At 40.8% G+C, this 144,179-nt stretch overlaps 3 protein-coding genes across 11 annotated transcripts in view; 1 reads left to right on the top strand and 2 right to left on the bottom strand.

Moving 5' to 3' along the window:
• Positions 1-12,844: 12,844 nt before the first annotated feature.
• On the top strand, positions 12,845-39,769 carry ABHD12B (abhydrolase domain containing 12B). The gene is made up of 13 exons (XM_034433358.3): positions 12,845-13,120; positions 18,586-18,713; positions 20,153-20,255; positions 21,863-21,982; positions 26,531-26,561; positions 27,324-27,369; positions 27,444-27,573; positions 28,257-28,294; positions 31,132-31,214; positions 33,481-33,563; positions 34,612-34,690; positions 37,794-37,918; positions 39,135-39,769. Exons 1-13 carry the CDS (start codon positions 13,086-13,088, stop codon positions 39,181-39,183), a joined length of 1,050 nt encoding a protein of 349 aa, XP_034289249.2. The 5' UTR covers positions 12,845-13,085; the 3' UTR covers positions 39,184-39,769.
• PYGL (glycogen phosphorylase L) lies at positions 39,243-89,911 on the bottom strand. Of its 2 annotated transcripts, none has more exons than XM_034433356.3 (21): positions 89,407-89,911; positions 75,816-76,076; positions 73,308-73,409; positions 71,182-71,260; positions 70,083-70,186; positions 67,705-67,836; positions 65,714-65,825; positions 64,532-64,614; positions 61,324-61,467; positions 59,811-59,903; positions 56,538-56,684; positions 55,747-55,910; positions 54,736-54,850; positions 53,153-53,254; positions 51,051-51,198; positions 48,231-48,289; positions 47,362-47,503; positions 44,669-44,876; positions 43,192-43,326; positions 41,833-41,899; positions 39,243-40,404 (listed from the first exon to the last, which is right to left on the bottom strand). In XM_034433356.3, exons 2-21 carry the CDS (start codon positions 76,056-76,058, stop codon positions 40,204-40,206), a joined length of 2,580 nt encoding a protein of 859 aa, XP_034289247.1. In that variant the 5' UTR covers positions 76,059-76,076; positions 89,407-89,911; the 3' UTR covers positions 39,243-40,203. The 2 variants fall into 2 exon arrangements, with proteins under 2 accessions (XP_034289247.1, XP_087737928.1); XM_087881802.1 differs by lacking the exon at positions 89,407-89,911 and adding an exon at positions 88,764-89,255.
• Positions 89,912-99,032: 9,121 nt separating this feature from the next.
• Positions 99,033-144,179, bottom strand: part of TRIM9 (tripartite motif containing 9) — a 71,135-nt gene continuing 25,988 nt past the window's right edge. Inside the window, exons 3-13 of one of the 8 annotated variants that reach the window (XM_034433360.3) lie at positions 138,782-138,904; positions 126,227-126,337; positions 123,737-123,890; positions 121,373-121,518; positions 120,872-121,010; positions 117,061-117,249; positions 110,699-110,734; positions 109,349-109,372; positions 107,218-107,521; positions 105,261-105,423; positions 99,033-103,866 (exon numbers count right to left, since the gene is read on the bottom strand). In XM_034433360.3, the coding sequence (XP_034289251.1) occupies positions 103,804-103,866; positions 105,261-105,423; positions 107,218-107,521; positions 109,349-109,372; positions 110,699-110,734; positions 117,061-117,249; positions 120,872-121,010; positions 121,373-121,518; positions 123,737-123,890; positions 126,227-126,337; positions 138,782-138,904 (1,452 nt within the window). In that variant the 3' untranslated portion in view covers positions 99,033-103,803. Of the gene's footprint in view, positions 103,867-105,260; positions 105,424-107,217; positions 107,522-109,348; positions 109,373-110,698; positions 110,735-117,060; positions 117,250-120,871; positions 121,011-121,372; positions 121,531-123,736; positions 123,891-126,226; positions 126,338-138,781; positions 138,905-144,179 lie in introns of all 8 variants that reach the window. The other 7 variants (XM_034433359.3, XM_034433361.3, XM_060693769.2 and 4 more) reach the window with 7 other exon arrangements.

The raw sequence follows: 144,179 nt of genomic DNA on the forward strand, positions 1-144,179 counted from the left end.
GATAGATTATAGATTATAGATAGATGATAGATTATAGATAGATGATAGGTAGGTAGATAAAATAAGCACATAAAAGAAAGAATTGAAAAAAAGGCTACCTCTAGCCACGACCCCTGGCTTCTACTTTTCTAACAAGAATGGGACTTTTGAAGCCACCTTCGGTCTAAAAAGATATTTGTGTGCACTCAAAGATTGTCAAATTATGATTAAGTCAAACTCTAACAACTCGGTTATAGTGACTCATGAGAAGGGAAGCTAACAGAATACTTTAGAAATTAATGGTTGCTAGGGGATGACAACTGGATGAGCAATTACAATAAGTATTTAGCTCAGGTCAGGCACAGGAAGTAGCCTCAGTATATACTGTATTTATGTCTTTTTAAAAACAAAATTATATGCCATGTGTCATGATGTGCACCTCCAGACTAACATGGTATGTCAAGCACTAAATGAGGTTTTCAGCACTTCCTTGCCTCGTGGTGAAGCACCAAAATATTTTCTCTTCAGCAGACGGCTGATCTCTTAGAGCTGGGATCTGCACCTTTACTATGCTAGCATGTAATTTTGTATGTTGGCTTAGTCACCTATGAATAAAAGGCAAAGTAAACATTTAAAACGTTTTTAAAAAATCAACAGAAAAATATCACCAGATCTCACACGCACATCATTTGAAAACTCATGTGAAAACATATGAGAGAACATTTATTGCAAGATTGGGCAGTCTTGTGAGTTTGGAAGGTATTTTTCACTTTTGTGATTTATTATTTTACTTTATAGTTTTTGAGAAATATTCTGAAGATCCATGAAGATGCAATCTAGTGATAATATGGAAGCAGTTTGCTGACCATTAACTGTGCAAACTAAATTCTGGCTGGCATATGAAACTAAATCAGGGATGGAGAATGTGTGGCCCTTATGCACTCAGTAGCTGTAGTTGGCATATTCAAGGGTGAACCATTCTGGGACTTTGGTAACAATTTGGTAACAGCTGAAATACCCTAGATTTCTAAATTCAGGTCCATGCTATTGATACCAAAGAGCCTTGGTGGCACAGCAGACTAAAGTGCTGTTAAGTAGCACCAGCTGCCTGCAATTACTGCAAGTTCAAATCTCACCAGGCTCAAGGTTGACTCAGCCTTCCATCCTTTCGAGGTAGGTAAAATGAGGACCCGGATTGTGGGGGCAATAAGCTGACTTTGTATAAAAAAGAACACTGCTGGGGGGGGGGCTGAAAGCCCTACTAAGCAGGTATATACAAAAGTATGAAGGCTATTGCTTAACGCATTGTAAGCCACCCTGATTCTCAGGAGAAGGGCGGCATATAAATCGAACCAATAAATAAATAAAATAAACAAATACATGCATAAATTCATGTTCCAAGTTAGTTAATTTAATGGTTGGGTAACCATTGATTGATGTACCATGAAGTTATTATCAATTCTCAGCAACAACAAAGAAAGTTTTTATCTGTCCCCATCAGTATTTCAACACCCATCAGTGCTATAATTGAGTTCATCGACCTTGTTACTGGTTGTCCTCTTCTTCTCTTTCCTCCCACCTTTTCCATCATTAGAGTCTTGAGCAGGGGATTGGATTAGAAGATCTCCAATGTCCCTTCCAGCTCGATTCTGATTCTTCTGCAGAGAACTAGGTCTTCTCATAATACGTCCTAAGTAGGATAATTTGAATCTAGTTATTTGTACCTTGAGTGAGAACTCAAGTATTCTCTGGAGCAGACATTTTATGGCCTCTGTGCCACATCTGGCCCTTCGGCTTCCCTGTCTAGCCCATGGCATTGACATTAGCAGGGGGCATGGTATTGTTGGCATGGGACGGCATGGTGGTGGCAGGGGGCAGGCTGGGGCAACAGCAGTGGCCCTCCACAACAGTTCCAGTTTCTCATGTGGCCTTTTGGGAAAATTAATTGCCCACCCCTGCTTTGGAGTCTTCTCCAACACTAAAATGCAAAATGATGAATGGCGTTCTTCATACTCCAACTTTGATTTCTCGTGAGGATAAGGAGATGTTCTGGGATTCCCAATTTTCTAAGTGCATTTTTTTTTAAAAAAAGTTTTTTTATTAGTAGTTCAAAATTAAAAACATTGGACATAGTTAGGACATCACTGGTCCCAAGCATCTTCCAACACTTTAAACTAATACATAATATACTAATGATAATATAATAATATATTCCTTAGACCTTGTACATTATTTAAACATAGTATAATAATAATAATTTAATAATTTACACAACTTGATGTAATGAACCCAATCAAAGGCCTTTCTGTGTTCAGTGAAGCACATGCTAACTTTGTTGTTGTTGTTTTAACTTTCTCATTTAGCATTCTTCAACAATAGTGTCTTATATTCCCCAGTTTTTTTTTCCTAAAGCCAGTTTGCACATCTGGCATCTCTCTTTCCATGTCGGGCTTGTTGGATGATTCTAAACATTATTTTGTTAGCATGTGAAATTAAGGATATGATATGATCATTTGCAAATTCTGTTAAGTCTTTGTTTTTCATGTCATGAGTAATAATATGATATTCTGGCTGAAAATGCCCTATCTCGGTCCATCTCAATTTACTGATGCCAAACATGCCAGGTTGTAATTGTTTCATTTCATCTTTCACTCTGTTCAGCCTTCTCATTTTTATGCGTCTTATCTTCCATATTCCCACTGTAATTCTGTTTTTGCAACTACAGATTTTCTTTTCTTTGATATGACAACATCAAAAACTAGACATCCCAAAGGCTTTAATCGAGCCATATTATAAACACCATTAGTACTCCAAAAGATCCTCAGCTCTTCCTTGATACCATGTTGAGTGTCATCTGAGAGGGTCCATCATCATGTGATACATCATCATCATTTAAGAATTTCTATTCATGTGGGGTTTTTGCAGTGGTGAAATGTAAAATTTGTTACTACCGGTTCTGTGGGCGTGGCTTGGTGGTGGTTGTGGTAATGTGACTGGGTGGGCGTGGCTAACTTTTTTTAAAAAAAACTTTTAAAAGCATTTTTTCTACAACCTTTTCGGCCGATCCCAGTTGTGTTGCCTGATCAGCAGAGGCTTTTTTTTCTTTAAAAAGCCTCTGACGATCCCAGCTGTGTTGACTGATTGGCAGGGGCTTTTTCTTCTTTTAAAAACATTTTTTCTACAACCTCAAAGACGTTGTAGAAAAAATGCTTTTAAAAGGTTCTGACGATCCTAGCTGAGCTGCGCCATCATCTTAAAAGGTTTTTTTTTTTTTTACTTTTAAAAGCCTTTTTTTGGCCAGAGAGGTTATAGAAAAGATGCTTTTAAAAATTAAAAAAAAAGCGTCTGGTGATTGTGCGGCTCAGCTAGGCATGGGGGTGGGGTGGGGTGGGCAGGGATGTTTGCTACCGGTTCTCCAAACCACCCGCCGTCATTGCTACCAGATCAGGCAATGTGGTCCGAACCGGGAGCATTTCACCCCTGGTTTTTTGGTTAAAAATATGGGATGGGTTTGCCATTGCCACCTCCTACGCAGTATGAATTGATGCCTTTGAGATTGTCACTAAAGCGATCATCTGCCTCTGGCATCTTCCAATGGTCCCAGTGGTGGGTTGCTCCTGGTTCACCCCGGTTCAAGTGAACTGGTAGTGGTGGTGGCAGGAGGCTCCACCCACCCGCCCAGATGTCATCAAAAATGCTCTGCGCATGTGTAGAAGTGCTGCGCACCCGCGCGCTACTGATAGCAAACCGGTATGCCCGGATTTGAATCCCAGTACTGAATGATCCATGTTGCTGCCGCCCAATCTAGGTGCCTGCTTGTTTTAGTTGGGCAGATGGGATGACCTTCACAGCTTGGGTGACCCTGGTGGGCATGTATGCTCTTACTATGCCCTCCCAATGTTCTTTGTTCATCCCCTCGAGCACCACCTTCCTGCCATGATGAGGCTGCATAGCAGGACTTGAGGGGGTAGGATTTAAAAGATAGCTAAAATTAAATACTGTACTCAAAGATTCAGTATTAGCTAATGGCGGCATATTCTTTCAGATTATATCTTCCAGATCAGAGTTTAGAGCTGATTTTCACATACTACCACGTATGGTGGGCATGCAGCAAAGCAAGAAAGTATTGGGAGAAATTACATAATTGGCTGGAAGAGATAACTAAACAGAATATAGATTTGAAACTGGAATTATATCTGTTGGGAATAATACCAGAGGGTTATGATAAAGGGACCACATATTTAGTTTTACATATACTGACAGCAGCAAGGATTATATTTGCTAAATACTGAAAAAATGAAAACACTCCACCAGACAGAGAAGTGATTCGGAAATTTTAGAACGTGCTGAAATTGATAGGTTAACTTTTAAAATTAAAGATAAAGAAGACTCAGAATACTACTGGATATGGAACAGTTTTTATGAGTGGCTAGAGAAAATGGGTAGGAATTAAAGCAAAAAAGACTATGAATGTCTGTATTAAAATAGAGATGGTTTTCAACTATAAGAATGATAATCTACAAAATGTAAATAGATATAAGAAAACCCAGTTTAAACTATTTGGTTATACTATTACAATTATATCTAATACAAGTGTTATCATATTATAGTTACTGTTACTGTTACTACAGTAGTTACGGTTATGAGTTCATGTGTTAATATCTTTTTTTTATTCTGGTCTTTGTGTAACTGACATACCCTGCGTTCATACACTGTATTCAAAAATGCATATATATATATATATATATATATATATATATATATATATATATATATATAAGCATTTTTGAATACAGTGTATACATACATACATACATACATACATACATACATACATACATACATACAAAAAAAAAGAGAGAGAGAGAGAAGAGCTTAGAGCTGACTTTGAGAAAAAGGCTTCATGAGACTGACAAGCCCTAACATGATAATTGCATGCTGGAACAGGCCTAAGTGCTTATAGAGTCACCTGTAATATGCTCAGTATTGCTACATTGCCTCTTGCTGCAAATGGCAGAAATCTACTTGCAGTTCACAACATACAAACTTATCCTTGTCTTCCAGTCTCTCAGTAACTCATTTAATCTCCTTAATGATGTACCAGCACCGAGAAAAGTATAAAGTATAATGTGGGAGGAAGGATTCCCAGCATGCTCTGTTGCAATGGCAGACACGATTGGTGTGCTGATTAAGAATATATCACATCTGTATTTCATTTCAGTTCAAAATCTACAAAAGGGTTTAAACCAGTGCTTTTCAACCTTGGCCAATTTAAGATGGGTGGATGTTAGCTCCCAGAATTCCCTGGCCAGCCATGAGGCAGGAGGATTCCCCAGGAATTCTGGGGTTGAAGTCCTTACACCTTAAATGTTCCCAAGATTAAAAAAACCCCATTGATTTACACAAAGATAAAAATTGCAACAGCATGATGGAAATGCAGTCAAAGCCAGTAATAAAAGTAGATTAAAGAGGAAGGGAGAATATTTTAAGCATTAAATGTATGGGACAGTGGCGCTGTCAGTCTTGGATGTGAAAGCCCCCCTTTCCTAGAAGAATGAAATATTTTGAGGAATATTTAAAAAGGCAGAATATTATATTTCCCTAAATGAGAAATGGAGAAACATTTTTGTAGAGGCAGGAAGCAGACTCAGTCTTTCTTAATAGCCCTCAGCAGATACTTTGTGCCCATTAAGAAAGACTGGGCCAGCCTATCTACTAAACCAGAGGTGGGCAACTATGGCCCTTTTATGAGTTGTGGACTTCAATTCCCAGAATTCCAGAGCTAACAAGGGTGGCTCAGGAATTCTGGGAGTTGAAGTCCACAAGTCATAAAAGGGCCATAATTGCCCACCCCTGTATTAAACCAAAGACCTTCAGCTCTGGGATGATGGGATTAAGAAGAACAGGACATGATCCTTCAGGACATAATCGATTAATCCACTATCATTTAGCAGAAGAAATGGAGCTCACTACGTTGCACAATGTCCTGAGGGCATTTCAAACATTGCACAAACATTGCAGCAAACATTGCAGCAACTCTGAAATTTACAATAAAAATCCATATACTCATCAAAACCAATTGGTCAGCTGCACCAGAACCATAAACGCTGGTGATTCTGCTTCATCATTAAACCATCTTTCCAATCAGCCTCCATGTTTCCACTGTCTTTCTCCCAGCTTGGAACTGAACCAGATGGATTTTTCTTCCAACATGGGCAACAATGTGACCTTCTCCTGATCTTTTTATTCTCTCATATTACATTTGTGGATGACAACATCTCCTCGAAACAGTTCTATGATACAAATAACTCTTACACACATTTGGAACTCAAGTTTAAGTGACCTCTAACCCAGATGTTACTTAAAAATTAGTAGCATTGCGGTTGCCCATTCGTGATTTCGAATGTTGCATGAGCCCACGGATAAATGATGTTTGTGTGTGCATTTATATACCTTTTTTTAAAAACACCGCACCATTGTCATATTGACACACACACACACAAAACACACACACACCACGCGCAGTGGTGAAATCCAAATTTTTTTACTACCAGTTCTGTGGGCGTTGCTTGGTGAGCGTGGCAGGAGAAGGATAGTGCAAAATCTCCATTCCCACTCCACTCCAGGAGAATGATATTGCAAAATCCCCATTCCCTCCCCACTCCAGGGGAAGGATACTGCAAAATCTCCATTCCCATCCCACTCCAGGAGAAGGATACTGCAAAATCCCCATTCCCACCCCATTCCAGGGGAAGGATACTGCAAAATCCCCATTCCCACCCCACTTCTGGGGAAAGGATATTGCAAAATCTCCATTCCCACCCCACTTCTGGGGAAAAAATATTGCAAAATCTCCATTCCCACCCCACTCCAGGAGAAGGATACTGCAAAATCCCCATTCCCACCCCATTCCAGGGGAAGGATACTGCAAAATCCCCATTCCCACCCCACTTCTGGGGAAAGGATATTGCAAAATCCCCATTCCCACCCCACTTCTGGGAAAAGGATATTGCAAAATCTCCATTCCCACCCCACTCTGGGGCCAGCCAGAGATGGTATTTGCCGGTTTTCCGAACTACTCAAAATTTCCGCTACCGGTTCTCCAGAACCTGCTGGATTTCACCCCTGCCCACCTGGTATAACAGATGCAAAAATTATTGTGAAAGGGAAGAAACTCGGCTCGAATCTACGGACGTCCTGGGCGTGGCTTCGAGCCTCCCACCATTCAAGCCGCGTCGAAGGCGTGGACCAGCGGTGCCGGTTCAGCGGAAGTTCCCGTGGCGAGTTCGTTCTTCGAGGCTTTGCCGCCCATCCGCCGATTGGGCGACGTCCGCTGACTCCGGCTGCGATCCGCCCCTTTGCTTTGGAGAGTCGCTGCTTGCTTACTTCCTTACCAGTAGACTATGAAGCGGCGAGGTGCTGCGTAGGTGCCGGTATCCGCGCTAACCTCTCGGCCGTCAAGAAGAGGGAGTTCGCCTCGGCTCGGCTGCCATGGACCACGCCTCCTCCTCCGACTTGTCTGACGGGTAAGGCGCTACTGCTGCGAGGCCCGGTGAGCGGATGGGGGAGCCGGTGTCGCTGCCTCCGGCGCTGGTCCTCTGCTCCTTTTTTGCTGCCGATTTTCATCCGGGGAGAAAGGGCGGGTGGAGAGGAGATGAAGGAGCCGAGGCGAACAGTGTGAGCTGTTCTCAGAATGAAATACATTCCAAACAGACTCTGTACAGTGAAACGTGTGGGAAAGGAGCCGGCGAGCTCAGCGCGCTTTAAGAAGCGCCATAAATAAAAGGAGGTGGAAACGGATCGACACGCGCTCCCTGACGCTCAGCCCCGCGGCGCTCCAAGAGGACTTTTTGCCTTGGGGACTTTGGTTACTACCTGCGGTTTAAATCTCAGCCTGATTCCAGACTAGGGTAAACGGAAGGGATGCTTGTGTAGCCTTATATTATTAGCCTAGTGGTGTCAAAGCTATCCGGGTGAACTTTCTAAGGCTAAGAGGTTTCCAACTCCATTATCTCTGGTCTATGTGAGTTGATGTGATCATCATTTGAAATACATAAAGTGCCCAAAACGCACCAGTGCCTTTTTGGGGCCCTTAAGTTATTATATACAGTGCACCGAGTTGATTTTGGCACAACCTGGTGGACTCTGACATGATCAGAACTGGTTAGTTCATGGGCCAAAACCCAGCTCATTCAATTAGCTTATAATTCAGTATATTGCATAATTGGGATATTTCAGTAGCCTGGTTATATGTGTCGTTTAAACCAAGGCAATGGATCTCACTAAAATTCAACTATTTTACTACAGGGCTCAAACACATCCTCCAAGAACTGCTGATGGAAAATAGAACAGGCTATAATCTCAAATTTAGCAACTGGTGGTCCTCCGGCATAGGGTTTCCACAACTTTAAGATGTATGGATTTCAACTCCCAGAATTCACCAGTCAGCATGGGCAATTATGGGAGTTGAAGTCCACCTATCTTAAAAGTAATCAAGATTGAGAAAAACTGATCCAGTAAAATGCACAATTAACACGGGTTTTTGGGAACAGAAAATTTTAAAAAGCAGAAGTTTTTTCTTTTAGTCTTAATTCATTTTATTCACCAGTATATATTATATAAATGTAGTATGTAGGTTAATGTATGGTTTATTTCCCCTTCCATTTTAGTTTATTTAAGAAATTTACTCAACTGTGGCTTGTTCAACAATGAATGTTAAAACAAACTATGGTTTAACATGATATTTGATATACTAATTTCTAGTATATCGTGGATATGCTTGTAATAAAACTGTCCAAAATTTAGCCTTCCTTAATGTACTGCACTCAACTCCCATAATATCCTACCAGCATTCAGTTGAAGTTTTAGTTTAATATAATTGGAGGAGACTGTGGATTTAGAAACTGTCCTGTTTTAATCCACAACCACCTTATTTATCAAGATTTGGGACTTCATATGCAACCTGGGCAGATTTGAAAATACGCAAGGCATGTCCAATGATAGACTATAGATAGACTGGGCAGGTTTGCCCAGGTGTGCTGAGATGAGAGTTCTGATAATGCAGGCACTGTTCATATTAAGACACTCAGTCAATGTGACACAAGCGTTTAAAGCTGCTTTGAACAATTAAGAAAATAAAGTGCCCAGAGTATTTTGGCAAAACAATGATTATTAGGGTTAGGGTGGTTGAATGAAAACAGTGAGAAATGTATCAGTATGTAAAATATTCAACTGAAGCAACCCAGCCTGGCAACCAAACAAAGGACTGCCCCTCTTTCCTTGCTGGAGTGCCATCTGTTCTTCCTCCACTGGCATGGCTCACAAATTGGTCCCTTCTGAGTCTGTCTGTGTGATCCCAGTTCTTTAGGGGTGTTGAACCTCATCAGATAAACCTGTTCATCTCCTTGGGAATGCTGTCTTCACCTTTCCTCCAGGCAAAAACTTGACTCTCTTACGTCATACCACAGTGAGAGAGCCTAAAATCCCTACAGTTGCCATTTTATTGAGAAATTCCCCTTCTCTTTATCATTGCATTCAGTTTGACTCTTTTCATCACACGTGTGTAAGGATTAGATTAGACTGCTTGATCCAGTGGTGGAATTCAATTTTTTTTACTACCGGTTCTGTGGGCGTGGCTTGGTGGGCGTGGCTTGGTGGGGGTGGCAGGGGAAGGATACTGCAAAATCCCCATTCCCTTCCCACTCCTGGGGGAAAGACATTGCAAAATCTCCATTTCCACCCCACTCTGGGGCCAGCCAGAGGTGGTATTTGCCAGTTCTCTGAACTGCTCAAAATTTCTGCTATCAGTTCTCCAGAACCTGCTGAATAGGACCCCTGGCTTCACCCAATTACCCCTTTTCTTGGTCCAATGTCATTATCTCTTCCCCCCACCCCCAAATCTACTCTACTGTACTGTTTTAAAACCATGTCCCAAATAGGACTCATAATTGCAAATTGCTCCATTACTCAGATTGTTATGCTGACTCTGTAAAGCACTTAGGGCTTTAAAGCACTGTGAAGTGGTAAATCAGTTTAAGTGAGAGCCTGAGTGGCGTAGGAGGTTAATGCCTCCTACTAAGGCAGCATTTAACATCCAGCTGCCTGCAATTACTGCGAGTTCAATTCTCACCAGGCTCAAGGTCGACTCAGCCTTCCATCCTTTCTAAGGTGGGTAAATTGAGGACCCAGTTTGTGGGGGCAATAAACTGACTTTGTATAAATATACAAAAGTATGAAGGCTATTGCTTAACGCATTGTAAGCGGCCCTGAGTCTCCGGAGAAGGGCGGCATATAAATCAAATTTAAAAAAAAAAAGTGCTGTTGCTATTACTTTCATGATAAACCCAAATTAACCCCAGTTTAAGAACCGCTAGATTAGCGTGTGAAGTTAGTTTTAGGCCCAGGAGTGTCCACAGGGATGTGTGTCAGTTGAATCAATAAATCCCCTTTTACACCCATGCAGTGGTTAGGGGTTCGACTGTCCAGTTGTGCCAGCTGTTTTCACATGGTTGACACATTCCTCCCATCTCAATTGTGAATGCTCCTGGCTAAGGTCTAATCCACATCCCATTAGTAATTTAGGCCCCTTGAGACTGTGCAGAATACATACACATTCTTTATAGGATTCTTTTCCTCCCCTGCATTCTCCCAGTTTCTATTTTCTAGCTAAGTCTGGTTATCAGATCCCAGAAGATTGGAAAAATAGGGTTGCTAATCTTGATTTATTCTTTTGAGTAGGATATGGTACGAAGCATAAATATTTGGAACCTACTACATCTTGTAACAAAGATGTTATGCAGTAAGATGGAATAGATCTTGCACAATATGTGAGAACAGATATGTGAGCATAACTGTTATCATCTCCAACTGCTATCATTAAGTAGGTCAACACATGACCATGCTCGATTTTATGACCTTTTTATGACCTTTTATGCTCTGTTGCAATGGCAGACACGATTGGTGTGCTGATTAAGAATATATCACATCTGTATTTCATTTCAGTTCAAAATCTACAAAAGGGTTTAAACCAGTGCTTTTCAACCTTGGCCAATTTAAGATGGGTGGATGTTAGCTCCCAGAATTCCCTGGCCAGCCATGAGGCAGGAGGATTCCCCAGGAATTCTGGGGTTGAAGTCCTTACACCTTAAATGTTCCCAAGATTAAAAAAAAAACCATTGATTTACACAAAGATAAAAATTGCAACAGCATGATGGAAATGCAGTCAAAGCCAGTAATAAAAGTAGATTAAAGAGGAAGGGAGAATATTTTAAGCATTAAATGTATGGGACAGTGGCGCTGTCAGTCTTGGATGTGAAAGCCCCCCTTTCCTAGAAGAATGAAATATTTTGAGGAATATTTAAAAAGGCAGAATATTATATTTCCCTAAATGAGAAATGGAGAAACATTTTTGTAGAGGCAGGAAGCAGACTCAGTCTTTCTTAATAGCCCTCAGCAGATACTTTGTGCCCATTAAGAAAGACTGGGCCAGCCTATCTACTAAACCAGAGGTGGGCAACTATGGCCCTTTTATGAGTTGTGGACTTCAATTCCCAGAACTCCTGAGCTAACATGGCTGGCTCAGGAATTCTGGGAGTTGAAGTCCACAAGTCATAAAAGGGCCATAATTGCCCACCCCTGTACTAAACCAAAGACGTTCAGCTCTGGGATGATGGGATTAAGAAGAACAGGACATGATCCTTCAGGACATAATCGATTAATCCACTATCATTTAGCAGAAGACACGGAGCTCACTACGTTGCACAATGTCCTGAGGGCATTTCAAACATTGCACAAACATTGCAGCAAACATTGCAGCAACTCTGAAATTTACAATAAAAATCCATATACTCATCAAAACCAATTGGTCAGCTGCACCAGAACCATAAACGCTGGTGATTCTGCTTCATCATTAAACCATCTTTCCAATCAGCCTCCATGTTTCCACTGTCTTTCTCCCAGCTTGGAACTGAACCAGATGGATTTTTCTTCCAACATGGGCAACAATGTGACCTTCTCCTGATCTTTTTATTCTCTCATATTACATTTGTGGATGACAACATCTCCTCGAAACAGTTCTATGATACAAATAACTCTTACACACATTTGGAACTCAAGTTTAAGTGACCTCTAACCCAGATGTTACTTAAAAATTAGTAGCATTGCGGTTGCCCATTCGTGATTTCGAATGTTGCATGAGCCCACGGATAAATGATGTTTGTGTGTGCATTTATATACCTTTTTTAAAAAACACCGCACCATTGTCATATTGACACACACACACACAAAACACACACACACCACGCGCAGTGGTGAAATCCAAATTTTTTTACTACCAGTTCTGTGGACGTTGCTTGGTGAGCGTGGCAGGAGAAGGATAGTGCAAAATCTCCATTCCCACTCCACTCCAGGAGAATGATATTGCAAAATCCCCATTCCCTCCCCACTCCAGGGGAAGGATACTGCAAAATCTCCATTCCCATCCCACTCCAGGAGAAGGATACTGCAAAATCCCCATTCCCATCCCATTCCAGGGGAAGGATACTGCAAAATCCCCATTCCCACCCCACTTCTGGGGAAAGGATATTGCAAAATCCCCATTCCCACCCCACTTCTGGGAAAAGGATATTGCAAAATCTCCATTCCCACCCCACTCTGGGGCCAGCCAGAGATGGTATTTGCCGGTTTTCCGAACTACTCAAAATTTCCGCTACCGGTTCTCCAGAACCTGCTGGATTTCACCCCTGCCCACCTGGTATAACAGATGCAAAAATTATTGTGAAAGGGAAGAAACTCGGCTCGAATCTACGGACGTCCTGGGCGTGGCTTCGAGCCTCCCACCATTCAAGCCGCGTCGAAGGCGTGGACCAGCGGTGCCGGTTCAGCGGAAGTTCCCGTGGCGAGTTCGTTCTTCGAGGCTTTGCCGCCCATCCGCCGATTGGGCGACGTCCGCTGACTCCGGCTGCGATCCGCCCCTTTGCTTTGGAGAGTCGCTGCTTGCTTACTTCCTTACCAGTAGACTATGAAGCGGCGAGGTGCTGCGTAGGTGCCGGTATCCGCGCTAACCTCTCGGCCGTCAAGAAGAGGGAGTTCGCCTCGGCTCGGCTGCCATGGACCACGCCTCCTCCTCCGACTTGTCTGACGGGTAAGGCGCTACTGCTGCGAGGCCCGGTGAGCGGATGGGGGAGCCGGTGTCGCTGCCTCCGGCGCTGGTCCTCTGCTCCTTTTTTGCTGCCGATTTTCATCCGGGGAGAAAGGGCGGGTGGAGAGGAGATGAAGGAGCCGAGGCGAACAGTGTGAGCTGTTCTCAGAATGAAATACATTCCAAACAGACTCTGTACAGTGAAACGTGTGGGAAAGGAGCCGGCGAGCTCAGCGCGCTTTAAGAAGCGCCATAAATAAAAGGAGGTGGAAACGGATCGACACGCGCTCCCTGACGCTCAGCCCCGCGGCGCTCCAAGAGGACTTTTTGCCTTGGGGACTTTGGTTACTACCTGCGGTTTAAATCTCAGCCTGATTCCAGACTAGGGTAAACGGAAGGGATGCTTGTGTAGCCTTATATTATTAGCCTAGTGGTGTCAAAGCTATCCGGGTGAACTTTCTAAGGCTAAGAGGTTTCCAACTCCATTATCTCTGGTCTATGTGAGTTGATGTGATCATCATTTGAAATACATAAAGTGCCCAAAACGCACCAGTGCCTTTTTGGGGCCCTTAAGTTATTATATACAGTGCACCGAGTTGATTTTGGCACAACCTGGTGGACTCTGACATGATCAGAACTGGTTAGTTCATGGGCCAAAACCCAGCTCATTCAATTAGCTTATAATTCAGTATATTGCATAATTGGGATATTTCAGTAGCCTGGTTATATGTGTCGTTTAAACCAAGGCAATGGATCTCACTAAAATTCAACTATTTTACTACAGGGCTCAAACACATCCTCCAAGAACTGCTGATGGAAAATAGAACAGGCTATAATCTCAAATTTAGCAACTGGTGGTCCTCCGGCATAGGGTTTCCACAACTTTAAGATGTATGGATTTCAACTCCCAGAATTCACCAGTCAGCATGGGCAATTATGGGAGTTGAAGTCCACCTATCTTAAAAGTAATCAAGATTGAGAAAAACTGATCCAGTAAGATGCACAATTAACACGGGTTTTTGGGAACAGAAAATTTTAAAAAGCAGAACTTTTTTATTTTAGTCTTAATTCATTTTATTCACCAGTATATATTATATAAATGTAGTATGTAGGTTAATGTGTGGTTTATTTCCCCTTCCATTTTAGTTTATTTAAGAAATTTACTCAACTGTGGCTTGTTCAACAATGAATGTTAAAACAAACTATGGTTTAACATGATATTTGATATACTAATTTCTAGTATATCGTGGATATGCTTGTAATAAAACTGTCCAAAATTTAGCCTTCCTTAATGTACTGCACTCAACTCCCATAATATCCTACCAGCATTCAGTTGAAGTTTTAGTTTAATATAATTGGAGGAGACTGTTGATTTAGAAACTGTCCTGTTTTAATCCATAACCACCTTATTTATCAAGATTTGGGACTTCATATGCAACCTGGGCAGATTTGAAAATACGCAAGGCATGTCCAATGATAGACTATAGACTGGGCAGGTTTGCCCAGGTGTGCTGAGATGAGAGTTCTGATAATGCAGGCACTGTTCATATTAAGACACTCAGCCAATGTGACACAAGCATTTAAAGCTGCTTTGAACAATTAAGAAAATAAAGTGCCCAGAGTATTTTGGCAAAACAATGATTATTAGGGTTAGGGTGGTTGAATGAAAACAGTGAGAAATGTATCAGTATGTAAAATATTCAACTGAAGCAACCCAGCCTGGCAACCAAACAAAGGACTGCCCCTCTTTCCTTGCTGGAGTGCCATCTGTTCTTCCTCCACTGGCATGGCTCACAAATTGGTCCCTTCTGAGTCTGTCTGTGTGATCCCAGTTCTTTAGGGGTGTTGAACCTCATCAGATAAACCTGTTCATCTCTTTGGGAGTGCTGTCTTCACCTTTCCTCCAGGCAAAAACCTGACTCTCTTACGTCATACCACAGTGAGAGAGCCTAAAATCCCTACAGTTGCCATTTTATGGAGAAATTCCCCTTCTCTTTATCATTGCATTCAGTTTGACTCTTTTCATCACACGTGTGTAAGGATTAGATTGGTGGTTCTTAAACTGCTTGATCTAGTGGTGGAATTCAATTTTTTTTACTACCGGTTCTGTGGGCATGGCTTGGTGGGTGTGGCTTGGTGGGCGTGGCAGGGGAAGGATACTGCAAAATCCCCATTCCCTCCCCACTCCTGGGGGAAAGACATTGCAAAATCTCCGTTTCCACCCCACTCTGGGGCCAGCCAGAGGTGGTATTTGCCAGTTCTCTGAACTGCTCAAAATTTCTGCTATCAGTTCTCCAGAACCTGTCAGAACCTGCTGAATAGGACCCCTGGCTTCACCTAATTACCCCTTTTCTTGGTCCCAATGTCATTATCTCTTCCCCCCACCCCCAAATCTACTCTACTGTACTGTTTTAATACCATGTCCCAAATAGGACTCATAATTGCAAATTGCTCCATTACTCAGATTGTTGGGAGCAATATGCTGACTCTGTAAAGCACTTAGAGAGGGCTTTAAAGCACTGTGAAGTGGTAAATCAGTTTAAGTGAGAGCCTGAGTGGCGTAGGAGGTTAATGCCTCCTACTAAGGCAGCATTTAACATCCAGCTGCCTGCAATTACTGCGAGTTCAATTCTCACCAGGCTCAAGGTCGACTCAGCCTTCCATCCTTTCTAAGGTGGGTAAATTGAGGACCCAGTTTGTGGGGGCAATAAGCTGACTTTGTATAAATATACAAAAGTATGAAGGCTATTGCTTAACGCATTGTAAGCCGCCCTGAGTCTCCAGAGAAGGGCGGCATATAAATCAAATTAAAAAAAAAAAGTGCTGTTGCTATTACTTTCATGATAAACCCAAATTAACCCCAGTTTAAGAACCGCTAGATTAGCGTGTGAAGTTAGTTTTAGACCCAGGAGTGTCGACAAGGATGTGTGTCAGTTGAATCAATAAATCCCCTTTTACACCCATGCAGTGGTTGGGGGTTCGACTGTCCAGTTGTGCCAGCTGTTTTCACATGGTTGACACATTCTTCCCATCTCGATTGTGAATGCTCCTGGCTAAGGTCTAATCCACATCCCATTAGTAATTTAGGCCCCTTGAGACTGTGCAGAATACATACACATTCTTTATAGGATTCCTTTCCTCCCCTGCATTCTCCCCGTTTCTATTTTCTAGCTAAGTCTGATTATCAGATCCCAGAAGATTGGAAAAATAGGATTGGTAATCTTGATTTATTCTTTTGAGTAGGATATGGTACGAAGCATAAATATTTGGAACCTACTACATCTTGTAACAAAGATGTTATGCAGTAAGATGGAATAGATCTTGCACAATATGTGAGAACAGATACGTGAGCATAACTGTCATCATCTCCAACCGCTATCATTAAGTAGGTCAACACATGACCATGCTCGATTTTATGACCTTTTTTTGCAGCAAATGCAAAATGCTGCAGTTGTAAAGTGATCATTGTGGTTGTTAAGCAAATAATACGGTTGTTAAGCTAACCCACTGCTCACAAGGGCTTTTTGCCAGTTTCTAACACAAACATAATTCATGATCACGTGACAGTGGGACGCTGCAGGCAGCCATTAATTGGGGCAGGTTGCTTAGCATCCGAAATGCAATTACATGGCTGTAGGAAGATGTTGTAGTCTGTCAGCAGTCTGCGGAGCTGGCAATGGAGTCGGACAGTGAGGAAGCTGGGGAGGATAATGGGCCAATCCTGGAGTCAGGGGAAGGCCCGGATGAGGGCTCTGCGTCGGAGGCAGAGATGGGGTCAGGGCCATTTGGAAGGGATGCACGGACTCCGGAGCCTCCAGGCGGATAGCAGAGAGGCAGAGGAACAGGAGGAGCCTGTTCCTAGTGCACTCATGCAAAGAGCTGCCAGAAGGCAAGAGCAGCTAAAGCAAAAAGGACGACTCGGGAGTAAGGCCAGGAGATGATTGGCCCCTCCCAGAAGGCTTAAAAGAGCAGCAAAGGCTCTTGGGATCTTTGTAGGAAAGCAACGTTGCTACATTTGTTTCTTGTCAAAGTCTTTTGCTTCTGAACTTTTGCCAAGAAAAGCTTTTGGCAGGCTGCCAAAGAAGACAAAGGTTGGCGATAAGGCCGAAGGACTGTTTATGAAGAATTTGTTTTGGAATTAATTTGGACTAAGGTGAGAATGAAGTAGTTCTCAGCTGTTCTAATAAAATATGTTTGTTTAGGATTGATTGTGTCTGGTAATAACTACTTGGGCCTAGGTCACAACAGAAGAGACCAGTCACCTGTTGTGACCCGCCAGCGGCCTGCGCGGATCATGGCTGATCCTGATGAGGAGGAGGCTGGTGTGGGGTTGCGCCAGCAGCCGGCACAGCTGGCATTCACGTCGGACAGCGAGGAGGCTGAAGAGGATGTGGTGCCAGAGGCAGAGACTCAGCCAGGGCCTTCAGAACCTCCAGAGGCTCCTTCAAGTGGAGAGAGCGAAGTGGAGGAGCCTTTCCTCAATGCTCGAGCACGCAGGGCTGCCAAAAGGCAGGAGTGGCTACTCAGGAGGAGGAGGTCTCCTCGAAAGTAAGGTTTGAGGATAATTGGCCACTCCTTTGACCTATTTAAGTCGCATGCAGTTAGTAATTTCTTGCTGGAAACAATGTGTAATTTTTACAGAGCATTTTGGAGAGTGAGTGTCTTATTGTATCTTGTTTTCTGGGCTGGTCGCCAACCTTTGCTGGACTTTGATTATTCTTGGTACGTTATAACTTTGATAAGGACCATTGGTGTGTGTCACAATCCTTGGGAATCCGGAGCTGGGGCACCAGAACTTCAAAACTGGGTCATAAGTAACTTTTTGGGGGTATGAGGAGGCTGCCATAACTTCCAACAGTTTGTAAGTGATTGGTTCCTAAGTTCCTAAACCCTCCTGCTCTTTCAGTGGCCAACCTTGTCTCTCTTGTTTAGGTTCCTTAGCTTCCAGTACTAGAGGTAATATAGGCAAGTAGTCCTGGCAACCATTTGTTAAGTGACTGTTCAAAATTATAGCGACCCTGCAAAAAAGTGACTTATGACCATTTTTCATGCTTAACAACCGTTGCAGCATTCCCAATGGTGGCGTGAGCAAAATTCGGGCACTTGGTCACTGGCGTTTATGATAGTTGCAGCATCCCGGGGTCCCAAAATGGCCATTTACGACCTTCCCAGCCAGCTTCTGACAAGCAAAATCAGTGGGAGAACCTAGATTTGCTTAATGACCACGTGATTCACTTAACAACTACACGGATTCACTGAACTGTGGTTAAAAAGGTTGTAAAATGGAGTGGAACTCACTTAACAACTGCCTTCCAATTAGCAATGGAAATTTCGGGCTTAATTGTGGTCATAGGTCTATCTGTAACCATCACAACTTATTAGCCTTTTGTCCTTGGATTACCACTGTAAGCAATACAATTATTGTAAGCAACAGTACATTAAATCTTATTCCATTTTTTTTCCTCTAGGGAACTTCTGAATTATATCTCTATAGTCATGGCGGTGTTACTGTATGTATTTATTATATATGTCTCTGTACCATTGACTGTTCGACTATTCCCTCCACTATTAAGAAAATTTGTCTACCTCAATTTTTGTAAGTATTCCTGTTGTTTTTATCCACTTATCTCAATTGAAAATAGAAGTATCTATAAAATTTCTTCCTCTATGCCTGTAGTAGTTCAGTTCAGTAGTTCAGTAGATTAGTTACTGATTAAGGACTTGTTGGAAATCACTGAAAATATCTTTGTTTTTACCAACTTGACTAAGCTACTGTTTATTGAAAATGTCAGCTAATGCAATTGTAACCCAAACACAGGGTGGATCTGCATCTTGCTCAAGAAATCCATTCAAAGTATTGTTGCAAAAGATCGAATTCATAGTGTCCCTAAGGTTTCTAAATTACTAGGTTGATAAAGTGATATCCTTTTTTACATAACCATTTTAATGAAGGATGATCACAGTATTATATTTCACTGTATGTTCTCTCTTTTTCCTGTTGTAATCAAATAAAGACAATTTTTTTTTAAAAAAAAATGCTGTTTTCTTCATTTGAATCAGTCTTGGTTCTGGCAGATACGTGGACAGGTGCATGCAGGTTTCTTGGCAACAGAGAGGCGGGTGGGCAAAGGCATTCATCTGAAACCATGCCTAAATCAGGACTAGAGCTTTCAGTTTTAAGACCAGTGCTTTTAACCATGATGCCAAACAAGCTCTCCAAAGCCATGCTGATAGTTAAAAGAAGCTTGTTTAAATAAAGATTGATAAATAGCTAACAATTGCATAACACTAGTTTCTAAACATACTCCACCAGTCAGGGTAAGCATGAGAAAAAGTAAATGGAGAAGTAGGCTATAGTCATAGATAAAGGAAATTCTGTTCTTGATATTTTTAATGTTCTCTTCTATTTTAAAGAGCATTTTCAAAAAAATGTATCTTACTAGCTTAATGATAACTGCATGGGGCAGGGATTTTAAGAAGTTTCTTACTTGTTTCCAACTGATATTCTGATTTTCCAATGCTGGGGACTGCTTCCGATTATATCTATTTAAATAAACATACATTTAAAAGAAGAAATGGCCCAGTTCTCCTCTTATTGCAAAAAATAAGTTCCTTTGAGATTGTGCCCTTCTTCCAGGTTTTCCATACATCTGACATAAGATTTGTTGATCTTGTGTGAGATCTTGATCCCTTTAAATCCCTTTTCAAAAAAATTAGGTGCCCATACCATTGAACAAAATCACATAAGAGTGCTTGGCTCGTGAAAATGTTGCCGGTCCTTGATCCAAGATATCATCAGAATTGAGGTTGGATAGAATCTGTGGATCATTCTCTCTGAAGGATTTGTGGTTCTGTCCATCACAATATTATTACCGGTAAATCCTAGCATTCTGTGGGTGCAGGGAAAATAAACCAGTTAAAGCAATTTTAAACTTTTGAAGTTTGAACCTTTGTCATAGCATAGAGGGCTGGAAATGGGTGGGGCGATCAACTGATTTCACTGAAAGCAAACTTTGTCATTATTTTCTTTTGCAGTGGCATACCCTTTTGGCGTAGATTATGAGCACCCTGAGGTATTTCTAAAGAGCACCAAAAACTTTTATCTTACCTCTGAACCAGGAGTCACTTTTGGCATTTGGTGAGTAAGTACTTGGCTCCATCAGCCTCTTTGGGATAGGTTATATGAGTCGCCATGTGCAAATAGGTGGCAATTTAAATTTCCTAAAATAAATAAATATATTAGATCCAACTTGGAGTTCCCTTGGTCATGCTCACTTGAGATCAGATCTGTGACCAAGAGACAATTACTTCAAAGTAGGTCTAGGACAGTGATGCCTAACCTTTTTGCCGTTGCGTGCCAAAAGCATGGGTGCGTGGGTGTGGGTGTAGGTGTGTGTCGTGCATGTGGATGGCCACACCCATAATTCAATGCGCCCCATGCATGCTCGGGTGAGCCCCCCTTTGCGCTCCCCCCGCTTTTGGCACTGATGGCACGGTGGGCCTGGTAGACCCGTTTTTCGTCCTCCCCAGGCTCCAGAGGCTTTCTTGGAGCCTGGGGAGAGCAAAAATAGCCTCCCCCCCAGAGGGCCTCTGGAAGGCCCGTTTTTTGCCCTCCCCAGGCTCCTATAAAGGCTCTGAAGCCTGGGGAGAGCGAAAAATGGGCCTTCCAGTCCCACCGGAAGTCAGCAAATGGGCTGTTTCTGGTCTCCGGAGGGCCTTTGTGGCAGGTGGGGAAGGCCATTTTCACCCTCTCCAGGCTCCTAGAAAGCCTCTGAAACCTGGAGAGGATGAAAAACGGGCCTTCCCCAGTCCCCCAGAGGCCCTCCGAAGGCCAGAAACAGCCTGTTTCCCAACTTCTGATGGGCCTGGAAGGCCCAAAAATCAGCTGGTATGCACTGGAGCTGAGCTAGGGCAATGCTCGCGTGCCCACCGATACGTGCCATAGGTTTGCCATCACCGGTCTAGGACAATGCGCCCTGGCCAACTAGCCGCAGGACAATTCAATGCAGGATAATTCAAGAGGGACAAGTGAATTGCAGCTCACCTCGAGAACTTCTAATATGAGAAGGTTCAAACCTAAAGTGAGACAAGGCCCACTACAATTCACTTAACCCTCACTTGAATTATCCCACATTGAATTGTCACACAGTGCGTTGGCCGGGTGAGTTGGCTGCAGCGAGTTGCCCCATTCTACTTCAAAGTAGCAAGGTGGGCCATTCATGGAAAAGTAAACAAAGTCAAGATGGTGTCCACAACTGCACAATTGATCCCTGTCCTTTATGCATGCACAAAGCATCTTTGATTGCACGATTGAAGTTGCCACATTGATCTTTTTGACATCTCCTGTGATATCCTTAGTAGGGAAGCTAGATCAGTGTTCTCCCATTTTTGCTTTGTTTCTGTTGATGCATGTATGAATCAAATTGTTTTTTAAAATAAACATCTAGGCTACTTCAGTGACCTGGCTCATTAGGTAATTTGGACAAAAGTAGCTTACCTCCTTCGGACAATCAGCATGTAAAAGATAATCTCAGCTGCAGAAGGAGGGAAGGCATGGGAAACATTTCAGAAGGGATCCTCTTTAGTTTTCTGGAGAGTAAAATGAAAGAAGGGGAGAAATATTTTCAGACTTGCAAGATTCTGTTAATGTAATCTTACTATAAACATAAAGTTTGTACTTCTGAGGTTGGCTTGCCTGGCCTATCTAAAAAGAGTCCTGTCTGATCTGTTGGCTTCCTATCTTAGGTATTCTCTAGCAGACAACAGATGGAAGGACGCTGAAGGAAAAGACTTCAGCTGGTATGAAGAGGCCCTCGCAGATGATAACCCCATCATCATCTATCTCCATGGCAACGGGGGTACCAGGTGAATTTCGTACTCTCAGCAGAAACATTAGTGCTGAGATTATCCTATGTTATCTATATTGGAGTTGCAATCCAGGGAGGGGGATAGTGGCTTTAAGTCTTTGCTTGGCTGAGAAGCAAGGACTTCACACCTCCTTTATCATGGGCTAAATTTTTTACCATTAGTTGCCAGCATTTTTAACTTGCAGTACGGTGATCCCATAAAATGATGAATTAAGCAATATTACTTTTCATTATTGTAGTAATATTATTAAACAATTCAGTTAAGAAGATAAAAACTAATTCAATAAAATTGTAAAAGTGCAGAAAATAAAATATATATAGACAAAACAGAAAAGGGAGAAAAAAACCACAAGAATATAATAAAAAAGGAAATGTATGAAGAAATACTTCCTCTCTATATATACTCTATATAAAAATATAAACAATTTTAGTTACTTATCACTTTCTCTTAAAATGCAGCGAATTGTCTTTTTTTTTCTTATCTATAAATGGATTCTTAAAGTTGTTCATTTCTGGTTAACAAAAGACCATGAAAGGTTACAAGAGATAACCTATCTGTTTTAATTTTGTTCAAATAAACCAACTTTATATTCCTTTTACTTTGACAATCTTGTTTTCTAATACCTTCAAATAATATACTAGAACATAATTTCTTTTCATTTTTTATTTCTCCCTTGTCACCAAAAAATTGTAAGCTTTAATAAGTTTCCTTTATAGAGTTAACATAGGAATGTTATCCAAGTCCTTGGGTTTGTTATATGTATATTCCTTTTAATTATTAAGGTATTAGCCGGTTTCATTTATATATCCTACAAAGATTCTTTTTCCATATAATTCTTGTAATCTATAATTTTTAAAGTTATATTCAAATCACTCTCAGTCTTATCCAGTAAAAATTGTTCCTCTTCTATATACTCTTTTAAACAGAGTCCATCCATAATGACAGATACTCTTAAAATTAACTTTTGGATTCCGTTAAAAATATCCTCCAATCTTAAAAGTATTTTGCTCCATTCTGTATTAGTAAGTCAAATTTAAATGATCCATTTTAATTTTAATTTTTACAGTAGTTCCTTCTGGTTCCCTATAGTGTCCAACATTCAAAGTCCCATTTTATCAAACAGCATTTGTTGTTTTGAATGGGAATGATTGAATGTGAATGAAGGAAAACTACCTGTCAATCTATAGGCTCCTAATATCTGAAAAGCAATCCAACAAGCAATTTCCAAAAGTGATTAAAAAAGAAAGTAGATAAACCCTGTGTCCATAAACAACCATGGTTTAAGTGAGATGGCATTCCCTTATTATCTCCTAGATTAGGTTGATATCATGTCGGTAGATGACCTCACCCAGCTCAAGCAACACGGAATAGTGTGATTTCTTTAGCTCATCCAAGAAGCTTCTTGGATGAGAAGCGATACGTCTTCAAAGAAAAAACAGAAAGTCCAGTTGCCTCTTGAAAAAGTACCTTTGGGACAATCATGACCTGGATGACTTGAGAATCTCCATAGACATTCAGCATAATCATAATTAAAAGCAAGAACTCAATTACCACTCCGTTGAAACATATGAAGTAGCAAGAATTTTAGCACTTGTGAAATTCAGGAGTCCAGAGGGAGGAAAACTGCCAATGGCACATGGCTGGAATGGTATAGGATAAGATTAAGGCCTGGTTCTGGCGAACAAAACAGATAGGAAGTTCCCATCCTTCCATCCCCAGAATCTCCTTGCTTCCAAATAATGTTCAGTGTGCTGTTTATTTTCTCTCAGAGTTTGCATTTTCCGTAGGACTAAGCCAGAAAAGCTTTGGTGGAATTGAGCAGTGAATTCAGAGGCAAACATCTTGCGAAACCTGAGGTCTTGTACAAGGCTAATAATATATTTGAATTTAAAATTATAACCCTGGGAATAGTGACAGCCAGGGTTTGGCATTCATAGTCATTAAGAAAAAGCTGGAATTATGCTCATCAGGCCTTTTATTGTCTGGAGGAGGACTGAGCAAACCTCTCCCTCTCCAAGCATTGTTCCAGCTTCTTTTGCAAGAATGCATGCACAGCCTTAGCTATCTTAGTCTGGAAAACACATTCGGTTTCTCATCCAGCAAGATGTGAATACCCAGAGGCCTCTTTCTGCATAAACAGGAGTCATGATTGACATGTTAAAAGAAAAGGAAGAGGAGAGAGATGGTTCTTCATCCTTTATCTTGCAGAGGTTTTCATTATCTCTATGTTGGCAAACAAAACCTTGTCTGTCTTAGCAGAGGTTCCCATAACACCTGCTCATATTTGCAATTAGTGAGTCAGTCTGAATTTTCACAGATTTGTAAAAGTCTGCAATTTTTTATTAGTCTTTTTAATGGCTTCTTTCAGTTGTTTAATTATTGTGCTTTATTTATGATATGCTTTAATACTACTAAAATGCATGTTTAGTGACAAGAATATCAGTTCAAATTTTCCAACTGGAAATAGAAATTAGAGAAACTTCATAGCTTGCATCCAAGACAAGACAAAGGAGAATTTAAAGGGGAATTGTAGAAGTTTCTTTCTAATGCAAACTTTAGAGTTGAGCTCCCATTATTTCATTCTCCTCCACAAGTTTTGTTCTTTTGAAACAGCTGGGAGATGCTTGTTCATATACACATTCTTCCTTTCCCTTATAACTAAACAACATTAAAATCGATGTAAAAAATAATTCAAAAACCACTCTATAGATATGATGAGAAATAGGTTGATGACAATACAGATGCCAGTCAATCAGTACCGTCTATTAGTTGCCTTTTCACCAATTCCAGCTGACTCCCCTGTCAGTTTTAAAGAATTGTTCTTTTTAATTGGGCAGTATAATATTTCATAAAATAAATATAATAAAACAATGCCTTGAGTCAGTGATTCCCAATGTAGTCAGGGAATCAATGATGCTGCAGGTTAGGCCTCATGCAAATATCTCCATAATGGCCTGCCCACACGTACTACAAATACCATATCTTAAATCTTATAAAAACACCCAAATGCTGCCGGATTTTGTTCATAGTTGAAATCTTGAAAAACAAGTTCAGTGTTTGCTCCCCAAACTGTACAAGACTGAACATGGGAACACAAAGTTGTTCAGTGATCCCACAGAATTTCATCATTCTACTTTCTGAATGGAAAGTCATAAACGCTGTGTTGGTGATATGTATGCATAGACAGATACCAGGAACATTTCTATGTTTGTTGTGGTCCTCAGAAAAGTTTTTGATGATGTTGATGAGGTTTGTCTGTTTATATATTTACATACCTAGTTGGAAACAGAGGTAATGCACATATAAATTGGTTTAATAAATAAGGAAATAAATAAAGCATTAACAAGCTTGTACTTGTTATGTTATTTGTTCTTTTTTTCAACACAAAGAAGGAAGTTTCTGTGGCAGACATGTCCAACCCATGAGCTGCATGTGGCCTGGATAGCTAGTAATGTGACCCTACATGATCATAAACTTCTAATGTTTTGTGATGTTTAGTGACATTTAGTGACATTAACTACATTATATATTTTATACGTGGCCAAGACGATTCCTCTTCACTCAATGCAGCCTAGGGAAGCTAAAAAGCTACCTATGCCTATTCTACAGAGTCTAATTATACCTTTTCATATTGACATATGTATTACTGAGTAAAATCTAACTCTAACTTAGTTGTCTATATTTTGTTAGTTCTTGACTTGCTGTTGGAGTTTGATTTTCTTCTTTCAGTTTTTTAAAAAAATCAGCCTAGGGAACATCATCAGTGCAAGGTTTTCTAACTCATATTAAAATACTAGTCATTATGGAACAAAATAACTCATTTCAATTATTTCCTTTTTCCCCTCAATAACCATTCATGAAATAAGAATTTTATTGTTTGTTTGTTTGTTTGTTTGTTTAGATTTATATACTGCCCTACTCCCGAAAGACTCAGGGCGGTGAACAGCCATAGATAAAACAGAGACAATATAAAATTTAAAAAACAATTTAAAAACATATTAAATACATTTGGCCCATACTAATTAAAAACACCCCTATTTTTAAAAACAAATTTGAATTAAAATTAAACAATTAAAAAGAGTTAGGCCAGCCCCGCTTGTTGGAATAAAAAAGTCTTGAGGGCACGGCGGAAAGTGCGTAAATCCGGGATCCTCCATATCTCCGGGGGGAGCTTGTTCCAAAGGGCAGGTGCCCCCACAGAGAAGGCTCTCTGGCTTTAAAATAAAGCCAACAAATATTCTAAGGACATCAATTCACCTTGACCAATCTGATGCCTTCCAGTTATATTACACCCTCATCCCTGTATTTGTTAGGCTGCATGGCTATACTGGAAGCCAAGGCAGCTGGAGGGCATCCAGTTGGTGGAAGGCTATCAAAGAACATCCAAAGAATTTGGTTGCTGAATCAGACCAAATACCCACCTAGACTAGGATTCTGATGACCATAAGAGTTAACTAGATGCTTCTGGAAGCAGTGAAGTAGGCAGCTACAGGATCCTTGTTCCTTAGGTATTTTGTGGTAGCTAATTTCTAAACTCTCTTCCAGGGCAACATCTCACCGAGTTAATTTCATAAAGGTATGTATGAAAGAATCTGTGTCTAGTAATGTTTGCCTGGACTACGGTGCCTTTGTTTTCACAGATCCATACCTATGCTTGTCTTGCTTTTTATTCTGAGTTTGGCTAGTTTATTTGTGAATGTGCTAGCCTTATGGGCAGAAATAATACTTTACTTGATATCTTAATGCTTCCATTTTAGCTACCTGTTCTGTGCATTTCTTTTTATTCTCTGGGACTGAGGGCCTTATTCTTAGCAGTTATATAACAAATTATGTACCTTGAACTTCCTACTGCTAAATCTGCAGCTACAGATATGTTTATTGTTATTTTTAAGCTACATGACAATAATAATTTATAGTCTCTTCAAAAATCTGTCCTTTCTATTGCAAATACTCATTTGAGCATATCCAGTGTTGTAGAGCAATGGCTCCCAATCTTTTGGGCTCCAGGGACTGGTTCCAGGGGTGGGTTCTACTTACCTTTACTACCGGTTCACAACGGGATCACAAGGTAGTAAAATGGGGCAAAACTCACTTAACAACTGTCTTGCTTAGCAACAGAAATTTTGGGCTCAGTTGTGATCATAAGTTGAGGATTCCTTTTATAGCTTTATCAAAAAAAAAATAGTACTGATGTACACGACACTGGCTTTCTAGTCTGATCTGGAAGGGTTGATGTGATGTCTTAGTGGCAGCGTTTTGTGAACTTTGTTTTGGGATATGACTTTCTCCGGTTTAGAAAGTTGTTTGTGTTTGAAATTTGTCTTAATTTTTAATACAGGCAATGAGTGGCGGTGGCTTCCACGTCTTGGCTGTGGACTACAGAGGTAAGTCTCAAGGCAAAGTTGATTTCTAGGTGTTCAATATATTTCCCTCTAATTTACCTCGTGATTTCTCCAAGGCTACGCAGACTCTACAGGTAGCCCTAGTGAAAAAGGCTTTACAGCAGATGTTCTCTGCCTTTACAACTGGGTGAAAGCAAGGAGTGGAAACAGCCCGATCATCTTCTGGGGACATTCCCTGGGCACCGGGTAGGTTATTTACTTTGACTTCCAGTGCAAGAGAAAATGTTTCTTTCCATCTGGTAGCTTGAAGGCTGATGACTATGATTTGGACATTGGTGCATGTGTGCATGCGTGTGAGCGCATGTTCTTTATAAATTCTTAATTTTTGGGTTTTTTTACAAACCAAACCACTGTAGCATGATCAAAGTCAGGAAGACTTGAAAGGAATATATAAGCTATGGGTCAGCAGTGCAAATCCTGCTAAATTTCGACTTTAGTAGTATTTTAAAATAAAATTCATCTTTTGGAACTCTAAAACACTTAAACAGCTAAAATGTTCTAAGCACAGATTTCAGGAGCTTTCAGTGGGTTTGGGAAGGGGCCTCCGTGGCAGTCACGAAAGAAGTTCATGATTGTTTAGGCCAGTGGTTCTCAACCTCTTCTTCACCACGATCCCCTTTTAAATACCTTTTGTGGCCACAAACCACCAAGACTTCATATTTAAATCATAACATTTCTCTGTGATGACATTGTGGTCCCCCAAGGTTCCATGCATCGCAGGTTGAGTACCACTGGTTTAGGATGTTTGATCATCTTAAGGAGTAGCTCTTCCCTAACTTACGCCAAAACAAACAACATGGATGGGACTTACTTCAAAATAGATAATGTTAAGACTTTTTCTATCCTCACTATTTTTTCTTTCCTTGTAGAATTGCTACCAATACTGCCAGAAGGCTGAAAGAACAAGGTAATTATTATATGGACAAAGTAACATTTCTCACTGAATTTTTGTGGAAGATTCTCTCTTTTTTGCATTGTCCGTATGACCTAGAACAGGGCTCAGCAACCTGCGGCTCTGGAGCCGCATGTGGCTCTTTCACTCTCTGCTGCGGCTCCCTGTCATTCAAAATATGCATCACAACCGCCAATGTGCAACATCCACCGGCATGCAATTCATTGAGTTTGTCAACCCCTGGTAGGCCAACCATGGATAAATCCAAGAAAAGAAAAGTTTCAGAAGAAAACAGAACATTTAATTCAACTACATATGCTATTTTTGTGGCCGCTCAAGAAATAGTCAGGCACGGGAAGGTTTTTGTGGCTCCCGGTGTTTTCTTTTCTGTGGGAAATGGGTCCAAATGGCTCTTTGAGTGTTTAAGGTTGCAGACCCCTGACCTAGAACATGGGTGCCATCATATGACGTATCACGACGTTACCCCACTTCACAGAGCTGGGATGGCTGTGGCCTACGCGTGAGGCATCCAGCCCGTGGGCTGTCAGTTTGACACCCCTGACCAAGAACTTAGCAACTTTCAGATATATGGACTTCAACTCCCTTCAATTTCTGGGAGTTGATGTTCACAAGTGTTTGAAGACCATTGATTTACACAAATAGAATATTGGAAATGTGGTAAGAGCTGGTAATAAAAGTAGATGCAGAGGGATTGAAGAACATATTTAGTATTAAACATCTGGAACACTGGTCCTGACTGGAGCTGGCTGGAGAATTCTGGGAATTCTGGGAATTGAAATCCACACACCTCAAAGTTGACAACTCCCAAGGGTGTTTTTTCAAGAGGCAACTGGATTTACTAGTTTTGCTTTGAAGATGTTGCACTTCTCATCCAAGAAGTTTCTTCAACTGTGTTATGATTGAGTTATCAGGAATCTGTTAAGAATCTGTAAAGCATAATATTCCTTCCTACTTTTAATGTTCACTTTCCAGTTCCTTCTAGCTTCTTCTCCAATCTGTCTCAGCTAGGTGAAAATAGTACAAGTAGATAGGCTATCAGCATAATTGCAGGTAACGTATTCTTCTTTTCCAGGTGCATCAAGGCAGATCCCAAGTGTTTAACTGGGCCAATTTCAAACAAAATTTTCTCTGCAAAATTGGCTTGAGGATGAGTCTATTGCAGGGAAAGGCAACTTATTTATTTATTTGTATCTTACCTTTATTATTTTTACAAATAAGTCAAGGCTGCGAACATATCCAACACACCTTCTGCCCTCTGTTTTCCCCATAAACAATAACCCTGTGAAGCGAGTAGGTGTGAGAGAAAGTGACTTGCCCAATGTCACCAGCTGTCTTTAATGGTTAAGGCAGAACTAGAACTCGTGGTCTCTTGGTTTCTAACCTCCTGATTTAATCACTAGATCAAACTGACTCTTTAATAGCCTTATAAGCCCAGGGACCATGACACTGTTTACTTTATCCCAAGGACATTTTTTTGCCAATATAAAGCAGGAGAGAAAAATAAAAACAAAAAACACAATATATGTTAACAAATATAATCCAAATATCCACAAACTGCAAAAAAGAAAAATCTGAAAATTTAATGCACGATTAGCTTCACTCATTTTGCATTGTTGGCCATTCGTGCAAACTGCCCTCCCCAATACCATTACCTGTTGCACATACACCAAAAGACTGCCCAGTTGTGTGTGTGTCTTTGTGTATGCGTGTGCGCCCAGTTGCTCTAGTGGCCCATGGACCATTATAGTTTGGATGATTCACCTGAGCAATTTGCAAGTGCTTAGGGGGCAAGATTTTTATTGTGTGATCATGGCTGCCATCTTGGCTTTTTTGACTCCTCCTGGCAGTCACCTCTGCCTGTGAAGAATGGGACAAGCAGTTCTTACTTATCATGTATCACTTACTTCTGCTGTTTTGAGCATGTTAAGACAGTTGCAATGCATTTTTCATACTGGCTCTATCAATGTTGAATGGGGAAAAAAATGGGGAAGGGCCGTTTGGCGTTTTCCATCGCCAAATTGTTTGCAAGTTGCCGCAATGTTTCAAGCAAAAGCATGCAACCAATTGCCTTTGGGGTCCTTTGGGTGTAGTTTCAGAGCTTTTGTAAAATCTGCCATCAAATTGTAGTTTTCAGGATGCTCAAATGGGAAAATCATGACATTCCCGGAGGGTAATTGTAGTAATTACATTGAATTAATTCCATATAAACGTATTTAGTTTTGGTTTAGCTCCACCTACTTATTTATTCTGCCTATTTTGGCAGCCAATCCTTCAAGGTCCTCCAGTTTAGAAAGCTGAGAGCAGCTAGAATTAAAGAGATGGGAGGAATGCAATGGTGAAATCCATTTTTAAAAACTTTTTCTGTGGGCATGGCTTGGTGGGCGTGTTGTGGCTTGGTGGGTGTGACTTGGTGGGCATGGCAGGGGAATGATACTGCAAAATCTCCCTTCCCACCCCACTCCAGGGGAAGGATACTGGAGGAATGGCAGCAGCAGTCTTAATTTTTCAAGAAAACTGGGTAAGAAGAGAATAGTTTGTAATAAAACTCAGCTCCTGATGGGATTTTGGATGGCTAATTGGGCCTTCTCCCTTAATCCTGCTTCTTTTGGATGGTTAATTGGGCCTCCTACTGGAATCCTGTTAATTTAATCTGATGTTGAGGCTTGTGGATTATATATCCAGTCTTGAGGCTTTGATGTACTTTGTCTCTGCTAGTCCAGTGTATCTTGTTTCTCTGGTTTTTCAGAATGTCTCAGAAAACAACCTACCCGTCTTTTGTTCCATTCCATTGATTTTTGTTTTTCTAATATAATCCTCTTTTTTTCCTCTAGAAGGTATCATAGTGGATGCAGTCATCCTGGAGGCTGCTTATACCACCATCCGGGATGCAGCTGCCACTATCCCAGTCACAACAGTAAGCCTTGGCACTTTTATTTTTAGTTCCATGTATACTTTTGGCACTCTTTACGTAGCAGCCTGCCAAGCTATTGTGAATATATGTGCCTGGCTCATATGAACTCTGAGAACACCTGCAGTTGGGTGTTCATGCAGAAGAGAAAATAGATATCTAGAAGAAGGAAAAGGAATCAAGTCCTTCCAGATATTGCTGAACAAAAACTCTGACTTGCCATAGACTCGTATAGCAGAGGTGGGCAACTATGGCCCTTTTATGACTTGTGGACTTCAATTCCTAGAATTCCTGAGCTAACATGGCTGGCTCAGGAATTCTGGGAGTTGAAGTCTACAAGTCATAAAAAGGCCATAGTTGCCCACCCCTGTCGTATAGCAATGAAGAATGCTGAGAATTGTGGTTCAGCTGCAATTAGAAGGTCACATTTATATTCCAAGGATCTTCCATATTGTATGAAACACAATTAGCAAAAAGTAAAATGATTCCCCATAGGAAGAATAATATATTTCTCTGTTAATATTCTTACTTTTGTTATTAAGAACAAATAGGTACTAGGTTTCAGCATATATGTGATAACGTATCCTTGAGGGAGGGAGTGCTGTATCTTGTCCTCAAGAAACCATTGCTCAATCCAGATTATTATCAATTAATATCCTAACTTTTATTTTTTGGGGAAAAGTTGTTGAGAAAATAGAGGGGGTTGCAACTGCAGAGAGCCCTGGAAGAAACAGGTTATATAGACCTATTTCAGTCAGGTTTCAGATCTAGGTATGGCACGGAGATCTCATTGATCACACTTGGTAGTTGATCTCTTGCTAAACTGGCATGGGGGAATCACACTATTCCGTGTTGCTAGAGCTGGGTGAGGTCATCTACTGACATGATATCAACCTTATTTCTTTACTTCTCAGGTCAGCCAAGTGATGCTATTAATGTGCCAGAGGTTGTTAGGGTCTGATTGAGGAAAAACAGGTGGAGGCTTAATTTTAACAAAATAGAATGGCTCTGCATTCATTAACCATTTTAATTTGTAGAGATTCCATCCTTAGTTGTAAATGAGATTGCATCCCCTACAGACCTGGACCATAATTTGAGGGTGCCCCTGTACTCACAGCTGCTGCTTGAGCAGATGGCAATATTGGCCAGGAAGCCTTCCATCTTCTGTTCCAGTTACAGTGTCTCTTGGGATGGGAGATTAAAACGTACGTCTTAATCACCTCCTGTTGGAATGCACTCCACATGATCTTGCAATTGAAGAACATTGGGAAGATATAGCTATTCCAGAATGCAGCAATTTAAGTAGTTACGTGAATATTTTGATATGCCCATATAGAACAAAGAACCCTAGGGGTGGAAAGGACCTCAGAGGTCTTCTAGTCTAACCTCCTGTCTGAGGCGGTAAACCTTAACCATCCTGCTCAAAAGGTTGTCCCGTCTGTTTTTGAAAACCTCCAGTGATGGAGCCCCCACAACTCCGGGAGGCAAGTTATTCCATTGTTTAATTGTTCTCACGGTCAAAAAAATTCTCTTTACTTCTAGGTTGGATCTCTCTTTAACAAGCTTCCATTGTTACTCCTTGTCTTGCCCTCTAATGCTTTGGAGAATAAGTCAGTCCCCTCTTCTCTATGACAGCCCTTTGAGTATTGGAAGTTGTTATATATATAATGTTATATATGACATCTGTGCGAGCAGTACTATTGGTTGTCACCTTTAAAGCCCTCCATGACTGTCAACTGGATATCTGGGGACTGTCTTCTCCCACTAATCTTTGCCTGCCCAATAAGATCAAGTAAGGCAGATTCACTCTGGATCCCGTCTCTCAGAGCTTGCCAATTGTAGAGATCTTGGAAGTGAGTCTTTCATTTATGGATGCCATCCCCTGGAATATCTTGTGCTCAAACATCCAAAAGGCCCCATCCCTCCTGATAGTTAGAAAGTCCATTAAAACAAGTCTATAGAGAATCTCAGTCATCAAAGCCCATTAAAACAAGCTTCTGATGAGTAATGATGGTTTAATTGCTGCACCATTCAGCATGGTACTTCCAATTTTTACATTCCTTTTTTTTGTTGTTCAATGATATTATGCTTAATTTTGCTTTTCATCTGAATCTGTGAAGATGGGAATTGAATGCTGCTCAGTTAGTTTGACTGAAGTGGCACATAAGTGGCAATAATTGTAAACAAAAAACTAAATCAAGATATTTCTTATAGCAGTTGACAAAAGAGTTTCTAGGAATGGAAAATACCTTTTCTTCTTTTCTTTAACCAGATCTACCGCAAGTTTCCTGGCTTTGAATATTTAATTTTGGACACCATGGCCCGAGCTGACATGTTCTTTCTGAATGCTGAAAAGTGAGTTCAGAGTTACTCAATCACAAATTTATGTGGAATATGCCAGGTTCTGGAATAAGTTGCCCTTTACTATTCTGAGAATTGACTTTATGCTGCAATCAACTGTTAAGCTTGGTTTGCTTCTTTCAAAATGGTAGATCCAGTAGCATTTACATAGAGGGAGAGATTGACAAATGTTACTATGCAATATGCCAGCCCTGCCCCTTCTCTATGCATGCAGAGATATTACACACTTATCCAAAAGAGGGAGACGTTGTGATAGGATGCCACCTCAGTGCTTTCATCAGTGTGACAAAAGCAACAAGATCCTGCAGATACTCTTGGTTGAATTTGACAGCATTTGAAGGCATGGATTCCACCATTTGTCTGCTGGCCCTGTTAACTTGATGTACGACATTTGTGATAAGAGGAATAGAGAAGAATCAGATTTTGATGAATTCAGATGGGAGATAGGCTTGACCAGTGATTTGAAATCCACTGTCTGGAGAGGGAAAAGTATTCAGGAAAGATGGGAGATTTAGGATAATGCGATACTTGACTGCAAGTAAATTGTATTATTGTTGAAAGAAAAATGAGTGACCTTTAATTTTTATAAACATTTCTGAAGTGTTTTCTTAAGATCTCCTACAAGGATGAGTGAGGAGTCCTTGGTGCTCTCTGAGCTTGGTTGTTTCATTACCCAAACTAGGTAACTAGTAGCACTGATGATGTTACTTAGTTTGGGTAATGAACTGTCTGCAAGAAAAAAATGAAGCTCAGAGAGCACCAAGGACCCCTCATTTCAACCCTGAGCTACAAATATTGTCCTTTATTGATCCTATAAAGGTGGATCTCTCTTCATCTTTTGAGTGGGAGAACTATGTAGTCCTATGACTTTATGGGATATTTTGCCACGAATCAAAGGATGACAGCCCACGATGACTTAAGGTTTCATTAATAGTTAGAAATGTCACTCATCTATTTGAAAGACAATTTTTGATTGAAAAGCAGGATGAAGATACCCAAAAACACTTGAACTGAGCTAAAACATTGTTTTTCTTGTCCGTAGTCTCCAAGTGTTATCTAGTCCTATTTTGATCTTGCATTCAGAAGATGATAAGATGATACCTATACAACATGGAAGAAAGGTAACTAAACAGTAACTGCAGTCAATTACTCTTTTAAAAGGGTTCTATGGACATATAAAGGGATAATATACAAAAACGCAGAGGTCACTGCATATATTATTTGTTTTTCTGCTAATTGGGAATTGTACTTTTGCAGCATGCTTCATCAATATAGTTTTATGTTTCCATAGCAGTCTTGGGGAAAAAAATCCAAATGACATTAGCAAAATATAGCTTTGGTCATTTGTGGAATGTTCTAATACCAGGGACCGGTTCCATGGAGAAAGGTTTTTCTGTGGACCAGAGGGGCCATGGTTTTCTGTGGTGCCTGCATCCCGTGGATGGGGCTTTGCTTGTTTGTGTGGCCTGGTTCCAAGCATGCCATGGATCGGTGCTGGTCCACGAAATGGGGGTAGGGACCCCTGTTCTAGTATTAGAAAGAAGAGGAACAGATTCTCTTTCCATTTAGTTCTCAGGATGATGATTCTTCATCAGTCATTATTATTATTATTATTATTTATTTATTTATTTATTAAATTTATATCCCACCCTTCTCCCCGAAGGGACTCAGGGCGGTGAACAGCTGAGAATTAAAATAACATACAATATAAAAGTTAAAATAATTAAAAATAAATTAAAGTTATAATGGCACTGAAAAAAGTGACTTACAACTGGTCCTCATGCTTAAACTGTCATAGCATCCTTGTGGCCATGTGATCCAAATTCGTCCCCTTGGCCATTGGCATGTGCTTACAATGGTTGCAGCATCCTGGGGTCATGTGATCTCTATTTGTGACCGTCCCAGCTGGCTTTCAACAAGCAAACCTAATGGGGGAAGCCAGATTCACTTAATGACCATGATTCAGTTAACAGCTGCAAGTGACTCACTTAACACCCATGGCAAAAAAAGGTAATAAAATCAGCCACAATGAACTTACGAACCGTCTTGTTAACACTGGAAATTCTGGTCCCAGTTGTCCTTTGAAGACTATTTGTACATAGAGCCTACATTTCTGAATGATATGGGCAAGTTGTTATCTCTCAAAGCTACCTTACTACCCGTATTTTTCGGAGTATAAGATGCTCCAGCCTATAAGATGCACCCACCTTTTTTGGGGAGGATAACAAGAAAAAAAAATCTGCCTCTGCCTCTGCGTCCAAGCAATTTGCCTCCTTGCAGCAAACAGCCTGTTTCAGTTTCAGTTTCATTTTCAGCACAGCCTGATTAGCACAAGAAAAAAAAAAATCTGCCTCTGCCTCCCAGCAATTTGTCTCCTTGTAGCAAACTGTTTCAGCTTCAGCTTCAGCACAGCCTGATTAGCACAAGCAGCTGATTGTAAGTTGGAACGGCTTCCTGAAGACCAGCTGTTTCAGGCTGCAAGGGATTGCCATAGCCTATTGCCGCCTCTGCGTGCCCCATTTTCCGGGGGGGAGGGGTTAGGTGTATAAGACTCACCCAAATTTTCACCCTCTTTGTGGGGGGGAGAAAGAGTGCGTCTTATACTCCGAAAAATACAGTAAATAGGGTTAGGTCACAATTTCCGGTAGCAGGACCTCCATCCCCCTGCAGAAAGTCAACATTGAAGAGCCCCATCAAGGAGAGCTAAGATTTTGTGAGATTCCTGCCATTTATGATTTAAAATAAATACTTTTGCTAGCCCACGGGCTAGAACTAAGGGTCTTGTGTTCCATGACCAGTTTTGCTCACGAAGCTTTTTGCAAGGATAAAATTTGAAAGAAGGAGGAACAATCTTCTGTGAACTCTTCTCCCAGTTCATGGAACAAAAGTGGATGGCATAGTTTTAAATGTGACCATTTATTATTTATTTATTTATTTATTTATTTATTTATTTATTTATTTATTTATTTATTTATTTATTTATTTAATTTATATACTGCCCTTCTCCCAAAGAGACTCAGGGTGGTGTACAGCCAGCATAAAACCCACAAATACAAAATTTAAAAAACAGTCTAAAAATATTAAATAGTTTGGCCCGTAGTTAAAATAAACAACCCAATTAAAATAATTTAAGAAGAATAAAATTTTAAAAATTAGGCCAGCCCTGCTTGTTGAAATAAGAGTGTCTTGAGGGCCTGGCGGAAGATGCGCAAGTCGGGAATCCTTCGCATCTCGGGGGGCAATTCGTTCCAGAGGGCAGGAGCCCTCACAGAGAAGGCTCTCCCCCTGGGGGTCGCCAGCCAACATTGCTTGGCTGACGGCACCCGGAGGAACCCCTCTCTGTGGGAGCGAGTTGGCCGGTGGGAGGCTATTGGTACCAGCAGGCGGTCTTGTATATACCCAGATCCTAAGCCATGGAGCGCTCTAAAGGTGGTAATCAATACCTTGAATCGCACCCGAAGGACCACCGGAAGCCAGTGCAGCTCGCGCAGGAGAGGTGTTACATGGGAGCGCCATGATGCTCCCATAACCACCCGCGCGGCCGCATTCTGGATGAGTTGGAGCCTCCGGGTGCTTTTCAGGGGAAGCCCCATGTAGAGAGCATTAGAATAGTCCAGGCGGGAAGTGACGAGGGCATGAGTGACCATGCATTTTCTTTGTTGGTAGCAGCTGTAATTTCAGGACTCACTTTTGTTCTCTGAATGATGCAGTAGTAGTTGTCATTGATGGGGTGAGAGGGTAGAGTTGTTATCCTGGGGGCTTATCCTTAGAGCCTACTAAACCACCGTAATTACTAGCTCACAGCAACTTGGCTAAGGGCAAGAAAAGCTGGGAGTTTAATAACCAGTGGAGCCCAATCATCATACAGGTAGTCTTTGATTTACAACTATTCATTTAGTGACCGTTCAAAGTTAGAATGGCACTGAAAAAAGTGATTTGTGACTGTTTTTCACACTTACGATTGTTGCTGCATCCCCACAATCAAGTGATCAAAATTTGGACACTCGGCAATTGGCATCCCTTTAGAACAGTTGCAGTGTCCCAGGGTCACATGATCACCTTTTTCGACCTTCTGACACGCAAAGTCAATGGGGAAGTAAGATTCACTTAACAACTGTGTTTGTCAAGCCTGAAATTGATTGGAGTGATTGGAACGCTGACAGCAGTACTTAACAGTCCACTTGGAGATTCACACTCACTCTTCTTTTTTTTCTACACGCACAGCTTTTTGAGATCACATACGGAGCCTCTGAGAAGAAAGACAATGTCAAGTTTCTTTCCTTCCCCTCTTCCATGGGTTTAGGGCACGACCACATATCCTCTCATCCTGAGCTCGCTTCCATTCTCAAGTAAGCACACGGAGCCAAGTTTATGCTACCGTTAAGACTTCTGTGAAAATTGTTTCCTCTTTTAATACTTCACTGGCTTGAGATCGGGAAGGACACAGAATACAGTCCAACCCAACACGCTACAAGTTTGATGGTATTTATATTAAGCCATGATTCGCTTACCATGGTTTACTGAATAAGCCCAAAGGGCAGAATTCATGGAATATATTAAGTGAAAACCCAAGCAACCACATTTATGGTGTCGTGTTATATGTTATATAAATTTCAGATTTATGTTATATAAAGTAGGCCATAGTACAGAAAATCCATTCTTACTGGCAAAATGTAGATTTCTTCTTACTTGCTTAAGAGTAGCTTAATCAAGTAGGTGAGCTAGGGCTCCTGAGATTTCAAGAGAGGGCTCACTCCGGCAGTAGTGGCTGAAAATCTATCATGCAATACTTCTGTTCCATGCATGCTCAAATTGGCCAATTGTTATTGCTACATATTGTACTGTTGTGATGGGGTTGGGGATGATGAACCTCAATGAATGGGAAAGTCCAGATGACCACCACTGAGTAGTCAGTAGGCTATTTATTTTTCTAGCCCTCGTTTAAAAAGCAATAGCGCCTATATACTGCCCCACAATGCTTTACAGCACTCTCTACAATGTAGAAGCATTATTTGCATATTGCCCCCAACAATCTGGGTCCTCATTTTACTGACCTCAGAAGTCAACCTTGAGTTCTCCATCAGGATCAAATTCCAGGCTGTGGGCAGAGTTTGCGTGCAATGCTATACTTTAACCACTGCCTCCCCTGGGCTTAAAATATTACATTCAGCTATATCAGGGGTATCAAACTCGCTGGCCGGATGCATCATGCACTGGCCACGCCCACCCCTGGTTTAGCAAAAGGGGGAAAAAGTCACAATACGTCACATGACGTGACGACGTGGGTTTGACACCCCTGAGATATATTGTTGTTGTTTTGATGGTTTCTAATTGCTTAATATTTCATTCTTAACTTTTAGCTGCCTTGAGTTCCCTATGTGCAGAAAGGCAGGATATTATGTTGAAGGATATGTCCTATCCACTTTGTGGATAGTTTCATACTTTTTCTGCATAAAATAGCCTACACAATGCTGGCCAAGTGAATCAGATAATTTGAGCAGGAGGTTGGTTTTATATGGCATCAAATCCAAGGAACATAAATGCTTTCTGTGTATTCCGTAACAGAGACTTCCTCAAGAGCATTACGCAGGATCAGCAATCAAGTGGACAATGACATAACAGCAGCCTCAAGGAGACATCGGTTCTTGCCATGGATATTAAAACAACGAACAGTTGGAAGATAAAAAAGTGGATTTGACTTTATTTTATCATGTGAATTTGCAGGTGTACATTACAGAACAACATTACTGGGCAAAGAATACAGGAATTTTTGAGCGTACCAAAGGTTTCTTCTTTTTCTATAAATGCACCTCATCTTGGTTACTATAAGCTTTATTTTAGCAGAACATCCTTTTTGTCTCAGCATGTCTTCTTACTCACAGCTGAATCAATTTGATTTATAGTGCACTACATAGGGCAACTTCCTCAAAGACTCAGTGCTGTAATTAATACCCTGCTGAAAATACATGGTGTTCTTCAGAATACTTCAAAAAATTATCTTTATTTGAATTAAGTAGGAGCACATGCTCACCCCTTGAAGGAAGAACAGGTACTCTAGATTTTATATGAAACTATACGAATTCTGTGTCGACGCCTTCCTCTCTTAAAATGTATTCTTTCTGCTATTAGTTCACTTTATGAATATACATCGTGGACAAGCCCTTTCATTTTCATTAAAAGACAACAATTGAGTAAACAGATTATTTGGTTTGCTAATGGTATTTTTTAATAACACTCACTATAAATTAGTAAAAAAAATGCGCCCTTTGAACTGTTTGGGTGGCGTACCTCAAGCTGGTACTCTCTAGTTGAGCTGGGACTGGTACCTAGCATGGCCAGTGAGAATATCAGCTAGCATGGGAGATAAATGGTTTGGCACACTTAAGATCATCAGGTGAAATAGAATGTATTAGAGCAAAATTTTTGGGAACAATTCCCAGAGTTCTCAAAGAAGGGAAAGGGAGAGAACAGATAAATGTAGATACCCCAACTGCTCTCGGTGCTTGTAAGTAAAAGAGAAAAGAAAAGGCCACTTTATTACCGGTACTTGCTAAACAAATCTACGCGTGCTTTTTCCAATGTAGGGTACTGTGCGTCATCCATACGGAGTTAAACCTTGCAGGACTTCTCAGATTCACACACACAATTTTTCAGCTGAATCATTGGCCAGCATCTCATCAGCAACATCGCGAGGTACATTGGGTGGCGGGATCTTGAGGTCAGAAGGTTCTACATTCCAGATATCACGGGCATATTCTTTGATGGTCCTGTCACTGGAAAACTTCCCAGAGGCTGCAATGTTCCTGATGACCATTTTGGTCCATTCTTTGGAGTTCTGTAACAAAGAGCTTATGTGAACCCAGCTCTTGCATGACAATCAAATTCAGGATTACTATTGAACATGGTACAGTCCTGTATGATACACTATAATTCACCTCAAATTCCTAACAAGCAATACATGTTACATCAGGAGTAGGCAAATAACAGCCTGTATGTGGGTAACGCCATCCCATTTTTGCAGTCCTTCAAGAGGGGGCCGCGGTGGCTCATGTGGTAAGACAGTGAGCCTGTGCTCCGCTGAGGTCAGCAGCTCTGCGACTCAATTCCCTTGAGCGAATAAACCTTTGGGACAACCATGACCTGGATGACTGAGAATCTCTACAGACTTTTAACTATACAATGTGGGATGGACACCCTTTGAATCGTGTGGGAGTAGGAATGGATTTCCAGGGGAAAAAATTTGCAGACTACAGGAAGCAGGAGCACCACTAAGGTGACCCTAAGGACACAGATAAACAAGTGCTTCAATGACCCTCTAAAGAATGCAAATGACCAGCTATCTGCAAGGGGTATAAATCCTTCCATTCCTCACTATCCAGTCAGAGCTGAAGAAGCTTCTTGGATAAGAAGCGAAACGTCTTCAAAAGAAAAAAAAAAACAAAGTCCAATTGCCTCCTGAAAAAAGCACCTTTGGATCAAAGGTGCTTTTTTCCTGGATGACTGAGAATCTCTACAGATTCCTATCTAGTGAAGTACCCAAACAATTGATTTATTTTATGCACAGTTGCTTTTATCACACCAGTAACGCTTTCATTTTCTTGAATATGCTATGCTACTGTCCATAAAATTAAACATCCTCTGATAATCTTAATGACCTAGCTATAATTTAATGCTATCTTATTTTAAGTAAAATAGCATTAGCATTTTAGGCTTATACACTGCCCCATAGCGCTTCACAGTACTCTGTGGGCTGTAAAAGCTGCTTAATTATTTTAGTTATTTGTTCGCTTATAGAATCCGGGTCACTAATTACCATATAGAGTAATAGAATCTGAGTTATAGAAAGACTTAAAAGCACACTAATTCAGTCACTGTAGTGAATAAAATTTGTCACCTCCAGCCAATTTAATGGCAACGAAGTGAATTATTTTCAAGTCACGAATACGAAGCAGATGCATTGCATAAAGCATTCAAAAAAATTAAGTCTGAATAGTTTGGCATGATACACAAATCACTTTTTCTCTAGTTTTTGTTAATCCATCAAATTCAGTTAGCAGTTAGTCCAGTATGTCATGCAAACTCAGAAAATTTGGTCCAGTAAACATGGTTAATTTAACCGGGTATGTGTGTTGTACAAATTCATTGTAGATCAGATAGTTAATTTATGTACACAGGACAGAACACTGATGAATTAGCACTTTGATTATTAGTTTGGATACTTAACAAATAAACATTGTAAACGTTCTCCACACACCCATCTTACCATATAGAGTTTACTGACACTGTCTTGGCACTTGACGTAAGCTTCATAGTCTGCAAACACTTTAAACCTATACAAAAGAAAGAAACCAAAAAGCGTGAAATGCTTTGAAGGCAATCTGAGTTTTGGATTGCTAGACCTAGATCACTGGTTAGTTTTGAAACTCATTATTCTGGAACACTATCTCTTTATGTAAAAGGTAAAGAGCCTTGGTGGCGCAGCAGACTAAAGTGCTGTTAAATAGCACCAGCTGCCTGCAATTACTGCAAGTTCAAATCTCACCAGGCTCAAGGTTGACTCAGCCTTCCAGCCTTTTGAGGTAGGTAAAATGAGGACCCGGATTGTGGGGGCAATAAGCTGACTTTGTATAAAAACGAACACCACTTAGTGGGGGCCGAAAGCCCTACTAAGCAGGTATATACAAAAGTATGAAGGCTATTGCTTAACGCATTGTAAGCCGCCCTGAGTCTCCGGAGAAGGGCGGCATATAAATCAAACCAATAAATAAATAAATAAATAATAAATAAATAAATAAATGTTCCCCTTGCACATTTGTGCTAGTTGTTCCCGACTCTAGGGGGCAGTGCTCATCTCCGTTTCAAAGCCGAAGAGCCAGCGCTGTCCGAAGATGTCTCTGTGGTCATGTGGCCGGCATGACTAAATGCCAAAGGTACACAGAACGCTGTTAGTTTTGATCTCTTTGGAACACTACAAATTAACCTTTGTTCCGAGGATTAGCTTTTGGGAAACTGCCAGACTATGTTAGATCAGAATGGTTCAGAATAGAAACAAATACTGTATTTCAGAAGTGTCCAGAACAATAAATTTTAACGTATCTTGTAAGAAGCATCCATGAAAGCAAGAGAGAATGATGGGGAACAACCACACCAGTCTGTTTCTGATAATTGGGTACTCTATGATAACAAACCATCCCAATATTATCTAATTTGTGAGCAAAGCAAAAGTATGTCCCCAAAATTTAGAATTAGTCCACTGGCCCATAAGAACATTTCATCTTAATGTAGTCCAAAACCTTCTCCAAGAATAGAGGATACTGCAAAAATCCTTTGACAAGTCACCACTTGGGTGGGGAGTAACACATTTTCTTTAACAATTGGTGATCCCAAACATTAAAACTGTGATTGTATGCATATACCACTACTCTGCAACTCCACCCTGAATTTCATTGGCATGGCAAAATGATTTAAGGAGGAACATCATACTGGATTTAAGTTTCTTGGTGCTTTTTAATCATAGGGACCAAAGAAAACTGACCTTATTTGGACTCAAATGTCTCTCTGACAAATGATAAGGACACAAATGGCCATTTAAAAAACAAATCTGTAAGGCATTTTTACCCACCGGTCATGGTAGAACAACATGTTCACCAAATCTTTGAACAGGTCAGGTTGCTGTGGTGAAAAGAAACCGTTCTTGATCTGATCCATAGCTTGCTTCAATTCAGGAAGCTTGTCATAATATTCCTGAGCATGGTACCTGGTGGAAGAAGGTGGAGCCATTACTATTAGATGAGCAACAGGTGCCACAGAATATTCATCTTGAGAGCAGACCAGGAAAGGTGCACACACAGAGTGGAGGTGAGATGCAGAATGGCATCGTGGGAAAGAATCAGGGCCTGTTTTGGGTGGGGTGGAGGCACTGAATCCAAAAGATATTTTATTTATTTACATTATTGATTGATCAAATTTGTACAGCTGCCCATCTCACCAGAAAGCAACATTGATGGCATGCAACATTTAATTAAAAACAATACACATATAAAACATTCATTTCTAAAAATATATTAAAAGCACAAGAATAAGAGAAGATAATGTTAACGGCAGTAAGGGAGCCATCACAAGCTCTCACAGGTTCCCTGCCATCCCCAAGTAGATGACAACTACTTCTTGAGGGATTAATGGGATGTCAACAGGGATGGAGCTAACTTCGCTTCCAGGGAGAGAAGATTCCAAAAGTTGGGTGCTAGGACAGAAAAGGCCCAGCTCTTGAGACCCCACCAAGTATCGTTCCCTAACAGATGGGATACACAGCATGAGGGTTTATTATCTGAAATGCTCAAATGTTTTTCACTCAAAGCAATTAATCCATGAAAATATAACTCAATAACTATTTCAGCATTTTGACTGTTTCCACCCATTCCCTCTTTTTAATGTGACATTAACACCTGGACAAAAAAAAAAAAAAAAAAAAAGACTGTAGGAAGTGGGAAGTTCAAGATAACATTCTATCTCCAGGCCTAGGTGTCTTATTAAGGCATGAATAGAACCCCCATACATGTTTCATCCCAATAATATAAATTCATAGCACTCATAGTGCTAAATCTTATGCCATTAAAATGTGAGGTCACACAAACACCATTAGTCTACTCTGTGTCTTCCTCCCCCATTCAAGTTTTGAAAGTCCATTTGTCAGCGTTTCGACGCTGGCATAGAGAGCAGAGGAGAGAGAGAGATAAGCTCTGAACTTTTGCCTGCTAAATCCCTTTGAAGTCGGGTTGTCGTAGAAATGAAGGGGGGAGACATTCCTGGGAAATGACGAGACAAGAAGTCTGAAGAATGACTTGGAAGATAGTCAATGAGAAGCAGAGATTTGGGGATCGGAAAGGGAGGGATTGGGGGGCAAAAGGTCAGTCTTGTTCGCATCGAGTCATGATCTGGTGGCTGTGCTCAATTAAAGAAAAGATTTCCTTAAAGATTGGCAGTTTGGAAATTCATTTATTTTGAGATAGCATCGAAGTCTGATACCATTTCAATCCAGACAATTGAGAATTTTTTCCTACAACCACTTGTGCCCCAGTTGAGCTGCTAACCAGTCTTACCCTTTCTGGTCCAACTGTTCCACATCTGGCACTCTCATGCCAAATATGAAAAGATTCTCTTCTCCAGCTTCTTCTGCCATTTCTACATTGGCACCATCCATGGTCCCGATGGTCAGAGCCCCATTGAGCATGAATTTCATGTTTCCAGTGCCCGAGGCTTCAGTGCCGGCTGTTGAAATCTGCTCTGATAAATCTGTAGCAGGGATCACTGCCAAGAAAAATATTATCTTAGTATCTGGGCATTCCTTTTTCCCTCATTTGCATTTTAATCTTCTTATTTTTTAAAGCGTGGAGATAAGCAAGAAACTCACACTCTCCTAAATAGTCCCCAGCAAAATAAATCATGTACTGACAGAACAGAATTTGCAACAAAACTGCAGAATACTTGAGATAACAGCCAGCAATTATTTATTCATTTATTTAAAATGATTTATATTCAGATTTATACATAATCTGAACCCAGTGTAACAGATGAATCACTTTCTAAGCTGCAGAGCAAAGACTTAAATTTTATGGGGATGGAGAAGTTCTACATAGGAAACTCGAGAAGCTGAGGTTCAGATGTAACCCATGAGTAAACTACAGCTAATGATTAGAGAATGAGTCTAGCCAACTGGTTGACCATGTAGCAAGGCTGACTCCATGTTACTGATTTGTGCGCTTTTTGAACTAAGTCCACCAAAAAGACAAAATCTCTTGTGGCGGGTGCCAGGCTCCTTCGCGTTATAGCTGGTAAGAATGACAATAATAAAACCTGCCAATTAGTTTGGAAAAGGTCTAAGAAAGCAGAGATGTTTCTGTTCATAGGAGGTTATTATTCAGCATCTTGAAAAATGTTACATTTCAATGTCAGTTTTAACACCTAGGTAGGCTTGTATATTTGTTTCACCCTTAAAATCTCAGATATGAGGCCTAATTGAGGTGCACAAAAATGAGACCTTTTAATCCCCTTTTTATGAAATAGTAAAAAAGAAGACAAATTGCTATTATGAATGATTATGTAATACAAGTAAAAGAGATGCACAAAGCTTATCAATCTGAGATACAACTCTGCAGAAAATACCAGAGTATTTTGCTCTCCTTCAACTAACTGAAGCAGTCTAGAAGATTCTGGAAGCAAATCCTCTAAATCGCAAATGATTTAAGGCAGGGATGTCAAACTCGCAGGCCACGGACAGGATGTGTCACACGCTGGCCATGCCAATGCCCAGTTTAGCAAAGGAAAAAAATGGTGTGATACGTCACATGACGACATGAGTTTGACATCCCTGATTTAAGGTGTTCTGGGAATGATCTGATCCTGAAAGGAGACTCCTGTGTCTGGAAAGCCATATCTGGAAACACTTTGAATTACTTCCAGGTGGGACTATATTTCCAAAAACCTGCTCCCATGAATGGTGTGGTCTGGAGGAGGTCAGTATAGGGAGTTAGGAAATATTTATTATTGTTGTTGTTATTGTTGTTAACATTAAGTACAATATATGTATAGGATGTATAAAATCCCAGGAGTCATTTAAATTCAAAATCTATGCATTCAGGATCCTTCCTAATCCATCGTTGGATGAATACTACAGCAGCACCCAACTTAATTCTTTGTTCAAGGATTTTAAGGAGTCCAACTGAACATTCCATTCTATTCTCTATGCTCACCACTCAGCACTCTGAGCTCATTCGATATACTGTCTCCCCACCCCTCAAGTCTGAAAAATCTTGGTACTTTCCAGTGTGCTGATTACTTTTCGGTGTAGATCAGGGGTCGGCAATCTTAAACACTCAAAGAGCCATTTGGACCTGTTTCCCACAGAAAAGAAAACACCGGGAGCCACAAAACCCTTCCTGTGCCTGACTATTTCCTGAGCGGCCACAGTACTAGCATATGTAATTGAATTAAACATTCTGTTTTCTTCTGAAACTTTTCTTTTCTTGGACTTATCCATGGTTGGCTTACTGGGGGTCAAAAAGCTCAATAAATCATGTGCCGGCAGGTATCACACATTGCCGGTTGTAACGCATATTTTGAGCGACAAGGAGCTGCAACAGAGGGATGAAACAGCCACATGCGGCTCCAGAGCTGTGGGCTGCTGACCCCTGGTGTAGATGGTATTGTGCTGTGAAGCACTACAGACTCATTTCCAAAGAGATATTCTGGAGTTGACAGGGGCATAAAAGGAACATCTCTCCATAACTCTTTAAAGCAGCTGCAGCCAGGATTGCATGGCAGCCACGCATTCACAGGAAATGTTGAAGCTGCTTGAAAAAGCTGCAGATGGGTCCTATATTCAATGCTCTGAAGGCTCTTTTGGAATCAAATCTGAAATTCTGGTCAGCTCCATTCATTAGCTTTTTAGGCATAGCATGACTATTGGTCATCAGTCCTGTTCCGCTAGGCCGGGCTATCAATGTAAATGATTTTAAATTGGGTGTTTTAAATTTTTGGGTTTTAATTTGGGCCGAAATTATTTGATAATTTTAATTATTTTTAATTGATGTCTGTATATTTTTGTGTTTTTGATAGGCTGTACACCACCCTGAGTCCTTCGGGAGAAGGGCGGTATAGAAATAAAATTATTATTATTATTATTATTATTATTATTATTATTATTATTATTATTATTATTATTATTATTATTATTATTATCATCAAACTGCTCTCTTTCCTACATATCCCAACCTGGTGCCTCAAGATGTATTACCTTTTTCAGCCAATGAGACTCTGTAATTCTCCAAAAATATGACCTTCAGCTTGTTTCCAACCCCAGGATCATTGTTTACTACATGGCCTACAGCAGTGATCAGCTTTATTATCATTTTAGCCATATGATACCCAGGAGCAGCCTGGAAGGAAGAAAGCAATGTGGCAGTTAGAAGTTGAGATTATGATAATCATGTCTACCAATTCTACTTCCAGGCTGAATAAAACCTGCAGAAGCGGCAGAAAACCAACATAATCAAGCAAGCATCTCCTGACTAGCATCTAAGAAATTGTTAGAGCAGCCTTACCCAACTTGCTACACTTTCAAATGAAATGGGACTACAACTCCCAGAATTTCCAAAGAGGCCCAAAAGAATTTGGAGAGTTGCATAACTCCAATGCATCTAGAAAGCACCATTTGGAAAAAAGTGAGCTAGAATGCATGGGATTTTTCATGGGGGAGGGACGGCAGGGGAAAATGGGATAGTAAAAGCTGCATACATTTAAGGGGTAGTAACTTTTATTGAGAGAGAGAAAAAGAGAGAGAGAGATGATACAGGTAGACAAACATGTAGATAGATAGATAGATAGATAGATAGAGAGAGAGAGAGAGAGAGAGAGAGACAGACAGACAGACAGACAGACATTCTTGCCATCTTCACTGCTCTCTCCATACACACACACACACACAAATTTAGCTTAGTGAGAAAACAAAAAAAGACTCTCTTCATGCTACCTATTTGCGTAATTAAAAATGGAATAGTAATGAGAGTTCAGGATAGAGGCAGAAAATGGCATTTCTAGCAATATTACAATTTGCTTTGCAGAACACCCAAAAGATGAAACTTGAGCCTCAAATTCATCACTCACTTTTCCTCCAATTATCACAGTCCTGGGCACAAATGGCTTTGTTGGATCTCGTTTAATGCCTGCAAAGGAGAAAGACAAGAGATCCTAAGCCTGACTTCTGTCCAGGCATAAAGTAGTCATATTTGCCTCTTCCAGCCCTCATCTCTCATTGCTTCCCTGGAATTGCTTTCTTTGAGGCCCATCATGTCAGCTCAGCTCTTTCTTGAACAACTGCAGCCAATTTGGCTTCCTTTGCAATTTCTTGCCAAGAAATTCCCTGCTTTAAGGGTGCTGATGGTCACCTCTAGAATTCTCAGATAATGTTATGAACATTTTCTTCAAGTGTCATGGCTGCCATTCTGCTAACCTCGCATTGCAAGCTGGTAACCTGACATTAGTAACTGGGGGAGGGTGGAGAGATTGGAATGTAGGGAGGAATCGGGGGATGGGAACCAAGTTGTGCTGGCCCAAGGTGTGAGAACACCAGTCAACCCAAAGTCAGCCATCAGAACACAGAGCTGGAAAGGTGCAAATTGAAGATCCATTACCCAAACAATATGAAGGCACCCAACTGGACATTGACTGATAACAGGGAGATAGCGAGGGGGAAAGGGAAAGTTAATAGTACTGTTTGCATGGAAAAATGGCAGATCCAGCTTTGCTACTTCTGTAACCACTTTGGCTTAGTAAAATATATTCTTGGTGAAAGCAAAGGGTTAGGAGTCCATCTTTATTAGATGACGAAGTAGGATGGTTGTCATCAGGTGATTTTTATAGTGGACTTGGTCTAACCTCAAAACATTTAGCAGAAGGCAAACTGGCCTTAATGGCCCCATGTACTTCTAGCTCCTCTGGCACAATGTCATTTTTTTAACTGAGAAGAATATTTCCAACCAAAGGACACAATTGAAATCACCCAGTTTTTGTTTTCTGTGAAGGTTTGGAAATCTATGAGGGAACAGCCAGTCTAAGACTGACTCTTTTCCATACAGAATGCAACATTCCCATTTATTTTTAATTAAAGAAGGTTACTACCCGATAGTCCTCGGCTTATGACCACAATTGAGGTAAAAAAAATCCATCGTTAAGCAAGGTGATTGTTAAATGAGTCACGCCTGATTTTACAATCTTCATTGCCATGGTTGTTAAGCGAATCAATGCGGCTGTGAAGTAAATCACTTGGTCGTTAACTGAATCCAGCTTCCCTCATTGACTTTGCTTGTCAAAAGTTGGCTGGGAAGATCACACTTGGCAATCATGTGACCCTTGTCAAGCACCTGCATGTTGATCACATGACCATGAGGATGCTGCGTCGGATATGGGGACTGGTTGTAGATAACCTTTTTCAGGGCCACTGTAACTTTGAACAGTCACTAAACGAATGGCTGTGCGTCAAAGACCACCTATTAAATAAAATTAGGGCATGAAATTTGGCATTTGCCAAGGGAAGTTCCAATGTTCCTCACTGGGAACTTGGGAAGTAGCCCTTCTTCTCCCTATTTACAGAGGAATGGTGGAGGCATTTTATCCTATCTTAATGATCTCTGGTATTTTCAGGTGTCAGATCCTGAACACCATGGACACTGTAAAGCAGGGGTCTCCAACCTTGGCAACTTTAACCCTGGAGCTTTGCTGGCTGGGGAATTCTGGGAGTTGAAGTCCTCCAGGCTTAAAGTTGCCAAGGTTGGAGAGCTCTGCTATAAAGGAATCCAGGAGCCTGGATAGCTCAACAGACTAAGCACTGTAATTTAACACCAGCTGTCTGCAATTAAAGTAAGATCGAATCTTGCCAGGCTCAAGGTTGACTTTCTAAGGTAGGTAAATTGAGGACCCAGTTGTGGGGGCAATAAGCTGACTTTGTATAAAAATATACAAAAGTATGAAGGCTATTGCTTAATGCACAGTAAGCCGCCCTGAGTCTCCGAAGAAGGGCGGCATATAAATCAAATTTTTTAAAAAAAATGGAATCCAGGAGAAAGGCAAAACAAAGTACAACAGAAGGAATCACAAACTTGGTATATTACTGTGTGGTCCATGTTCACATTGTCAGCTTCTGCAGTGCTCTATTAATCATGTGCTCAATGAGCAATAATTGTGAACTGTTACACAACTCCACTAAAAATGGGAGACTGTGCCTAGAATGACTAGCAATGAACAGCTTCTACAGTGAGGAGCATTGAGATAAAATGGAATGTAATTCTGAAGTTTTTACCTACATCAGGCAGCTGATGAGAATTACTGGCTTTGAAAAAGGGTTCAAAAAGAAGTAAGGGCATCTAAGCCAACAGGCAGACAGGACCTGGAATTAAGCCAGGGAAGCAGTATCTTTCCTTATGACCCTCACAATTTGAATAGTTCTTATTTTATTTCTATAGACTGTGCATCATGATAAATCTTAAAATGAGCCTCCCCAAATCTTCTATTATTCCCATTGATTGGTAGAGTTTTTGTTTCAGATTATCATCATCCTCTTTTAACAAACCCATAACCCCTTGTGGGGTGGAGTCTGGGCAACTGAATGGAGCTGAGTGTTTACTGGCCGGATGCTCTTCCTGTCACCAGTGCAGTGTTTTGTTCAGCAGATACATTCTCAGTGTGCCCAGAGAGAGAAATATCTGCCTCTACCTAGGATCGAACTCATAGCCTCCTGATTGTGAGGCGAGAGCTCCACCTCTAGGCCACCGCGCCACTCTTCTGTTTCAGATTATAATTCTTTAAAAATTATTAGGCATTTTTGTATATCCTTTGATTCTATTGTAAAGCCCTGCTGTTACATTTATGCAAGCAGAAAAGCTATAACCAGAATGCTCTGCTTGCTGTACCAGGTACAACTTTACTCACGGTTGTACATGGTGATCACATGTAGGCAATTCATGAGCTGCCGCTTGTATTCATGAATTCTCTTGACTTGCACGTCAAACATGGAAGCTGGGTTGATCTTCACTTTATATTCCTGTTCCAGGTACTGGGCAAATTTGACTTTGTTTTCCTGGGAAGAGAAAGGGAGGTATGACCATTCTTCTGGTTTTATAACCAAGTGAAAAGAAGACAGAACCAGCCAAAAATTTTTTTTGCTCTAGGATGTGTTCCTTTCAACTCTATTTGCAAAGATCGAGTAGGTTGGCAATGGAACATGTTCTTCTACTGTCCCTGAAGAACACAGGGCTAATCTACACAGCTTTCTTGCACTGGCAACAAAAATTGACTTACCGTATTTTTTGGAGCATAAGACGCACTGGAATATAAGATGCACCTACCTTTTTTGGTGAGGAAAAGAAGATAAAGAAATCTCTCTCTGCTTCTGAGCAATTGCCTTGTTACAGCAAACAGCCTGCTTTACTCTCATTTTCGTTTTCAGCATAGCTTGATTAGCACAAGGAAAAGAAATCTGCTCCAGCAATTTACCTCTTTGTAGCAAGCAGCAGAGGCCCCTGCAAAACAGCTGAGAGCAAATCAGCTGAGAGTCGGGAGGCCGATCCAATCAACTTGTGCTAATTAGGTTGTGCTGAAGCTGAAAGGAGCTGATTTTTCTTGCTGTTTGCTTGCAAGGAGGTAACGGCTGCAAGGCAGAGGCCAAAGGGTGGGGGCTAGTGGGTGGGCAGGGCTACATTCAGTGTATAAGACGCACCTAAATTTTCACACCCTTTTAGGGGGAAAAAAGGTGCGTTTTATACTCCGAAAAATATGGTATTTGCTTTTAGCTAAGGACATGTCTTTGAAACACTACTCCCATTTTGTAACCAGCCCACCATTGAGGGGAAATGAAGTAGTCCAAGGCACTACAGCTTGAGCATAATGTTTTCTCCAGGAAAATGGAGGAAAACCTCCTATAAGGACACTCTAGGTTGCATGCAAGGAAACATTTTTGGAGTTTGGTGCTCTCCAGTTGGCTTTCAATTGGTCCACTGTGCAGGCTGCTCCCTCCCATCTAGTAACTGGGCTGTGAGCCCCATAGCCACTTGTACTTCACCTATGGAGAATGCAGAAACTTACCCAACAATTATTTTCATGTTTGTATATATGCATGTTGTTGTAGCCTGCCCACACCAACATACTTTGGTAGAAAGCAGTGGTGAAATGTAAAATTCGTTATTACTGGTTCTGTGGGCGTGGCTTGGTGGGGGGTAATGTTTTTTTTTTTACTTTTAAAAGCATTTTTTCTACAACTTCTTCGGCTGAAGAGGTTGTAAAAAAAATGCTTTTAAAAGGCTCTGACCATCCCAGCTGAGCCGTGCGATCATCAGAGGCTTTTTTTTTTTTACTTTTAAAAGCATTTTTTCGGCCGAAGAAAAAATGCTTTTAAAAGTAAAAAAAAAAGCTCTGATGATCGTACAGCTCAGCTGGGCATGAGGGGTGGGCAGGGATTTTTGCTACCGGTTCTCTGAACCACCCACCATCATCGCTACCGGATCGGGCAATCTGGTCCGAACTGGGAGCATTTCATCCCTGGAAGAAAGTGTGTTGTACTTTGTGAAAGACCAAATCTGAGTCTTCTCTGAGGTTTGTATAAGCAGAAAGGAAGAAATATGACAGATTTGCTCAACAGTGCCTCTTAAATGGCCCTTATCAGGTCACTCCAAAACTTTTCTGAAATTCTTATTGTGCTGCAGTCTTCCAAAACCTGATACTCTCCAGATTTCCTACCAAGCAATGATCAACTTACATCCATCTTCTAATTCTCTCTCTATACAATAATTTTCCAGAGACCCTGGGTTCAAGTATCTACTTAAGCACAGAGCTCCCTCCATCACCTTGAACGAATTACCTGTTTTAGCTTAACCTGGTGCTGGCATGATAAAAATGATGCTCTATGTTTGTCACTTGAATCTTCTTGAATTTGCCATATATAAACAAAATGCAATGAAAGATGATCTGTAAAGCACTTTGAAGATAGAAAATTCTTTGAAAAGGGGAAATTCCCACCCCCGTTTCGTTCCCCTTACCTGCTTGACTTTGGCCACCTCTCTGATGAAAACATCATCATTCACAAACCGATGCAGCTTTCTTAGCTGACTCAAATCTTTCACGTATTCTTCCCCTATTTTCTGTACAAAGGAGAAAGAGATTTCACATATGCATCATCTCAAAAAACAGAAATCTTGAAGAATCCAGTGTCACCCCCTTGTCATCGCCCACGGATACTCATTGCGGCACCTACTGCATCTAAGCATATTGATCTCTCAAAAAATACTTTAGGCTCAATATATGTGGCTCAGGGTTGAACTGTGAAGTCCTTCATTCTCTCCGAGGTTACTTTTTTACTTGCCCAAGGAGCTGCTGAACCAGTTCTACAGAGGAATTAATGAGTCTGTCATCTGTAGCCAGTGGTGGGATTCAGCCAGTTCGCACTTATTCGGGAGAACCGGTTGTTAACTTTCTAAGCAGTTTGGAGAACCGGTTGTTGGAAGAAATCTTTTTTTCCCCCCACTTTACAGGGCTAATCCTGTAAGGAAGGCAGGAAGGAAACATTCTGGTGTTGTTTCTAGCCTAATCTTTATTGCCCTGCTTACAGAAACGGCCTCTCTGGTTAACCCTTATTACATTGTTACAGCTAAGGTGAAATACCCGTCAACGTGAGTGACGTTGAGTTGGGCACGCCCACACGGTCACATGACCACCGAGCCACACCTACCTAGCTGGTCATTAGGACAGAGAACCTGTTATTAAATTATTTGAATCCCACCTCTGTCTGTACCTCTATAACTGTCTGGTTTGGTTCTGCAACTCAACAAGGCAGACACAGACTTCAGCGGATAATTAGAACTGCAGAAAAAAAATTGCTACCAACCTGCCTTCCATTGAGGACCTGTATACTGCATGAGTCAAAAATAGGGCTGTGAAAATATTTACAGACCCCTCACATCCTGGACATAAACTGTTTCAACTCCTACCCTCAAAACAACATTATAGAGCACTGCACACCAGAACAACTAGACACAAGAACAGTTTTTCCCCGAACGCCATCACTCTGCTAAACAAATAATTCCCTCAACACTGTCAAACTAGTTACTAAGTCTGCACTACTATTAATCTTCTCATCGTTCCTGTCACCCATCTCCTTCCACTAATGACTGTATGACTGTAACTTTGTTGCTTGTATCCTTATGATTTATATTAACTGTTTCCTAATATGATTTGATTGCTTATTTGTACCCTATGACTATCATTAAGTGTTGTACTTTATGATTCTTGATGAATGTATCTTTTCTTTTATGTACACTTAGAGCATATGCACCAAGACAAAGTTCAGTTGACTTTTGAAAAAGCACCTTTGGGACACCCATGACTTGTATGACTGAGAATCTCCATAGATGCCTACAAAGACTATTTAACCAGAATAATAGTGGATGAGTAGACAGCAGAAGCAGATATCCTACTTATAAAGTGTTTTCAGAGCTTTGAAAGGAGATGGAAATTGCCTGATTATACATCAGGATTTTTTTTTTAAAAAAAAGTATTTAAGGAGCACATACAAATTATTACAATAATTATTTTGCTAAGCAGAGCAACTGAACATTTTTTTTACCTCCGCAATTAATTCTGCAAGTCCTGGGTTGCAAAGCAGGAGCCAGCGACGAGGAGTGATCCCATTTGTTTTATTCTGAAACTTTTCTGGCTCCAACTCTGCAAAGTCCTTGAACCTGAACAAAAAACAAGGAAGTGTGTTCATGGAAAACCCTCAAGATTGACTAGTTAAACAGATGTGACAGAAGACATTGGCCACCCAATTTTTTAAATTTTCAATTAATACTAATTGCATAATTACCCTACACTTTTTAAAAATAAACTTATTTTTTGCATAAGTAGATAGAAAGCCCATAACAAGATTGGTAGCAACAGCATCATGTTTTTGTGTTATATGTAGTACAAAATTATTTCACAAACCATTACTGTATTGACAATTTATTTGCTCACATAAGGTTTACGTTCACATGATCTGCTTAATTAGTCATTTAAAGAACTAGCAGATTTAATGGGACTACTTGCACAGAGTCTTAAGTTTTTAACCTTGAATAGAATACGATTCAGTATATTGTAGGTAGTTTGAAAATGGGTCAATTCAGTAACTATGTAAAGTATGTTGAATATCCAGTTCATTACAGAAGAACAAAAGTGGCCCACATCTGAATCTTAATATTTAGCATAAATGCCTACAATTATTCATACGGGTGTTTAATTGTGGTACTCCCTGAAAACTCCGAAGTAAATTGAAATTGAAGGTGTCAAAATACTAGAGATGAGGTAACTTTGGGAAAATATGTCCTGCAGTCTGTCACCAAAGAATGCATATAGCAACAGATAAGAATTTAATTATAGAATACAAAGTTTGGGAGGGCAGAAAATTATCAAAACAACAGACAAAATTATATATTAGCACAGACGCAGTGGCACCCAGAGTTCATCCCTAAAACTCAAAATTGATCCCATAGTAGAACATTCAGAAGTCTAAATCAAATCAAAAACTTTTCTGTTGGCAAAAGTAAAAGTAAATTGTCCTAGGTTGCTTTACATAAACAAAATGCACACCACTACTCACACTTGAGATTTGACGATATCTGAGTGAATCTTTGCAACTCCATTCACAGCGTGAGAGCCAACAATGCAAAGGTGGGCCATGTTAATACGCTTGACCCCTTCCTCTTCAATCAAGGACATCCGCCTGAGACGGTCAACATCCGTGGGAAACAGGGCTCTGATTTTCTGAGTATGTGTGAAGGTGAAAAGCAACATCAGTTAATTCTGTTCAAGTGCATTTCCAACTATCCAATTCAGTCTGGATTTTAGTAAGAAAGGATCTTTGGACTAATCACATTTTATTGATTGATTGATTGATTGATTGATTGATTTGATTTGATTTGATTTGATTTGATTTGATTTGTATGCCGCCCTATCTCCATAGGACTCAGGGCGGCTCACAACAATTAAGAAATACAATCCCAATCCAAATAAAAACATATTAAAAATACATATTAAACATATAAAACACATATAAAAATAATCAAAACCCAATCAGTCCAGGCTGGGCAATTTGAACAGCCATGTTTTTAGTTCGCGGCGGAAAGTGTGAAGGTCAGGGGCCAACCGGAGCCCCAGGCAAATGCCCATTTTAAAGGCAAATGCTATGCAACTGGCATAACTTTTTTCCATTTCAACATGGCTATCAGAACCGAGATTTATTGACTGAATCAAAAGCTCAATCCAACTTTTCCAGCTTGAAAAGGGACTTGGGGGAGGAGTCAGTTTTCATAAAGCCGTTCCTTTATCTTTTCTTAAATTCATCCAGAAAATTAAGAGCTGTTAGAGAAGGTTTAATGAAACCCTACTTACATCCAAATGCCTCTGATTGATTTCATAGATAATCTGCAAGTGTCTTGGAAGCAGCTTCTCCACCAGCTCGACTGGCCAGCGTTCAAGAGCTTCAGGAAGAACTGTGTGGTTTGTATAAGCAAAGGTCCTTGTAGTGATATCCCAGGCCTTGTGTTTTTGAAGAGAAAGATAATAAAGCAAACTGAGAAAAACAATTTATGTGCTTATTCTTGTGCATTCTCTCCCAACACCTACACCTAAGCCATGTACTTTGTATCTGAGGATATAGTTTTCTTACCAAAATGCAGAAATCTTACATTGCATTTCTTACTGTTGAGAATTGTGCATATTATTTTCTGGAGTGTCAGCCAACCCTCCCAGTTTTTTGTTGTATGCAAATGTGATAAGCATCTCTTCTATCTTCTTGTTTAAATCATATTGATAATGTTGAACATAAACTAAGTCCAGGACAGAACCTTGGGCTATCTCACTATACACCTCCTTGAATGTAGACATAGATCCATATAGTTTGACCAACTAAATCCATCTGGTAACAATCCATTCCACATTATTCCATTTTATCATGAAAGTGGCGATGGTCAACTCTATCAATTGCTTTATTCATTCATTCATTCATTCATTCATTCATTCATTCATTCATTCATTCATTCATTCATTCATTCGATATCTATAGCCACCCATCTCATCCAAGTGACTCTGGGTGATTTATAATTCTAAAACTACAAAACAATCCAAGCTTTTGAAAACAATAAAAACACCCAAACAGTACATCCACGGCATTCCCCATTTCAGGTGAGAGTAATGTTGGAAGCTGGGAGTTAACTAGAACAAGAGGGAGGAGGCTACATTCCAGAGGAACAAGAAACAGCAAGCTTTAGATTATCTGGGAGGAAGACAGTCAAGACAGCTTCTCCCGAGGAGTTCTCGGAGTATAATTTAGTGATACAAATAGTTTGCTTTAGTTTGGCATCTTTCTTGTTTTTTGGAGCCTGACAAAGAGATCATCAACCTGCAAAACGTCTTCAACTGAGCCATGCTTACTGCTACTTCGTTTCTTGATTGCCATTCAAGGGAAGGGGGGGCAGGACTTAGGAATGTGATATCTCAGATGTCTAGTCATAACATCCACCAGCCGGTGTGTGAACCAAGGTCATGTCAACAGACACCTGTCGAAACTGGGCGGGAACCTACGCCTGGACTGATTGGCTCATGTGACCTGAGAGACCTAGGGGTGGGGGTGGGGAAATCCTATTCTTTTAACTATCCCTGTGCACGGGAATAATTTAGAGCTAGCTTCACCTTTCTAAGTGCCAATATGATATACTCATTAAAAGGTTTCTCGAACCTGAACAAAGAGTCAGAGTCCTGATTTCCTGGAGTTCATTATTTGGAACCATGACAGAGTTATTGTATAATATCATCACCTACTTTGTAGAGGTGAAGGAGGCAAAAAAAAGTAGTATTTCTCCTCCACCATTGTGTTTTCTCGGTGTCCTACAATGGAGTTCCTCAAGTGGTTCAAGCCATTTTGCGATCTGACCTTGGTCAAGATCACATACAGTCCCCAGTAGACACTGTGTTATATAGGCTATACGCTTTGGAGGACAAAATCAATCAAATTCATCATGACAATACTTTAGACATATTCAGTCCCTTGTTTGGCTAGACTTCTTTGGATGAGTTTCAATTCTTATACTCTGAGAATGCAAACAAATTGATTGAGTTTGGCAAACTACAAATTGGCTTGCTGCTTGCTCCTCATGGTACATCACATCTAGTAGAAAACGGTTGCTCAGCTGTGGCCACAAAGTCATACATTTCTCCATATGAGATTGTTAATCCCAGCCACATTAAACAATCATGCCTGGAAAATGCACAGGGCAACCATGTGATCCTAAGAAGCGACGCTGTCGCTTTTAGGAGTTGGAGGGATGGTTATGCTCATTCCCTTGCACCCTCGAAGTAGCTTTTGAATCAAATTCAAAATAATTATATAAATATAAATACAAATATATTCTATAAGTGGCAAATCACTTCCAAAAAAATTAGCATCCCTGTTCATGAAATCATTAGGAGTCAAGCTCAACTCAGAAACTTTACCATACCACTATAAAATTTTAACTCAGCCAAAGAGACTGTCCAATGTTTTTTTGGCTTTTCACTAGAATCCAAGTAATAAGAGAGTGGGTGACAAACGTTTAACTACGGTAGCAACTGCAGTTCTAATACATCTAGATGTGCAAAGTAGGGAAATACAATATAGTACTGTATGTGGCAGCAACTGATGCCTTGCCAACAACACCCGGTAGGTGGTGCTAGTGTGAACTTCCACCACAGTGGAACCCTTTCTAGCAGAACTAAATACCTTCTAGGCCAGGAGTGTCAAATTCACGGCTCGTAGGCCAGATGCTTCACACGCTGCCCATGCCCAATTTAGTGAAGGGGGAAAAATTGTGATATGTCACAAGACAACGCAAGTTTGACACCCCTGTTCTAGGCTGAAGGGCACCCGTAGCCTGAAGTGGTTTATAGAGTGCCACACTCCCATCAAATTGGAGGCTGGGCCAAGTCAAAGATCAAATTTAATTTAGTTTACATCTAAATTTAATTAAATCTTATTAATGGACTAATTAGTAGTTAATGGACTAATACCACACTTCCTCCCAGTATGCATCTTCTCCCTTTTTTGTTAATTTTTAAAACAATTCTAGTGCAAATATTTATTTCATCATGTTGCTTTTATGATTGTAAGAAGTCTGGAGATTTTGATAGCAATCTTTGAAGCTATGTTGCAACTGAATGCAGCCTAAAGCGTTATTGCTTTACAATAGCCCTCATCTATTGGAACAGTTATCATGTGATAAGATTATACCCTTGAGACAAATCTGAGGATATTAGTACCCCTAATTAGTACCCCTATTCCCCAAATTTTGAGATCTAAGACAATGACTGTATGATTCCGTTTACACAGTATGCTAGACTAGGTCAAACTGAGGTTTAACATGTTCCATGAACCATGTCATCAAAGCGTTTTATTTGTTTGGGCATTGCACAACAACTTTTTTTTTTTTTTAGATTTAGGGTTCAGCATATTTTGTAAACCAACTTGTGTTTGTCTGAAAACTGGAAATAGGAAGCAAAAGAAGACTTGAAGGCATGGCACAGAGACTAGAGAATTAGGCTGAAGCTGAATTAAATGAAGCCCCCTGGAAAACATGGTGAAGGTTTTGTAAATCCTAGAGACAGAGCCGACAACAGAAAAGTGATCCCAACCTTGGACCAGGGCAGCTTCTCTATATCCAAGAAGACACGCATCAACTCAGGAATAGCCATGGAAGGATGTGTATCATTCAACTGGATTGCAACCTATTGAAAAACAAGAAACAAAATATATTTAAAAAAAAAATCCAGAGGGAAAAATTTAAGCAGGAAAATGGAATCAAATCTATCAACCTGCTGGATAATTGCAAGAAGTAAGGAGCTAAAAGTTAAGTCAAGCTAAGGAAAGCAATGCATAAATACATGATTGCATGCCACCATTATTACTATCATATATTTCCCAGAGGAACCTAATAAAAAGGTGTTTGGGCAAAAGTACTGCATAAGTAGTCAAACTATTCTCAATTTGCTTTTGTTTTATTTGTTAGACTCACATCTTCCCTTTCCTCTAGGACATGGATGTCAAACTTGCTGCGTCATGTTGCCGCAACACGACATTTTATGACATTTTCCCCATTTACGGAAGTGGGGTGGGCATGGCCTGCGTGTGACGCATCCGGCCCATGGGCCGCCAGTTTGACACCCCTGCTCTAGGACTTAAGGTGGCCCACTTAATACTCCCATCTCCAATTTTATCTCCAGAACAAACTTGTGAGATTGAATGGAGTGACAGTGTCTGGTCAACATTACCCAAACAGCTTCTAAGGCTGAGTGAGTCTAGATATGATCATGGGTCTTCCTGGTCCTAGCCTAATACTTCCTGACTTCATCCCACTGGTTTTCTACACCCAAGACAGGAGTGAAATGCTACCCATTTGGGCCGGTTCGCCCGAACCGGTAGTAAAAAATGCTACTAGTTTGCCGAACTGGTAGTAAAAAATGTAAAGAAAAAAAAGTTCCGACGATAGCGAGTTGCTCAGCTGATCATCAGAACTTTTTTTTTAACTTTTTAGGCATTTTTTTACTACCGGTTCAGGCGAATAGGTAGTAAAAAAATGCTTTAAAAAAGTAAAAAAAAAGTTCCGATGATCACGCAGCACAGCTATGATCATCGGAGCCTTTTTTTACTTTTTAAAAGCATTTTTTTTACTACCTATTCACCTGAGCCGGTAGTAAAAAAATGCTTTTAAAAGGTTAAAAAAAGGTTCCAATGATTGTGCAGCACAGCTGTGATCGTCAGAGCCTTTTTTTAACCTTTTAAAAGCTTTTTTTTTACTATCGGCTTGGGCGGACAGGTATTAAAAAATGCTTTTAAAAAGTTTTTTAAAAAGTTTCCATGCGCACCACAGCTGATCACCTCCCCGCGCTGTTCTACTTACCTTCCCAAGCCTCCTTTTGGCACGCACTGCATGTGCGCACATGCAGCTCATGTTTGGTGCCCAATGTGCATGCGCAACTTGCATTTGGTGTATGGCACGCATGCGCGGCCAACGAACCAGTAGTATACCGGTTCAGTTTTCACTACTGACCCAAGATGGTATCTCACTTCATTACCAAGTTCTGCCTGCTAGACCATGATATGCCTCAACCCAATTCCCCCCAGATATATCACCCCAAAAGCAATGACCTGGTCTGGGAATGAATCAAAAGCAGTCCGGACACTTTCAGTAGTCCCAAACTTGGAGGCTTTGTACCGTCGGATAATGTCTTGCAAGGTGGCAGCTACCACAAAGTATTCCTGCTTCAGGCGCAACTCCTTGCCTTCAAAAAACTACCAGATGAAGAAAGAATGTCAGGTTGGTAAGAAAAATGCAAAGTGAGTCTGAGGAGGATCAAAGTCCATTAATGGCATTTATCACATATTTATCACAGCAAAGAAAAACCTGACTATGCTACATTTTCTTAAATTGCCATTGCCCTTCTTGGTCCCCGAAGCATCTATAACATTATATAAGCAGATAAGAAAAGCAGTTTGGGTATAGTCAAAACCCTCAATTTTAGTTTTAGCTACAAGGACAAGGAGAGGCTTGAAGAAAAGATGGCATTATCTGTTTGATTTCAGTAATTTCCCTCTCCCTTGCAGTGAGCCAGCATGAGGTTGCCTCCTTCATCCGATGATGAGCTCATGGGCAGCTATAATATTACAGTCCTAGATCAGCACACAGCTGTAGACAAAAACTGGGAGAGGTGATTGGGGTAATTGTCCCTCTAATGTGTCCTGACCCATAGACCAGACAAAAGATGCCAACTCTGATATCTCATCAGTATCATTTCATTTCTCTAAGACTTTCAATTTTCAAAAGGTCGTCCAGGTAGTCCTTAAAGTTACAACAACCTCAGAAAAAAAATATTTACAACCTGTCCTCCCCCTTAGGATGTTTGTGCAACCCGATAGTCACGTGACACAGGTGCTCACATTTATGACTAGTTGTAGCATCCTACAGTCATTTGTAATCTTCCCAGCCAGTTTTCGACAGTCAATTGGGGAATTTGGATTCATTTAACTGTGTGATTTATTTAATGACTGCAGTAAAAATGATCATAAAATTGGGTCTGGTCACATGATGATTTGCTTAACAACCACATTGCTTATCAATTGAAATTCTCATCCCCATTGTCATCCTAAGTCGAGGACTACCTCTAATAACTTAAAAAGAGAGTTAGATAAATTATGGGGGAAAAGGGCGTCAATCAATGGCTCTTTGTTATTATAGGAATAATTGAAATATTTTGAATCTCTAAATGCCAGGGGTAGAAAGCAACTGAATAAGTGTACTATTGCCTTCCTGTCTTTCTTGGCATCTTCCTGGAGACCTTTGATTAGTTCTTGGGGGGATTGGAAGATTGGCATGGACAGCCCATTGATTGGATCCATCCATGCTGTTACAGTTGTAGTAATTTCATTTAATTAATCCTCTCAACCTGAAATACTGCATAGATTGGGAGTGTGCAGCAACCCCTGATACAGCATCTAGAAACATTGTCGTTTTAACCAGTCATGTGCGACTCTTGACAATTTTATAGGCAATTGCTCTCTGTTCTACTTGTCAAGCACAGATTCTTTCAGTTGTTGGATGTTCATCTTTCAATCACTGATGTTATCTAGCCAGCATGTTCTTTGCTTGCCCCTTCTTGTTGAGTTAGTGCTATAAAGTGTTCTGGTGGGATTTTTTTTACAGGGCAGTTCACCATGCTTTCCCTAACCCTCCCCATTTATCCAAGCTTGAGACCGCCAGGAGGTTGATGAAGGGTAGAAACATTACTTTTGGTTTCATCTGATTAGATTATTTTAATTTAAATTCTTAGTGTTGGAAAAAAGGAAAGCCAGGTTAATAATCACAGAAATTAGTATATGTTCTAGGGGTTAGCAGCAGAGTCTGTGTGCAAAATAGGCTAATAAGGGGAAAAATTCACACGGTTAATATATGCCAGAGATTTCAGCTTTACTTTGCAAGGAATTGTATGCTTTTTAGTATAAATTTGTTTAGGCGCCTTATGAATGTAATTGGTAATTTTGCATAAGTCCCTCTTGGTTTCTACTTCCTCTTTATACAGTGAGATACACTGTGGTTCTGTTGCGGGTTTGTTAGGGGAAGTGTTGCAACACTTCCTCTAACAATTTCTACTTGAAAATTGTTGATCCATCAGTCTGGAGTCAGAGATCATCTATATGCTGATGAATACCCAATTATACAACTTGATCCTAGGGGCACCAACGATGCTGTCAAATTCCTGACCCAATGCCTGGAGGTGGGGCAGGTCTGGATGGGGAGGGACAGATTTAGGCTTAATCCTAAAAAGACCAGATGCCTTCGTTTGTCCTCTGGACCCTCCATATTTCATTATCAATAGAGTAGCATTACTGCATGTGTGACTGATGCACAATCTGGGGGGTTCCCTTGGATCAAAACCCAGATGGCAGCTGTGGCCAGGAGGGTCTTTGTGTGGCTTTATCAAGCATATGAAGTGTGACCATTCCTGGACTGGGAGCGTCTTCAGACAGTCACTCATGCCTTGGCCACCTCTTGATTGGTTTACCATAAGGGCTGTCCTTGAAGACCACTCAGAAGCTACAGCTGATCCAAAATGCAGTGGGGTGGGCTCTGATGGGTGTGTCACATAACACCATTGTTTCACAAGTACATGATTTCCCAGTTGGCTTCTGGGGCAATTCAAGGTGCGGATTATCATCTATAAAATCCCACAAGTGTGCACTTTAGCTTAGTTACTTGATGGGGCACTTGTTTCCATGTTTCTGCTCATTGGGTTCTGCTCATAGGTAGAGCATGTATGCTTCATGTCCCACCTATCAATCAGTGTCATCTGGTGGGACCTAGGAAGCATTTCTTTATAGGGATGGCTCCAGGGGTGCTATTCAGCAGGTTCTGACAGGTTCTTGAGAACGGGTAGCGGAAATTTTGAGTAGTTCGAAGACCTTTCATAAACTGTTTAAGTCCTGGTTGATCTCCCAGGCCCTGTGTTAGAATGAGGACGGGCTCCCTTTTAGTTGGTTATGGGCTTGATGACTTAAGACAGGGGTGGGCAATTGTGGCTCTTTTACAACCTGTGGACTTCAACTCCCAGAATTCCTGAGATAGCCAATCTGTCTCAGGAATTCTGGGAGTTGAAGTCCACAGGTTGTAAAAGAGCCACAATTGCCCACCCCTGACTTAAGACAACCAACTCTGCAACTCATGCAAAAAAGGCAACTCGCTACCATGTTTGGTTCTGAATGATTAGCATGGTGCCCGCTTAAAAAGTAAACTGATCACAGCCCCCATTCCTTTCGTTCCCTTCCCACAAGCAGGCCACACTTCACAGTGCTTGGAACTTACGTTATCGTTTGGATAAAGGACGCGGGAGATGTTCTCCGCCAAGTTTCTGTCCAACACCGCTTGAATGTAATCACCAACATTAACTGCACAGAGAAGTTGAAATAAAACATGCATGACTGTTCAGTATCAGTGGGAGGGGGGAATGGAGAGTTGAAAAAACAACTTTTTTTCCTATTTATTTAGCACAGAATTATTTTAGGAATGTCCGGGGCTTCTTTTTCCCAAAACAAGGCATTTGCTTTAACTTTTAAAAAGTAAATTTGCTAAGTGAACTACCAAGTTTCCTTTCAGCTCTTCAAAAGGAGTCCTTTATCCCAGAGCTCTCCTCAACCTGGTGTTCTTGAGTTACGTTGGGACTATGACTTCCAGAACTTTCAGCCATTAGTCATACAGATTGTAAATTTGGATGTCCAGGCTGTGTAGAGGCTGCTGGGATCATGATGATTAAGGTTTCCTATCCCTGGAACCAGGGATGTTTTCTTCTCTCCTATGCATTCATGTATCTAGTTATTTCCTAATTATTTTCTTGGCAACATTGCTAAAGGCAGAAAACAGCCTGTACTCTTCTTAGGAAAGAAAAAAACCCTGACAAAAGGGTTAGGAGGGAGAAAATAAACCTCTTTCCCCATTATTAGTTTGACATTATACTAGTTTGCAGAAGAGAAACTCAGAATTCTGTTTTTCACAGCTATCAGCAGGTCAGAAAAATGTTGTATCCTTCCCCAAATCCCTGACACTCTCCAATCTGTATTTGGGTTTGAGAAATGCTGATTACAGTAGGAACTGTGGCCACACACTTCAATGACTAGGTAAAGGAAGATCTATTTCTTTATGATAGATTATTATGGGCTATAATCTTCAGTTCTGTCAATGCCAAGGTTCAATCCGTAATGAAGGCCACCATGGATGGGCCCATAATGAAAGCACAAAGATTAATGGAAAATCCCTTCAAAATACAAAATAATCATGCAAAGTATTTGTTTTTACACAAGTGCTGTAGACATGAGCTCTTCCATTCTTCCATCATTGTTTTCCAGTGGGGAAACTACCTTCAAACTTTGGCAGTGGGATCAAAGTTGGCCTTGGTGACTTGCAAAACTAGGTCTGCCCAAGCCTGAAGAGAACATTTTTCCTAATAATTCCTCCACGCAAAGAATGAAGAAGAAAGAAGACTATACTTACAATCACGGAGATTAAAGTCGTTGGGCGCTCGAGCAGACCAGAGTCTCATTGTGTTAACTGTGTTGTTCATATAACCAGGAATAGGAGTATCATAGGGCAAAGCCAAAACAACCTAAAGACAGAGATTGTTCCAATTATAGTGGGTTAAAAATGGAATGTTATTCTAGAGAAACCCATTATAATGTTCAGTGGTTTCTGTCACATGCAAAAAATAGGAACACATGTCAGTTCAGAAGATTTATTGCTCAAATCGATACACAAGAATCTAACTGCAATTAGAATTGCATTTGTGCAACAATGGAAAAATGATGAGATCCCATCTGAGGGGAATGTAATTAAGAAAATATTAGAATGTGCAGAAATGGATAGTTTAACACTTATTATTAAGGATAAAGAAGAAATGAAATATTTTTTGATTTGGGACATATTCTATCAATGGCTAGATAATAGAAACAGTAGTTAGAAAGGAGGAGATATAAAAAGAGGGAACGGTAAAGTGGAGAGTTGTTAAAGATTATGTTAAGTGTTAAGTATTAATGTTATTATATTATATTATTATATTATTAAAATGATGGAGATGAATTATCACAACAAAGATGTGTAATATGACTATCTAAACATAACTGTACCCAGAACACACACTGTTTGATGAAAATTGAATGTTATATAAATAAAACAAATAAAACGTGGGGGGAAAAAGAATCTAGTCAACTAATGGTCAACACTAAATTGGTATTAGATAAGAGTTAACAAAATTCAAGTGGTGGGGGGAACTGGACTTAGAATGTTTGTGGACACATAATGATTCTAGGCTGAGTCCCCTCTTGACTTGCTCCCAAACTTTCCTTGCTCTTTTCCTACAGTTCCTTCCAGTTATGGTTGCCTTGTGACTTCTGTGGATGTGAGAATCACTATCTTATAGGATGCCCCTATGCTACAAAATATAATTGTAATTTCAATCTATATTTGCCACCACAGCAAAAAAAAAAAAAAAAAAAAAAAAGACCAAAAACAGGCACAATTTATTCTAAGCCAGGGATCCCCACGTCCTTATTAGGAACTGGACCACACAGCTGGAAGTGAGCGGTGGGCAAGCAAGCAAAGCTTCATCTGTATTTGCAGCTGCTCCCCAGAGCTAGCATCACCGCCTCAACTCCACCTCAGCTCATTAGGCATCAGATTCTCATTGGAGTGCAAACCCTACTGTGTAAACTGTGCATGCGAGGGATCTAGGCTGAGTGCTCTTCCTCCCCACCCATCTGTCCATGGAAAAATGGTCTTCCACAAAAACAGTCCCCAGTGGCAAAAAGAATGGGGACCACTGTTCTAAGCTACTTAAGCATTTTAATGAAGTGGTATATGGATTTCAATCCGAAACAACAACAACAACAACAACAACAACTACTACTACTACTACTACTACTACTACTACTACTACTAATAATAATAATAATAATAATAATAAATAATAATAATAATAATAAATAATAATAATAAATAATAATAATAATAATAATAACTTTATTGTCATTGTACATGTATACACAGTATACCCATACAACAAAATTCACTTAACCCAAAGACCAGGTCCAACACACATAACAATCCCCAAACACACTCCCACCCACCACAATTCCCCACCCCTAAACCACCCAAACATTCACACAGCAGACCAAGCAATACTGTCCAACAGCTCATTGATGGTGGCCCTTTAGTTCATTATTGAGTGCAATTATAGCTCTGGGATAAAAACTATTCAGAAAACGTGTACCTACCCCCACTTAGGTTTTGTGGTGCATTTAGATACTAATCTTATGTATACAAAGAATTTGGGCCACCAGGCATGATTCTCCTCTACAATCTGGCTGCACAGTAGAATTATCTGCTTAAACTCGCACAATTAAGCTTGATGGTTGCAGAGAACATTTGAAACTCTCCCACCCCACAACTATCATGACTGAAATATACTTCCCTTCTCCAAGAGGCATTACCTGAGTATCAACCCATCTCACACCAGTCTGTGTATTCTCCACTCTTCCATAAAAATGAATAGGAAGCATGTACTCTGGACGAGCCTTCTCCCAGGGGTTTCCATGTCTTAGCCAATCATCAGCTTCTTCCACCTGCAATGAGAAAAAGCCAAGCATTAGTAAGATACTTCAAGCTATGCAGGACAAGAAGAAATTAGCCCATTGGTCTTTATTTGTCTTCTAGATCATTTGCAGGCATATCATTTCATTGACATGATCAGGGATGGAACTCGTATATGGAAAGCACAAATTTCCCATTTCAATCACTGGCTCTTCTTTTATGTACGCTGAAAGCATATACACCAAGACAAATTCCTTGTGTGTCCAGTCGCACTTGGCCAACAAAAAATTCTATTCTATTCTATTCTATTCTATTCTATTCTATTCTATTCTATTCTATTCTATTCTATTCTATCCTATCCTATCCTATCCTATCCTATCCTATCCTATCCTATCCTATCCTATTTTAAACTCTCTTCAACAGCTCATTATTCTCATTATCATAGCTCATTATCATAATTGGCACTCACGAGTTGAATATCGATGGACAAAGAAAACAGAATTCTCCTCTCCTTGCTCAAGAACAGATAATTTCATTTTCTCTTTGAACTGAGAATCTCACTACTGTACATTAATGATCCAACAGAACTTCCTGTCTGTCACCTGAAGAAAGTTCTCACTGAATCAAGAATTAGCCAATGCATGCTATGTTGTAATCCTTTCACCTAAACCCCAGTGATCTACTTGTCAATTTATTGCTTATTTATTTTTTGTTAATCATTATCTTAACCCAACTCCTTCGAAGTCTTTGAAAAAAAGACAGAGCACAAATCTAACCATTTACAGGTTTCCCTCTCTTATTTGCACAGTCTAGGAATTCAGACTTTAGTGTAAATGTTCACTCTTTTCTATATAGTTCTTTGAATAAATATATTCCTTAAATGAACAAAAGTAGAGCAGGAAATGAATTTGGCTGCAGTATGATGGCATTTGGCATTTTTAATCAAAATATATACAACAGTTTACAAATCTATCTTACAACAGAAAGCCAAGATAAATTCCACCATAAAAAGAATCTAAAGAAAACTCACACAACCAAATACAGCACCAAATAATAAAAATATGCTACCAAAGGCCACTTAGATAAAAATTTCAACTTCATTCCAACATGTTGACATTTTATAACTACTTCCAGTGACAAAATGAAGGTATTTATAACATCCCTGAAGGTACTTAGATACTAGACTGGATATTCTCTTAACTAGTACAATTTATTCCTTAGGCGTTTTATTAACCTGCAGTTCTTAATTAGATCTTTGATGGTCTAGATGGCTGCAACTGTATTCATTCCCTCTTGTTATATGAAGAGGTTCATATAGGCCTCTTGAATTCTTTGATTTCGGAAACTCCTGAACCTTAAGAGCAGGGGTGAAATCCAGCAGGTTCTAACAGGTTCTGGAGAACCGGTAGCGGAAATTTTGAGTAGTTCGGAGAACCAGCAAATACCACCTCTGGCTGGCCTCCGAGTGGGGTAGGAATGGAGATTTTGCAATATCCTTGCCCCAGGAGTGGGGAGGAAATGGGGATTTTGCAGTATCCTTCCCCTGGAATGGGATGGGAATGGAGATTTTGCAGTATCCTTCCTCTGCCATGCCCACCAAGCCACGCCCACCAAGCCCGGTAGTAAAAAAAATTGGATTTCACCACTGCTTAAGAGTATACCATATAGAACACTTCATGCAACAGAACAAACAGAATGATTTCGTTTACTTATGTGTAAAGCCCTTGCACATATTTTGCTGCTTTTAAACCAAAATCTTGCTTAAAATTTTATCATTGTTGAGATGGCCATTTTTATCCACCCTTCATTTAAGATTTGCATCTTACGTTTTTATGCTTAATATGGATTTTTATATTTTATATATGGTTTTACATTTGTTTTTATCTAACTGTTGTGTGCCACCTCGAGTCACTTTTGATGAGATTGGCATCTATATAAATTTGATTAATAAAAAATACATAAAATCATCTTGGAGACCCAGTCCTGAATTAGGCATGAAAGCTGAATGGTGACTTTGGGCCAGTCCCTCTCTCTCTCTCAGCCCAACACACCTAACAGGATTGTTGCTATATGAAAAATAGAAGGAGGAAGGAGTATTAGGTATTTGCTGCCTTGAGTTCTTTATAAAAATAATAAAGGTGGGATGAAGTAAATAAAAATAAAAAGACCCAGGAAAATATTTATTTCTGTAATCTCCATGTGTCATAAAATAGTCTTCTTGTCCAGCACTTGGGGTAATAATGTTGGATGGGAAGCACCTCCAATTGTTCGTAGTTACCTGCCATCCTTCTCTGATCTTCTGGTTGAAAATGCCATACTCGTAGCGTATTCCATAACCATAGGCTGCAAGCCCAAGGGTCGCCATTGAATCAAGGAAGCAAGCTATGGGAGGGAAACAAAATTGGGTTCAGCTCCTTGGGCAGCATCCACCACACCTCAACACAGTTTCATTCAACCAAGGATTTAGGGGAGAAAGTTGCTGAAAGGAAAGAAGTTAGAATCTTCCACCATACACACTTTTCACTGCTTTATTAAAAACTTTAAAACAGGGCCCAGAGAAGGCATACCCGGAGGGCATCATTTTGTCTAAGTGGCATGTTAGATGTTTAAAGAGCCTTGGTGGCGCAGCAGACTAAAGCACTGTTAAGTAACACCAGCTGCCTGCAATTACTGCAAGTTCAAATCTCACCAGGCTCAAGGTTGATTCAGCCTTCCATCCTTTCGAGGTAGGTAAAATGAGGACCCGGTTTGTGGGGGCAATAAGCTGACTTTGTATAAAAAAGAACACCGCTTGGGGGGGCCCGAAAGCCCTACTAAGCAGGTATATACAATAGTATGAAGGCTATTGCTTAACGCAGTGTAAGCCGCCCTGAGTCTCCGGAAAAGGGCGGCATATAAATAGAACCAATAAATAAATAAATAAATACTTGAAAAATGGGTAGGGCTAAAACAAGGAAAATGGGCAGGGCCAAGACAAAACTGAGTACAAGAGAAAGAGAGGAGAGGGAGGGAGGGAGGGAGAGAGGGAGAGAAAGAGAGAGAGAGAGAGAGAGAGAGAGAGAGAGAGAGGGAGAGAGAGAGAGAGAGAGAGAGAGAGAGAGATCATTATACATTTTAGTCCTTCTTTCCAAAAGCATTACAATCACTCAAACGGAATACTATTTCCAGATTTGGATGACAAGTAGAGAAGAAGGCCATCATAAATGCATCATGGGAGTCATGAAACCCACAAATGGCTTGGCTTGTCCATCCCTGCTGCAATCTTAATTTGACTTTAAAGGAAGAGCAAAAGAAGGGACAGGCTGTCAATAGGCCATTGCTACACCCTAGCAATGATGTGTATGCAATGTATGTATGTTTATGCAATGACTGCTTACCTGCCAGCCTGCCAAGACCTCCATTGCCCAGACCAGCATCTTCTTCAATCTCTTCCAGCTCTTCTATGTCCAGCCCTAGCTAAAAAAAACCATACAGAGACAAATGAAATCCAATCAAAATTGTGCTTGGGTGTTAAAAAGTCAGAGAGGGCTGGAAAACCTACTATAAATATAGTATATAACCGTGTTGGCGAACCTTTGGCACGCGTGCCAAAGGTGGCACACAGAGCTCTCTCTGCTGGCACGCGTGCCGTCGCCCCAGGTCAGATCTCCATAGCGTTCCTTTCGTTAGCTTCTGTTCCCCTGTAAACGACGAAACAGAAGCTCACAAAAGAAAAAGATCTTACCTCTTGCTGTGCTGCCGGTGTTGGGATGCCCTGCCTCCCGCCGGCCAGCTGATCTTTGGGTCTCTGCTGCACATGTGTGCATGCCCATGTGCATGTTTGTGTGTACGCATGCACCTTTCAGTTTGGGCATGCACAGTTTAGGCACTTGGTGTCTAAAAGGTTCACCATCACTGGTATATACTAGGTACTGTACTACTATAAATACGGTTTCAAAATTTGATAAATAAAAATAAAAAATATGAGAAAGGCTTTTGCCATTAAGATTGTCCAAGCTTGCTCAATTTTTCATAGCATCAGGTTCAGAGATCTGCACAGTGGTTCTGAAGGAATTCACCACACTTGGCTAGAATTAAAATGGGAAAATGCTTGAAAGAGAAAAGCAGTTTTACTGCGGATTAGTCAAATTTCTGCAAGGCAATCTAGCTTAACTGCATGCATCTCTTGCATATTTCCAAAGTTTCCTCCTGAACATTGCTTCATATAGTGGTTCATTACAAATAACGGAATTCACTCCAGAGTGCATTCAAACAGAGAAAGAAAAAAAGAAAGGAAATGTAGACTGGATTTAATCCTTCAACAGATCCACAAAAAAATGAGGACATCTGCAAAATCAAAAGAAGTGCTCAGAATTAAATAGGTTCATGATAAAAGAAGAACCAAAGTATGGCACCAATTTGCAACATATATTGCCCTATGTGAGCTAGGAAGAGTTTCCACTTAGAGAAAGTCAAGCTCATTTACCCTCAATTTAAAGAAAAGTAGTCATTTCCCCAGAAGGCCTTATTGCAGAAATACTCTATAAACCACAGTATCCTCTTTGGCTATTTGGTAACCAAGACAAGTTCACATAACTGACTTGCTATGAACATGGGATCATATTTTTTTTTCTGGCTTCCCTGAAGGCGTGAACAAAAAGCCTGCAAGCCTGCGTAGATTTCTTTCGCGTGGAATGTTAGATTCTACAGAGCAAGCATTCTAACAATGCTGTTATTAAAAAACAGTCTCACACACAAGATCACAGAAAACATTATACCTTTTAGAGCAGGGGTGGATCATATTCTGATAGTCAGGTTTACAGCTAACATTTTAGGGAGGCGGAGGGATCTTTTTTTTGAAGAGTAATTTTTTAGAGAACTGAAAAGAGAATTGCCTCTGTTTTGTAGGCCCACTCTAGAATTGACACTGGATTTCTCATTTGTTTCCCAAGTGAAAATGACAGGAAATTTTGCTAGCAGTTTTCAGTAATCGTGGCTGGTGGTATCTGAGGGCCACAAAAAGAGGCCACATGCTAAGGAAAGAGGATGCCCAACCCTGCCTTAGAGTTGTTAAGAGAGACTCCAAGGTACGTAATGTGATACAAATGAAAAAATAAGTACCTCCCTCCCCAAATGAAAAAATAAGTACCTCCCTCCCCAAAATCTGAGCAACATTTGCTCTGATTTAAACTTCAATGCCCACACACGACTGCATTTCCTGTGACGAGCAGAATCCAGCTTTGGTAGAAATTTTTGAAGAGGACACAGTTCCAACGTGGGAAAAATTAGATCTTAAGTGGGGAAGCTATGGAGAAGACATTATTGAATTTCAACCAGGGGCGGGTTCCAAATCCCATTGCTACCAGTTCGCACGCGTGCGCGCTTGTGTGCATGCGTAGCACTTCTGCGCAGAAGTGTCTGGGCGGAGCTTCCCACCACTGCTGCTACCGGTTCGCCAGAATAGGTAGTTTATCAGAGACAGCCTTCCTTCAGAAGGACATGACTGGCAGCTTTCTTTCTTTACCTGATAAATTGCCTCATCACAGGCATTCTGTAGTCCTAGGTTGATCATGGTATTTTGCAAAGTCCGGCCCATGTAAAATTCCAAGGAAAGGTAGTAGATTCTCTGGGAGAAAAAAAACATATATAATAATATCTCACTCAGTTTAGAACTCCTGATTTCATGACTGCAACCTGTCCACATTTGGAGGAACCTAAAGAGAAGCTCCTCCAACAAGCCAAAAAACAAACAAACCCACCAATGGAACAACGCCTTGGAATGATCTCAATCAATGGAACCCCAAGTCAAAGGAATGCAGAGTGTCTCCGGGCCCATATATCAGGGTGCAAAACCTTTTCAGAGGCCAAGTTTCTAAGTTTCACTCAGCTACTAAGTGGCATGCTAGTTAGAGGTCTTCACTAAAAACAATAGTCTATATGGCTGAGACAGTATTTGAATTGCAATTCAATGTAATCAATATGCAATCTAGTTAATATGATTACAGCCGTGATTTCTTCCTTTGTTGTATTAACTATTACATGCAATAATTATCTAATAAACTCTGGAGTCTCTGAGGGTTGCAGCTTTCAAGGTCTAGAAGAAGCCCTGGAAAGGCTCAGGTAGCAGATTATGGGGAATAGTCTTCTCATCCAGAAGCTCTGCAGAACCATTGATATTGGAGCACAGTAGTTAGCACCGGGCTAGATTAGTAAGTAGTAAGATAGTACAGGGTGGGTTTCTATGCTCCTGGGTATATTTCAGAATTTTTATGATCCACTTGTGGACTTGCTTTTTTTGTTTCTAGGATGGGTACAAAGAAGGCTGAACTTGGTGGACCTTATCTAGAAAGGACACCGATTCACTTGAAGGACTATGACCAGATTGTGAAATCGGCTCAAACTCACCTTTGGCCCAGATGATTCTACACCACTTTCAAGGATTAGTCTAGCAAAACCAAATGCAATTCATTCATTGCCAGCCGTGTGCGGAGCACTCTGAAAGTATTTCCCCCGCTAGCTTTGCTTTTTCACTGTTTAGTAAGCAAACTTTTTTTTTAAAAAAAAATCATCTCAGAGCCAAACACCTAATGGTAATCTTGCTGTTATAGATTTGGCTGGCCTAACTGAAGTAAATAAAGGAGCCAGGCCAGGCCCTTTAACAAATACAAGGTTTGATTAAACTTAATTTACTCAAATGTGTGCTTTTTTTTTTTTTTTGGGATGTCCTGAACATTCAAAGACGACAGATGAAAGACAAGGATGAGCATTCCCTTGCATCCCCCAATATAGATTTGGAAATAAAAGAAGGAAGTTGCCCTCCCCACAAAACCAAAGTGAACTTTCCTCCCCCCAAAAATCTTACCGTAGTTCCACACAGTATGTGACATAATCTCACCCCATTTCCTTTATTGCCTTAACCATTTTTAACTTCAGTCCTCCCAGAACCTATTGATTGACTCCACCAGTATATTGTTCGGCTCTATATTAGGAACTAGGAGAGTACAGAATCAATTCAAAATCTGCATTTTAATTCTGAGAGTAAGTTTGCTGAAGCTAATTTTAAATACACGTTTTCTCTGATTCACTGGGCTGTTATCTATGTATACCTGCTGTATTGTACTGTATGTACATTGGCTCTCCTTGAATTCCACTAATTATAGAAAGAGTGACATCGACACTTAAATCGGATGCAAAAGGAGCAACTTTCCTGCCTGCAACAGAAACACTTATTTTCTTTTCTGGCATATTTATAAATAAATTATGACAAAGGATACATTCCTGCCTTATTTTTTTTTTCTTCCAGGTATGCCAGTGTTTTTTGTGTGAAGTAATAACACGTTATTTGTTTTGAATGATGAATTCCTTTGATCATTTAGGCAAGGAGGGGGGGGAATCTTAAGAGTAACCGTGTTCTCTATTTCGCAGTTGAACAGACAAGGAATTTTTATGTACATGGGGATCTCATTTAACCAGATTGAGTTCATCTAATATAATTAAACAAGCAAGCAAACAGGCACTTGCACTAGCCAGATAGGTATTTCTAAGAAGAAATTACAAGACATGGCTTGTTCTTCTCCCCCCCCCCCACCAAAAAAAAAAAAGCCATTCAAACATATACTGTCTCTGAATGTGAGTCTTTTTCTAGTTACACTGAAGAGACCGCAGGCTAATATCTTTTTTAAAAAAATCTTCTAATCTGGTGACATTGGATATTTGAAACATGACTGATACATTGATTCTGTCTTGTATGAAGAACTCTTTTTTTTTCTTTCCCAAAGCTTGGGAAGGATAATACTTACTTGCCTTCTCCAATTCTCATTTAAAAATCTCATTTTATTGGTTTGGGTCAAGGTTCTTTTTCATTCTAAACGTCAACAGGGAGAACTCATACTGTCATTCACGGAACATGTGCTGCTTCAGAGTCCCATAGAACATTTTCCACACTGAATGAAGACTTACATAAAATGCTTGACCATTTAAGCTAACCAATGAATTTTTAGCTTCCCAATCTCTCCCACTTTATTTGTCTCACCTTGGGGTCCTTTTCATAGTAGTATTGCTGGGTGCGGATCCACCTGCCCACCAGGTGATCCCGTACAGTGTGGGCCAGGGCAAAGTAGTAGTCCCGAGGGGTGGCCACATTGCGGTCCTTAACAAGGGTAAAATGTAGATGTCGGTTAAAGCCCTTTTTCAGCTCAGCCACATTCTCCACTCCAACAATGCCACGAATGCTGATCTGTTTACGCTTCTCCTGGTCGGTGAGGGGCCGAGACATGGCTGCCAAGGCTGTGATCTGGAGAAACAGAGCAGAAAGATTTTAATTTGATCTGCTTTCAGCACCAACAGAGCACTGACCTCTGCGTCCTGCAGCCAGCTTCTCTCCTCCTCTCTTTGGGACTAGGTTCTGCTTGAAGGGAGGAGTTTAATGCCAACAGTGTCCAGTTTTAAGCAGGCCTCCAAAGCTGAATCACAACCTCTCTCCAAAGAGGTAGGTGTATGTGTGTGTGTGTGTGTGTGTGAGAGAGAGAGAGAGAGAGAGAGACAGAGACAGAGAGACAGAGACAGAGACAGAGACACAGAGAGACAGACAGAGAGAGAGACAGAGAGATCCGCAGCCAGACTCAAATGCATTAAATTGGGTCCAACTCAGATTATCTAATTCTTCATATTATATTAGAAATGCAAATAAAACCACATTTAAAGAAATGCCTCCAAAGAAACTTGCCACATCTGAATGCTGGCCCTATTCAAAGAGTGCAAGAGAGGCAAAAAGAAGAATCCTGAATTCTGACTACGGAGAGATTGTAGGACAGAAAGGGAACAGAGAAAAGATCTGATTTCTTTGTTTTCTGGCGTTAAATCAAGAGACAGCTTACATAGGGAGAGCCAACAGTTCAGCTAAAATGTTAAACTGGGTGTAATTTACTAGGAAGAGATCCATTTTAGTCTGTGGTGGCCAATAATCAGGAGGAAAATTGAAAGCTGAAAAGGTGCCTTTTCAGTCTAATATATTTTGTTAAAAGGCATAAGGTTTTGTCAGCTGCATCCCATTTCATCAGAAGTATAGAGTGGCTAAACTGATGGGAAGTTATATACCGTATTTTCCGGCGTATAAGACGACTTTTTAACACATGAAAATCTTCTCAAAAGTCGGGGGTCGTCTTATACGCCGGGTGTCGTTTTCCTGTAACCAGGCAGACCAGCCCAAAAGGCTCTGATGAGCCTTAAATGGCTCTGGCGATCCAAGCTCTGACGATCCCAGCTCTGACGATCCCAGCTGAGTTCCCTGCAACTCAGCTGGGATCGCCAGAACCATGGCTCTGATGGTCCCAGCTCTGACGGTTGATCCCATCCCAGCTGAGTTCCCTTCAACTCAGCTGGGATGGCCAGAGCCATGTAAAAGGGAAAAAGTTTTCCCCCTCCAGCTTGCTTACCTCAGCTGCTAGTCGCAACGCTTGCCTTGCTTTGCTTGCCTGAATCTATTCAGGCAAGCAAGCAACTCCCTGCCTGCAATCAAGCAAGGAGTTAGTTGTGGACTTCAACTCCCAGAATTCCTCAGCCAGCAAAGCAAAGCTGGCTGAGGAATTCTGGGAGTTGAAGTCTACAAGTCTTAAAGTTGCCAAGGTTGGAGACCCCTGTTCTATTGGGTAAGTTTTTTTCCCCTTTGGAAGCTTTAAAAAAAATAGTTGTTCTTTTTTAGACCTAGCCATTTAAAGTTTAGGAAGTTTTAAATTTAGCTTTCATATAAAAATAAAAATAAAATAAAATAAAACAATATTTGTGCAGCTTTCTGAGATTTAGTGTGTTTCTGTAGTGTTTCACTCCAACTACACAAACACACAAAATCTCACAAAGCTGTATGTGGAATTTTGTGTGTGTAAAGTGTGAAAGTTGGTTTTTTGGACTTTTTGTGGCTGTGTGAGGTTCCTGCTTGTTGCAGGGGCCATTTTGGGTCTAGCACAGCTGCTTTTACATTGTGGGTGAGCCAGTTGTGTTGTGTTGTGTGTGTTTAGAGTGTGAAAGTTTTTTGGGGGGGCTTTTTGTGGCTGTGTGAGGTTCCTGCTTGTTACAGGGGCCATTTTGGGTCTAGCACAGCTGCTTTTACATTGTAGGTGAGCCAGTTGATGTTTTTTAATTTTTATTTGGTGTACATTGGAAGAGGGGCAGTCTTATATGGCGAGTATAGCCCAAACCCTATATTTTAACAGGAAAAGTTGGGGGTAGTCTTATACGCCCAGTCGTCTTATACGCCGGAAAATACGGTACATAGAAGTGAGGGAGGGGAAGACAAAGTGGTTATACCAGTGCAAGTTAAACACAGGTGACAGATTACAAATACCACATTTTCCAAGCCATTGGGAAATGTTTGTTAACACTTTCTTAGTGATATGTGCAAGTTCAATAACGATAACGCAACACAGCTAGATCAATTCCCAGGAAGGTCCTATTAAACAGGTTAACACCCCAAATCAAGGGTTCTTAACTTTTTTGTGCCATGGACTCCTTTGAGATTCTGATGAAAGCTAAGGTTCCTTTCCCAGAAGTATATATTTAAATGCATAAAATATCAGGGCATTTTCTTCTCCTAAGACATTGCATTACAGATCTCAATATCTCTTTGAGGGAAAAAGAAACTTTTAAGAGCAAAATCAAGCATGAGACTGCAGAACTCTCATACATCAATGTTTATGCTTTTGAAAAAAAAATATGTTAGTCTAAAAAATGCTACAAGTATCCCAACTTTGATTGAAACATACATTCATTTTGTTGACTGGTATGGGGCAACACTATCGCAGCATAAACACCACAAGAGGCACAATTCAATTACTGAAAGGGCATCCCAGCCAAGAGAGGTGTGTTATTTAATTGTAGATTTTCCTTTTCCAATGTGATGCCCTCCAAATATGTTGTACTACAACACCAGTGGTGGAATTCAGCCAGTTCGCACCACTTCGGGATAACCGGTTGTTAACTTTCTGAGCAGTTTGGCAAACTGGTTGTTGGAAGAAATCATTAGGGCAGAGAACCGGTTGTTAAATTATGTGAATCCCACCACTGGCCATATCCCTTAGTCACCAAGGGAAGTGACTCATCCTTTCTGCCAAATATTAAGCCTAGGTCTTTTCCAATCCTCATGCTCTAAAGCCAAGCAAATCCAGAATCTGTTTTGAATTTTTAAGATATTAATTTCTATATTAGATGATATGATATGATGTACTTGTGGCTATGCCATGGATGCAAAAATATCCAGCGTTGGATGCAAGGCTTTTGCAGAAGGAAAAAAAAATATCACTAAGTAGTAGGAGTTTTATGTTGCCAGGTATCATTCTATTGCCTTTATAATGGAATATCTTATACTGCAAATAAAACTTATGGTAATTAGAACCCATTTTGGATTAGTTGTCTAGATAAATTCTTAGGAAGATGTACAGCTCCACACTATGCATGTATCTACATAATTTACTCTCAAGTAAGAATACCACATTAGCATGACAATGTCTGCGTCGGAGATGCGTAAGATCTCCGACCTCCGTGTATTTCGCTGTGCCCTCAAGACCCTGTTGTTCCGCCAGGCCGGGCTATCAATGTAATGATTTTTAAATTGGGTGTTTTAAATTTTTGGGGTTTTAAATTTGAGCCGAAATTATTTAATAATTTTAATTATTTTTAACTGATGTCTGTATTTGTGCTTTTAATAGGCTGTACATCACCCTGAGTCCTTCAGGAGAAGGGCGGTAGAGAAATAAATTTATTTATTTATTTATTTAATATGCTAAATGCTATAACTCTATAGTAGATACACTTTTAGACTCTGCAATGAGCTACAAAGTTTTTTCGTGTCTGATTTATGAATATTATAATAACTAAAGAACATAATTAGACCATAATTTCAACAGTTTATCTAGTCAGTTCTTTGAGATGCTAACAGAAATGCTTCAGTTTGCTTAATAAAGCAAACTACCAGTTATTTTATCCAGAGGAGTTTTGTAATATTTATCCAAATCAAAATCAGTTCTTGCTTATCCATCTATCCACTTTTGAGGGTAAGTTTTAAACTCTTGATTTATGCCATTTCTTCCTTATTCTTTGAAAGATATAAGGGAACCCATTTGTTCAGCTGTTTTCAAACATTCGTATTAACATTTTAATTAAAACAAATACAATATGAAATAGCATTTCATTCCAAGCTTTGCCCAAACACAAACAACCCTGCACATGAGATCTTTCAAGATGATGCACTATCTCTTAACAAAAATTTATAGTAAACAACTGATTATGAATACTTATTTGAAAGGAAAATGACCCTATAATAAACATTCTCTGTGTGTGTGTGTGTGTGTGTGTGTGTGTGTATTTATGTGTGTATATAATATACATATACATATACATATACATATACACACACACAAAACCTATTTCTGGAGATTTTACCTTTCCAGCCACAAATGTGCTCATAAAACTCATTCATTTATCTGTTGGTATATATTCCAGGGGTGACCACTGAAAACAAACAAAACAAGAGCAAAAACTGGAGAGAATGAGAACAACAACAAAAATAATTAAATTAACTCAAAATAATTGTAATTGATTTAAATGCTACTATTTACAAATAAAGGCACCAATTAGTACTATTAGTGGATCTCCCATATGCAAATACAAAAACCATTTTCAAAAATTACTGTTGCAAACACATGCACACACAAGTACACACATATACAAGTGAAAGTAGGAGTCTGCCTCAGATTTCTGAACTTGCTTTGTTGAAAGTTCCACTGAGTCCCATTGACTTTTAGTCCCTGGTAAGTTTACATAGACTTTGGCTGCTATGCAGGGAATGGATCCAGTTAGCTCAGCTTATTTCATTAGCGTGGAATCTGGGGAAGAAATCTTTTGGGTATTTTGCTGGTTTACTTCTGTTTGCAACAACACTGGGTGAAAGAGTTTATTGTAAGATAAGGGAACCTATGCTTTACAATTAGATAGTAAGTGGCTCTTGCTTCCATGAAAGCAGGCTTAGAACTTCCATTCCTATTTAGTCACTATGGTATTCCTCATTATCAGTCCTTACTCCTGACATGGGGAGAGATTGAGTGTCTGTATGGAAGAACTTTCTGTCTGTGAATGCTTTCCACCAACAGACTTTTTCTTCTCTTTCAGTAATTTATATCTCCCCCTCATTCTCCCTTTCAACAACACCTTTCTCCAGAACTGTATTCTCAGCAAAACTAAGAAGATCCGTCTCTATCCATCACCCAGCCCCATTTACAAGTAATTATGCAGAAAAATAACCTTGTCTACTTTTCAGGTATAAATACCGTATGTTTATATTTGATGACTGTTGGATTTTTGTCAGGAGGAAAGAATTGCTCAACTCTTTTTATGTCCCTTTCTACTGTTTTGGATGAATAAGCATACCAGGCTCCTTAATCCAAACCTTCAGCTTTCTTGTACATGACTTGACTATAAACTTGACTCATCTTTGTGCCTTTTGTGTAAATCTCTCCTGGTGTATTTATATTAGTACTGATCGTAATTGGGTCCCTACCTTCAGAACATTCCTTAACAGTTCAAAGGCTTGTTTTTTGGTCATGCTTTTTCTTCTTGAATGGATAAAACACAAAACAACCCTTCTCAAAAAGGTTGGAGATGGGGGTGGGAAGAAAGAGAATTTAATATAGCTGGAGGAATGCTATGATACAAGAAGTTTTTCCCCCATTATGATTCTTTATGGAATAGTAGAAGAATGATAGGAAAGGAAGAAGGGAAAGGACCAAGACCTGAGAAGAAAGTTTGAGGTGTTGTTGCAAACTGTGGGATGTTCTGGATGGAAGGGGATGTGAGGTGATGAGGTTGGTTGAAAAAGAGAAGAATTATCTTTGGATAAGAGAGGAGACAAGAAGGAAGAAAATGGAATTAATTGCAGTCCATTAAGGATATTCATCCATTGGGGACAACAGATCAATGTTGTTCTTTAGGCAGTCACGGGATAAATAGTCAAGGTCAGAGGTAGGCTTCACATAATTTAACAACCGGTTCACCTAGTGCACAACCGAAAATGTGAGCGCGCATGTGCACACTCGCTTCGCTCGGATGTGCACCTTCTGCACTTGCACGCAGCTTCAAACACACGGCGATTTCCTGCGTGCAGCCTCCAGCAAACCTTCTCGGGCAGCCGCAGTGAGTAGAGCGGGTAATGCGCAAAAATCAGCTGGGCTGAATGGGCAGAGCGAGCGAGATAGGATGGGATAGTGCCGGGGCGGGTGAGCCCAGCCGATGGTCAGAACTATGGTTTGCCCAAACCGGTCCGAACCAGCAACAGCCCACCTCTGGTCAAAGTGTCTTTCCCATTAAATGGAACTTATGCTCTGAATGGCATTCAGTCAGAGGCCAGCGACAGAATAGAAGCTAGGAGTAGGGGCTTTCCAGAGTAGAACCTGGAAGACAGCAACAGCAGCCCAACAATGGCCTCAGAAATTGATCTGGTGCTGGGTAGAGACCACATAAGGCAATCATATTTCTTTGCTTCAGATCCTTTAGTGACTATACTCCAAGACCAAGGAGGAAGGTTGGTTGAGATGATTTGGAAGGTCTTGATAGTGATTAGTAGTGCTCCCTAGGTGTGACTGGATGCAAGTTCCCTTTACCTCAAGGTCATAGAAATAGTAGATAGTGGATACTTGTGGTCTCGATCTGTGTTCCTCCTGCCATCTTTTGGGATAGCTGTGTGTAGTTGGACTTCAGAAGTAAAGAGGTCATACTGTCACCTATGTTGAAAGAGGAATTGGCACACTCTGTACATAAGGGGCCAAATCTTTGCTGAACAACTACTGCCCCATCTCCAACCTGCCTCAATCTTTTTTTAAAAAAGAGAATTTATTGAGAAGGTAGTCAGAAATGAGCTACCCAGGATCCTCTGGATTTCTTCATCTTCTTCTGGATCCTACAGAGGACTATCTGGATTTGTTTCGGTCATGATTTAGGGCAGACCATGAGATGGAAACAAGATTAGTCACTGGGATAGATGATCTATATTGGGATCTGGATTGGCAGGAGTGCGCCCTTTTTCATCCTATTTGCCCTCTTGCCCATGGCATTCTGCTGAATCATCTGCCAGGTGGCACCATTCTAAGAGATCGTGAGAAAACTGGGAAGAAAGGTAGACACAAGCAATTAAGAGAGAAGTGGAATCTATTGGGAACTTATCTTATAAAAAGAACTCCACCCAAATGGCAGTAAATATTCAATGAGACTCTGCATTTTAATGAACTCAGCATGCAGGAGGGTTGGAAATGTCATGCAATTTCCAAGACTCTGTATTATTTACCTCATGAATAGCCTTAAAGATACTTTATTGAAATTAGTCTAATTCCTACTAGATTGATTTTTATCCAACTATGCGGGACTTGATAGGTAGTTCTAGTTCTGGCTGAGCAGTGAGATCCATGTTGCATAATCTTTTTATTAAGGATTTTAATTAGAGTTGTAAAAACTAGTGCAAATTTTAAGAAATAAAACAGAAGAAACAATAAAATGTGCAATAAAAAGGAAAAGAAAGAATATGATAAAGTAAAAATAATATATAAAGAAGTGACCAACCTTTATTACAACAAATATAGATTAAGTTAGCAACACTTCTTCCCCTATAAGGCTATAGATACATATCCGTTCATCCCATAGCTCATCCCTTCTCACTAAATAAATCCATAAAACCTACAGTATTCAGTGTTGGGGTCAACAAAGAGTGCATAAAGAATGTCAGAAATTTTCAAATAAATGTCTTACTTTAATCTTAATGAAATAAACAAAATTTTCTTTTATTCTTTCTTTTATTTTTAATAGTCTTAATCTTGGGTTCATTCAAATATTGTGATAGGATTAAATTCCTCTTCAATTCTTCTTTATCTCAGATAAAGATTGTTCAAAGTTTTGAAAATGTCTTTTGTAGATCCAGTAAGGACCTACATCCAGGCCATTTTCTTGGTTTGTCATTTGTATTTCCCCTTTAATTTTTAAAACTTCAGCCAGTTTTTGTTTTTTATAGCCACTAAAACATTTCTTTCCAAATTATTTTCTCAGTCTGTTATTTGTACTTCTACTTTCGGCACTTTGTTTTGTCAGACAAAATTTGGCCCATGTCAATCATTTCCTTGTTGATACTTTTTGGACATAAACTAACCATAGAATCAGATACAATTAATGATAGTGTTGATATTGTAGCTACTAATTTCTGGCTCCATTCTTCAAACATCTCCTTTAGTATTTCCAATGTTTTTACGTTTTGTGTCATTTTGTAAGTCTCAGTTAATCAACAACAAAAGCTGGCTTGTATTTTTCCTCCTTCTACTTAGAATTTTAAGTTTCCTGTGATGTTATCATGGAATATATAAATGTATAGGAATATGTGGGGTGGCCTTGGGGAATGAGGGAAAGAGATGCTGTCTAGGAGACAATCAGACAAGAGGAGCAGAGCCTCCAAGAGGTCCATCATAAGCTTTGTTTAACTTAGGTTAGTTATACCCATCTAAAACTACAAAACCTTGAATACATAACCATCAATCATATTCCTAAGGCAATTCAATAGGCAGGGATACAATCTCATACTGAAATACATCGGTTGTCTCCAGGTCTGACAATGGAATCAGTCTGCATGGTTTGAACTCCAAATGGATTTTCTTTCAATAAAAGAAACCATTACAATGGGGCTGAGGATGCAGATGGCACAGCTAAAGGAGAAGGTTGTCTGAAGACTGCATTTCAGATAATACCTTTCATTTTATAAATTTGTCATGCTTACTGAAATGGAGTTCTTAATTTTTGAAAAAAGAAAGAAAGAAAAAAAAAAGAGAGAGAGAAATGTCTTGCAAAACCTTAAGTACATTTTGAAAGCATTCCAGTGTTTAAAATACTCTAGCTTTTGTTGTGGTTATGGAAGGGAAATCAGACATTTATCCTGTCAACTTGCACAAATCTAAGCATTATCCAATTGAGTTCATGTGCTGAGGAATCTGCAATATGAACCAGCAGAATTAAATTGCTGAGGACAATTTTACCAAACTCAATCTACTATTTACTGGCAAGTGTTTTGACTGAACTACTGTTGCACCTTAGCTCAGGGAGATTTAATTCTCTCTATCTGATGTTAGCAACAGAGAGAAGACCAGGCACACAAAACAGGTGATCAGAGTTAATAGTGGCTGTGGGTTGTGAGAAGATTTAAGTAGATGATTAATTTAAGAAGAACTTTCAGTACAATATGCAGCTTGATGTTTTATTGTAGCTTTTTAATATAATCACTGGCAGACTTAAACATTATTTGGAAGTAAGATCCTTTCTAGTATTCAATAGAACAGCCTGATTTTTTTTTCATGCTTCTGTGTGAACTTGGGGAAAAAAGTGCTCGGTTTTAACAGTGGCAACATTGGTTAAAACAGCAGTATTTCCTCCCTCCGACTCACAGAGGAGCCTGAAAAATATCAGGCTGTTTTAATGAATAGCAAAGGTGCTGCACTTGTGAATCTGAAACACTTCTTTGAAATAATGTTTGAAGCATATACAGCCCAAGCGAAAAATAGCACTGTCTGCCCTATACTTACTAGTTCCACCATTATTCCACAATCATTTTTAGCCTCATTTCATACCTGTAATAGTTTTAAACCAAGAATTACAGAGGATGGGAAACAAATGGGTATCTTCGAGACCGCCTGCTGCTACCGACGGCCTCCCATCGACCCGTGCGCTCCCACAGAGAGGGCCTCCTCGGGGTGCCATCAGCCAAACAATGTAGGCTGGTGACCTCCAGGGGGAGGGCCTTCTCTGTGGGGGCACCTACCCTCTGGAATCAGTTGCCCCCAGAGATAAGGAGAATACAAGACCTCGGTGCCTTCCGCCGTGCCCTTAAAACCTTCTTTTTCCAGCAAGCCGGCCTGGCCTAACAGTTTTTAAAATGTTTTTAATTGTTTGTTATTGTTTTTAATCATGGGGCCAAATTTATATATATCTTTTTAATTGTATTTTAATGTTTGTAGTTTATGTTTTTATTTGGCTGTTCACCGCCCTGAGTCCTCAGGGAGAAGGGCGGTATACAAATTTAAAAATAAATAAATAAATAAATAAATAAATAAATAAATAAATAAATAAATAAATAAATGTGTGTATTCACTTTGGGGAACCGATGGGGATAAGTCTTTATCAAAACCTCTTAGAAATTATTGTCTGGCTCTTGTCATTGAGAAAGACTGCCTTGTTCAGTATCGAAGAAGATAAATGCTGTGAAGACTATTACCTGTAACTTATTTGAAGATGGCTAGTACAATGCCCAGTAGAACTAGGTTCCAGGGTACAACCACCGAAGCTCTGCTATATAACTTTGGGCTAAAAGCCAGACTGATTAAATATAAAATTGATCCCCTTAGACAGTCAGCTGCAGTGAAGAATACAGTTCCAAACACACAAAAAGCTCTCTCTTGTTCTCTCCCTGAGAAAGGCCATTCCAAATAATCCTAACCATTAGTGGGGGTATTTTCTCCATAATTTATTTATACATAATATTTCTATAACCATCTGCTCCTAGATTAAATAGAAAATTAACTTATTTGTGCTCCCTGAGATGTTCATGGTATTAAAAAAGTCTATCACTTTAATATGGACAGCTTAGCTAATAAAAATGATAAGTGCTGCTAACAATTGTGCAGCCACAAAGACTTTACAAGCCAAAAGCATTTCCTTGCAAGGAATCATCTTTCATTAAAAAAAAAAAAGAGAGAGAAAACAGGAGAGTGGCAATGGGAAGGACCGGTGGTGGGATTCAGCCAGTTCACACCACTTCGGGAGAACCGGTTGTTGACTTTCTGAGCAGTTTGGTGAATTGGTTGTTGGAAGAAATCATTAGGGCAGAGAACCGGTTGTTAAATTATTTGAATCCCACCACTGTAGAACACCCTTCATCTCCAGCTACCATGAGCAGTAATGATAAAAGTTGCTAAAAATGTAAAAACTGGGGGAAGAAGAACAACCCAACAATTTCAAAGCTGATTTGCAAATATATGACATACAACAAAACCAGCAGAAGTTTTAGATTTGAAAAATTTAGATTATAACTAGTTTGACCAGTTTATGGATCAGGGCCGCCTCTGGCATAAGGAACCCAGCAGAAACACAGTACAGGTAGTCCTTGACTTGCGACCACAACTGAGCCCAAAATTTCTGTATTTAAGTAAGACATTTGTTAAGTGAGTTTTGCCCCATTTTACAACCTTCTTTGCCACATTTGTTAAGTGAATCACTACAGTTCATAAGTTAGTAAACCAGTTGTTAAGTGAATCTGGCTTCCCCATTGACTTTGCTTATCAGAAGGTCATAAAAGGTGATCACATGACCTTGGGTCACAACAAAGGTCCTAAATATGACCCAGTTGCCCACTATCTGAATGTTGATCACATGATCATTGAGATGCTGCAAAGGTCATAACTATGAAAAACGGTCATAAATCACATTTTACGGTGCTGTTGTAACTTTGAACGGTCACTAAATGAGCTGTTGTAAGTTGAGGACTACCTGTATGTTCTCTCTGAGCCTAAGTGGCATAGTGGTTAGAGTGCAGTCCTGCAGGCTACTTCTGCTGACTACCAGCTGACTGCAATTTGGCAGTTCAAATCTCACCAGGCTCCAGGTTGACTCAGCCTTCCATCCTTCCGAAGTGGGCAAAATGAGGACCCAGATTGTTGGGGGCAAAATACTGTGTTTTCCCAAAAATAAGATCCTGTCTTATAGTTTTTTGAACCCTGAAATAAGTGCTTGGCGTTATTGCCATGCACTCAAATGCCCGATAGGGCTTATTATCAGGGGATGTCTTGTTTTGGGGAAAACAGAGTACTGACTGTAAACCGCACAGAGAGGGCTGTAAAAGCACTGTAAAGCAGTATATAAGTCTAAGTGCTATTGCTATATATTCAGAAAGAACATTTTTTTTTGCCCAATTCAATTGGGAATGTAGCCATATAGCCCATATCACCAGTTATATCTACACAAGAAGATTAAGCTGAGTACTTCAAAGCCTCGAACAGTTTTTCTCAACTTTTCTCAACTCACCTTAAGATATCTTGCCTTTAGCTCCCAGAATTCAGCCTAGTGTTAACGTTCCATGTTAAGGTGAGCAGGGTTGAGAAACACTGCCTTAGAACATTCACACAACATACCAAGCCTGCTTAGTTTTAACTTTACTTTGATTCTTCACAACTCTGTAGGCTGGTCATCTTAACTGATGATTTGGGGCATTCGTTCACCCAGAAAATGAGTTAGAAAAGTCCCTTTCACTGGGTTCAATGAGATTTATTTCCCAGCAAAGATATTTGTCTGGAAAACACCACTTTGGATTGAATCCTAGGCAAAAGCTATTTCTACTTTACATGTCTCTCTTCCAGAAGCTAAAAGCGGTGCACGTAATTTCTTCCTTCACATTTTGTACTGTACACCCAGGGGTGAAATTCAATTTTTTTTCCCTACCAGTTCTGTGGGTGTGGCAGGGGAAGGATAGTGCAAAATCTCCATTCCCACCCCACTCTGGGACCAGCCAGAGGTGGTACTTGCCGGTTCTCCTAACTACTCAAAATTTCTGCTACCTGTTAGAACCTGCTGGATTTCACCCGTGTACACCTATAACATCTGATGTGCCAAGGAACTGCCCCATAAACGGATGGGAATTTGAACTCAGTTCTCCCCAATCCTAGAGCAATAGTACAACAGAGGTCTCAAATGCCACTAAGCCATAATTTATTTCACCACATTCTTCTATATAGGGCAGAACTTGGTGGATATGCTCAAACTAAACCACCAAACCTGGTTGGAAAAAGCACAACCCCATCAGCTCCCACCTTTTGACCCAAGACAAAAGCAAACACCTTAGGGACTAGCTTCTATTGCCAAAGAGCATTTTTCACTTTCTTCCTGCAGAGGTTGTGGGCGTTGCACGGTCGTTATTTACCTGTCACTTTTTGCGCAGCGACTTTCCTACTCGCTGACTTCCACCTGGAGGAGGAGGAGGAGGAGGAGGAGGCAGTGTAGAAAGGGGGCAGAGCTGGGGTGAAATCCAGCAGGTTCTGACAGGTTCTAGAGAACCGGTAGCGGAAATTTTGAGCCGTTCGGAGAACCAGCAAATACCCCCTCTGGTTGGCCCCAGAGTGGGGTGGGAATGGAGATTTTGCAATAACCTTCCCCCAGGAGTGGGGAGGGAATGGGGATTTTGCAGTATCCTTCCCCTGCCACGCCCACCAAGCCTCGCCCACAGAACCTGTAGTGGGGGAAAAAAATTAGATTTCATCCCTGGGGCAGAGCCTCCCTTCCTCTTCCGTTGACGGGGCGAGAAAGGGGTCGGGGGCCCGAGAAGCCCTTCCTTCCTGGCTCCCCCCCCACCCCACCTGCACTTCGCAAGAGAGATCGGGGGCTCTTTCCTCTGGCGCTCCGATGCTAGGTAACTACTCCCGAAGCCCTTCCGCGTTCCAGGAGCCACAGGGCGTGTCCCCAGACCCACCCTGCCTGCGCCTTGTCCACGCAAGACAAAAAGTCCACGGCAGGGCAAACACAAGAGCCCGATCGGTGCTTAAAGAGCCAAGACACCCACACTCTACCTGCTCTCGATCCTAGGACGGGGGAATCTCGTTCCTCCTCTCTTCGAGCTGGACTTAGCCGAAGTGGGTTTTCTTCCAGGAAAGGGGCAGACCCAAAGCCCTCTTTTTTTATAGACTGCCATTCGTCGGGTTCCACGCCTGTCCGGAGCCTGGCACCGCCTCCTCCTCACCGTTGGATGGGGAAGTTTTGCTTGCCCGCGGGGTGGGGCGAGGAAGGGAAGGGACGGGCGAGGCGAGGCGAGCTGGGCTGCCGGTAAAGGAAAGCGGGAGGTGGATTCGGTGCCTTGAAAAGGGCGTGATTCGGCCTGCCCGATGCGCGCTCAGCCGTCTGGCTTTCTCCTGGCTCCAGAGCTGGGCTTCTGGGGCCCGTTTTGGAAGCCTGGCGTATGCCCGAATTGGGAAGGCTGGCAGGATCTTCTTGCCATGTTCTGGAAGAAAAGCGCCGGGAGAAGACGTGACAGCGGAAATCAGAAGAGCTGAAGCCCGAAGAAGCGTTTGGAAAGGAAAAGGCGGGAGGAAATGTAGCCTTGGGTAATAGGTGGATGAGGAGCGAGCCCTGCTGGCGAGGTGTAGTTCAGACAGAGCGGTTTTTTTTTCCCTCAAGGGCAAAGGAAGGTTACGAGAAAAGAGAGGAACCATCAAGGTAGACGTCTACTCTAGGGAGATTCTCAGTCATCCAGGTCCTGGGTTTTTTAAATTTTTTTTAAAATTTTGATTTATATGCCGCCCTTCTCCGGAGACTCAGGCCGGCTTACAACGCGTTAAGCAATAGCCTTCATACTTTTGTATATTTTATACAAAGTCAGCTTATTGCCCCCACAAACCGGGTCCTCATTTTACCTACCTTAGAAAGGATGGAAGGCTGAGTCAACCTTGAGCGTTGGAGAGAATTGAACTCGCAGTAATTGCAGGCAGCTGGAAGCTAAATGCTACCTTTAACAGTAGCATTAGTCTGCTGCTCCACTCAGGCTCCCAAAGGTGCTTTTTTTTCAAGAGGCAATTGGACTTTCTGGTTTTTCTTTGAAGACGTGTCGCTTCTCATCCAAGAAGCTTCTTCAGCTCTGACTGGATCAGGGGTGGGTTCTACCTACCTTTACTACCGGTTCGCTACAGGCCGCACGTGCAGAAGCTTCTGCTCATGTGTAGAAGCGTTCTGATGACGTCGTGGTCAGTTTGTGGAGCCTCCCGCCGGTTGTACTACCGCAGTGATGGCTAACCTTTTTGCCATCACGTGCCAGGAGAGGGGGTGGGGGAGGGGCATGCGCGCATGTGCCCACATGCATGTGCATGCAACCCCCCCCGCTCCTGGCACATGACGGCCTGGTAGGCCCGTTTTTCTTTCTTACCTGGTTCCAGATCCTCTCTATTTATCTGGGAAAGGCGAGAACAGCCTTTCCCACTCCCTTGGAGGCCCTATGGAGGCTGAAAGGGCCCATTTCCCAACTCCCGGTGGGACAGGAAGTGACCTTTTTTGCTGTCCCCAGCCTCCAGAACCTCTCTAGGAGTCTCTAGGAGCCTCTCTAGGAGCCTCTCTAGGAGTGCCATAGGTTCGCCATCACGGTACTACCAGTTCTATAGAACTGGTCCGAACCCGGTGGGGGGGGCAACCCACCACTGGACTGGATCCAGTCAGAACTGAAGAAGCTCCTTGGATGAGAAGCGAAAAGTCCGTGAGGAAACCAGATTCACTTAACAACCATGTTACTAATTGAACCACTGGGCTGATTCATTTCACAAATGTAGCAAGAAAAGTCGTAAAAGGCAAAACTCAACGTCATTTCTCACTTAGCAACATAATTTTTGGGCTCGATTGCGATTGTAACTTGAGGACTACCTGTATACTATGCAGTAGTTTACCTCCATAAAAATCCTTTAGGCTGGGGTTTTCAACATCTGTTGACTAGGGGACTATCTTAAGATCTGTCTGGCATGTCCACTAAGCCTACACTACAAAATTTGCTAGAGTTTTGGGATCCTTCGTCCCTCCCCCAAAGTAAATATACATTGTCTGGGGGACACGAAAGCTATGCAACAAAGCATATGTGGCTTGTGGTCAGAGATGGGATTCAGCAGGTTCTGACCAGTTCTGGAGAACTGGTTGCAGAAATTTTGAGTAGTTTGGAGAACTGGTAAATACCACCTCTGACTGGCCCCACCCCCATCTATTCTCTGCCTCCCGAATCCCAACTGATCGGGAGGAAATGGGGATTTTATAGTATCCTTCCCCTGGAGTGGGGTGGGAATGGAGATTTTGCAGTATCCTTCCCCTGGAGTGGGGTGGGAATGGAGATTTTGCAGTATCCTTCCCCTGGAGTTGGGTGGGAATGGAGATTTACAGTATCCTTCCCCTGCCATGCCCACCAAGCCATGGCTACCAAGCCACACCCACAGAACCAGCAGTAAAAAAATTTGAATCCCACCACTGCTTCTGGCTTATGCTTTTTGTGTCCTACCTTTTAAAGAAAGACTGTGAGACTGGCAGAAAGGTGTCCATGGGCACAGAGCCCTCCTAGATTCCTGCCTACCAAGCATCCTGACCCAAGGACCTTAAAATAAGCCATTAAAACTTAAGTAAACTAAAACTTTTTAAAAGGGTGGGGGGGACTGGGAATGTTGCAAAACCCTCACTTTTATTTATTTACAAGACCGCCTATAGGCTTTACTAGGATGATAGCATCTCTCTGATAACTTTTTAAAAACTATAAATGTCAGGCATGACAGTCACGCTCGCCATAAAATTCATGATATGCCCCCATCCTTTTTTGTCTGTTTTCTCTGACATCAAAATGCAGAAAATGTAGTCAGAGAAGAAACTGGAAAGCAAAGATTTAGGACCATTTCATTTCGTGCATTACTTCTGGGAATAAAGGCATAGCTGAGCATAGAACTGATTTGTGGGGTTTAATGAAGGGATAATGTGTATCTATATAGGAGCCAGGAGAAGCAGAAGTAAGGGATAATGAAAATTTAGTTGCAGTTAATGGCTGATACAATATGTAACAAAGTCTGTAGAGTCATTAAACTAAGGACAAAAGCTTTTGTAGACACATGTGATTTTTTTGTTCTTTAAAGTATTACAAGATACTCTTTTTTATCCTTTGGAAATGTTGATAATGGTTGGTTGTATAAGTAATAAAAGAATTTAGTAACAGTTAGTTATCTCATAATGAGATAAATACAATGTTTAATTAATTGCCAGAGGAAAACCTGCTAAGAAGAGTGTGAGTAGTCTTGCCAAGTAGCATCATCTGGCTGATCTTGTGAAGACTGGAAATAAACTGGATCTGACCTGGTTCGTACTTGAATGGATGCCATCAGCAAATATGGGGATCAGAACCCTGGGAAGTTGAAAAAACTTTCACTTCAGCAGTTACTTTGGAGCTGGGTTGGGCAGCTAGGGCACCTTTACAACCTATGGACTTCAACTCCCAGAATTCCTGAGCCAGCATGGAGGGATAAAAAGTGGCTACTTGGTAACTGGCATATATTTAATGATTTCAGTGTCCGGGGGTGTGTGTGTGTCACGTGATCATCATTGGCCACCCTCGCAGAACGCTTCTGACAGAGTCAATGGGGGAAGCTGGATTCGCTTAATGACTGTGTGATTCTCTTAACAACCACAACAAAAAAGGTAAAATTGGGCATGACTCACTTAATAACTGCATTGTTTAGGAAGGAAGTTCTGATCCCAATCGGGGGTGAAATCCAGCAGGTTCTGATAGGTTCTGGAGAACCTGTAGCAGTTCGGAGAACCGGTAGCAGTTCGGAGAACCGGTAGCAGAAATTTTGAGTAGTTCAGAGAACCGGCAAATGTAATATCCTTCCCCCAGGGGTGGGGAGGGAATGGGGATTTTGCAGTATCCTTCCCCTGCCCACCTTCCCCTGCCCACCAAGCCACGCTCACAGAACCAGTAATAAAAAAATTTGGATTTCACCACTGGTCCCAACTGTGGTCATAAGTTGAGGACTACCTGTATGATCAAGGAATTGTTAACTCCGTAAGTAAATGTTCTGAAGTTAAACATGAGAATACTGTTCTGCATTATATTTCCAAAATCATGGAATTTGACTATTTTTGAGGAATATTGATTATATTGGGCACTGAGCCTGTATTAGCTAGCTGTAGTGTAGCTAGCTGTAGTGTATGGGTTAAGTGGTTCTAGAAGACCTCTTGAGTTTTGAAGATTAATATGACATCTTTACTTGGGCCTGGTACTTTAAAATGCCAGTCCCCTCTGCTTGAAAGGCTGTAGGAGAAAACTATAAGAAGCCAGAGCTAATAGTTGTTCACCAAGGGGTACATCTTGATAGCTACTGAGTACCAGATGAGAAAAAGGAAGAGCTTGAATCTCTAGAGTTGTCCTGTTACTAACTGTCCGTGTAAAATCCAAGTGGAGTCAGTTTTAGGACACGGTTTGCAGTTACTTAAAACATGACTTATTGTTTGTGAATAAATATGATACTACAAAATACTCAGTTCTTTTCAAAAGAAGCCAGATAAGGTAACTCTGTAATTTGGGTGGTGCTCATAGAGGGATGCGGTGGCCCAGTGGCTAAGATGCTGAGCTTGTCAATCGAAAGGTTGGCAGTTCAGTGGTTCAAATCCCTAGTGCTGCATAACAGAGTGAGTTCCCGTTACTTTCCCAGCTTCTGCCAATCTAGCAGTTCAAAAGCATGTAAAAAATGCAAGTAGAAAAATAGGGACCACCTTTGGTGAGAAGGTAACAGCGTTCCATGTGTCTTTGGCATTTAGTCATGCTGGCCACATGACCACGGAAAACATCTTCAGACAGCATTGGCTCTTTGGCTTTGAAACAGAGATGAGTACCGCCCCCTAGAGTCAGGAACGACTAGCACAGATGTGCGAGGGGAACCTTTACGTTTACCACAGAGCTGGGTGTAAGATAACCAGATTCTGAGAAGATTGCTGCTGTGTTTGTGTATTTGAGTGGTTAGTCATTTATTAAATTTATATGCCACCCATCTGACTGGGAAGCTTAACAACATCATAAAAGCAAACATAGAAAATAGTAAAATATAAATATAAGAATGAACAAAAATTAAATAAATTAAAATGGGGTACAATGGGGGGTGGAGGTGGGATTTCTTCCTAGTCATTAACCATTCCCAGCATGGAATGCGCCTGTCAGGGCCCAGGGCCCAAATGGCAGAGACAGGTTTTGGGACTCTTATGGAAGACCAAGATGGTGGGGCTGGGGCAGATCTCATCTAGAAGGGCACAATGCTCCAGAGGGTAGGAGCCACAGCAGAAAAGGCCTTTCTCCTGGACCCCACCAGCTGGAATTTCTTGACTAATCAGGTGTAAAACATGAATGCATGTGTGCGCGTGTACGTGTATATATAAAGGTTCCCCTCGCACATATGTGCTAGTCATTCCTGATGATAGATAGATAGATAGATAGATAGATAGATAGATAGATAGATGAGAGCCGGTAGTGGTGATGATGTGACGTCAGCAAACCAGTTCTCTCTGGCTGTGAGCTGGGCCCTCCCACCCATCCCCGCGTTATACCTACCTTTATTTGTTGTTTTTTAGCCCAGCTCATAGGCGTGGCAGAGTGGATTGCTGCGCCTCAGCTGGGCATAAATCTAATGTGCTTGCACAGAGTGAAAGTTCGGCGATCACATGCAAAGCGCATGCGCGAAGAGAACTGATGGTAACACCAGTTGGAACCCACCACTGATATGTACATATGCAGGAATGCCCTGAACTGTTAGAAACGTTATGAAACTGAAAGCATTAAGTGTATTTACCAACCGAAGACATTATTAATGCATCTGACAAAATGAATTCTGGACAAAATTCTATGTATTCATCTGATACTCTTGCTGTACCATGAGATGCCAACCAGCAGTTGACCAAAATAGAATGTGATTTAATGGGCTTTCTTGTTGCAAGTAATACAAACTCAGCATATTTTAATTCATGCCATAAACCAAAGCTAAGTAAACCATGGTTTTGAGTGATAACGTGAATCCGGGCTCTATTTGGAATGCAGTAAAAATGGTGTAAAGCTTTGGAAAAAAGCAACATCTTCTTTGCAGAACACCACGCATATAAATAATTAATAAATAAGGCATGGTTACACTGCCATCATGTGGAAAGCAACAAGACATGGGGCCAGGGTGAAATGAACAGGCCTATAGATTTCTCTTGAGCCTGCATTTTTTAATTGTATGGGAGAACACTGAGTTCATGTTGATCATTGAAATGAACTGAATATTGCCAATTGATGCCTCCAAATATTATTTCCGATTCATTTTGATGTTTATCAATTCAAAAAAAACAACAACATTCTGCTGTTATGAAATTTTAACGCTGGCTGTTCTCACAGGTAAAAGTTAAATACACACCAGCTAAAGTATTCATGTGAAGAACCAGTTTGGCATAGTGATTAAGGCTTCAGGCTAGAAACAGGAAAGTCGTAAATTCTAGTCCTGCCTTAGGTACAAAGCCAGCTGAGTGGCCTTGGGCTGCTCACTTTCTGTCAGCCCTAGGAAACAGGTATGGACAAACCACTTCTGAAATCTTACAAAGAAAACTGCAGGGACATGTCCACTGCCCAGACAATCACCAGAGGACAATACTAACTGGGCACCACACATCCGCACAAAAGTATACATCTAGAATTTACAGAAGTTTATTTATTTGTTTGTTTGTTTGTTTGTTTGTTTGTTTGTTTATTTATTTATTTATTTATTTATTTATTTATTTATTTATTTATTTATATGCCGCCCTTCTCCGGAGACTCAGGGCAGCTTACAATGCGCTAAGCAATAGCCTTCATACTTTTGTATATTTTATACAAAATCAGCTTATTGCCCCCACAAACCGGGTCCTCATTTTACCTACCTTAGAAAGGATGGAAGGCTGAGTCAACCTTGAGCCTGGTGAGAATTGAACTCGCAGTAATTGCAGGCAGCTGGAAGCTAAATGCTACCTTTAACAGTAGCATTAGTCTGCTGTGCCACTCAGGCTCTTGCTGAGTTGTTTTCTCCTCTTCTCTTAGACCTTAGAAAATATGCCCGGTACAGTATCAGCAGAGATATGTTATGTAAGAGACATCCAGTTTGCTCTTTGTGATATTTTTCTGGAGGTTTAAAATGTTTAATTACATTAGTTATTGGATTTATAAAATGATTGCTTCCTCTTTCAGGCCCTACTGCAGGTAACTTAGACTATTTTCTGAGATGTTATTTATGAGCTGAGAGATTCTGAGGATTCTTGGTATTTCTGCTATTTTCCCGAAAGATAAAGAGGATTTCTCAGTTTGGTGGGAAAGTACCTGGGATTGTGAAGATTTGTGCCAAATATGTACACTCACAAATGTACACTCAAGCTCATATTTTGCCCCAATATTCATACATTAAGAATGACCAGGAAACTGAAGTCATCACAGCAAGTCAGGACAACATGATGTGTGAGGGAAACAAGGAGATACTGGTATGGGTAGACATGGTGGGAGTTTAATAATTTCTCTATTCTGACACATTAACGTTACCATTTTGTGGCAACTTTGGAGCAGATGAGGGAGTCCACCAAGGGAACGGGCTTGGGGGTGGTTATAGAGCCCTAGAGGTGTAGGTTGTATCCATCTGTTAATTCTGGCAAACAGATAAGCATCCTATTTTTCTTTAATATGTTTGGAAATTAGTATTCGCATTGACAGGGAGACTAGTATAGATCTATTTCAAGCTATTTAGCTCTCATCAGCTAGCCATACCCTTCAGGGATTCGAACCTGGGCTTGCCTGCATGTTAGGCAGATGTATTAACCTCTAAGCCACAGGTTCTCCTCGCTTTGTCAGCTTGTACCAGGGGAGATTAAATGGGTTTTCTATCGAAGCAACCTGGTCTACCCAAATAGCTAGCTGATGAGAGCTAAATAGCTGATGAGAGCTAAATAGCTTGAAATAGATCTATACTATACTCCCTTTATTTCTTTGTCAGTAAATATAAATTTAACACAAAATAGTTTGTCGTGAATGCAACTGCCTAAGGGCCCCTGGATTGGTGCTGAAAGACGAAAGAAAGCAATATGCTCCTTCCCATATTTGGGTAGACCAGGTTGCTTCGATAGAAAACCCATTTAATCTCCCCTGGTACAAGCTGACAAAGTGAGGAAAATCTGTGGCTTAGAGGTTAATACATCTGCCTAACATGCAGGCAAGCCCAGGTTCGAATCCCAGAAGGGTATGGCTAGCTGATGAGAGCTAAATAGCTTGAAATAGTATTCAGCAAAGAATAACACAGTGTAAAGAAGAACTGAAAAGAATATTAATTTAACAGATGCTCTTTGAAAATTCAGATTCCAGCCAGGAACCTCAGAAATATTCAAGTAACATCTTAAGATTCAACATTTGCCCAGCAAGGTAGATTATTCATAAATAAGTATTATTCACAAAAGTATGAAGGCTATTGCTTAACGCATTGTAAGCCGCCCTGAGTCTCCGGAGAAGGGCGGCATATAAATCGAACCAATAAATAAATAAATAAATGTTGTAACTATAACCAAAATAATCAGTTTTCATAAAAATATATTTAATTTCTTTGTTGTTCTGTGTAATGCCCCAAAGCTGTAGGATGTGGCTGCAAGACCTTTCCATTTTTTACTCCTTTTAATTCCTAGGTCTCCATATTTAAACTTTTTTTTCCTTTTTATTTGTATTCCTGGCATGGGAGGATAGGCTCCATTTAGATGCATCCATGGATATACCTGGGCTTCTAATCTAATTTCAGCTGCATGGGTGTCCATAGAGTAGAATAAAAAAGGCAAAATGATGGCTGTAACTGCACATTCTAGTCCCCACCTTTTTCTGCTGTGTACAAAAAAGAGGAGGGGTTGCACTGTTGTTAATGTTGCCAGGTGTCCACTATTTGAGCGGACAGTCCGCTTTTTTCACATTATGTTCACTATTTTTTTTTTCACAAAATAGTGGACATTTTTTTTATTCAAAAGCTTTATGATGAAATTAAAATGTAATTTAATATTTTACATATTATTATAATATATTTGATGTTTTGAATTTTAAGTAAAGTTTTGAAGTGATTATTTTAATACGTGTTAAAATGTTTGTAAGAAAATATATAATTTAATTGTAATTTTTTTTATTTTTTTACTACTTAACACACACACACACACACACACACACACACACACACACCGCTTGTCTGCTATTTTTTGGAAGCAGACCTGGCAACCCTAACTGTTGTGGCCACCATCTTGACTTTTTAACCGTTGTGAATATTAGCAATAGCACTTAGGCTTATATACCGCTTTGCAGCCCTCTCTAAGCGGTTTGCAGAGTCAGCATATTGCCCCAAATAATCTGGGTCCTCATTTTACCCACCTTGGAAGGATGGAAGGCTGAATCAACCTTGAGCCTGATGAGATTCGATCTGCCAAACTGCTGGCAGCTGGTGATCAGCAGAAGTAGCCTGCAGTACTGCACTCTAACCACTGCGCCACCGTGGCTCTGGTAAATATTGCTGGTATTATAGCTTTCCTGTTCAAATCTGAACACACACACACACATACACGCACACACACACACACACACACACACACACATTTCCTCAAATAAACATCCAAAAGGCAGCAGAAATTTGTAGTTCTCCACCTATTCTTTTTATTAGAACAATACATAGTTCTGGAGGGCAGCTGTTTAGAGCTAACAATTGCCAATGACATGTTATGCATCACTAGGAATCTATTCTAAGCATCAGGAACATTGTAAGGAAGCAGAACTGATGTCTGTGGAAAACAGGGCTGTAGTGGCCCAGCCACCAAGCCTCTTTAGAAATGTAAAACCGTGAGGAGATATGTGTCATCTTGGAACCTGACTCCTTTGCAGCAAAGAAAATTAACAATATGAATGCAAAATAGCACCCATTGAATAAATTAGGTAAACATAAACAAGGCAAACAAATCAAGAATACCATCACCACAGAAGAAAGATGAATACTACAGGGAAGAAATCCTTGGTGGGAACCAGCAACCTATTTACAGACATGTCTTTTCTTGTTTTGTTTTAGAGTTTTGTTTTATTTTTGTGGCCATGTTGTTACACATGATTTTTTTTTCTTCAGCTCCTTCTTGGCTTATCTCCACTCCTCATTAAAATAATGAAAACAAATCATTAATAATTTAATGATATGATACAGTGGTAAAGAAAAAAACACTATTTCTGTTGTCAAATACAACTGGTTTTTTTCTTGCTTTGGGGTGTGTATGTGTGTGTTTGAGAAAGAGAGTGAGAGAGAAAAAGAGAGAGCAAGCACTAAATTGAAAGCAAAGACTATGGACATCAGCATGCTATCTGTGGTTGGAAAAAAAAATACAATGACAGCAACCATAATGAACGAATGTGGGAAATGTATTATGTACATAATTAGCCTAAATAATCAGTCATCTTCAAGGGGGGAGCAAGATCCATTGGCACAGCGTGATAAGCATAACTTTCAGAGGTGACTTCCTCTAAAATAGCACCAATCTGAATCCCCCAAATGGGCCACATGCATTGACACAGTAGCAGTGGAAGTCCCAACCTGTGAAGGACCATCCACCACAATCTCCATGAAAGTGATGTCAAACTCTAAAACCCACAGCCTACATGGGCAGCACAATCTCTTTTTGAGCTAGACCAAGCCATACAATTATTTAACTATTTCTAACTGCCATGAAACTACTAAGTTTCAAGAAGTCCCTTTCTTTTCAGGTCCTTCTCTCCAAGTTGAGGGACTTCAGGAGAACTCAGGTCTACACCATCAAAACACTCATTTGTACTTTGTCTCCTGTTGGAACAGCATCTAAGCTGTTTTCAAGCTCTCCCAATTTCTACTATCTGATATTCACTTACTGCTTTGCTACCTTGTTCATTGCTGGATGTAAACTTATAACAAACTATTACCTTACAGCATTGCCAAGCAAGCTTCTAGATCTTCCAAAGAAAGTAGCAAAGTTCCACAGAATACATACAACTGTACGAGTACCTAGGCCATAACTAATTTTTCATGCTAATGAATTAAATGTGCACCAATCTCCGCTTATATTAGGCACTACTACTTCTCTGATTTTGCACTATAGCCAGACATAATGTAGGTCTTCTGGAATGATAGGCCACTGCAAAACCATTCATTCTAACCCAGCAGAAATATAGCATTACAACTGCAAAATGTTAACAATGCCAGGATACGGAAATAAAGCAATGATCAAGATAAAGGAGAATATTAACAAAGTCATGGAGCATCTCTTGATGACCCAACATGACTTGGCCTGGTTTCACAGCTTAGGAATCTTGAAATGGTTACCATGGCAGAGTTCATGTCTTGAAAAGAAGAACACACAGAGGAGTCATCTTTGCTTTTCCATACATTAGCCACAAACGTGCTCAGTCTGATACAGCATGCCCTCTTTTTTAAATAGATGCAACACTTTTAACTATAGCTATGAAAAATGCTGTTACCTAAAATGGCTGACAAACTGCTCACATTTATGTCTGGGAGAAAAGACGTGTGATAAGCGCCAGTGTACAATCAAGAGAAAGTCATACCCATATAATAGTTTGCTTACAGAAACAGAAAAAACACCTCAAGAGATACTTCCCCCATCCCCATAGTTTATTTAGAAATATTGTCAAGAAATAATGCTCTGTGTTTATATGATCAGGGAAATCCCCTTTAAGAACAATAACAATAGCAAAATGGTTGCCTTGTATCTTCCCAAAGTAGTAAGTGACATCTGTAGGAAGCCGTAAGTCAAGTGGGTTGCTTTGCAAACCATCCAGGAATCCAAAGCACGGGTCAGCATCCAGAATCCCAACTGCCTTTGCAGGAGTCCGAGTCTTGGACAGGATTCTCCAAAATGGTGCTTTCCGCATGTGACTGCGTTTTTCCCCAACTACCATGGAGCACAGCAGATTGGCAACATTTGGTCTTGGTTAGGTTGATGGCTCAATAGGGCTCTTCAGATACAATCGTATGCTGAATTTATCTGAATCATCTGTTTTCTCTGTTAGCTTGTCACGGAGAGGTAGAACCATCTTGGATGGTTTGGCGGAAGATAATAGCTATCTATGAATGACACCCACTTGTTTTCTCTAGCAGGATGTTGATTCTGCAACATAGCTAGGGTTTATTGCATTTGGCTCCATTATTTTGTGATGATGATGATGATGATGATATAGGAAAGTCTGGCTTTGGATATGACAAAACTAATACAAACTAAGAATCCTAGATTGTTTAGATCCCCCTTGCTTTCAACACACTCTCAAGACTGGAAGGAAAAAAAAAGCTGCACTAGATTATTTGAACAAAAGAGAATCAAAAATATCTGATGCAGTTGCCATCTCAGCAGCAAACCAACCATGGTTTCAGTTGCAAAGTTGGTTGCAGCCAACTTTGCATTTATCTTCCGCTTACCCAGCTGAACCTGTCTTCTGTGATCTGTGGGAAATAAAGTGAGGGAAGAATTCCTATGTAAGCTAGCTTGAGATCCAAGAGAAAAATGTTGTTTTTCTCTAATGTTGTTGCTATTGTTGTTGCTATCATGAAAAACAAACATGGCAGCCACACTGCATGTAGCCTAGAGGTTCCTGATGTTGTTCAAAAAATAAAACACAACAACGGGGAGGGAATGAAGAGAGGAGTAGAGGGGTAGAGGAGAAAGAGGGGAGAAGAGAGGGAAGGAGAGAGAAGGATAGAAGAAAGGGAAGAGGAGAGGAAGAAAAAGAGGAGAAATGAGAGTAGGAGAGAAGGTTAGGAAGGGAGGAAGAAGAGAAGAGTGGGGGAAGGGAAGGGGAAGGAGAGGAAGGGAAGAAGAGGAGGAAGAGGAAAGTTGAAAAGGATAGGTTGCTGGGGTTTAAAGAAGAGGTGGAAGGGAAGAAAAGCAGTCCATCTTATTTTAATTACTTAAGGAAGAAAAATGAATTAATATGGAAACCAAAGATAATGTGTATGATTAATACTGGTTAAGAGTCTATATATGTATGTATGTTTATGAGGAAAAAAAAACTTAGTTTCCCATTTTCTGCATTGGTGATGATCGAAAAAGTGATCTATGAATTAAAAATGAGGAATTAATTCCTTTAGTAAGTGTGTGGATGTTGTGAGCTCTCTTTGTTCCAACACAAGTGCTTGCCTACCATTTCTGTGGAAATTATACAATCATCTTTCTGTTTGCTTTCACTGGAAAAATAAAACACTGACTTTTAAAAACTATTAATTCTGCATGGCTTTGTATATAGATTCTCAATCTTTAATCTCAGGATAGTCCATAAGAAGACACAAGGCATCCCTGTCACAGGAACCAATATAAACTTATTTTTAAAGCAGTCAATAAAAATGTAAAAGATTGGGCATTCCTGCTCCAAATTAGTCTCATGAGATTTGGTGATCTTGTGAGGTTTGGGCCATTTTTAAAAATCAATTTTTTATTTGGTTCTGGGATCCTGTGGCCATTATATTTGATGTCATCTGCTTATGCGATAGTCTCCGAAGGATTTCGTGATATTTGGAGACACACGTAGGCTTCCATAACTAGCCAGGATGATGCCAAAACAAGATATGTGCTGTGGTGTCACAACATAAACTCCACCCTTTCATATCTACATTGCAACACTGCATTGCAAATACGGCAAAGGTGGAACTTCCATTGTGGTATTTTTTATTATTATTATTATTATTATTATTATTATTATTATTATTATTATTATTTGTCCCTACAATCACCAACTACATGGCAACCCAAGTCCGATATTTTTTGATGATATTCTTCATTGAGAAAGACTGCAAAGGAGGAGAAGGTGGAGATGAAGTTAGACGGACTCAGAGAAAGCAATTCTTGCAAGCCAACAGGTCGTAGAAATGTTTGGCGTGCCATTTTTGAACTTAATCCACAGCAATATGACTACAACCATCTCTTCTCTGAGAGTCAAAGTGGTTCAATCACATTTGCTATGTCATGACATCTGATTTGAATTCAAGGAAAAGGAAAAACTCTTTAGGAAGGAATAAAACCAAACTGGAAACAAAGAATTACACCTCGGATTGTCCAGGAATTTTGTGATCAACCAAAAAGCAAAAATAGCAAAGCTAACTCACGCACAGCATGTGGGGTTAGAGAAACTAGGGGGTAGGGGGGTGGGAGTCAATTGCTGCACCTTGTTGAGGTGCAAAGTCTGCTTTGTCCTTGTTTTTCTTTAGTTTCTGCCCCTCTGCTTTTTTTATTATTATTATTATTATGTAAAAAATGGTTTTTGCTGCTTTGGAGTTGCCAGATGACCAGATATTCTCCTTCTTGCTCCTGTGAGGTCAATTCTTGAAGAAGGTCAGTGCAGCTCTCTTGATGTGTCCTGAGAAAAAGGCATGAGGGCGTCTCTACTGCAAGGATCCTCGTGCATTGTAGAAGTCCGGGACCGGCAGGCCAGTGTGGAGTGTGACCTGAAACCAAGCCAGATTGGACAGTGTGTGACCTGGAGAGCATTCTGAATCAACTTTTAATCTGGTAGATTTTGCTTTTCCATGGTCACAGAACCAACTCTTGTAGCCCTGTTCATAATAAACTCAACACTATTCATTCTTGCATACCAGTGGTGGGTTCTACCAGTTTACTACCGGTTGGCAAGGGGGCCGCACGCACGCTGTTCTGCACAAGCGCAGAAGCTTCTGCACATGCGCAGAAGCATTTTGATGACATCGAGGTCAGTGGGCGGAGCCTCCCACCAGTTTTACTACCAGTTCTATAGAACCGGTGCAAACCGGGGGCAACCCACCACTGCTTGTTACCCATGGAAGAGAGAACCAGGGAATACTGTCTCCTTTAAATCTGGAGCTATCTTGGCATATCATAGGCAGGGATAGAAGACTGATTGTTGAGCTCTACCGCCCTCACTCTCAGCCAGCACTCTCAGCCAAAAGGAAGTGACAATGATAAACAACATTGCTGGACCTATGGTCTAGGCCAGCCTTCCCCAAACTAGTTGTGGTCCGCCAGCAGCCTGCGGACCTGGCAGCGGAGTCAGACAGTGAGGAGGCTGGGGAGGAACATGGGCCAGTCCTGGAGGCAGGGGAAGGCCCGGATGAGAGCTCTGCGTCGGAGGCAGAGATGGGGCCAGGACCATCTGGGTGCGATGCATGGACTCCGGAGCCTCCAGAGGCGTACAGCGGAGAGGCAGAGGAACAGGAGGAGCCTGTTCCTAGTGCACGCATATGAAGAAGGTAAGAGCACCTGAAGCAAAAAGGGCGACTCGGGAGTAAGGCCAGAAGATGATTGGCCATTCCCATAAGGCTTAAAAGAGCAGCAATGAGCCATTGGGTTCTTTGTAGAAAAGCAACGTTGATTCCAGTGCTTCTTGTCAGTGTCTCTTGAACTTTGCGGGGGGTTTTGCCAAGAAAAGCCTTTGGCAGGTTGCCAAAGACATCAAAGGTTGGTGATAAGGCCGTAGGACTGGTTATGAAGAATTTGTTTTGGACTACGCTGAGAATGAATTAATTCTCAGCTGTTTTAATAAAATAAGTTTGTTCAGGACTGAATTGTGTTTGGTAATAACTATGTGGGCCTCGGTCACAACAAAATTATGTGTTCTAGTAATATGGAGTTACTCTTGAAAATTTCAGCCAGTGTAGCTATTGCTCAATTCTGGAAATTGAAGTTTACACATGTTGAAGGTGGTCACTTTGAGGAAGATTATTTCAGGTCTTTTGCTTCACTCCAGTTTTTGCCACCTCAGCCCTGCATTTTATTCCTGCCATCCTTATAGTTGCTGTCTACCCCCATTGCCACCGCATACACCAACTGGCATTTTTCAACCAGCCAGGACTCAGCCCAACCTTACTTGCACATTCCGGTTGAGACTGACAGCAGGAAAGAATATACCCTCCATATTCTCAAAGGCCACAGGTCCTTGCTGGTCTTCATTGATGGAGAAAGTCAAGGTCCTCCTGGTCAAATCAAGCAAGATGCCTACAGTGGCACCTTTGGTGATACCTCCTTCAGTCCTGTTGAAAAAAAAATGCCAATTAGCATCTATTTAATTTAATTAACACATCTCCTTTTCCAACTTAAAGGTGGGTTAGATGGGTACATTTAGTTTTCACAACAGTTCTGGGAGATAAGTCAGACTTAGAGATAATGATTGCCTCTAGTTTTTCAGTGAGATTTATGGTCCAATTAAGATTTAAACCTTCTTTCCCCATCCTTGTTCAATGTTCTTGACCACTGTTGCATGTTGACATTTGAGGGGCCATCCTTCAAGCACATCCAAGTTGGTCTTTTAGATGGCATGGCTCTTTGTGGAGAATGTACATGTTCCACTAACAGAGGAACACATACATTCTCCACAAAGAGCCATGTCATCTACTTAGATGGCCAATAAACAACCCAGTGTTTCTAGTCTAGTGACTGCACTGTAGGTAGGCTGAAGAATTGGGAACAGGATTCAGCACTGGCAAGTTAGAATTGAGTATGGTAATATATGCCTTAGTTACGTCAAAATTGTATCTCTACAATAACCTCCACCTGGGCCTGTTTTTGAAGAGTCTTTGGGTTCTTTTTAGTCCAGATTCTTGGTCCAGAATGTAAAATGTTAGTTGGGATTTATTACACATTGCTTCGGGCTGAATTCAGAATTTTAATGATTATACGTAAAGCTCTAAATCAGCTGAAGATCATTCTGGCTGGAAATTATATTTAAGATCTATATACCCACTTACAAAATCACCTGGCACAATCTACCTACCAAGGCAGAAATATGGAAGAGGATTGGGAGTGGGGAAGAGAGATAAAACATTCTTAGTTGTTGAGGAAAATTTATCTCACAGAATTTAGGTTGTCCCCAATCTAGCTATCTTTCATCAGAGGAGTAAAGACAATTTTATTCCAGCAAGCTTTTGCTCAGCTAAGTGCTTAACATTTTATTTAAAGATTACCTGTTATCTGATGGCTTTGCTTTGTTGCATTTTTATTGCAAGTGGCGTTTGGGCTCAAGAAAATAAAAACAGGCCGAGCACCTTCACTGCCAAGGTGGAAGACAGGTACTTTCACATGGAATGGATCTGCCAGACTGTGGTTCCCCTTTAAACTTCCTTGAACTGGAAATTATTTTCCTTTCTGTCCTCTACCTCAGGATGGGAAAGTTCTGACATGCTCCGAAACATTTCCACTATGGGTAGCAAATGGTGATGTTATAAATGCCAATTTGAATGTCCCGATTCAGGAGGGAACAAGTGGATTGAGGAACAGAGTCCCTTCTGATCAGGGGTGAAATGCTCCCGGTTTGGACCGGTAGCAAAAATCCCTGTACCCACCCCCGCATGCCCATGCATTTTTTCTACAACCTCTTCCGCCGAAAAAATGCTTTTAAAAGTAAAAAAAAAAAAAAGCCTCTGATGATCGGGCAGCTCAGCTGGGATCGTCAGAGGCTTTTCAAAGCATTTTTTTCTGCAACCTCTTCAGCCAAAGAGGTGGTAAAAAAAATGCTTTGAAAGGTAAAAAAAAAAAAAAAGTTGGCCATGCCCACCCAGTCACATTACCCCACCACCACCAAGCCACGCCCACAGAACCGGTAGTAACAAATTTTACATTTCACCCCTGCTTCTGATTCACTAAAGTTGTTGACTTCAGCCCAGTTAGAAGAACAATTTGGTCTAGCATATGATGGACTCTCCTTTTCAAAAATACAATGTTGCATGCTTTTTATGAAGACAATTTAGTCCCTCATCCCCAGATATTTTAATTCAAAAGATTTGAAGTGCACAAAACAAGAACAACAGAACCAATTTGGAGGCAGGTACCTGTTGGTATGTGAGTTATTATGCATGAACCAGCTTCGGTTATTATCCACATACATAGCCCAAGCTTTGTCATCTTTCCCTAGCATGACATCCTTGAGAACATCCATTCGGGCAACTCCAAAAGCTGGATCGGGGTGGTTGTCATAGCGATCGATGGATAGCTCCCAGTAGTGGAGCCCTTTGGAGAAGCCAGTTTTGCCCAACACAACCCGGTCGTCATAGCTGTTGCAGGTAACTGTCAGGTTGTCGTTTGAGAAGATGATGTCGGAGTGAGCAGTGCTGGGGTCAAACGAAAACCAAGCCACTGCAATGCACACAAGCGTGGAAGAGTTATCAGGGTGAGTATGGTGGTAGGCAGAGACACACAGTTGCTGCAAAAAGCATTGCATGCTGCCATGCAGGGGAAGAATTTGGGTCTGCATTCAGTAAAGACCCTCAAAAGGATTTCGCTGAGTGTTTCTGCAGCAAATCCAAAATGTGGGACTGAGAGGCAAACTGGGTTGGCTTAAAAAGCAAGAGGGTTGGAAAATGTCTATTCTGGTGTTTTTCAACCTTCGAAACTTTAAGATGTGTAGACTTCAACTCCCAGAATTCCTATGCTATGCTATGTTATGCTATGCTATGCTATGCTATGCTATGCTATGCTATGCTATGCTATGCTATGCTATGCTATGCTATGCTATGCTGGCTGGGGAATTCTGGGAGTTGAAGTCTGCACATCTTAAAATTATTGAGGTTGAGAAACAGTGGCCTGTTCAGAGAAAGCTCTGCTAAAAAGCCTAAGGCTTAGTGAATGGAAGAGCTGAAATGAAATGAAAGACCAAGAATGTGGCCACATATTGTATGACATTCACCGTGTGAAGGATATCACATAGCATCAGAAAACTAACATGCATGGAGCTAACACGTATAATAATCAACCTGGTGGGATTCTATCTGTGGATTTTAGAGTTGGAAGGGGCCGTTCAGGCCACTGAGTTCAACCGCTTGCTCAGTGCAGGAATCTAGATTAAAATGCATCCCAAATACATCCTCTCTAACATGGGACCCACTGTTAAACTGGGACACATTCACCTAATATGCAGCTAATGGTTTTAGAAGGGATCACAAACACATGGGTAGACTGTATTGCAGATATCCAAGTTAAATCAGCTTTGTAAATTCATAAATCAGCCTTTCATGCACATTGGGAGAAAATGAACAAAAGCACAAAAACAAAATCATTTCACTCAGGGTTGAGACTTTGTAAAAATATTAACTGTTATTCTATTCTGATATTTTAAACACCTTTTTTAAAGTGGCACCAGGAAATACAATAAACAATAAATATTTTAGACCTGGCAAGACTTCGGACAGTGATGAGCCAAGAGAATATCAGAAATGAAAAAGCCATATCCTAAAGCAATTTCTATATCACCTCAAACAATGTAGAATCATCACATAAAACTTCCTTATTTGCAGCTACTATATATTTACTTCATGAATGTCAGCCAGTGGGCCAGAACTTGGTACTGCAGCTCCATTAAATAGCAATAGCACTTAGACTTATATGCCGCTTCACAGGACTTTACAGCCCTCTCTAAGCAGTTTACAGAGTCAGCATCTTTCCCCCAACAATTTTGAGTCCTCATTTTACTGACCTCGGAAGGATGGAAGGCTGAATCAACCTTGAGCCTGGTGAGATTCGAATTGCCAAACTACTGGCAATCGGCAGTCAGCAGAAGTAGCCTGCAGTACTGCATTCTAACCACTGGGCCACCATGGCTCTTGTTTAGTTTCAGAGCTGGAATGGAGATATACAGTATATTGCAAAATGAGAGGGCAGAGAAAGGCAGTTTGCAGCGTGAAATACAAAGGAGAAATGGTAGCTCTTAAGAGAGGTTTTAACACACCTGGCCCCCTTCCTCCTTTAATTGCCTTCCTGACTCTATAGAACTTTTTTGTAGCTACCTAGCACATTCCACCTGCATAGTTGAAAAGACACCACAACACAAGAGGAACATAATCCTTGGTGTCATGCCACAAATATGTAAAATAAGCACACATATCCAGTCAATGCCAATCAATGCAGTTTGCCTATACACACACGTACACACACATATGTTCCCCATGCACCCAAGAGAGCTCATACCTGCTACCATTTTTTTAATATCAACTGTTGTCATTCCAAGTGGAATGCATGAAGGAGAATAAACAAATAAAATTGGCAATTATACACAAACCAAAACTTCCAATTAATGATTTTTACAATATTCACACATGGAGGTTAACTGCATCATTTCTCTCTTACTTAGCTCAGCTTCCAGAGCTGTTCCATCAGTTGGGTGATAACAAAAACCCTATGTAATTATACAAAAGGAACAATGAAGACCACATAGCTGTACAGATGGGAAGGGAAAGGTATGAGCAAATCAACGTAAACCAGGATGGGTTGTTTTTTTGTTTGTTTGGACCACCTGCCTTTCCAAAAACTCTTTCAGAACCAAATGAAAATTGAACATTCCTCAGTTTCCATATGATTTAATAAAAAAGAATATTCAGGCCTCGATTTCTTTATTGCAATAGCTGAATCAAAGTTCATGGAATTTGGTTTAATAACTCAGTCACTCCTTCTGGACTGCTTCTGAGTCAATGGTAGTGGGTAAAAGTCTACCATTTGTAGCCATGGTCATTGGCTAAAAATGGAGTCAGGTTTTGAAGAGGAACCTTGAGTTATTGAATGTTGGTGGCAAGCCACTGACTTCTTGAGGCTTGAGATTTGATTTTTTTTCTTGACTTGTTACAGCTGATCACAACTTTTCCCCAGCCCTACATGAACTTCCAGACTGCAAAGTAAATATGAAATAGATGCATTTCGCAGAATGCATCTCATAGACTTGGAATAGCCTTACCTATGCTTGTTTTGGAAGCCCGTTTTACTTCCTAATCATGTAGGATTTTCACTGTAGAATTCCACAGCCCTTGTGTCATAGATTTCACTTTACCTGCATGCTTAGATGGGTGTTTTCCACTCTGGGCTATTATTTTGAATGTCCCAGTTAGATGACCTAATCAGTAGAAAAGCCTCAGATCTGTAGGGATCTAAATCCTGTCTTCCTGGGATCTAAGAGGATTCAGGAACCTCTTAGTATATTATAGGAGAGTGTAGGAATTTATGTAAAATGTATGTAGGAAGCATGCATGATGTTTTGACCACTGAAATGAATGAGGGAGAATATTAATTAAGTTGCATATCCATTAGAGCCTGTTGCCTGTTCTGTCTTCAACAAACTGACCCTTGTGACCTCCCAAGTCTCTCTCACTTTGAAATCCCCTCCACGGAATATTCTGCAGTTATCATCCTTGTCTCAGAATGGTCACACACTATAGCAGAACAGACATTGTCTTAGACTGAATGCAGATCTTTGCACAAACAAGAAAGTTGGAGAAACAAGAGACCAGAATAAAGGCCACATCACTGAAGTGGAACAAATATACTTGCCTAATTGGGAGAAAGGTCCTGACTGAGCCTCAAAACCTATAAAGAGATACTACATTTCACACACTGACGCCAAGAAATTTCAACCAGACGCAAGCAACGCTGGGTGCTTGCGTTCATCAGGTATACAAGTAGCCCCAGTTTAAGAACAGGTTCTATTCCCAAAGCCTGTCCTTATGTCAAATGTGTATATAAGCCAGAACAGCACTATTTTTAATACTGTGTAAATAATATTGTGCAATGAACTTTAACCACTGTGTATTTAACTTGAATCACTGGGTATTTAACTCTAATTTTGCTACAATGGGCTCCATTCTTAACTATGGGTCACCCTTAACATGGGGCATTCTTAACCCTGGGTCTCGTACAAGCAAACTGCCAGGTTTACTCCAAAGCCTGAAAACCTGATGTAAAAACAGAGCTGTTCTCCATAGGAGTTGGCCTCTGGAAGACACACATGAACCAGGACCTCCAGAATTCCCTGTTGGCCTTTGGAACTAAGTGGCAGCAGAGTCACAGCAAACCAAGACAATTGTTCTTCACATTGTGCTTCGTTAGTTCAATGAAGATGGAGTGGATCAGTGGAAAGTCTCAGCCATGTAAAATGAAATTTCCACATTCAATGGCGGTGTACCCCAAAGTATCAATTTCTAGAGAACGAGAATGGCTGAAGCTTTGCTTGTAAGGCTTCTCCAGAGCATCTGGCATGTCCCTATGATGGAATGAGATGCTGAACTGATGGAATGAGCTGCAGAGTTAGAGGTTCTTAATACAGGTGTGGAGTTCAATATACCTGCGTTGAAAATTTCTGCTTTTATTTTCTCTTCTTCCTCCCCCTCCCCCATTAATTTTCTTTTCCAGTGAAAGCAGAATTAGAAAGAGTTCCACCTTTTTCTCTGTCATTCTTATGTACTTTTTCCCCTCTGAGCATTTAGACTTAGAAAACAATAATGTGCACAGAAGTAAGCAATTGTATGCATAATTTAGTTTGCATAAATGTGTGCTTAGAAATGTGGCGGTAGAATTTTGCACATGAATATGGAAAATGCAACACAGCCCTGTTTATAAGGATCCCATAAGGCCTTTTAATTTTTAAATGATTATGAACCTTTACCAGCTTGGAAAATTGTGAACTCATCTATTATACAGTACATTTTCTCCATAAATAGCACAAAGAGAAGCACACATTTTCAATTTGGGAATGAGACCCTCCAATCCCCATCCCCTCTGAACGTTGTGCCCAGGTTAATATTAGACTCCTGCAAAATATATAAATTCCACATACAGGAAAACAGAAAGAGTCATTAACACTTAGTACACCGGACGAGAGATCAAAACATTCAAGTATGAAAATGTTGAAAGCCAAGGCAATGGGATGCAGAACCCATAAAAGCACAATGGGGAAACAGTTATACAAAGATAACAAAGGCCAGGTGGCAGCCCCTGGCGTAGCCCAGCAACTGAAATGCTGCATCGTTCCTCCTTTGAAAGCACAGAGGTGTCAGAACTATGTTCCTTCATTTAGGACAATGTCAGGAAGGACCCAATAGTGGGGTAAGCTAGTGATACAGGATAATCCAAAACGGAAAGGAAAAGCAAAGCAAAGACACTGGCTATTGTGCAGAGCTAATCATAACTACAGAGGGACCTCAACTTTGCTTAAGTTTCAGGGCCTACATTAAGAGTGATGGCTTCATATACTCTTGGGGCAGGGGTCTCCAACCTTGTCAACTTTAAGACTTGCGGACTTCAACTCCCAGAATTCCTCAGCCAGGAATTCTGGGAGCTTTAAGACAGGAAGTCTTAAAGTTGACAAGGTTGGAGACCCCTGCTCTTCGGAACCTAGTCTGACTATGGATCCAATTTGTCCACACACTCTTCCCTTAAGGCCCACCAGATTTCCAGTCCTACCTGCCTTTCTTGTTTTATAACTGGTCCCACTCATTGTGGCAGTCATTTAGTGTTGAAAGCACCCTCCCCCGCCTCCCCAGAGCTGCTGTAGACCCTACAATATATTCTGAACACTCCAAATGTGCCTGCTGGCTTAAAAGGTTAAAGACCTCTAGGAAAATCCAATAACTCTGCATATCTCAGAAAGAAGCAGGAGGTTATGACTTGAGACAAAAGCACAGAGCCAGTATTTGGAATTGCTTTCTTTCTCGGGCAGCCCCTTGCTAAAGATTGAAAAATGACAGGATTCGGCACGAAGGTATTTTAAAGAACATATTCTGATTAGGCTGCCTTCATCTCACTTCCAGTTTAAAATCATGTTTTCCCTCTTTTCCAGACACATTTTTTTTGCTGTGGACATGATACATACAGCAATTCCTCAAGAAAATGGCTGATGACCCAGACATAGAGTGGGATGTGCCCAGTTCTCATTGGACATTTTAGGTTTCTCCAGATGCTAGGCATTGTCTTTCATGGCCAACTTTGATTTGGACTGGAGAGAATCCTGGACATCTGGCTTCCACAGAGGTGTCTTTCTAAAACATGGGTGTCAAACTCAAGGCCCGGGGGCAAGATCCGGCCCACAGGGTGCTTTGATCTGGCCCACGGGGCCACCCTGGGAACAGTGAAGGACTGGGCTGCAGTGTCTCTCCCAGCGAAAACAGAGCTCGGGAGGGCTGCATGCGGGCCCCCCGAGCTTCATTTTCACTGGCAGAAGGTTGCAGGAGGCCACTGCAGCCAAAAATGGAGCCCACGAGGGCTTCACGTGGCTCTCCCGAGCTTTGTTTTCACTGGCAGAGGGCTTGGGCCACCACAGGTGCTCCTGACACAACTGACATCGAGTTGGCCACCCCCACCCTGGCCACCCCCACCCCGGTCCCCCAAGATCAAACACAACCCTGATCCAGCCCTCAATGAAATCGAGTTTGACACCCCGTTCTAAAAAAATGTCCTACTGACACTTCAGAATACATGGGTTTGTGCTCTTTTCAAAGAGCAATAGGTCTGTATTTAAACACAGGTTTACTGGGTTATTTTGAAAGAGTGCTAGATCTGTATTTTTTTTAAACAGGGTGTTAGGACTGTATTGCATAGAACATCTGGGAAAGAGGGCTGGCTTCTGCTGGTTTGGGCCCAATGAGTGCATAGTAGGTTTTTCTCTAGTTCTGCTGAGAAGAGTTTTTGCATCACTATACTTTTATCTCTTTTTTATTACAGTCCTTTGCCTAGTTCTATGGCAAATTGCTTACTCTTTCCAAGTTCAGCCAACAATGACCATTCACCGCCAGCCTTGATATCTCCTTGAAGTAGTTACCAATTAGGGATAAGTAAGTGACAGCAACCTCAGCTTTAGCAACATCTTGCAATTGACATCTGGTATATAGTTTAATATAAAGAAGGGCCACAGGTGACATGATAGACGTGTTCCAATATCTCAGGGGTTGCCACAAAGAAGAGGGAGTCAGGCTATGCTCCAAAGTATCAGAAAGCAGGACAAGAAGCAATGGATGAAAACTAATCAAGGAGAGAAGCAACCTAGAACTAAGGAGAAATTTTCTGAAAGTTAGAACAATTAATCAGTGGAACAACCAGAAGTTGTGGATACAACTGATGGTATAGGGTTTCCTGGCTAAGCAGGGGGTTAGACTTGAAGACCTCCAAGGTCCCTACCAGCTCTGTTCTTCTATATTCTATATAAAAGGGCCCATGTAAAAAGAATTGGGGTGAAATTGACAAGAATGACATGGCAGAGAATAACTGGATGAAGTGGAAGAAGGTACCTCAAATGTTCTTCATACTTTCTGACCAGTCAATTAATTTATTTCAGAATGCAAGTCTAATAGTCTTCCTGAAGGACACTAGAATCATGTTCAAAAATAGCCTGACTGAAAGTTCACTGATGCAAACACTCTCTGTTCCTTCAGTTTATCATGTGGAAAATTTAAAAGGCAGCTAAACTTTCCATCCCAGGAAATCGCCTACATTGATCACGCCTTAATCAGAGTGTTTGGGACTTTTTTTCCTGAAGGTTCTCCAAGGCCAGTGGGAAGCTGATATATCTTGGAGAAACTTCTGCTCCAGCATTTTGTGGCTGTTGGCATGAATTGCAAACCCGGTAAGTAATTGGAAAAATCACAATGGACTGATTTCATACAACACATTAAATGTAAACCACCCTTTCCAATTACTAGTGCTATATTATTGCTTAGCATAATTATTATTACATGTTTATTACTACTTAGCATAGTTATTATTACATGTTTATTAGTCACTTAGGAGAGATGGGTGATGTAGAAATGTGATAAATAAATAAAAATAAAGTAAATAAATGTTTCTGTAATAATAATAATCCATCAGTGCCTTGTGACATAGCACTAAGTCAGAGTCTGGCTTATTCCTGAACATGATGGGCGCCTTGTTCAAATTACTCTTAGTTACTCGTATGTAAAATGGGGATATTGATGACCAAACTATGCTTTCAATTTAATTCATGTTTACATTTAACGTGCATATTTTAAAAAGTGCTAGTAGTATCTTTCAGGGAACTACTTATGGGGAACCATTGCAATAGAGAAAGGAGGTTGGGTAAGAACATAATGTGAATTCCTCCCTCCAAGCTTACATTGTGTTTGGCTCTAAGATCCTTTTATAGATTCAAAGTTGGTTTGAATGAATTTCTGAATAACTGAACACTTAATAATTGTATGAGTAATAACACATATGTGTCTGCATCCCAGTGTGTAGTACTATTTTGGATACAATGAAACCCAGAATTTAACCAATGAAATGTGGATCACACTTGATCTCATCGGATCTTATCTTCTGGTCCTTCCAAAAGTACTGTATTAGCAACCCCAACCATTTGCAGAAGAGAGAAAAAGCATATTTCAAGCATTTAACCAAAATAGTTCTTTAAAAAAAATATTTGTACATGTAGTTTGGGGAATGTGTCAAGATAGGTCATCTGGGCACTCAACAGATGCAGTTCTACCAAAACTATCCTCCCATGAAACTTTCCACTCATAAAAATAATGTGAGAATCAGGTCTGTGCAGATAAATTAATCTAATGCCCACCACTAGACTACAGGTCAGCTATAACAACAAATGGTTCTCATTGACCTTTTTAGGGAGGGGGTGTTTGTGGGGAAACCGAGGAGACATAGAAGCCACATCTTTCTTCTACTCCAGATTCTTATGGTAGTTGTAGTAGCAAGGCTAAGTTAACAAGTCTAGCCCTTCTTCTAAAGTTTTCCCTAAGGCAGCCTTTTCAAACATGTTCCGTAGAGAGGGTCTATCAATATCTACAGAAAGGAGGAGAATGGAACAACTCGGTCTCTATGTCCATGTGCCTCACAATAAATGTCTCAATCATGAATAATCATGGTATCAATAATGATAAATCTAATATCATCTTATCTCAAATGCTATCTTAAAATCCATTAATATACCTAAGCCACGCAGTAAGAAAAGGAAAGGGTTATCTGTCATAGAAAAAAAGCCAAAATCCCAATTACCATGTTTCCCCGAAAATAAAACCCTGTCTTATATTTTTTGAACCCCAAAATAAGTGCTTGGCCTTATTTTTGGGGAGGTCTTATTATTTTGGGGCGCATGGAGCAAGATGGGGCTCCTCTTGCCATGTTACCTGATTTCCAGCTCTGCGTTTAAATATTTTCGGGGAGGGTTTATTTTCGGGGGGGGGATTATTTTAGCACATGCGCTCAAAAGCCCGATTGGGCTTATTATCAGGGGATGTCTTATTTTCGGGAAAACAGGGTAGGTTAAAATATTTATTAGGCTAACTCTGGGGTTGCAAAATAGAAACCTGGAAGATTTCTGGTAACCCTCAAAGTTGCCTAATACAGTCGCCTAATGTACATTTTGGAATCAATATATATTCTAAATGTTATTTGCACCTGGCCAATTTGCATATGTATGTGTGTGTTTGTATATATGGATATGTTAAAGGGGATGGGCAAAATGGAGCTTCTTTATTCTATGGAAGGCAAATGGTGAACTAGGGATCCATGCCTATTGCAGCCAGCCTGACAGAAGCAGCTACTTCACTAGTTCTGCGAGGTTTTCTTGCTTGCTCACAAGTGCATTTCAATGTACCACAATCTTGTCACAGAGAGACAAACATGTCACACATCTACATCATCAGTCTTCTCCACAGGTGGAAAGCAGCAGGCCACCGACAACATAGAACACTTTGGTCCCATTTCATATGGATGTCACGGGCAGGATGGGGGGGCAGGAAGAGGGGACCCCCCCTCAAAAAAAAATATCCAAAAAGGAAAGCGAAAGCAAAACAGCAACAAAACAAGAACCACACCCTGAAACAAAAACCAAAAAAAAATATGCCCAGAAGCGCAGCTTAAGAGGCAATGCTAAGCGTGCTCGGTTCACCCACCGGCCGAATTCAGAGATTGTAAAGAGGAGTGCAAACTCATTTGGTGGGACGAGGATCTTAGCTCAAAGTAGGATCTCCCCGGAAAGCTGTTTTGCAGGTTAAGGGTGGAAGAGAAAGGACTTGATCTACGCAGCGGCAGCCTTTCCAAAGGCACTGGGAATGTCAGGGCCTGCTCCTCAGGTTCGGAGTCTAAATGTAAGATCAAGGCAAACTCAAGGTCAGAACTCTGTTGAAAAACTGTATGCCGTTACATAGACATACTTCCAACAAGCTACCATAACCACCATTGGCGTCAATGCAGTGGGAGAGGAGGGATTGCTGTTCTAAATAATAAGATTACAATTCTAGAACAAAAAAAAATAAAATAATGAAATGTCAACTTCCCAGTGGGTACTTACAGAGCGACTACGGAGAGGAGGAGGAGAACTCTCCCTCCACATTAACCTGGATGTACAGGTAGTCCTTGACTTATGATTGCAATTGGAACAAGAATTTCCATCGGTTAAGTGAATCATGACTGATTTTACAGCCTTGTTGTTAAGCGAATCACTGCAGTTGTTAAGTAAATCATGCAGACATTAAGCAAATCCAGCTTTCCCCGTTGATTTGTCAGAAGCTGCCTGGGAAAGTCAGAAATGGTGATCACATGACCAGGGACGCTACTACCATCATAAATAAATGCCAATTGCCAAGCACCCAAAATTTGATCACATGACCATGGGGGGGATGCTACAATGGTCCTAAGTGCGATGAGTGGCCATAAATCACTTTTTCCAGTGCTGGTTTCAATTTCAAATGATCGTGAATTGGATAGTTGTAAATCGAGGACTATCAATATTAAAACGTTGCAGAAGAGGTAGCAAAATTAACCAGCACAGGGAGTTTTCCCCACTACTTTCCACGCAAATCTCTAGTGTGTTTTCCAGTTCCTGCTATTTCTATGTTTTTTTTTTTTAAAAAAAAGCCTAGTTGGGGAATTTCCATTTCTTTTCTCCAAAAGTTGTTCAACACTCATTTTCCACTTTTCTTCAGAAATAACTATAAGAACCTTTTGTTATTGCAACTAACATATTAAAGATAGGGAAAGATTCTGCACAGTCGCTGAACATCTGAATTCACAAGAAGCCATGGTTTGCTTTAAGCATAGTATATTCAACAAGCTAAAATGACTGGATTCATACAACACACTATACAAAAAAAAAATTAAGGCTTGGTGCTATGTCCTAACCAAGCCAATACATCTCATAATAGCAACTGTAACAGTATGAAGAATGATTCTTTAGATGTACAGGTTGGGGTCAGGTCAGTCCAACAAAGCAGATCAATTTTCTGTGCATAATTTCTGTGCAGCGTAATCTGAAATAGGTATCCCAGGATCCTTTACACGAAGGCAGAGGATGGTAGAGTGAAAGACTGTCATATGGGCACCAATCACTTAATACGCAATGCCCAGTCGGTGCCCACAACATGCATTTTAAACATGAGTTTACATTGCAAATACAACAGCAATGGGGATTTGTTATTCAGGAGGAGAACATTGCATTTTTCAGTGGTGGGACTGATGAGCAAACCTAGATGTTTAAAGGTCTAAATTTCAACTAAATGAAATTTTAGTTTGAATTTCACTCTACTGAGTCTTTGCTCGATGCTCCAATTTCATAAACTACAATTCAGGAAAAGATGCTCTTTACTTGATTGGCCTTCTCTAGTTACATCCAAATGACCTCCCTAAGTTCTGAGGGTAGATGTTGCTTGAATGCTTGAATTTCTTGTTCAGTTATCCCATTTTCCTTGATCAAAATGAGCATGTTTCCTAGAGTCCACATAAAATTTCCCAGAGTTACAATTTCCAGGAGAAATCGGTTTGGTGTAATGGTTAAGGCATCAGGCTAGAAACTGGAAGACGGTAAGCTCGTCTCACAATGAGCATCCAGCCAGCTGGGTGATCTTGGGCTAGTCACTTTCTCTCAGCCCTAGGAAGGAAACAGTGAGAAGTGTCCAAGAACTTGGCACAATTGAATGGAAAAAAATAATAATCCAGGTTTGCAATAGATACTGTCTATTCTTATGCTCAGCTTTCATTATCAGGAATGTCCACATGTTCGGTTTATTGATAGCTGCAGGTTAACATTTCTAGTCTGATAACCTTCTCAATCTCCCAGGTTAGATAGGGGGGGAAAATCAAATTATCAGGAAGTCACAAACTTTTCTGTAAGAAGCTTGAATCACTACAAAAGCCGAGACCTAAAGACAAGTGGCCACATTGGCAATCATTTATTGTTCATGCCTACATGTCACAGCCCTCCCCTGTGTAAATTAGTCACCACTTTACTTGAAGGATTGTAGAAGTTATAGTATTAATTCACAAACAGCACCACTGGAGCAATGTCTGCAAGCCATGGAGCTGTCTGAGGTCCTGAAATAGCTGATACTACCAGGTTCATCTTACCTGTTTTTAAACCACTAACCATATCTATTTCAAATAGATTTTCCCACCTATCAATTTATAACCAAACTAGAACAGCATAGGGGAGCAAAAACCACAGATCAGTGCTATCAACAACTGGGGAAATGGGGCAATAATGGAGCATATGATAGACATATTATTGACATATAATTTGATGCACCATGTCCTCCATCTTTAGAAAAGCAACTACCAGAATGCATGAGAAATGAATCTTATAATGTGGAAAGGCTGTACATGGTTTACAGAATAAGGCTTAATCCTATTCTGGAAGATAATGGGAAAATACCATCTCAAAGTTGTAAAAATTATTTAGTAATAAAGAGTAGCCCTTAAAGTATTTTATGTCTTAACAATTCACTTTGGGAATGTCTCTTAAGTAATTAAATAGAAAAGACTGTATTGCTAAACAATAGAAGGCAAAGATGATAATTAGCTTCACACAATACTGAAATACTTCAGCTGATGCGTTCTTAAAATAGATTATATTTAATATATTCATTTAATTTATTAGATTTGTTATAGTCACCCACTGAAGAGGACTCTGGGTAGCTTACACAATATATTTTCTCTTTTCTATATATCAAGAAAACTTTCAAATTGGCAATAAGAAACCCATATTGCTTCTTTTTTAATAAAAACTCTAAGTTTGACACACTGGTTCACATTTTGAAATATAAATCTTTGTATAACATGTTTTTCTACAAATATTATCCTAATTTGACACATATGGAGGACACCAGCTTAGGAAACACTGCTCTAAATTTTCTTTTGTACATTCTGATGAGGTTTTATAATTCAAACACCAGGCAATTAACTGAATTATTATTATGTTAGTGAAAGCTAAGGCACAAGAGATTGCCAAGGTCCAAGAGAGGCCAGGGAGAAGTCCAAGAATTAAAAAAGTTCACATACAGACACAAACCCTCTATGAATTTCTGCATATTCAATTCATGCACTCCCTTCCCCAAGTGCTTTTGCAATTTAAGAATGAACAAAAAGGTAACCCTTGACCAACTTATCATTCTTTCTCTTGTTACTTTTGGGGTTGGACGAAATGAGACTCCAAATTGGCAAATAGAATAAAAAACGTGGTTCAAACCAGCAGTGCTGAGATGGGCAACATCTTGTTTCCTTCGTGTGCACATAGAGAAAAGTTATATTCCATGAGATTTTTTTTTCAAACCCCCCCCCCACACACTTGCACTGATGATGTTACCTAATTGGGTAACGAAATGTCTGCAAGCAAACAATCAAGTTCAGAGAGCACCAAAGATTCAATCATTCAACCCTGAGCTACATACAGTATATTCTCTTCTGTTGAAAAGCCTTCCAATCAGAACTTACCCTCTGAAGTCTGCAGGATCAATGTCTTGCTGTAGGGGCTGACACCTGTCTTGTTGAAGGCCTTTACCCGAGCACTGTAGGTGCTGTTGAAGTGCAGACCATCCACAGTGCACATTGTCTCCTTCCCAACGTAAACCTCCTAAACACGAAACACACAAAATTGCCTTGTAATGGGTCAGATTACTTCTTTTCCAATTTGTCAAGTTCTGATTTCTCTGGTAGTAATTCTTCCAAATAGCAAAGGGTGTTCTCATGTTTCCCAAAGTGCCATTCTTAAATTTGGGCATATAAGGGATAAAACTAGCCTTCCCTAACTTGCTGTCTCTCTGGATTGTAGAGTACAATTGCGAGCAGAAGGCTGGATTAGATGTTTGCATCAGAGGTGAGCTAATTTTTCCAGGTCAAGGGTGACACTTGGAGCTCCAGTCAAACATAGTTTTGTTCATCAGGTAGCCAAATTCCTTCCCACACTCACCTCACATTTCTTTATTAATTGCTTACCCTGAACTGACCACCATTCCCATCATCCAGTTCCAAGATGTAGCCTTCCACCTGCACTGTGGACAGAGGTGGCTGCTTCCATGACAATGTGGCACTGTTGTTATGGGTACAACATTCTTCCAGTTGAAGGATTGGTGGCGCTGGCACTGGGGAGGAAGCTAAACAGAAATTAGTGTAACCCCGACTTCTACCTCCAGCCAAGATGCAAATTGCGGCTTCTGGATTCTGCAAGAGTTAGCTTGGTCCTGGAGGAGAGATCCAAGAATATTTCACTTAATAGCAAAGATATGCAATGAGAATACTTCATCTGGAGAACATCAACAGATGTTCTGTGTTTAAAAAAAGAAAAAGAAAAAGAAAAAAAAGAAAAAAAAAGAAAAAAAATAGATGTTCTGTGTTGCTGCAAAACTCTGCCTATATATCATATTTTGGAATGCCTTTATTGAACATCATGAAATAATCTCATTCTGAAGCTTCTCTTGGAAGTTTAGAAAGAGGCTAACTTCCATGAGCCAGCAGGTTGTGAGCTAAAGAATTTGGGCTCATACACCAACTCAGCTAAAATGTTTTAGTCTGAGAGCAAATATAGAAATTAACAGCTTCAGAAAGTTCATGAAACATGTTTGTTGATTCTGAGAAAATAAGCTAAAGCCTACTTTTATTTTCTAATTTTTAGAGAATGCTTTTTATTGTTAGATTGTTGATTCAAACCATGTTTGAAGATAGTTTTCAATTTTTTCTTTACTTAGCAGCCCTGCCTGTTGTGGTTCATTGTGCTCTGGTACAAAGGCAGCACAAGAAGAATCAGATCAAAGGAAGAATGTGATTGAGGATATGGATGCAGAAACATAAAAGGGCAAATAAAGAAGTCCCAGTAATATATTTCCTCTCTCGCTGTCAGGGAAAAAAAATGGAATTCAGAGTGGTAAAATCTTTGTATGCCCAACACTGTAGCAAAGAAGCTTGGAAGAAATTATGTGCATTTAGTATTCTGAGAAACTGAAATTGTTCTTAATGAATGTAACACTTCCTAGGTTACTGAGCTGTTGACTACAATTAAGCCATCCAACAGTATAAGACTTACAGTAGCAAGCCCATGTTACTATGGGCTATGTTACTAACATCCCCATGTTTGGAGATTTTAACCCTGTTAAAATCTCCAAACTCCGAGCTTTCAGAATTGTTCTTAATGGTTTCTTAATGGATTAAAAAGTTCAGGGCAGGCCTGGTTTAATATTTGGAAAGGAGGCTGCCAAGGGAAACCTGAAGTTAGGTGAGATTGGGACTGTTTCCTTTTAGTGATGTTGCCACCCTATTGCTATCTTATTCGAAGATCAATTACAAAAGGGAAATAAGTTTCAGAGTTAATCAATTTTACTTCGGAGTTCCCAACCTCTCCAGAGATTCTACCATTGAAATTCAGTAGCGAATCCCAAATTATTTATGTATTTTTATTAATTATCTATGAAAACAAGAGAGCAAATCCCAAATAATGATGAAATTTCTTATTGGTTTCCAAAATAAGACACGTAAGACACTAGTTTGGTTTAACTCATCTCAAGTGAGTAAAAACCAAAACCCCACAGAGGATGGGCTCTGTCCCTTCACGCAATAGGATGTCGCAGCTGTGGTTGGTTAGACTCAGTTATTTTATTCTGACCCTCCACAGCTGAGACATCCTAGATGTATCTATTACATAAACTCTGTTAATACAGTATATTACAGGATTTGTTTGGTTTAGTGGTTAAGCCATTGGGTGAGAAGTAAGAAGACCTGAGTTCTAGTCCTGCCTCAAGCATGGAAGCTAACTAGGATAACTTCAGGCAGCCACTTTCACATAAGGAAAAAGACAGTGGTAAATAATTTCCAAAACTTCTACTTAGAAAAAAGTTCTAGGTAGCCTTGCCTGTGTAACTGCCAGGAATTAAGACTGATGCAATCCCATACCACCCCACACATTACATAGGATATAAATATGTAAGATTTATATAATATTACATGTATATAATATGTATTTAGTTTATGTGAGGCAGAAAATTATTTAAGGCAGAAAAAAAATCACATCTATTGGTCATGCATCCTCTACTGTGTTCCTGGTGGCCCAGGGCCAGCCTAATTTCCTTCTGAGAATGGAATGAAGGATACTGATAGGCAAACATTGGATTTGGAGTTCAGATTAGACAGAGGGGATGAGACCAAGAATGTATGAGAGTAGGACATAATTCTTTCTCCCTTTCACTCTATTTAAATCTATGGAACCTTCATTATTTTAACATATATTTAATGATATGGATATTTAAGATAGCTTTGGATAGTACTTTACGTCAATTGCCACTTTGGAAGCACACAGATAAATACATTTACATTTCATTTGCATGAAGTCGAGTTGATGGATGGACTGCAACAAAGGGGCACTATCCAGGTTGAGGTCGAAGTCTGTGGTCATCCTTGGGGAGAGTGTCCCTTTCCCCCACTGATCCTCAGTCAGGTGCACCCTTCGTATCAGTGCATCAGAAATCTGTTGAGAAGGAAAAGCCAAGAATCAATGTGCACCATAATCAGATTTATGCATAGATCTCTGTGAGAGGCCACTGGGAGAAGAATAGCTTGTGAGGATAATAGCAATAGTATTTAGGCTTATATACCACTTTACACTTTCCTTTTAGGTTTTCTTACTGTTTTTTTATTGTTTTTATTGTTTTTAACCTGTAAAAATGAAGTGTTTTAATACTGTGTGTGACCAACCATACGCTAAATAAATAAACCACTTTACAGTGCTTTACAGCCCTCTCTAAGCAGTTTACAGAGCTAGCATATTGCCCCCAACAATCTGGGTCTTCATTTTACCGGCCTCGGAAGGATGGAAGGCTGAGTCAACCTTGAGCCGGTCAGAATCGAACTCCTGGCAGTGAGCAATGAGTTAGCCTGCAATACTGCATTCTAACCATTGCAACCACCATGGCTCATAAACCTCAATAGAGAAGGCAAAACTCATTTTCAATCTCACTATGTTCCTGGTTGCACCTAAACCTAAATGAGAATTTGAGTTCTCAGTTAGGTGCCCCTATTAATGAAATAAATAAATCAATATGAGTGCTTGCTTATCTCCCTAAGGGGATACAATGCATTACAATTCCCATTATTCCCTGTCAGCCAACCTATGGTGGATCAGACATTATTGAAGCTGATTACATTCCACATAATATGTGGTTTTATGCATTGGAGAGAGACACTGATGACAAAGGCATACACTATACAGTAAGTGGTGCTGTTCATTATGAGATAAATGTAAAGCCTAACAATTCCAATATGTTTTGGGATCATGTTAACTCACTAGGGGAAATGTCAATTTCACAAAAAGGGATAAAACTTTAAGAACCTGCTGCTTCAAAAAAGCTCATCAAGGACTTAGCTCGAAATCAGTCAGTCAATCAGTACAGTAGCTACTACGTACCTGTATAGATGTGCAAGATAGAGATACAGTGACACCTTCATTCACATACACAAGATCACTTAATAGGCCTATTATGACATAGCTAATTAACCCTGAGGATCTTAATGTCTATGGAGATTTTCAATCATTAAAGACATTGGTCATGGTTGTCCCAAAGACGCTTTTCAAAAGGCAAGTGGACTTTCCTGGAGAAGCACCTTTGGGATGACTTGAGGATTTTTGTTTAGCCATATATAGAACCAAACTTTTGAGGGGAGGAGGGGAGGTATAAATGAACTCCCTATAGTCAGCCACTTTTTCCTATGTTGTTCATTCTGTCCATAATTGAGATTAAGATCTATACGGCCATTTTGTTTTTCACACTTACCACCAGTCACATGGGATGCAGGAGAACCTAAAAAGGATTGATATAGACTCTCATGATGCCACCATGGCTTTAATTTGTGGGGGTTTTACTCTCATGAAATATCAGCCTCTCAGTATCTTTTGTGATTTCTAGGAGATCAGAAAAATTGATGAGGGTTTTACTGATCAAATCATCCAAAGATTATCTACTGATCTGCCACACTCCCCAAGAAGCTGAAGAACCTTCTTGGATGAGAAGTGAAATGTCTTCAAAGAAAAAGCAGAAAGTCCAGTTGCTTTTGGGGGGGGGGGGGAAGCACCTTTTGGATAATCATGACCTGGATGACTGAGAATCTCCATAGCAACACTCCCCAAAATATTTATAGAGAGAGATTTTATTCATTTGCCTAAACTGCAAGGAGGAAAGAACAGGGTGATCCCCCAAGAAGGAGTCAAAAAAGTCAAAATGGTGATCCTAATTATGCAATTGGAGCTCTCTCCTTTTCTATCACGACCCAGGTAAAAAGGGACATGGCTTTAATTCTATCTAATTCTTGACAGAATATCTTAAATACTTAAAAAGACTAAGTAGCTTATTTTCTCAAGCCAACTCCATTGTTATTTCTCTTCTCAAGGTATTATCCCTTTAAAGAATTTATGTCCCTGAGTCCAACTTCTTGTAAAATCGAAAATTAATCCAGGCAGGGAGGTGCAAATAAGGATGGAATTGTAATGACTTCCACTGGATTCAATGGGAAATAGATTTAAGTGTTTGGAGAGATGCATTAAAGCTATCTTGTCAAAGGACCCTGAACAGCCTTCCCCCCACTTTCATATATTCTTGCCTCAACAAATTTTGAATGAGAGGATCACAGCACAATCCCAACCATGGACTGATTAGTTTCCATTCTATTCCTTAGAAAATTGTTGTGACATCATGAAATGGGCCTTTTTGAAACATCACAACATGTTACTCAGCTCACAGTGGGCGAAGCCATGAGAAGAGCCAATCCATACTTCCCTAACTGGAAAGAAAAAAAAGTAAAACCAGTCACCTGCAAGAATCCACTGGGGTCATTCTCTTTGATGACCTCCAGGCAGTATTCCATCAGCCCCGTCGTCTGGCGCAGCTTCACTGTGCAGTGAGAGATCTGATCACGTACCACCTGCAATAAAATACAGAAATTATAAAGACCTGCTTAGACCAGGTAGAGATGCTTTTGCAGATAAGGGTGATGGTTGGAGGATTGTGGGAGACTGTTCTGGCCAGAAATGCAATGGATCACTTATTCCTCATTGCCCCGAGCTGATTTTGCTGGGTGCCTCAAAGTCTAAGAAACCTTAAGGGCTTGGAATTCTAATTCCAGCAACCACCACACTGTCTGCTTAATTCTAGCCTGGCACAAAACCACAACCTCTTCCTCAAGCCATAGTATTTGCTAAATGTGCTTGGAGGCAACAGGGTGCAATCCTGATGGAATTTGACAGCAGCCTGATAGGCATTCAGAGTATATGGGGGTTAACCATCTTGTTGCCAGTAATTCTATTTGAACAATTGCTTCGCCCATAAACAAATAAATTGGCTGCATTCTTACTAAGGCATAAGAGGGTTTTATATGGCTTTGGTTCAGCACGTGGGGTGAATCTGGCCAATGATAATTTCATCAAAAATGATTAAATAAATCATAGCTTGTCAGTGTGTAAACCAAATCACTCTTGGGAGTGGGAAAGAATCCTGGCATTTCTTCATCCACACTTTCCAGTTTTAGCATTGTCAAAACAAATTTCCAAAGTTGAGATCATCCAAAGGCCTAGTCAGGAGTTCCAGCCCTACCTCTATTCCACTGGGCACCACTAACAGAACTGGCACCAGTTATATTTCCTCATAGGCAAGAACATTCAGGGACCTATGCATTGGAGCAAAGGAAAGAAACTATCCCAATTGCATCTCTGAAACTATCAGAATCTTGTCTTCCAAACTTTCTGAGTTGTCTCTTTATTGCCAAGTTTCTATCTTCAGAGGCTAGATAGCTGTTGTGTGTCTTTGCTCTTGGAGGACAGATATATCAACAATGGCATCAAAAGCTTCTGGTTCATTATGAACAAAGGAAACTTGGAAGAGGATTTAAATAAGCATTTTCAGGCTCTGACAATATAGAGCATTCATGGTTGGAAAGAAAAAGAGAGGTGTTGAAATTGGACCCTGAATCTGCTCCAGTTCCTCCACCTTTAGTATTATAATCCTGGCATGGTTTTCTCCAAACATTCCAGAGTGCAAGAAATAGCTGATGATTCAAGATTAGGTTTGCATTTCTCATTATATACCTCTCCCCCTTTCAAATGAATAGAAATGTGGGAAACCAGAAAGGCTTTGGGCCATTGGACTTCCAGAGAGTTGAAGTCCACATAACTTAAAGTAGCCAAGGACGAGAAACATGGCTCTAGAACAGGAGTGCCAAACTCAATTTCATTGAGGGCCAAATCAGGGTTGTGTTTGATCTTGGGAGGCCAGGGTGGGCATGTCCAGGGTAGGCATGGCTAGCTCAACGTAACTTGTGTTGGGGGTGCCTGTGGTAGCCTGAGCGCTCTGCCAGCGAAAATGGTCTCGTGACCTCTGTTGCCTGAAGCCCTCCCAAGCTCCGTTTTCACTGGCAGAGGCACCGCGGGCTGGTCCTTTGCTGTTTCCTGGACGGCCCCATAGGCCAGATGTAAGCACCCCATGAGCCAGATCCGGCCCCTGGGCCTTGAGTTTGACACCCCTGCTCTAGAATTTTACCAAATTCTCTCCTAAGATGTTTACCAAGCAAATACTCTTTCACCAGATTAAATGAAAATGGGTAGAGAAGATGCAGGAGAAGCTCTTTCCCCCACACTAGATGTGCTGTTGAGCAGCTAAATAAACAATGCCAATAGGAAGCCATAGGAACTACTCCAAATATTAAATGGGTCCAGTGGCTTAGTGGAAGGTTGGACTAGAAGACCTCCAAGGTCCCTTTTCAACTCTATTATTATGGAAGGGTCCTGGTCAAACCCAACTTAAGAAAGGAAGCCAGCCACCCAGAGGTGGGTTTCAGCAGGTTCTGACCAGTTCTGGAGAACCGGTAGCGGAAATTTTGAGTAGTTCGGAGAACCGGTAGTAAAAATTCTGAACTGGCCCTGCCCCCATCTATTCTCTGCCTCCCAAGTCCCAGATGATCGGGAGGAAATGGGGATTTTGCAGTAACCTTCCCCTGGAGTGAGGTGGGAATGAAGATTTTGCAGTATCTTTCCCCTGCCACGCCCACCAAGCCATGCCCACCAAGCCATGCCACACTCATCAAACCACACCCACAGAACTGGTAGTAAAAGATTTTGAAACCCACCACTGCAGCCACCCCATCAATTCCTTCCCCTTTCCTGTGCTGCTGAGCGGGAGTTTGCTGGCGTTGCCATTCCTAGCCTTGAAACCAGAAAAGGGAAGGGAGCTACATCTCACACTGGCTTCGCTTAGGGATTTCACAGGAAGGTAGAAAGAGTGGCAATGCTTCAGAGAGGGATGGCCTTCTCCATTGTAATTTAATTCCACAGTTGACCACTAGAGGGACTCATGTGACATCTTCAAATATGAAGCTCAGGAACATGTGGAAGTGACATTTTAAAGGCTTTCAGGATCAGGGACAGCTTTCCGCTGACCCCATTCTCACAAGGTGCATAACCCACTTGGCTGCTAGCCCAGTCAAATCTCCTGATTGGCGATTGTAATAGCATGCAACCATTTTAATGAGTAAAAAAAAGGAAACATTTTCCAGCTACAAAACCACTGATGAATCTTACAAGTAGCTTCTCATTGAGTATTTCAATTGGAAAAAAAAAAGGGGGGGGGAGGGAATACAGTGACTTTTTGGCTTAGTCTCCACTCTGTTTCATATCTCATCCAAAAAGCATGTTGTTAGGTAAGTCCTGTCCTGATCAGGTTTTGATCCTGATTGCCACACTGGTTGCTCAAGTGAATTACAAAATACAGCCTTTTCACTGCATTTTCCTTTCACTCTGATCTCTTAGAAACACACAAGAAAGAAATGTTCTTCTTCTTTCTTTTTTTTTTACCATCACACTTCTTAGAGTGCTACTCTAGAAAGAAAAGGCAGTCTGCAGTGTAAGATCATAGCTATGTTTTAGGAAAGAAATATTCTATTATCTCCTTATGTTCTTTACAGCTTTAAGCTCCTTGTTCTTCCCAGATAATGTCATCATTATTTCCCTTGTTTACTGAGAGTTCACATTTTCAGAATACCATTGGAGGAATCATCATCTGCTATACATTGGCCCAAATGTATGCATCTTAGGGAGATAGTTAACTAATTAAAGGTACATCTCAATGCTTTTTTAAATTGTATCTCATGATGATAGAAACCAGGGGTGAAATCCAGCAGGTTCTGACAGGTTCTGGAGAACCAGTAGTGGAAATTTTGAGTAGTTCAGAGAACCAGCAAATGCCACCTCTGGCAGGTCCCAGAGTGGGGTGGGAATGGGGATTTTGCAGTATCCTTCCCCTGCCATGCCCACAAAACCATGCCCACAAAACCACACCACACCACGCCCACCACACCACACCCAAAGAACCTGTAGTAAAAAAAATTGAATTTCACCACTGATAGAAACCCCAAATTCAGTACATCGTGTGAGGACATCCAGGCAACAGAGTGAGGAAAGCCACCCCTCCTAGAAGAATGAAATATTTTGAGAAATATTTTTAAAAAGGCAGAATATTATATTTCCCTAAAGGAGAAACATGTTTTTAAAGACAGAAAGCAGCCCCCGAGTCTTTCTTAATAGCCCCAACAGGACTGGGCCAGCCTATCTACAAAACAAAAGACCTTCAGCTCCTGGGTGATGGGATTAAGAGATGACCCTCCAGGACGTAATAGGATTAACCCACTGCCATCTAGCAACAAAGCTCACTGCATTGCACAATCTCCTAAGGACATTGCCTCACCCACCAAACTTAACTCAGATAACCTATACAGCTAGCTATGACCCCTACAATAGCCAATAGAATACATGTTCTTGCACAGGAACAGGAAGCTCAAGTGCAAAGCCCAAGAGAAAGTATTAAAAACCCCTCACTCTCAACTCCATGTCTTCAGCTGCACCAGAGAACCATGTGCTTGGTGGTTCTGCTTCATCATTAAACAATCTTTCCGATCATCCTCCATGTTTCCAGTGTCTTTTTCCCGGCTTGGATATTTCTTCCAACAAGGGCATGGTTAAGCAACCTCTGCCTTAGCATGATGGCTGAATCAATTTTCAAAGTCATTTGTTATTAGTCTAGCTGGGCCAGATAAGCCAGCATTAGGGAATTCTTCTGTTATTAACAGGCACTTAGCATTCATTGGAGAAATGCCAAAGATGGAAAACCTAGCTTTTTTAAAAAAAAAAAATCTCGTCATCCTTTTAAAAAAAAATTATTGATGCAAGCAGTATACTATGAAGCAAAGCAGATGCCAAAGCTGTGGCTATCATCCATCTTCATTTTTCCAGAATGACTCCTAAATCAAAGCACGAAGGCATTCTGGAAGAAATAAGGAGCCAGGCAATCATAGCTTTGGCTTAGAGTGACAGTCTGCTGACTTTCTGAAAAAGAAACAAAGCTGCTCATCTACTACCCAGTAAACTCCCCTAATAATGGTCCAGTCTCTGGGGGGGCACTTTATCACTGCATTGGGCCAGGCTATACAGAGCAAGTTGACCTTTGGATGGTTTGCCTGTTACCAAAGTAACTGTTGTCCTGTGAGTGTTAATCTGCATGGAAATTGTTCAGATGGATTATGTGCACCCAATGAAGGGTCACGTGGAAAGGACCACCACATTTTTAAACCAACTTTGACCCAAGTCACATAACCCACTCAATTAGCGCACCCTCAAGTACACACCTTATGCAAACATCATCATTTAACTAGCGGCGGTGCAGGAGAGGTTAGCCTTACCCCCCAAACCATCCTGAATTTATTTTGGATTAAACTCCTCCCCTTGTCAACTGTGTCATTTGAACACCGTGACTCAACTAAATAAAAGTGAGCTAATTTCCAACATCCACTATAGCCAGTTTTCAGGGGTGAAATCCAGCAGGTTCTGACAGGTTCTGGAGAACCGGTAGCGGAAATTTTGAGTAGTTCAGAGAACCAGCAAATACCACCTCTGGCTGGCCCCAGAGTAGGGTGGGAATGGTGATTTTGTAGTATCCTTCCCCCAGGAGTGGAGAGGGAATGGGGATTTTGCAATATCCTTCCCCCAGGAGTGGAGAGGGAATAGTGATTTTGCAGTATCCTTCCCCAGGAGTGGAGAGGGAATGGAGATTTTGCAGTATCCTTCCCCTGGAGTGGAGAGGGAATGGAGATTTTGCAGTATCCTTCCCCTGGAGTGGGGTGGGAATGGAGATTTTGCAGTATCCTTCCCCTGGAGTGGGGTGGGAATGGAGATTTTGCAGTATCCTTCCCCTGGAGTGGGGAGGGATTGGGGATTTTGCAGTATCCTTCCCCTGGCATGGCCACCAAGCCATGCCCACCAAGCCACACCACACCCACCAAGCCATGCCCACAGAACCAATAGTAAAAAAAAATTGAATTTCACCACTGCCACTTTTCCAAGAAAGGGAGAAAAAACAAACAAACACCAAGGCTTATGATTACAATGCCAGTGGCATCCCACAACCCACCCTTCATAAATATTAATTAGCTGCAGCAACCTGGCCACGCCCACTGCTGCCTGTCCAGCCAATGCAGAAGGAGCTACCGATAGAACTGATTGGGAATCTCTTGACAGGTAGATTTTGGAAGGCTCTGGGTTTGCAACCAGGTGACTTTTAGTCTTTTGATACGTGCTGGCAGAACTACCAATAAGGAAAACTGGCCAAATTAGTGGTGACAAGGTTAGGTTTGCAGTCTGAATATGGCCTGCCTGTATGTAAAGTTCTTTGGAACCTCTGTCCAGATGCCATCTGAAGAGAAGTGAGCCACCACCAACAGCTAGAAGAGATTCTCAATGATGGCACCTGAACTTTGGAATTTTTTCCTCCAGAGAAGAGGTTTGCCCTTGTTTTTGCACTATTACAGAAAATACCCTTTCTTCCATAATCTATTAAATAATGTTACTTTCTGTAAATGGGTTTTTATGCCACTTTCATGATTTTATTTGATACTGGCCTGCACCTTGCCAAGTTTGTATTGATTGGGTTTTGTTTTTAAATTATAAAACTACTCAGGAGACAAGTAATAAATCTTGTAATAAATCAATGTCAAACATGTTATCCACAGCCAAAACATTTGAATGCATCAACAGAATGATACCAGCAATTTTATTTCACCAACCACAGGGCTAATCAACATGTCTATGTACTCTTGAGTTGAATTCAAGTCCTGGTAACTACAGAGACATAACTATGCAATTTTCTTGGCAACAGTATTGAAGTAATTGATTAGTGCTTATTTTCAGGATATATATTTTTTTCAATTTCCGAAACTAGTCTACAGCCCTCCAGTTGCCTTTTAGCTCCAACTCCTACCCCACTCCTATTACTAACCAACTCAAATCCTGTTTAGCATGGGAACCAGAGGTGGGTTTCACAGGTTCAGCAGGTTCTGGAGAACTCGTAGTGGAAATTTTGAGTAGTTTGGAGAACCGGTAGTAAAAATTCTGACTGGCCCCGCCCCCATCTATTCTCTGCCTCCCAAGTCTCAGCTGATTGGGAGGAAATGGGGATTTTGCAGTAACTCTCCCCTGGAGTGAGGTGGGAATGGAGTAGCCTTCCCCTGCCACGCCCACCAAGCCACGCCCACCATGCCATGCCATGCCACGCCCATCAAGCCACACCCACAGAAATGGTAGTAAAAAAATTTGAAACCCACCACTGATGGGAACCCAAACAAGGTTAGCTAAATGTTACCACTTCCTGAGACCAATAAATCTGCTTATGAAAGCAAATTACTGTTGTGTACATTTTTGCCAAATCTCCAGATTACTTCAAAGAAATGGTCTCTTAGCTCTAAATGTCTTGATGACATTCTTTAAGTTGCTTAAAGAATTGTACTTATGCTATCTGGCATCTCATTTCTTTAATCGTGTCTCTCTGGCAATAGAGAATTAATAATTTGGGTATATTGTGCACAAATCCCCTATTCTAGGGAAACAAAAAAAAACCCCTGCAAGTCCCAAGCCATCCAAAACTGTACTCTAACTAAACGATGCTTATAAACCACAGCAAATATGTTTGCATAATTGCTGCCAAACTATACATGATGCTTTTTATTGTTCTAGTTTATTATTATTGTTCTAGTGCGCCTTATGCAAGGCACTGAAGGGTTGTTTGGCAAGGCCTAATACCATATTCCCCAACCTGGGAATTCTGAGAACATGGGAATGGGGAGAGAGATGATGAAACACGCATGGTGACAACATCATACTAATGCAACAAATTATGTACTTGTAGAGGACAAAATAATATATTGTAATTGCCACATTTATGTGAGATTCCACTGCATGCATATCGTTTTGGCCTCATTGCAGTTTGCTATGGATGCCGCTGTATAGGAGTTGCAGTCTTAACACATTGTGTTGTGGCCTGTATGCGGCCTGTGTAGCTAGTAGCTGATTCAGACAGCGAGGAGGCTGGTGTGGTGCTGCACCAGCAGCCTGTGCAGCTGGAACTCGAGTCAGACAATGAGGAGCCTGGAGAAGATGTGGTGCCAGAGGCGGGGATTCAGCCAGGGCCTTCAGAACCTCCAGAAGCTCCCTTAAGTGAAGAGGACGAAGAGGAGGAGCCTCTTCTCAATGCACGGGCGCACAGAGCTGCCAAAAGGCAGGAGTGGCTTCTCAGGAGGAGGTCTCCTCGAGAGTAAGGCTTGGGGTTAATTGGCCACTCCCTTAGCCTATTTAAGGAGGACCGCCAACTGAAGCAATTTGCAAGGAACAACTTTGTTCACATACCTTCGTGTCTTGTCTTGCTTATTTTATCAGCTTCCTGCAAATTGCTTCTGGGCATTCTGCCAACCACAGTAAGCTTTCAGTTTTTATTCTTTGAATTCTTGGCAGCTGTTAATGCAGTTAATTAACAGCCGTTGTTGAAAAAGATTGATTTATTTAGTAAACCAAGAACGGACTTTGTGTGTGCTGCGTTTTTTGGGGTCCATAGCTGGGGCAGAACCCATTGGGACACACACACACAACATGTTTAATGTAGTTCATTTATTTGTAGCTTAGTGTACTGGTGAACCCAGGCATCATGATTTGTAAAATGTACTGTATGATAGCCTGCTAAGTAAACCCATCCAACTGTCCTTTATTGAATAAAAAAACCCATAATTTGCCATTATGGGAGAACAGACATCAATGACACAGACAAATGTCCTTCTGCACAGCTGCCAAACTCAGACTGCTAAAAGTTTTAAATGCCCCCCCCCCCTCTCTCTCTCTCTCTCTCTCTCTCTCTCTCTCTCTCTCTCTCTCTCTCTTTCCCTCCCTTCTACTTCATTTCTCTCCACTCCCTTGCAATTCATCTCAGCACTTAACAAGCAAGTGGACCTAAGGTGATCTTCAAAATATCTGTCTTGGGCATGGAGCTGCAAGGGAGATGATTAATGACTGAATTCCCTGCTAGCTAATTTTACTGAACAAGATTCTGCCTGACAAGTGGAAGGAGGAGGCTGTGGCATAAACCCAGTTCCCCACAGAAGGACCAAAAAACAGCTCTGTATGCGAGCAAGAAAAATGAGTCGATAAATGATCAGGGATTTATTTATTTATTTATTTATTTGTTTAAATTTCTATACCGCCCTTCTCCAATGTAGGACTCAGGGCGGTGAACAGCCAAAGTAAAAACAAGACATACATACAAAACATACAAAATCTAAAATCTGTTTAAAATAATTAAATAATTTTGGCCGTAATTAAAACATTCCAATTTAAAATCCGTTTAAAATTTGACTCAAGCCAGCCCAGCTAGTTGAAATAAATGGGTTTTTAGGGCCCGACGAAAAATCCGGAGGTCTGTTATTGTACGTAGCTCTGGGGGGAGGTTGTTCCAGAGATTGTCTTGTTCTCCTTTTTAATTTTTCTCCAGAGCCATTTTCTTTCCATCTGAAAGGGTAGCTACACCTGGTCATCAAGCCAGCGCTTGGTGCCAGAGCAAGAAAATTAAGGCAATATATAAATGGTATGATGTGGTGGCCTAGAAGTGAAGACGCTTGCCTCCCACTCGAAAGGTTGGGAGTTCACTCCTAGGCGGTGGCAGATGTTTCTCTATCAGAGTGCAAAGAGAAAATATCTGCTGTGAACTCCATGTAGGCATCAGGAAGGGCATCCGGCCAGTAAATATTCAGCTCCATTCAGTCGTCCTGACTCCACCCCGAATAAAGGGATTAAAGGGCCATAAAAAGAAAATAAATAAATAAATAAATAAATAAATGGTAAGACCTACCTGCATGCAAAAGAAGCAGAAATGTAGAGAATGTTGTCTAGAGACTCAGAACCAATAAGGGTTCCCAAAAAAGTTTGGAAAGAAAAACCTTGATCATGTTGAGGTGGTACTGAAGCTGGGTGTCGCTCATAGTAACATTAATGGGAACATCACTGACCTTTTGAGTTTTGGCAAGAGTTTGAAAAGATTGAATTGCCCAAATAAGTCTTTGTTTTGCAAATTGGAAATGATCAAGATTGGTTCTCAAAAGGCTAAAATATGTGTGTCAGTCTTGTCTTGTCTTGTCTAACTGGGACCCCTTCAGGTGGGTTGGGCTGTAGCACCTTCATCCATATTGATGAATGTTTCTGCAAGATGTTATATGTGGAAGATTGATCCATAGGGTTGAATGTTTTATTTACACAACTGGTTTTTTTCCAGCAGTAAAATATCTGAATCCTCAATAATTTTATAGCTAATAAATAACAAAAAAGGGGATTAAAAAAAACCCAAAGAGGGAAACTTGATGTTTGTTGACAATGTGTGATTGTTGAGTTAATAAATGCTAAAGGAAAAACCATTTATGTCCAAGGCATTTAAGAGACCACAAAGCTTATTATCTGCTTTACAGAATTAACTGTTTCTTTCTCCTATTCTCCTGTTGTAGTAGAATCAGGAAGTACTCCACCCCATCTATTTCCCTGATCTGAGTAAGACATACTAAACCATAGAATATCATGATTTATGCACTGCCATTATTCATGCAAGACACTTTTCAATAATTAATTAAACTTATGCTTATTTAATTGACCTAATTTTCTGAATTCACACAAAAGACTGGACCACAAACTAACCACATAGACTATGTTTGCCAAACCTACTGAACTAATATTATGGTTGGCTAATAGGTGGTTCAGATATCATACCAGAAGAGCCACTAAAGGCAGCAAAAATGTTTGTCTGCCTTCACATATTGTGATGAGGCAGAAGCTACCTCACAGAATTGGCTGGGTTTGAACAACATGTTAAACACACATTAAAATTATAAAAACAGTGGCTGGATTCCCACACTATACCACAAACTAACAATCCACATGTTGACTTAGTATGTTGTGGGAACTCAGAGTCTATAGTCTGTAAACCATGATTTAATGCTTTCCATGAATCCAGACAACCCTAACCTTAACCCTTCTCTTATGTATTACTTAAAAGGAAGAACATGGTCGACTCATTTGGACAGTCATTTGTCTGAAATGGTATAGGGTTTCCTGTTTCAGCAGCGGGTTGGACTAGAAGACCTCCAAGGTCCCTTTCAACTCTATTATTCTGTAATTCTGACTCTGCTCTATAAAAGCCAATAGTTAATGGAATGGGGGACATACATTTAAGGAATCCTAGATACTGTGAGTGAAATGTCTCTGCTTGCAAAGAAAGGAAACCCAGAAATCTCTTGGTTAATTTTTCCCCCCTGTTCAAGAAAAGCCATCTGGGTCAACTGGCTGGAAAAGATCTCCATGCTTTTTTAAATGCCAGGGGAAAAACCTATAATACCACTGACTCAATGCAGAGAAACTTTCTAGGGTTGCCCTACTTGTCTTCCAATCTGCCATTAAACATCTCGCAAATCCTTTTTTCTCTACAAGCAATCCTCTTTCCATCAGTTCTCTCAGTCAGCCACAAACCTTTCCCTCAAAGAGGGCCATAACGTTTTCACAGCAAATGTACATTGTGGCCAACCGGTTGTCTCCCCCTTTCAGATTTACTCCTCTGGGTTTATCTGTTGCTGGTCGTTAGGGGCCACAGTGTCATCCCTCTTTCCCTCCATCCTAGGAGGTCTCTATGGCAACAGCTGCCATGGCAAATATTCAGGCCCTCCCTCACACGGACTCCTGCGCCCACTGCTAATTCATTTCAGCTCCTGCATTAGTCTGAGTGCTGCATAGCTATAAGGAGCCTTGTTTTTTCCCTGGTGGATTCAGAGGTACTTGGGAGGCAGAAAGAAGCTGAACCGAGGCACTCTAACTAAAGCATTAAACCAAGGAGTAAGAGGAAATCAATACAACTTTGCACGCTTCAGAGAGGATTTGGAAGAAGTCTTTGGACCGCACAAGATGAACGTAGCATCTTTCTGCTATTCATTAAACAAGCCTCGAAAAAAGGTGCATTTCCTTTAAAAATGTAGTAACATTAAATAGATTCCTGATGCAGTAGTGTGAGTAAATGCAAGCTTTTTTAAAGGATTTGGAGTTGTTCCAAATATATATATTGAACTGAGGAGAGTCCTAGGTGTTCAAATAGGAACCTTTGTTATTAGATGAAGAATGCACCAAAGACAAATTCCTTGTGTATCGAATCACACTTGGCCAATAAAGAATTCTAAATCTAATCTAAGAATACTGTGTGTATTAGATGAAGAATACTGTGTACACATATACACACACTTGCAGTATTCTTCATCTAATAGCAAAGATTCCTATTTGAACATTTAGGACTCTCCTAAGTTCATGCAATGTGTTTACTAATAATTCATTAGTATTGAACAAATCAGCATTTGTTCAATAACACAATTTTCTCGCTATGGAAGATAATCATAAATTTAGCACATGAGCTATGGTTGACTAGTTTGTACTTTAGTGGTTCTCTGAAGTTAGTGTGGCTGTTCTAAGACATCATGTATATTTATTTGACTTTGATTGAGTGTATTGTGCAAAGCATCTAATTGAGTTTTGTTACCAATAAATATAGCATGGCTTTGCATAATGTATGAGTCCCAAAATGCTGTCTGAATGATTGATTGACAAATTGATTATGTGCCTTCAAGTCAGTGTAGACTCTTAGCAATTGGTAGATAGTAGATTTTTCTTCATGAAGATAAAATGTCTGAAGGGAAGGAAATATTTAAGCAAGGAACAGGAAATGAAGCAAGCAATCCTATTGGAAAAGAGGTTAGAACAAAGACTTTTTTTGACCAAGTTTCCTACTGAACCAGCAGATATAACAACATATTTTGGCCATTTTCAATAGGACTAGCTGATTTATTCACCCATAAACTGCAACAGTATCTCAAGACTTGACATACCTGGCACCTTACATGGACACAGAGGCATTTTTCTAGCCATGTCCACCAACCTCTTTCACCCGAGAACAGTTCACTGCTTAAATTTCATTACCCCAGACTTACCTTCAGTTTGTGTTCATGTTCTTTGTTGACCCGTGACAACAGCTGGGCTTTCCGTCTGTTGAGAGCATCAATAAGAGCATCACACTGGGCGACCAGGCAAGCTTCAAACTCCACACTGTTCTCCTGCAATCAAAATAAAATACTCATCAGTCAAAGCAACAGGAAGGTCTAAAAGCAGCTGACTTGTTGGATTTGCCATCACAAGAGACTGATTTCACTCTTTCCTGCAACAACGTCTTGAGATCTTCAGCCTCATCTGGGTTTTTTTTTTAACCTCTGGGCTCTTTGTTCTCTTCAGACTGCTTCTAGGAGCCATTCCTGCTGGGTTCACATACGGTGTCAGGCTAAGTTAGATAGTTTCTGATTCAAGGTGTTGGATGAAACCAGACAGTAGATTGAATTCATGATGATTCTCTGTGTTGTGTCTTCTTGCATTACACAGCAAGCTCAGTCTAGCTCAATCTACATGTAATTAATTGGTGCTAGACAGTCCTGAAGTAAGATGGCTGCTCTGATCATATTACAAGCAGCCATCTTTGTTGTGATGGAACCATTGTCATTTCCTTCATGCATGCATGCACGTGTGTGTTGGTATACACACATATATGCAATCAGCATGGGCTGATGATATATGGAGTCAGTCTTATCTCTTTTCTATCTTTGCTTCATTCCTATAGATGTCTTGGTAGCTAGTGGTAAGGGGAGTTTGGGGAAGGAAAAAGAAATGCTTACAGCGAGTTATGTTCTTATCTCTTTCTCTCCACCTGCCTATCTTCAAAAATACATGGAAGAAGTCGGATAATAATGGACTTATTGAATTATTGATTCTCAATAATGGAGTCAAACAACAGGCATTGGCTGGATTATAAATAACCCTACAAAAGACCCTGCTGACTTGGGAGAGACAATAGAACCTAGTCCCTGGCTCAGAAATGACCAGCTTTTAAATGATATATTTAAATATATCATGTAAATGGAACCAGCCAGTGACTGCCAGAGACACATCCTCACGAAAACAGTTTCCATTATCTTTGCAGGCACTAATTAGTCTATGTATGTACATGCAACAGAACACTTCCATTTTTTTTTACTTTGAAAAGTAATTTCCAGATAAAAATCATTTTCAAGTAAAATATTAATATAATATATTAATATATATAATATATAATCTCGCCCCTTCTGTTCAACATTTATGTAAAGCCGCTGGGTGAGATCATCCGTGGCTTTGGGGTGGAGTTCCATCAGTACGCTGATGACACCCAGCTGTACATCTCCACCCCAGGCCACCCCAACGATGCCCTTGAAGTGATGTCCCAGTGTCTGGAGGCCGTGCGGGCCTGGATGGGGAGAAACAGGCTCCGACTCAACCCCTCCAAGACCGAGTGGCTGTGGCTTCCAGCGTCCTGATATAGCCAGCTGACGCCATCGCTGGCTATTGGGGGCGAATCACTCGCCCCCACGGAGAGGGCTCGCAACTTGGGCGTCCTCCTGGACGCACGGCTGTCTTTAGAAGATCATTTGACGGCCGTGGCCAGGGGGGCTTTTTATCAGGTTCGCCTGATACGCCAGCTGCGCCCCTTTCTAGATCGGGACTCTCTATGCACAGTCACTCAGGCACTAGTCATTTCCCGCCTGGACTACTGCAACGCTCTCTACATGGGGCTCCCCCTGGGGTGCACCCGGAGGCTCCAGCTGGTCCAGAACGCGGCCGCGCGGGGGATTATGGGGGCGACGAGGCGCTCCCATGTGACACCTCTCCTGCGCGAGCTGCACTGGCTCCCAGTGGTCTTCCGGGTGCGCTTCAAGGTGTTGGTGACCACCTTTAAAGCGCTCCATGGCTTAGGGCCGGGGTATTTACGAGACCACCTTCTGCCACCAATAGCCTCCCACCGGCCAGTACGCTCGCACAGAGTGGGCCTCCTCAGGGTGCCGTCCGCCAGACAATGTCGGCTGGCGACCCCCAGGGGGAGAGCCTTCTCTGTGACGGCGCCCACCCTCTGGAACAACCTTCCCCCAGAGTTACGTATAATAACAGACCTCCGGATTTTTCGTCGGGCCCTGAAAACCTATTTATTTCAACAAGCTGGGCTGGCCTGAGTTAAATTTTAAATTGATTTTAAATTGGGTTATCTTAATTTCGGCCAAAATATTTAATTATTTTAATACTGTTCTTAAATTTTGTATGCTTTGTTTTTATCTTGGCTGTGCACCGCCCTGAGTCCTATTGGAGAAGGGCGGTATAGAAATTTAATTAATAAATAAATAAAATAAAATAAATAAACATTCACATAAGGCTTTAAAAGCATTTAAAGCTTGTTCGAAGCATGAGACAAGGTAGGGAAGACTGATAAACTGATATTGAATCGCATATACGGTAGTTCTTGACTTATGACTACAATTGAGCCCAAAATTTCTGTTCTTACGTGAGACATTTGTTAAGTGACAAATGTCACTTAATTTGTTTGCCCCATTTTACGATCTTTTAACAGTTGTTAAGTGAATCACTGCAGTTGTTAAGTGTGAAAAACAGTCATAAGTCACTTTTTTCAGTGCAGTTGCAACTTTGAATGGTCACAAACCAAATAGTTATAGGTTGAGGACTACCTGAACATATTTCTCATTTCTATCTTACAGTGTTTTAAAAGCTGCTATTCCAAACAGAAGGTGTTTTTTCCCCCCATTTTATATTATTTACTTTAAAAATATTCTTTCCCAAAGCACCTTGCAGAATCAGTTGTGAGGTTACAAGTTGCCCAAAGAGTCTCTGTGAACGTTTGCAGAAGGAAAGTTTAGAATATCGGTCTCCCGAGTCCAAACGCATATTCATATTCTCAGACTGAAACTTCATAGGATAAAATTCTAATTTGGGCAGAATTTGGTTCTTCTGAGCCTGCAGTAGTCCTATTATTCTAATTTGGCTCATATAGAAATTCTTCTGAAACCGGAGACATTCCTGGAAATTGAAAGCCCTGATTAAAACTTTTCGGTCTCTATCAAGCAATGATTACTCTCTTAGGGGAAAACCACAAGTCTCAGAAGGGATGAGTCGCATGGCGCATGGACGAAGGGAGGACAGGAGAAGCAGCTCATGGAGGAATGTGTCTCCACCGAACTGAATAAAGAAGCATGGGGGAGGCAGCCGCAAGGAAAGCGGGAATGATTTGGCCACAGAGTTGACGGGACTTGATGGATGAGACTCCTGCTCACTCAAAATGATGGAGGGAGGAGGCAGCACTCAAGAGAACCAACATCCCTAAAGAGCCAAGACAAATGATCTGTGCCACCGAAATTTAAATTGATTCTGACTGAAGGCCTGATTCCATCTGAGAGAATGCAAAGCATTGATGCAACAAGCTTATTTCTTTGGGGTTTATCAGGTTGGGTGGCAGAGAGGCAATGAGGGAATTTATACTGTGCTGGATCTTTCAAAGAGCACCCCTTTGTTCCTCCTTTCCAGCATTCTCCTCTCCCTGAACCCTTTGTTCTAGCAAGCAATTTCTTTATATATACTGCTCAAAAAAATAAAGGGAACACAAGCAGAAGACCTCCGAGATCTGAATGAATGAAATAGCCTTATTAAATACTTTGTTCTTTATATACAGTAGTTTATACACTGCTCAAACAACTAAAGGGAACACAAAACTACTATATGTAACGAACAAAGTATTTAATACATCTATTTCATTCATTCAGATCTCGGATGTCTTCTGCTTGTGTTCCCTTTATTTTTTTGAGCAGTGTATATATTATTTATAACACAACACAATATAACAAACAAAACACATAATATAAATTCCTTTTTTACAACTGTTTTGTAACGGTCATCTTCTTGTTCTAGCAAGCAATTTCTTCCCACTCTGGCACTCTCCATGTTGCCCACTGCCAGCCAGGGATGGGATTCAGCCAGTTCGGGCCGGTTAAGGTGAACCGGATGCTAATTTTAGATCTGGTTTGCCGAACCGGTAGTTGCAAGGACTGGCTGGCCTCTCCCACCCCACCCCTCCCAGGAGTCTCCATGCAGCCTGTTTTGGATGCCAGGTAAGTACAGCGCCCACGCGGAGGCTCTGGGAGGGTGAAAAATGGGCCTCCCTGAAGTTCTGGAAGTCCAGAAATGGGCCGGTTTTCGGCCTCCGGAGGACCTCCGGAGCCTGGGGAGACTGTTTTCACCCACCCAGAGGCTCAAGCAAAGCCTCTGGAGCTTGGGGAGGGCGAAAATGCCCCCACCCACCCTGGTGCAGGAGACTGAGTAGGCCATGCCTACCATGGCCATGCCCATCCAGCAACCAGGCAGAGAACCGGCTGCTAAAATTTTTGAATCCCACCCCTGCTGCCAGCCCTATTATTCCCAACCAGCATCTGCTAACGGCAGGGATAGTCCAATACTTTGGAAGATGTCAAGTTGGAGAAGATTGCAAGTTATTATCCTAGCTTTAGGTCCATAACTAGAATTCCCTGAAGAAATAGGGAATGGGAAGGAGAATGTAGAAGGTGTCACGGGGAAGGGGGGGGTATCAGCGTTTTCAAAATTCTTGGCCCCACCAGCCAATCGAAGCCCCACCATTTTTACTATGTGTTAGATACATCCCACACATCTAAAAAGGGGTGATGATGGATGATTTCAATCCTCCAGTTGTACTTACCATTTGGGCATCATATCATTGGCCTCTTTGGGGATACACCTGGGAATCCCAAAGGTGCTTTTCCAAAAGACAACTGGATTTTCTTGTTGTTTTTTCCTTGAAAGCATTTCGCTTCTCATCCAAGAAGCTTCTCCAGTTCTGACTCAGAAGCTTCTTGGATGAAAAGCGAAACGTTTTCAAGGATAAAATAAGAACGTCCAGTTGCCTTTTGGAAAAGGATCTATGAACTGGATGATTGAGAATCTCCGTAGAAAATAAACTTGGAAAAACATACAAGTAGTCCTCAACGTGGCCTACTCACCAGGGTCCTCACCAGGGCCTGGTGGCTCAGCAGACTGATAGCATTGTGATTAACACCAGCTGTCTGCAATTACTGTAAGTTCGAATCTCTCCAAGGCTCAAGGTTGACTCAGCCTTCCATCCTTTCTAAGGTAGGTGAAATGAGGACCCAGTTTGTGGGGGCAATAAGCTGACTTTGTATATATGTACAAAAGTATGAAGGCTATTGCTTAACGCATTGTAAGCCGCCCTGAGTCTCCGGAGAAGGGCGGCATATAAATCAAATTTAAAAAACAAAAACAAAAACGTACAACCATTCATTCAGTGACCATTTGAAATTACAACTGCACTGAGAAAAATGACTTACAACTGATCCTCACACTTACAACTGTTGCAGCAGCCCTAACCTAATCAAATTATTATAAGAAGAAACTTTCCAGCAACAAAGAAAACATTCCTCTGCTACCTCTTACAAATCA

The sequence above is a fragment of the Pantherophis guttatus genome, chromosome 1 (assembly GCF_059756535.1).
Source record: "Pantherophis guttatus breed Tessera chromosome 1, ASM5975653v1, whole genome shotgun sequence".
In the NCBI taxonomy this organism is placed as follows: domain Eukaryota; kingdom Metazoa; phylum Chordata; class Lepidosauria; order Squamata; family Colubridae; genus Pantherophis; species Pantherophis guttatus.

Coding starts and splice junctions, on each gene's coding strand:
- ABHD12B (XM_034433358.3), top strand. CDS start 13,086: ATGGACCACGCCTCCTCCTCCGACTTGTCTGACGG. Junction 20,256..21,862: donor GGAGTCACTTTTGGCATTTG/GTGAGTAAGTAC, acceptor TTCCTATCTTAG/GTATTCTCTAGCAGACAACA. Junction 28,295..31,131: donor CAGAAGGCTGAAAGAACAAG/GTAATTATTATA, acceptor TTTTTCCTCTAG/AAGGTATCATAGTGGATGCA.
- PYGL (XM_034433356.3), bottom strand. CDS start 76,058: ATGTCTCGGCCCCTCACCGACCAGGAGAAGCGTAAACAGATCAGCATT. Junction 73,410..75,815: donor ACTATGAAAAGGACCCCAAG/GTGAGACAAATA, acceptor TTTTTCTCCCAG/AGAATCTACTACCTTTCCTT. Junction 43,327..44,668: donor GAACAGTTGGACCAGAAAGG/GTAAGACTGGTT, acceptor TTCTTCCACCAG/GTACCATGCTCAGGAATATT.